Consider the following 135,563-nt stretch of genomic DNA (forward strand, 5'->3'; position numbering starts at 1 on the left):
TCTTTTGCCAAAGAATGCTGCGATAACCTTTGCAAGCCAGACAAGAAATCAAAATTTCCACTAGAGTCCATACAACAGAATGAGCAAACAAAAGGCAAATCTGTTTTGTGGAGGAATGCAAATTGATGGTTATTTAGAAGTTCGCATTTCTGATGAAACCAGCGGTCACAACTGTCACAGCCAATGTTTCTGTTTCCATCGCATTCTTCTCCACATTTGCCGCATGGAAATGATGCCATTTTTTGTTTTTGGATGACGTAATAACGTGAAAAATGAAAGAAAATCAAAAAAATATATATATACTGCGTGGCAGTTTTGAAAAAAAACAAAAAAAGAAAAATACAAAATAACTAAAACAAAAAAAATGTATGCGTTTAGTGAAAAACTAGCTACTATTAAGGATAACTATTTCTATACTATAATTACAAAATATATGTATATATATATATAACTTTAGCTACTATTTAGGTCAGCTTCTATTATACTACAAATAAACTTTTTTCCACTCGCGCAACTTAATTATAGTTTTCATTAACTGGATGTCCAAGCAATTAGTGAAATTAAGTTTGTAGGTATAGGCATGTTAAAATCACAAAGAAACCACTCAGTGTTTTTTTAATAAACGTGCCGAAGCCAATTACGTGCTCATCCCAAGCCATCCAAGTTTGAAAAAAAAAATGTTAGATGACTAAAGAAAAATATAAAAAAGAAATAAAAAATTTCAATAAAACACTAGATACGCAATATACATAAATTATTTTTCCCAATTTTCCGTACTCATGCTGTTGTTAATTACACCTGTTATACCCAGAAAACGTGTTTCCAACAGACCTAATTTTTTCATGTACATAAATTATTTGAATCATCGCATACCTCATCTATAATATTTAAAACTTCGCATAAAATGTATCTTTTTGATTAATTCCGAATTTTTCCCTTTGTGTATATGTGGCATTTGAGTGTGTTAAAGGAGAAACAACGACAAAAAAGAATTCTTTTGTAAATCATTTGAAATAATACATCTCAAGATACTGAATTCTTAATGAAAAAAAATTATAGCCAGTTCATATTAAAATATGTCATGTATTCAAAGCAGGTCTAAGTTAGATGTTCTTGATGGTTTTGTGAAATAAGACTAAATGTTTGAATATGTGTGACTATGTTTAATTTTTTCCGTCTCTCATACTTGTACATTCATGATATTTATTTCCTATAAAAGATGAAATAAATACACCAAATGCAAACAATTCAATCATTTATTCATTTAAATATTTGACACAAAAACTTGGACTGCTTCGTCTAAGACCTCTGTACTATATGGAATGCACCAATCTGTTAAAAAAAAAATAAATAATAATAATAAATTATGTCTTTGATGCCATTTTATACAATACAAATTAAAATATTAAACACAAAAATATTTAATGAATTATACGACTTCCAACTAACTGTTGTACCGATTTCCCAATTAGAGTTGTCTCTCTTGTCATTACGTTTAGCGCTCATAATTATTGTAAATACCTAATACGGATTAATTTATTCAATTATTAAATATGAAATCATGATCTGTATTTAACATTTTGAAATATTTTTTAACCATGTCAAAAAAAAAAGAAAAAAAGGCCTGTTATATTTCATGTATTTAGGAACCAGTCTGGTATATTGAAAAGCACCACGGCAGGCGTTTCGTACGTAGTATTCTTGTTCTTGTATAGACTAATTTTAGCAAAGAAAAATAAAAATAAAGTTGCGAAATATAATGTTAAAAGTCCAAAAAATTAAAATATATATATAAAAATTAAGAATATAAAAGAATAAAACGGCAGGCGTATAGTTTTTCTCGGCAGGCGTATTTTACTTTGGCAGGCGTCGGCAGGCGTATTTTAGTAGGACCGAATGAAAACAAGCGGCGGCTAGCAGAATATATTTTTTGTTTACAAGTAATTTTCAAGAGTACATGTAGTAAGATGACTTACAATGACGATGTATTTCTGCATTTGATTGTATTTGTCAAATAAGCACTCGTGTAAACTTAAAAGGACCTGTCGTTGGTTTTAATGCGATGTTCTATTGAAAGCAAAATTGGCGAGCCCAGTCATGTTTCGGAAGGCATGGGTTATCCAGTACGGGTAATTTAAATATAAACAATAGCCCTTGCTTCCTGCCAAAATGATATTTCATGATTTGAAAGATGTCCAATTAGACAATATTATTTCATTTGGTGACCATGGAGGACTGTGAACCACAGGAATTGTTAATGCACAATGTTCAGGACCTTAGAAAACGGTTACTGGACACTGAAAGAAATTTGAAGAAACTGTCAAAAATTGACCAGCGGGGGAATTATGACGAGTAAGTCCATTTTGGCCACAGGTGATTTAAGGAATTCCATTTTGGGGCTTGTATAATGCTATGAATGTGTGGAATGTGCTGATAATGATAATTTATGCAAAGTTGGAATGCATGCAATTCTTTTAAAAACGTACTTATTTTGCTTTTGATCTAAATATGATTTTATTAAAAATGAACTTAGAAACATAATTTTTTTTCGTAACTGTAATCTATAAATATTTTAATGAAATGAAGGTTAAAAATCAGAATGCTTATCAATCGGTTGTTTGATTTAATTGCATTGGAACAACAGTATAATTGGATGACACAATTTCCAGCATGACCGTGAGACAGTCTTCTGCTTTACTGGAGAATTTAAGTCACTTTTAATTTTATACATCCAAAGCATCAAATTTTATTTTAAATATCACATAGAGTCAAAGACAGTATTTACTGTTACATGATGAAATGTGAAATTTCCATGAATGTGAGAAAAAGAATCCTCTGCAATGCTGTCCAGAGCTTTCTTATTAACATTAGAAGTTAATTTTGACTCGCACAGCATGTCAAAAAGAAAATAATTTCTTATATTATTAATTTATAGAATGCAGTATTTTTTACATGAACTTAGAGTGTATCTGTATATTTCAGCTCTGACCTAGAATCTATATCAACATTAAATAGTGTGGCTGCCACAGACCGATTTGTAGTTACAATGGATGATCTGATGAGAAATCCCCTGCATCATGATATTTCTTGTGACAAAGACAGCATTAAGTCTGGACTGGCCACTCTCCCCGAATCATCTTATGCTGGGTTTGAGAGATTAAAGCATGCTTCTAGCACACCAAATAAACCGCAGGTAAGGGCATTTATATGTATTCTTAAGATTAGTTGCTTTTCAATTTAAGTTTTGAGCTCCATGCAAAGCTTACCATACTAGTTCAATTGTAAACAGCTAGGGTAAAGCTCATGTGATTTTTCTGTGATATTTTTTTATTTGGAATAAATTTTCTCTTTATTTTGAGCAGGAAACAGCTGACTTGCATTTTAATTATATCCGCAACAGATTGAATTTTCTTTCGTATGGTTTTTATTTAAGAAATAGTGCATAAGTACTCTCTCCCTGAAATACTGAATTGTAAGAAAATATTTGACATTTGTGAATATGTTTACTCTATTCTATACTAGACATTCAGTCGACTCGACCGTCATGAGAGGGTGCAGTTGATGGAGAGGGGCTCACAACAGGAGTCCGGAGAAATCCGCTACTTAAAGGAGGCCAACAAAAAACTGCTGCAACAAAACCATAAACTGCTGGGAGAGATGGAGAAATGTAGCCAAGAGCTGAATGCTGCCAGATCAAAGGTCAGAACGGGTTTTCTCAGAATAGAATGGATAGATAATGGTTGTACAACAAAGTAATGTTCATCCCTTCTGGTTTCAAAATGTATCTACATATGAAATACAAGGAATTACATGTGCATAAAAAACACATCAAAAGTATTTTGCATTTTATAACAGTTTGTACAACAAAGTAATGTTCATCCCTTCTGGTTTCAAAATGTATCTACATATCAAATACAAGGAATTACATGTACATAAAAAACACATCAAAACTTTTTTGCATTTTATAACAGTTTGTTTTACTGACTGTACATTTGATTGAAAGTTTCAGCCTTAGAGAATAACTTGTGATCCTAACATAAGCTTGATTTGTTCTTTTGTATAGGTGCTGGAATTAAGTACAGAGTTAGACGACTACCGACAGAGTGTACCAGACTTGGAGGATAAAATTGTTGGACTGCGAGCGGAAACAGAATCACAGGACAAAGCCCTGAGAGAGGCCGAGGAACGTTACGAGAAAATACAGCGACAGAATGCCGACTATCAACTACAGATCAAACAGAATGAACTGGAAATAGAAGAGCTCCAAACAGACTTAAAAGATGAAAAGAAAAAGAGAAAGGGGTATGAGGGATTTGATATTGACTTCTTGATTATTTTTCTGTACTCTGTAGCTTAAAAAAAAATCATTTAGAAGCCTCTCTCTTTAAGTACAGAAAAAAATTCTTTTCTAGTGACAAGAAATCGACAGAACTGTTATACTTTTAAATTAAGTGTTAAATAAAACACTCTCTATAGATGTACACACTGAAATTGATTAAGACTCATTATGCTTCCTATACAACAGGGCTGAGGTTCAGAGGGATGAGGCTCTACAGAACTTCATAGAGGCCCAGGAGACTCTGGAGGATTACCAAAGGAAAGCTAAAGATAAAACCAAAAAGGTACGCTTAATGAAGAAAATAAAAGAAAGAAAACAAATTCACAATCACAGAAAACTCTTTAAAAGTATTGAAAATTACAACTGCACTTTATAACAGCATTGATCTCTTAAAAAACTTCTTTGTACAGTACATCTAATTCATTGTTAAATATTTTATGTGTACTCCAAAAAGCGGGCTTCATATTTTAGCGGCTTTGGCACAGATAAGAATGCGCTAATTAATGAATACCGCTAAGAAATCATTTACTAATAAATACAAGGCACTAATTCATGATTAAGCCTACAACTCTATACTCCTTGATTGTACTAAATTTTGAATATGCTAATTTATGTACACGTACAGTAATTGTAAGAGTTTCATTATACTGATTCATATTATGCTTAAATTTTCATCCATATTTGTGTTAATTCTTTATTATATAACTTCTTTTGAATACCTGACTAGTCAGTAAAATATTAAATTCATGTTCGTGTGTCTTTGATGTTTGTAGTTGGAGAACAATGAGGATTACCTGAGAGACAGTCTGGGTGAGGCTAACCAGGAACGGGAGGATCTACTGGAGCGGATCTCACTTCTTCAGGCCAAAATTAAAAGTCAGAATGAGGAAATTAGGTCAGTGTACCAGGTTGTTTAAATTTAAATTAAAAATGTTCCAAAAAAACTTCACATAAATTACTGGTACTTTTGTGCTTTTAATTTTTACAATCTTTATAGGAAGAAGTAGTCATACTGACTTCAAAAGAATAAAGGTGTTGTTTGTTTTATTTTATAGGAGATTACAGCTTTTGGAGGACATGGAACTGGATAGCCGGAGGGAGTTAGAGAAACAGAATACAGAACTAAAATCCTCACTGAACAAAAACACCTCCAAACTTAGTATGTCACATAAGTAAGATTTTTTATGAACAAAAACTCGGTAAACATATGTCATTATTGGAGCAGTTTTTTATTCATATTTACAAAGCCAATGGGGCAGTTATATTAAAGTTATTACATGTACCGGTAATTGACCAGGAAAAATTTGAGTCAGTAGCCCCATTGACCTATAAAAAATGATTGTTTTGAGTCCAGGTTAAAAGTGAATGCTACATAAATTATATGACTTCAGTTTTGAAATACATGTACATGCTAGAGGAATTGTAATTTTTTAATTTTAAAAATGTAGGCATGCACCTTAACATCAGAATGTTCTCTGTTTTTGATTCAAAGCAAAATACTATATATTGATACAGGCAGGCTTGAGGCAGATTCTTTGAAGATGACAAGCCTAGAGAGAGAGAATGCTCGACTTCAGAGTCAAGTGGACCGCCAGAGGGAACAGTTATCAGTGTGTCAACAGGAAATAGAGGAGAGTAGGACCATGTTGTCACAACTCGAACAACTCGCCCAGCAAGTCCAGAACCAAAGCAAGTCTCAGAGTGTAAGTACAGATCCAGAACAAGTCTCAGAGTGTAAGTATAGAACAAGTCTCAGAGAGTGCAGAGCAAGTCTCAGAGTGTAAGTACAGAACAAGTCTCGAGTGTAAGTATAGAACAAGTCTCAGAGAGGAAGTGCCGAGCAAGTCTCAGAGTGTAAGTGCAGAGCAAGTCTCAGAGTGTAAGTGCTGAGCAAGTCACAGAGTGTAAGTACAGAACAAATTTCAGAGTGTAAGTATAGAACAAGTCTGAGAGTGAAAGTACAGAACCAGAGCAAGTCTCAGAGTGTAAGTCCAGAACAAATCTTTAAAGTGTAAGACCAGAACAAAATTGTAGGTTAAAAGTAATTGAGAAACTATACTTTGATGGTATTTGAATGCATATATCGTAATATACTGCATCAATGAATTAAATTTACTGTTTTCAGAGAGGAGCCAGCTTTAATGACAGCGGTGTGTACAGTGTGAGTGTGCGAGCTGTCTCAGACTCATCTAAAGGTCAGTCACATGACATGGGGTCATCCACGTTCTACAGGTCAGGAGGGGCAGAGTATGGAGCAAGTGAGCAGGCCTCGGCAGCCTCAGGAGGGGCCAGGGCAATATTACAGGACTTAAGGTAGTACATATTTAATTTTGAAAATGGGGAAAAATGATAAAGAGGGGCTGATCATTGATTCAAATATTTTAAATATATTACAATATATAAAAATAGAATTTTGAATATGTTTAGTGCATGTTTTGAAAGTATATGAATTTATTCATGTGCTACTGTTTATATGTGAGGATGCACTTGATTTAGCAGAAGCTGCTTTTCAACCAAGGGGAGCTAAATAAAAACACAGCAAAATGGGAAAATATTCAAATTTTGCATATAATACCACACTGTTGATGTTAACAGGATGCAGCTGGCGATGAAGGATGCGGAGATCCAGCGTCTACAGTCATGTCTACAGTCCCAGGAGGCCAGTAGTCAGACGGTACTTATAGAGAGTCTACGGATGGAACTGACCAGCATGCTGGAGAGCAAACATCAAGGTGAGACCAGAGTCTGTGTGTCAGACAAGTGAAAAATAAAACAGTATTAGCTAAATTACCAAATATCACTTAATTTTAATCTAGGACTTTCAAATACAATTTTTTTTTTCTTTTTTACTGCACTTATATATAATTGGATTTTAAAAAAAAAATTGAATCAAAAGTTTATGTTATGTTTTCTTTGGATAAGTGCTTTTTGTATGTGTTATAAATGTACGTTCTTACTCACTGTGTTTAAAAAAATAAATTATCTGTCACTTCTTGGTTTGATAAAATACATGTGTTGAAAATGTCAAATTGTAAAGCTTAGGAGTTAAAAAATATTTTTCTTTATACAGAAAAAGGAACATCTGAAGGTTTTTTTAAATTTGTGGTTTATTTTCATAAATTTCTGATTCTGTTTGTAGTTCTTGTTCTTCCTTTTCTTTAAACATACATATTATCCATATTCCCTGATATTTATTTTTTAAAACCAAGAAACCTATACTTTTCTGGGGTTTCCCATAAATATACATGCACTGAAAATTGACTCAAATAATACACTTTATTTTCTTATATTTGATATGCACTTCTTGAAAGACTTGGCTACAAATACAATTTTTATGTGGAATTAGTGATAGTTTCCTTAAAAATTGGTATTTAATTTCAATTTTGCAATTTTAAAATCTAAAGTAAATTAAATTAAAGAAATTCAAAGATTTCACTGCACATATACTGTATTTTACTGTATTGATTTGAAATACCTGTAGGTGCTCATAAAGCCCAGGAGCTGGAGATGCTAGTTTCCCAGTACGAAGTGGACAAGTCCAGGATGGCCGGTGAGATTTCTGAGTTAAAGAGAGAGTTGGGAGAGAGAGAATCTCAGAACACATCGTTTGAGACCAGAATTACTCAGAGAAACTCTCAGCTCATTGAGCTTCAGGAACAGATTAACCACAAGTGTACCGAGATTAGCAATCTGGAAAGGGAGGTAAGCATGTATTTTCATTAAGATTTCTCATTTCCCTCTTGTGCATTTTGCATTTGACATGTCTATTGCAATCAGAGGTTAACATATACGGGATGTTTAAAGTCACTAGCTTTAATTGAATCTTCACTAACTATAACCTTTGAATAGAAATTACAGCACTTGTGAGTGGTTATTTTAATTTTACCTATTAGCTAAACATTTTGATGAAAAATGATTTCTTTGCAAACCAGCAGTCCTTATATTTCAATAAGTAACCTTGAGATGTACTGATACATTGCGATGAAATATTATGATACGAAATATTGTTTCCACTCATTGAAAATCAGTTGTTATTTTCCATTAATATAATTATTTCAAGCAAATTACATGCATTTTAATTTTATACAAACTAATATTCTCAATGATTGCTGTGTTTCAGGTCAGAAAGAAGTCATCTCAGATCAATCAACTAGAAGAACAACTGGATGAAAAGTCGGCCGAGTTTTCCACTTGTGTGTCCCGAGTCAAACAGCTGGAGCATGACGTTACCTTTAGAGATGAGGAGATCACCAGGATACAGGTCGAACTGAAAGAGAAACAACAAACACTTCAACAGCTCCGCAGTAGTACAGAGAAAAACCAACAGCTCCACCAGGAACAGTGTAGGGATTACGAGAAGCAGATCGACATGGTAACAGCATATCTACTTCATTGGTTGATCTTGAATAAGTCGCACCAAAAAAGTGTTTCACATGATTTTTTGACAATTTCAGCTTCTAAATGGGTATTGAATAAATAAATTATAATTAGTAGCAATTTTGTTTTTAAAATTTGAAATGCATACATGTACGGTAATTGCCTCTTTTCATCAATAAAATGTTGCTTTACATTTGTCAAATTACGTGTAAGTCTACATTAATGTTTATTGAATTGTGAATTTAAGTCTATTACTGAATCTTAAATTATCAGATCCAAAAGGAACTTGAAAATAAATCATCAGTTTATGAAGAAAATTCAAGTCATCTGTCACATTATAAAAGGGAATTGGAAGAAAGGAACTCACAAGTGAAGAAATTACAGAAAGAACTCAACAAAACAAAGGAGGTAATCTTTACTTTCAGGTATCATTAAAACAATTATCAAGTTGATTTCTCTTTAGCTTTGTGCATGCACTAAATTGAAATGATATGACACTAACAGAGACACAACATATTGATATTGAACATTTCAGTATTTACATGTATGTGCACTTAACATTATGAAGTCATGACAGTTATTCCCCTTTAATGTTTTAAGCTGAAGTAATTCTTTTCTTTTTTGTCTAAAGAGTCTCAGTTTCACATTCAGATAATAAACTACATGCATTTATATCTCTAGGAACTGGAATTACAAACCCAGCAGAGTCAGTTTTCCCTTCGTCAGTTGGAGGCTCAGGCCAGTGAGGGGACATCTCAGATGAGACAGCTAGAGATGGCCCTACTTCAGTGTAAAGAAGAGGTCAAGACTTATCTCGGGGCCCTGGAAGAATCTCGAGATAAATACGACAGAGACATCAGACACAAGGAAGAAATGGTAAATAGATTGGTATTCTTTAAGCTGCTGCTGATTTTCACATATCAAATATTTGCACTTATTCTATACATAGAATTGCTGAATTCTAAGCATGGATATTTTATAATACAAAAGTTTAAATGTGAGGGAGATGTTTGAGTTTTTTTCTACCATCAGCTTGCAAGTGTATCAAAAAGTTGAAATCATTATCTTGCAAAGTGGTCTCTTTTTTTGTGACAATCTAGGAACATATCTTTATATAAGCACAAACTACAATATACATTTTACATGTTAATATCTGCTTTTTTTGTTAGCCTTTAATTAAATGAGAAACATGATGATCTTTTCTTCCAAATATGCACAAGATTTCAAGCTCTTCAACCTTAAATTAAACAAGAAACTGATACCTTGATTTTATTAATGAAAAAAGGTTTAAGAAAAAGATGTTTTGTAGGTAATTATTGAGGATAACCCTGACCTTTACACGACCTCTACCTGGCGTATATATCATGTAGGTCTCTGTCCGCTGTACTAACCACATCAGCATGTCAGACAGGCTTTAGTGTGGTTGTCTTGTCAAAGAATGGGGATCATAGAGAAAAGTAGTGCATGTAGAATTTAAAACAACAATCCCTAAGGAAAAATTTAAAAAAGACGGCCCATAATAGCCAAAAGAATCAATGTGTCAGTTTTGCTGTGTGATTTTTTTTAAATGTCCAAAGCAGGTGTGGGAATCATTCAGTATAACTTCATGTTCATTACTTCATTTGAAATAAAATACATCACAAATCCATATTTCAACTTAATAGCTCACTCCCATCTCATCATACTGACCAATTTTCTGTTTTAAAAAAAAGATATTTTCTGACTAAGCTTAAAGTTAATATCCGTCCTATTTTGCTATAAAGAAAATAATATATATTTTCTGATTGCTTTTTCATCGGGACGGAATTTTTAAATGTTATATTGTTTTGTTTAACTGGTGTTATATCGTTTCACATATCCGGACAAATGACTGGCTTTGATATTTTTTCAATGTAAAATCCAAAAAAAATTAAAAAATAAAAAAAATAAAAATTAGCAAAAAACCAAATTAAAATACATGTCTTTTCTCAGCAACTTCTGAATAGAAACATTATGAAGGTGTTAATGGTTTTTCTTCAAGGTGAATAAAATGGAGAGGCACATAAAGCAAATTCAAAAGGCTTTGGAAGACAAGTACCAAGAAAATATTGAGCTGGAGAAAACAGTGTTTGAGCACCAGACCATGCTGCAGCAGAGTACCACCAGAATTACTGAGTTGGAGGACGTCCAATCAGAACTAGGGAAACAGGTAAGGAATAAATAATGACTAGAGTAATTGAGCTAGGCTAAATATGATTGGTCCAGTCAGAACTAGGGGAACAAGTACTCAGGTAAGACCAGGATAATTGAGTTAGGGTACATGTACATTCAATAGAATTGTTTTTAACAAAGACTTGAAAACCTTGGCATTTTATGAAAAATTTGAAAACTTTTAAAGAAATGGTCAATAGTAAAAAGAAAAATTGCAACTTGATGCTTTTCTGTACTGAAAAAAGATATTTTTGTTCTTAATTGAAGGTTTCTCAACTGGAACATCAGCTGTTAACTCAGAAAGCTCAGGCCATGACTGAGACTCAGATGGCAGAGAAAAAACTCAAACAGGCTTGTGAAGATCTCGAGCACAGGACGGTGACCATTAACAAACTCACTGATGCTCTCAGGTGAGTTTTATGACATAGTCAGCTCCTTCAAAGTCTTTTAAATTGTTGTGATACATTGGTTATGAAAAAATGGATCTTCAATTTAATTACAAGATTTTCCCATGTTGTAGGAGGAATAGAAAATCAATTATATCATACACTGTACTTTAAAGCCTTGTTACATATGCTTCTTCCTTTATTTAAAGTTCATGCCTTCAAATTAGTTTTTTTAACAAAATTTTTTGAAATCTTAACAGAGAGATCAGTAAGAGTATTGCAATTTTTATGAAAGATCTAAATGGAAATGTTAATTGACAATTCTATAGAGAATTAGAGGTGGAGAAAAAGAACATGAATGAAGAAATCAACATGTTGGAGCAGCAACTTCAGGACGAACAGGAGAACAACGACGAGAAGGTCAAGAGGATGTCTAAACTAGAGAAGGACATTAGAGATCTCAGGGTGCAGCTGGAGCAGAAAATAGAGATAGGTTAGTGTACTTCATAGAAAATAGAGATAGGTTAGTGTACTCAACAGAAAATAGAGATAGGTGAGTGTACTTCATAGAAAATAGAGATAGGTGAGAGTGCTTCATAGAAAATAGAGAGGTGAGAGTACTCAATAGAAAATAGAGATAGGTTAGAGATCTCAGGGTGCAACTGGAGCAGAAAATAGAGATAGGTGAGTATATGTAAGAGAAAATAGAGATAGGTTGTGTACTCAACAGAAAATAGAGATAGGTTAGTGAGCTTAACAGGAAATAGAGACAGGTTAGTGAGCTTTTAAAACAAAAAACAGAGGCAGCAGTTACTGTAGATCACTAAATTTTCGCGACACCTTATTTTCGCGAGATAGTCATTGACTCTTGATTAGCGAAATAAAATTTTCACGAACTGCTCTATATAATCTTAAGGAAAATAGAGACAGCGTAATTACAGAATAAAAAGTGATTTACAGTAGAGGTAGGTTAGTGTACTAGACAGAAAATAGAGATAGGTTGATGAACTAAACAGAAAATAGAGATACATTAGTGAACTAAACAGAAAATAGAGAAAGGTTAGAGAGCTCAACAGAAAATAGAGAAAGGTTAGAGAGTATAACAGAAAATAGAGAAAGGTTAGAGAGTTTAACAGAAAATAGAGACAGCAAGTAGAGATAGGTTAGTGAGTTTAATGTACGTTAGAGAAAATAGAGATAGGTTAATGTACATAAGAGAAAATAAAGATACGTTGATGAGCTCAACAGCTAATAGAGATAAGTTATTAAAATTAATAGAGATAAACAAAGTTCAAGGCTATTATTTTTACATTCAAGAAAGCAAGTATATGTTTCAGTCAGTAATATCAGAGATATATGCATGCCCTTTTCTATGATGTATTTTGTGAATTTATTTCCAGTGAATGATTATGAAGATCAAATTCAAAAGAAAACAGAGGACATGGATCAGCAAACACAGTTGGTCAGTGACCTTGACAGTGAGGTCAAAAGGTTACAGGTATGTCAGTGTTGAATTATTGTTAATCTTTTGTAAATCTGGCAATCATTTGTGGGAACTGGTTTTTAGCTCACCTGAGCCGAAGGCTCAAGTGAGCTTTTCTGATCACATTTTGTCCGTCGTCCGTCCGTCTGTCCGTCTGTAAACTTTTCACATTTTCGACTTCTTCTCAAAAACCACTGGGCCAAGAACCAAACTTGGTACAAAGCATCCTTGGGTGAAGGGGAATTTAAATTGTTAAAATGAAGGGCATCAAGAAAAGAAAATAGGTTAGGTCATTAAAAAATCTTCTTCTCAAGAACCACTGGGCCAGTAAAGCTGAAACTTATGTGGAAGCATCCTGGGGTAGTGTAGAGATTGTTCAAATCATGCTATTAAGTTTTAATAGAAATATATAGAAAAATCTTTGAAAATCAAGAACCACAGAAAAGTTCTTATGTGGAAATCCTGGCTATTATTTTTGCATCATGACCCCCAAGAAAGCCACAATGGGGTATATAGTTTTACATAGAAATATATAGGAAAAATCTTTGAAAATCTTCTTCTCAAGAACCACTGGGCCAGAAAATCTGAAACTTATGTGGAAGCATCCTGGTATAGTGTAGATTCTAAGTTGTTCAAATAATGACCCCCGGGGGAAGGGCGGGGCCACAATGGGGAATCAAAGTTTTATATAGAAATATATAGGAAAAATCTTTGAAAATCTTCTTCTCAGGAACCACTGGGCCAAAAAAGCTGAAACATATGTGCCCATGGAAGGATCATGGGATTAGTGTAGATTTCAAAATGTCTAAATTATGATCAGTGGGGTAGGGTGGGGATGCATTATGTATAACAAGGGGGAAATCTGGTAAAGAACAGAATGGTCAAAGCTTCTCAGGTGAGCGATGTGGCCCATGGGCCTCTTGTTAGCAGTTCATCTTCAATTTAGGCCAGAGTGATACTTGTGTAATACGAGGGACGTTCAATAAATAATGTCATTAGCTCGATGACACACAACATAGAAATCATATGACATTAAGGTAGACTTTCTCTCATTATTGAATATTTAATGAATTGATAACAGTTTATGTGACCACTTATCATCACATAGTTTCATCGTGAGAAGCTGGGAAACGGGCTATTCGAGACACTGCATTATAAATGAATGGTAAAGAATCAGTAAACTAGAGTGAAAATAAAAGCTTCATTAAAGCTGCTGTAAAACGTGTTAAAAATCCCAAAGAAATTTTCACTGAAATATGTGACATTTACATCAACCAATGCCTGCTTTATAGACAAATAAGCAAGTGGATTTCAATGATAAAAAATTATATAATGGGCATCAAAAATGGGTACCGTCCTTGCCAACAAACATTATAACAACTTATATACTATTTGCCCAATTTCAACAAATAATATCTGATAATCTATGACTGACTTAAGACACATAGCAAATTTGATATACATCATATCGGGAGTAGTTTACTTTCGGTAAAAAACTTGGCAAAGATCACCCTATATTTTGAAAAATGAGTGAAAACGACAGCGTGTAGGAATGTCTTAACAGTTATTTTAAAATATCAGTAACTGTAGTTATCCAAGTTTGTTTCATATTCAAACAGATAATGGAACATAAATCTATTGCTTAAAACACTCAATACAAAATTTACCATAAGATGTACTTGATAAAAACAGCAATGGTCCGACAAGAGCAGAGGTATTCAAGAACACAAGGACATATTTCTATGCAATTTTCTTAAATATTAGGCCAAGCTTAAAAAATTCTTTGTTTGCAGTTGCCGACCCATAATTTTTAGTCTGGGTAGGTAGGTAGGCATTTTTTTTTTTTTTGAAAAAATAAAATTGCTTCAAGATCTTTGTTAGATAACATAAAATAAAGTTTTTCATAGGCCTACTTTACATGAATAAGCTGCACTCTTGGTATAAACTAATGATTGATGAAGCAAAAATTGAAAATGAAACGGTTTTAATATCCTGAAAAATTGGAGGAAAAAATAATATTACCAAATGTCACAAAAAAAGTTTGGGTCGGGTCCATTTTCAGTGGGTCGGTCGGCAACTGCAAACAAACAATATTTTATTTTAGGCCTTAGTGGTACTGTTGTTCAATTTCATATTCGGGGAGACAGTTTAATTTTTGGAGGAGTCTAGAAAGCAATTTTTTTTACAAAAAAAAAAGGTTTATTTATCAGGAATCCACTACATTAAATTTCTTATGTCAAACCCTGCACCCCTGAAGAGTAAAGGGGTTTTCGGGATAAAAAGAAAGTTATTATTTTTTCACATTAACAATATTCGCTAGATCTTTTACCTTTTGACTTGTTTCTATTTCCAAACTTGAAAAACCACCTTTCAGAAAGAAAAAAATAAGTCCAGGAAATCGTTGGATCTGCTATTTTCCAGTATACTAAGGGTCATACCCAAAAATATCTAAATACAATCAGAAATTAAATAAAAACTTTAATGGCCATCTATTTTAATCAAAAGAGATTAATAAGTAAAATCATGAAGACTAAATCATTAAAAGGGTCTTTTGTGACATTATTTATTATTTATTTGTACATTTCTCGATCTCTATGTTCATTTTGTTTGTGAAAAATGTTGTTTTTGAAAAAACTCATTTAAACTGTGTTATATTGACACCAATTCCAACCAGTATTTAAACAAGATTGAGAAATGTTTGGATCTCTATGTTCATTTTGTTTGTGAAAAATGTTGTTTTTGAAAAAACTCATTTAAACTGTGTTATATTGACACCAATTCCAGCCAGTATTTAAACAAGATTGAGAAATGTTTGGATGTAAATCTGCGTTATATTGACACCAATTCCAGCCAGTATTTAAACAAGATTGAGAAATGTTTGGATGTAAATCTACAGGAAAATGCAAAATTCATTCCATTAAAATGAAATTCAAATCATTATACTGACATGACTTATTTTAGGTGGCTCAGAAACAAGCTATAGAGCAGAGTGAGGACACGGAGAAGAAACTTCAGCGGGTGATTCAGGAGGACCGAGCCAAGGAGGAGATAATTGAGGACATGAAGGACACTCTCAGGTTAGGACAGATTATACAGATTTCTAGGTGTACCCCCTCCAAAATAGTTCCCTCCCCTCTTTTGAGTCAGGTCAGGACAGATTACAGAGATTTCTAGAAATTCTCCCTCCCCAAATCTCCCTCTCCCCTCTTTTAAATCAGGTGAGTGAGGACAGATTACATAGATTTTTAGGCCCCACTCCACAAAACTCCCTATCCCCTCTTTTGAACCTCCGAGAGAAGTGTCAGCTTGAGCAAAGTAATTACTTTATTGAAAAGAAGATTGTTTAACCTTGTACATGTGTGACAGAAAGAAAGAAAACTTAAATTGGAGATACATGTATATGTATACAATGATATTCTGTGTAAAAGTTGCCATTTTTTTTAAGGTTTAATTCAAGAGCCCCCCCACCTCCCTTTTCTTTTTTGTCAGATTAACTTTAATAAATAAATCATCTTTTGGAAATGAATTTTTGAAATGACATCAAACAGCATAAGACTAGACACAATAACCTTGCTTTTTCTAATACACAGGAAAACTCAGGAAGAGCTGAATGAAAAGAGACATGAGGCTTTCAAACTTTCAGAAGCTTTGGAGGACAGGCAGATGGAACTTCATCAAAGAACATCCCAGGTAACCAAATAAAATAGGGATTTAAAAATAACAATTGGTGCATTAACTTCTGTGAAGATTTTAATGTTTCTTCTACTGGATACATGTTTAATTTCATGTAATCATTCTTGCCTGTGGTAGGGTAGTGTTAAGAATATAACAGAAATATAATTTTGTTGATTTATAACACTTCATTTTGTTGATTGATAACACTATTTCAACCATTTTCTGTAGGTGAATGAACTTAGCATGACTGTTAAGGAACAGCACACTGAGATGAAGCAGAGAATTATTACATTAGAAGGTTCACTGAAGAAGTATGAACTGGAAATAGAGGAAAGAACAAAACAGGTGGGTTCTAGTTACATACATGTACATGCACTTATGGGTGTAGATATTATCTGTATGTATTTAAACCTGTTTAAAAAAAGGATGTAAAGTATGCATTACAGATACATGTACATTTCTACAGTTATTTTTTTTGAAATTGTGTGCATTTGTGGGTGCTAAAATTGTCTTTTTTTTTGCTTAAACAATTGAAGAATAGAATTGTCAATTTCATCAACATACATTTTGTGCAATAGAAAGTAGCATTAAATAAATTACATATGCTTTAATCGACATATACACAAAACAGCTTTAATCGACATATACACAAAACAATCTCTGCATAAGATGCAAATAAACAGTAAATTGTCAAAACTGATTAAAAACTACTGGCCCACTTTGTGTACATTGTAATATGAAATCTGATTGAAGGATGACCTGGTTTCTAAGTTGGAAGATGATCTTGACAGTGTCAAAACTGCTATTATATTGGTGACTATATTATCATTAACATGAATGCTTGATTTTTTTGTTTCTTGCATTTTTCAAATTCACAGTTGAAAAATTAAATTTTCTTTTAAATTTCTTGTTTTCATAAATCTGTTTACAAGTACTCAGGGTACATGTAGATAAAAATAGGTCAATCACCATATATTTTATTCTAATAATAATATTATACACATACTAAATTAAGTGAATAATACATGTATTTGAACTGTCATACAAGGGAATTATTCACAAAATTTCATCCAATTGTTTATCCATGATTAAAAGATTTTTTGATTGTATTGCATGAATGGACTGTCAAACTAAAATTGAATTCATACATGTAGTTTGCCTACCCTTTTTTTCAACAATACTTGAAGATTTCCTTCTGATGTACAGTATTTCTGTGTTAAAATTTCTTGACATTTTAAATGACCTCCTTCAGATAGCTGAGCTGGATGACAAGCTCCAGCAGACTCAGGCCAAGCTGTCCGAGATGACCCTCCAGTACCAGCACGCTGACCAGCTGTGTAAGAAACAGAACCTAGAGCTTCAGTCAAAGACAGCCAAACTACAGGAGCTAGAAAAGGTTAGAATCGTGTGATGTCAGGGGAACTATGGTATCAGAAGTATACTTGAGCTATGGTGTCAGAATTAAAATTTAACTATGGTGTCAGAATTACAGTTGAATTATGGTAAATTTAACTATGGTGTCAGAATTACAGTTGAATTATGGTATCAGAATTATAATGGAACTGTGGTATCAGAATTACAGTTGAACTTTGGTATCAAAATTACAGTGGAACTATGGTATCAGAATTGCAGTTTAACTATAGTATGAGAATTACAGTGGAACTATGGTATCAGAATTACATTTGAAAATTACAGTTTAACTATGGTTTAAGAATTGTAGTTGAACTATGGTATCAGAATTACAGTTGAACTATGGAATCAGAATTACAGTTAAAATTTGGTATCAAAATTACAGTTGAAATTTGGTATCAAAATTACAGTTGAACTATGGTTTCGGAATTATAGTTGAACTATGGTATCAAAATTACAGTTGAACCATGGTATCAGAATTACAGTTTAACTTTGGTATCAAAATTACAGTTGAACTATGGTTAGAGAACCATAGCTGAACTATGGTTTCAGAATTATAGTTGAACTGTAATATCAGGATTACAGTTTAACCATGGTATCAGAATTACAGATGAACTATGGTATTAGAATTCCAGTTGAACTATGGTATCAGAATGTTAGAATTCCAGTTGAACTATGGTATCAGAATTACAGTTGAACTATGGTATCAGAATTACAGTTGAACTATGGTTTCAGAATTACAGTTGAACTTTGGTATCAGAATCACAGTTGAACGATGGTGTCTCAAATACCCAGGGTATGGTGAAGTGGGTTAGAAGCCCCAACAACTTTAAATAAGGTCACCTTAATCCCTCAGTCAAACATGTAATTTTAAGTTGATACCTATAACTTGTGTGTTTGATTTTCCAGGCAGTTGACAGACAGCACATGAAACTGGAGGAACAGAAAGATGAGAATGTAGAAGTCACTCAGGAGCTCAGACTCACAAGGTATTATCGTGATTTGTTATGACTTTTTATATTTTGGCTTGAGTATTCAGATAAAAATTAAATGTATATTCTTTTGGATAACTATTTTTAAAATTAAAGAAATGTACAACGATTTATTTTACATTCAATGTTTGACAGAGAGCAGTTACAGCAGCAGCACACAGAATTTATGTCAACAAGACGTCAGCTGGCTCAAGTAAACCGTGAAAATGAACGCCTCACACGAGAGATGGAGGAGATTAACTTAGTCAGACAGGTAAGCTCCAGATTGTGTGTTATCATCATGTAATTCACACAGGGAGCTTCTTGTATTAGACATTGACCATTGTACATTGTTACAAAATTGTAACTGATTCTGCTGTTGAATGTTATGAACACTATCTCTTGAAATGATAGACTGTGAAATGTTTAAGGTTTAACTGAAGTAAACTGAAAAGTATTGCTTTGCATGATAAAAATATTTAGCTTTATGTGTAGACTTTATTAATAAAGACTGCATTAGTGAACATAATTATTTTATTGACTGGTTTATTCATGAAATATTATTCCCTGTTTTACGTAGACAAGAGAGACAGATACGGCTCGCCTAGAGGAAGAACTTGGGGCCACAAAAGCTCGCGAGATACAGGCCGAGACTAAACTGAACGCTGAGATCAGACTCAGGAATGAAGAGATGGAAAGAGTCAGAGAGGAGCATCAAGTTCTGGTAAGGGAATGTTGATAATTTACACTTATCTTGTTTGCTAAAATGTATTTTGTAGCAAATGTTCATGAGGACATTTATAATGTACATAAGTAATGTAACTTGAAACTATGTTCATAGAAAAAGATTTGGGTGGGAAGGACAGATTATCCGCCTTTTGTTCAACAGAAATCTTGGCCACATTTATCAAAAAAGCTACAACAGACATTTTATTCAAACAATATTAAGGTCAAGGCAGACAATGGCTTCAAAGTTCATAAACTGTGAAACAGTTTGCTGCTACTGAGAGAATGTCATATCACATACACTGTCAAAATGATTTCTGTGAAGAAAGTCCTGTGAAGTGTTACATGTATGCATGCTTTTTTAATACATATGTTGAATCTCCAAAATGTATTGGTGCACAAATTTTGAAAAAGGGAAGTTCATTACTAAGTAATTTTAATACACCAACAACATTAAAGTGTCATGAGCCTGCTGTTTTTGTGTGTTTTAGGTGGACGAATTGCAGCGCTCTATCAGTCACCTGAGTGAAGACAAGGAGAAGATGGAGAGAGAGCTGGAGAAGAAGATGATTCAGATAAAGGAGCTGGAGATCCATTACCAGGCTCAGTTTGACCTCCTACAGAAGGAGCTAGAGAATATACAGGGGGAGATGATAGCCAAGAAAGAGCTGGCCACGGTGGCTAACGAATCTCTGATTCTGAAGGTTGGTGTACACAGGGGGAAAGGTGTATGCTGTGACATATGGAACCTTTTGATTTAAAACGATTCTAAAGTGGGAGTAAGTGCATCTGATTCAAGATGAAAGTACGGTTTTGGCTTTATGGCGCCCTAAAAATTAAATGTTCTTAAAAAGTTATGAAATTGGCTTTATAAATAGTTGAGTAGATGAATATGATAAATCATTAAAGAATATGGCATGAAGGTGGTCCATTCTATATATATGAGGTCATTAATTTGGTACATTTCTAAGTTTGTTGCAGAAAAGCCTCAGAATGACTCATTTCTGTGCTTATTTTCCTTTAGAAAATAGTGTCTGCCACCAGCGGCCACGACAGTTTTTGGATATATTATGTAAAAGGCTTTGAAAAATCACACGTCTCAAAATCGTTTTGGGCGACGGTGGCAGAGTATGTTTTCTGAAAGAAAATTCCACTGAAAATTGATGTCTACTGCAACTTCTAAAGAAAATACGGAAAAATGCACAAGTTAATGACATCACAATTAGCATTTAGGAGGTGATATGAGAAAAACGATTTGTATATTCTTACTGCATGGAATTCCTATGATTCAGAAAGAAAAAAATTTAATTTCTCATATCACTTTCATATAAAAGAAAAAATACAGGGCATAATTTGTATTGAAACTGTACCTTCTTCTTTATTTGTAAGCACATTTTTGTGTGGTGGATTCATGTACAGTATAGCAGGATTTCTTGGCTAGTGATATTTTGCTTGCTTGAAGATATGCCAATATTTTTGGCATAATTTATTTCAGAAGTCACAGGGTTCCAGCACTTTGTAAAAGAACATTTAGAAGGATACTTTATATTTTGTTACTGTTTTCAAGCTGAATAATTTGTTCTCTGTACATTACAGGATTCTGAAATAACCAGGTTAAGGACTAAAATCTCAGGACTGGAAAGGACAATAGCTTCTATGAACATGTCCAATAATTACGAATCTGTGTATCAGAGTTCAGTGCTTGGTGCAGAGGTTGTGAAGCGTCGACATGGGTCAGAAAATACCAGTGAGGTGGATTCTCAGGAATCGCGCAGTGCTCCTGTCTCCCCCGCCGCCAGGAGGAAAATTCTGAAGGAGCCATTTTCCACTGCAGGAAAGCTCCATGGAGAATTTCATGAACCTGAAGACGAAAGTGCCCTCTACGTGTTGCCAGTGGCAAAAGATAGCAAGTCTGCCGAATCAAAACGAAATCAACAGGTCCATTTTAAAGATGGAGACATTGATGAATTCGATGAAGTGTTAAACGAAGAGGAAGAGAAGTGGAGGAAATCGAATCTTATGAAGAACAGTGCTGTGTGTAAAGGTCTGCTGAGGAGTAAAGGTGTGCCCCGTGCTAGTGAGAAAATGAATGCCAAAGACTTCCGTAATCTGGCTGCCCAGAGAGGCAGAGGAAGAAGGTCGGATCATTTGCCTGGAGAATTTGAAATAGGTAGGATTAACTTGTATAAGTGTACAAATTTGAAATTCATTTACTGATATTTTTTTCTGAATACTGTAAAACGATAAAATTTGGCGCAGACATATTTTAGCGCAAACGCAAGTGGGAATGCATTGGCGCAAATAAATTTTAGCGCTTGCACTTGTCAGTAAAATATATAAATATGATTTTTTTTTTATCAACACCCGTATTTGACTTTTTGGTTAGTCACGCACGGAAACACAATAGTACTCCCGTATACCAGTTAACATTCGTTACCTTTACCGCGGTACGTGTTGCTATCACATGGACGTGGTACAATGTTAAAATTTATTTCTATTTTCAATTAAAAGAAATTGAGTATTTACTCATTTAATTTACATTAAATCAATGCATGCATCGACAGAAAATTACTTAGATAAAACGGTAATCCTAATCAGGTATTGTCTGCAAGTTCAATGGCCATGCTTGATTGCATTGTTTACCTCGAGGCGATAGATGATTGACACGCCGAGAAGCCAAGCTTTGAAGGTGCTAATGATAATAATCGGGTAACAACTACCGGGGTAACAATGGTTTAATTAAAATTATAATTTGGCAGAACTTTCTGTCTTCCGAACATGTGCAGTGCTAGTGTGTATGTAAAATCCAATGACCCTTCGACATTGCGTAATCGTGCGTCCCGGTTTACATGTACTTATGTAAAAGCTTTGAACATTCACAAAAAATGATATTTAGAAATCCTTTAGCGCACAATAAATTTTAGCGCTCAGGGGCTCTTGCGCCAAAGGCGCTAAAATTAGTAGTGCGCCAAATATTCTCGTTTTACAGTATATGAAATGGGGAAACAATATCTGATAATTATTGGATATTTTGAAAGCTGAATATTAATACTCTGCTATAATGCCACCTAGAGGGATGTGTTTTCCGTATATTGATTGATGATATCAAATAAAAACTGAAGGGCTTTATTATGTGAATTAAAGAATATTGACATGAATGGTTCCAAAATGTTTTGGGATGTTCATTGAATATTAATTGAACTTTAATGAATACTGTTTTATAGTGGATCAGAGAACAAATTGTGCTTAACCTGTAACTTGGTATTGTTTTTTCTTACAGAGCCAATGACAGCTGTAAGGATGTACAAGAGTCCACAGTACTCAGATCAAGCTAGAACTGACACAGATCCTGCTCAAGGGTAAGTAACTCAAGTTCAAGTCATCAACCAGGTTAGGAAAAGTTCAATGGAAAAATTTCACTTGTTTAACTTGGAAACACTTTATTTTACCAAGGTATATTTGTAAAGTGTCATGAAAAGAACTTGTTTCTCAAATTTGAAAAATCTATAGGCACCTTTCATTTACTAGATCTTGACCTTAACATTGGAGTTTATAAGAGGTACTATAGAACTTGGTTACAGTGAAACACAAATGTAATGAATTCATGCTTACAGTAACACAATTTTCATTCTGTATGGTTTATAAATTAATATGTTTTATGGTGTGACCTTTGGGGGGAGCGCAGTTGTACCATCAAAAACACCCTTTAATTGTACTTGAAACACTGATCAGCCACCAAGTCACATCTTAAATAGCTGTGACGTTACATGATGTAACGGAGCTTGTTCGAGCTTACATAGACAGCCTAGCATCTGGTTGAAACTGTAGACCTAGTACAAGTTTTGATGAAATACAAATTGTAAAGTATTTTCTTGTTCCTTTTAAGATTTCTACAAATGAAAGCCTATTATTTTTATATTATTTATTTATTCATTATCGCATGGATTCCTGGTAGCAAAGGAATTCTGGGAAGGTTTCCTGATGTATGTACAGAATTCATTCCAAATTTCCTCTGCTCTTACACGTTAGTCTATTGAGCTTGCTTTGCTAGCAGCGCAAAGTGTTGATTTGCTATTAAAAACTAATTATGTTTTTATTGAACTAAAATTATTCATCCCTTACATTTTGCTGTACTTTTTTATCCAAATATTTATACTAAAGTCTGATGTTGAACACCACTGTCAGAGAATAAGAACCTTAAGTCAGTATTACATACTGTATGTATGTCTGTACACTGACTTGATTTATTTTTGTTTTCAGGATCTATGAACTTCAGGAAAGATTAAGAGCTAATGAACTCAGACAACAGCTGATTGATCAACAATTAAAAAACATTGACGAAGGTGCTATTTGTTCCTAGTAGAGACTATAGATCCTAGATAACTCTTATTACCAAAGATATTTCATCATAATTACAAGGTGCCTTCATGCATTTACTGTGGCTACATTCTTGGCATTTGAAGTGAAATTTGCTTTGGATTGATCATTGAAGGTAATGGGCAAGAAATACTGTGTGTAATGAAATATCGGTTGTACTTTTATGCTGTTTATCAAACCATATATCGAAATCCAGTAATGTATATGTATTGATAGTACATATGAATGCAACTGATAGTAAATATTGTCTTGTTCAAAGAATCTGTGATGCAACATTAAAGTTTGTCATACTTAAGAGTAAGAACACTTAGATCTGTAGTTTTGGTGCACATTTTTCATTCTGAGACATTGAGATCTGATGACCAATATTTATTTTTTATTTTATATCTGTTAGACTGTTTGTCCATGTATGTACTATTACATAGTGTTCTATATTGTTGATACGTGTATGTATGAATTTTTAAAGAACCAAAATACAGATGATTTTACAACAACACTATTGTGCTTCTGTGTATATTTTCACACGTCAACAAATCTTACATGAAAATATTTTTTGTTCAGTAAAAACAAGTTGCAGAGATGATTCGCAACTTCTAAAAGGCTTAGAAATATTTCTATATGTCAAGTTTCATATGTCTGTATTCTTAGCTCTACCAGCTCTTTTTCCTCTGCCGAGACCTTTTCCGCATCTCAATGTGTTGTCTTATGTGAATCAATAGTTGACAGTGGAAAACTTAGTTTTGAAATTCTTTGAAAATAAACATCTACAATAGGCTTTCATTATTTCAACACACACAATTTTTAAAACACTTGATATCCATTACAAATATAAAAAAAAATCTGTCAAGTTGTTCCTGAAAACTGCATATAGCATTAAAAATAAAAAAAAGAGTTAGTATTGTCTTTTGATTAAAAATAATTATTAAATTATAAATACTGATCAAAATATAAAATATTTTATTTAATTAAAAATGATTTTTTTTTTAAAAAAATTCTGCAAATAATTCTCAATGATTTCCGAGAACACTAGAGGTTGCTAAAAAGGAGCTTTTTTCCTGCTTTGATGATGTGAAGAGATAAAATACTTTTTGCAATATCTGTCTGTCTGTTTGCAAAAACTTAACCTTGCCTATAACTTCTGACTGGGTGAGGATATATAGCTTTCATTTATCAAAGGTGTATTTCTTGTAAAGACTTTTCTTCAGGTACCACCAAATTTGACCTCTTGACCTTGGAGTTTGACCCATTTTTACAAAAAATCAAACTTTAACCTTGGCCATAACTTCTGAACAGTTGGTGATAGGGCTTTCTTACCTCACATGGGTATTCATTTTGACAAGACCTTTCAAGGGGTATAAATAGAGTTTGACCCACTTCTTAAAAAACATTACCCTTGGCCATAACTTTTGAACAGTTAGTACTGGCAGGAGCTTTCATATTTTACAGGTGTATTCCTTATTATAAGACCTTTCTCTGGATACAAACAATTTTGACCTTTACCATGGATTTATTTTTTTTTCACTTTCATTTGAAAAACTTCAGTCCTCGCCATAAGCTACAATACAGGGACATGTGTTTCACAAACACTTCTTGGTTTTTTTTCTGTAATACTCACGAATTTAGAATAGATTTAAGAAGAGAAATATCCCTCTAAAAGTTAGGCCAAGGTTAAAGTTTTTAAAAGTAGGTCAAATCCAAAGTTGTTGGTATCCTATGGAAGGTCTTGTCACAAGTATTAAACATATGTGAAGTATATGAAGCCAAAGGATATTGTCAAGGTCAAAGTTAAGTAAATTTTTGCAAAACTGGGTCAGACTCCAAGGTAAAGCTTAAGGTCAAAAGTCAAATTTGATGATTCCCTTTGAAAGGTCTTGTCACAAGGAATACATATGAAATACTATACTGACACGCAAAATAAACGCAACAAGTAGTAATCTACAAATGTTTGTTTGTTTTTTTTTTTATCTGATGATTATCAAAAGCGAATAAAGTAAGGCTAAACTCACTTTTCAGAACATCAGAGATTTGATAAAAATGTTAAATTTTATCTGTTTACTTTACTAAGTAAAATATGACTGTTAACCCCCCCCCCCCCCCTTCCCAGCCATTCAAGTAAAACGTGCAAGACTGCCCTAAACAACAATTGCAGCTTAATTTCTACGATACAATATGTGCATTAATATCGAGATCTGAGCGAAGGAATTATTCTCTGGCATTTTTAAATGCCCATTATTCAGATGATTAGGTCGAATTTTCTCTAACTTAGAGCAGTGTAGCCGCCCTTGGACTTCCGGCACAAGGACTGTCCTTACTGCATATGATACACAAGACCCTGTTGAGGCGTAATGTTGTGAAATTTCGCATCAGCAATTCTCCATCACCTTTACATTGAAATTTTCCAGCCAGAGCAATGGAAATGCGTACATAAGCCATTTTCAAGTAGCCTTAGCATCGTTACGGGAAACGAAAGAAGAGTTTATTTTTTGAAATATTGCTGCATTACATCTGATGAACAGTAAAAAACCCTTAAGACTCCATAAAATTGCCAAATGTTTTGTTAAACATGCAATTTTTGATTTCTGTTAAGCAGACTAAAACTTGACTTCCGGTTATGGTTTGGAAATTATTCAACCGTTAAATTAACCACTCGAAAGTTACAGGTAAGGTTCCAGTTTTTGCGGACAACAAAACAGATTAACAAACAAGCAGACAGATTTAATTACAGGGGCATTATGAACCCAATATTTTCAAAAGTAATCCATATGTACCTGGTATTTGATCAACCTAATGTAATAAGGTTTTAAAAATCTCTGTTGTTGATATCGTTGACACTGTTTTTTTCCCGAAATGTTTAACGATCCAAAACAACAGATAAAGAGATCCCTCTTCTTTCATTATAATTGTTTAACCATACGATGTGAGGTGTGTGGTATTAATGTTATTGATATATTTTGACTATTATTCTTCATCATAAAGAACTCATCAAGAAACATATAAATTAAAACACCTATATAAAAAGCAGCATTGTTTATCGAGCATAAAAGCTTGACATAGTTTTTAATCATTTAAAGTTCACAAGATTTTCAAAGTTTATTTTTAGCAAACGAAAATACCCAGGTAATATGCTTTTGTCGTTAAATACCTACCATGATACAGTCAATTTCCCCCTAAACTATAAGTTCATCTGCTCACGAAAGGATCGTGGAAGAGATGTCTTTTCTGTTAGATGGGTGTGAAAGTCTTTTCGAATCTAAAGAATGTATTGGCATAAGGAGGGAAATTAATGATTTTTGGTTTGATTTGATATGTATGACAAAGCCATACAAACGTATACCTATTGGAAGTCATGGTGATGGTATACTCTTTAATGCTGGACAAAATGATGAAGTATTCCTTCTTGAAAACACAATAGTTTTGCAAAATGGCGAATCCAAACTCTCCGGGATTGTTAATTTCTTGGCAAAAGAAACCTACAGCTCTCCAGGATTTTGTCGTCTGCAACCCCTTCCTGGATTAAAATTTCAGAATAATATTTGTATGAAAGAAAGTGGAGTTAATTTCCTATCGAGTGAAAAGTTCATCAAAATGTGTTTAGAACTTTCAGGGAGAAATTCCAATGCAGAGGGTCCTTTTATTAAAACTGATGGTTTAAGACTGGCTTATGGTTTACCATTTAAATCTTGGCCAGAATGTGCCAAGGAATGGTTGCATCGAGAGAGACCGCGTTGCTGGCCCTCTGAAACTCTAGTGTCTAAAATAAAGGACACAGCTTGCTACTGTGAAGCCATAGCAAATGAGCAATCACCACGTCCTGGCCTGGAATGGAGAATTTCGTTTGCAGTTGTGGAGACTCTGTTGATTAGATCAATGGATAGTACGATTTTTAAGCTGTATCAGATCTTAAAGATTCTTGCCAGAGAAAAAATTAATACAGAGGCGGGATGCCAAAATATAATTTCGCCCTATGTGATCAGAAATACGCTGTACTGGGTATGCGAAAACGGGCTTCCAAATATTATCAGCGAAAGTAATTTTGAGTTTTGTCTGCACATCTTCATCAATCAGCTTGAGAAATGGATTAAAGACAATTTCTGTCCACATTATTTTGTTCCCAAAAGAAATATTTTCGAAGCTACTGTTTCGCCTAATGGTAAGGCTTGCCTTTTGGAATGTTTAACTGACATTAAAAGTAATATATTTTCAACTCTTTTAGAATTACCGTCATTTGAAAGACTAAAATTGGACTACGAAGAAGGAAATGTTATAACATTGCCTTCTCCTGAGGAAATTAAGCTTTATAAGGAAATTTCAGTATTCCACTACGCTTCCGGAATCTCCTACTGTGTCCTTCACAGCAAGTATGCTTTTGAAATTTTGGAAAATATGGAAACAATGTTTGCTGCAAACTTGCAGGAATTCTCGGAAATGCAAATATCATTTCTGAAAATTCTATATTATCCTCTTGCAAAAGCAACTGGTACCATTCTCTACAAAAGTGTTTTAAAATCGACCAATAACAAATCCATGTACTGTGGAATCAGATTAAGCAGAAATCTTTCAATACTCGGCATCAAAACTGACATCACTTCCGGACGTTTGTCACTATCAACGTTTCATTATCTTTGTGGACAATATGATTTATGCATTGAGTTAACGGACTCCGTTTTGAGAAAAATTAAACCTTTTGCTGTTTACAACAGAAAAGATTTTGGTATAATGCAAGGAAATGATCGTTTGAAAGCTTATTCCGAAGTTATACTTAATGCATCAATACCTCTGGACAAGAAAATGCACAGAGCATTTTGGACTGACTTTGAGGTCTTTAAGGAGGCACCTGTTATTCCGTCATGTTTATATTTAGAAAATGAGTTTTCTCCTGATCCTCCTGTAGCAATTTCCCTACCAGCATTAGTTTATGTCCATTTTCTCCGCTTTCTTTCGTTCCATGAGATGGAAAATGAAAGTGAAATGCATTCCAGCCTGTCAGATTTGCGGGTCTTATCTTATGATGAAGAACATGGAGGAAATTTATGCCTCGCCTTAAACATGTTTGGTATTTGTGAAATGATAAGTGGGAATATACCAATGGCTATTAAATACTTTGGTCAGTCTGCATTAAGTTCAAAACGGGCCAATAATTTATACCACGATAATATAGGGTTATGGAGAATTGCCCTTCTTCTGAACTCCCGAGTCAATATGTGTCGGTTATAAATTGAATAGTTGGGAAAATAGACGTTTCATTTAGCAGAAGACTCGTATATCTTTTGATTTGAATTCTATAAATATTTTTCTTAAGTTGTTGACGAAATTCTTAATCTGTCGTTTATTCATTTAAGCCAACTGGAGTGATGATTGATAAAATTGCGCATCAAGCAATTTCAAAAAATGCAGCAAATCTAGTGCCTGAAAGTAACTAGTGTTAGTGAAATGTTTATTATATTACCATTTCTTGTCTTATTTATTAGTACTAGTAAAATGCAAGTTTTTTTCTTCATGTGATATTAATTTTTTGATAAAAAATGTGTTGTTGAATGATTAATCTAATTTGTTTTCAAAGTGTAATGCAATGTATCGTGCTAATAAACAATGAATATAGGATATTTTTTGGACAATTTTTAAGACAGTATTTATAATTTTGAAATATTTCACAAAATGATAATAGTTCAATCCCCTTTTCAAATAAATCTCATTATCTTTCAATTGCCTTTCTTATCAACAATCCACAAATACGAAAATGAAATCATTATAGATAAGTTTAATTAAATTGATAAATTTTTAACACATATAAGAATGAGAATGAATACAATATCTTTTTAATTAAAGTGCAGAAACATATATGGATCGATTTTAATTATCTATGTCACGATTTTCCCGTAAAGTAAAATGGAGAAAGTAACATTGAATTGTAAATCTCCCAGAAGGAAGTTTCAGCTCTCCAAGAATTTGTCGTCCGTATAGTCTGCACCTCTACTTGGATTAACATTTAAGAATGATATAATTATTCCTATTAAAGGAAACACTCTCAAAATATTTGTTAAAAAAAGTTTATAAACTTCTGTCTTCAATTTTCAAGGTTTGTTTTTTTTTTTTTAAAGATTTTTTTTATCAGGACAAATGGTATTAGTCTAGATTAAATGTTACCGTTCAAAGCACGGCCATAATGTGCCAAGGAATGGTTGATCCGGAAGAGACCACGTTAAGGGTTCTCTGCATCTCGTCAGAAATAATTTTAAAGAAAACAGCTTATAATTATATTGTGAACCCATGGTTTATGATCGTTTAGATCTACAACATCCTGGTATGGATTGGCGAATATATTTTTCAGTTGCACCTGATAGAGACTCGGTTGATTAAAAAAAATCAGATTTCTCCACATAAAAAAAATATAAGTTCATGCTTTGTGATCCGAAGTACTATAGACCTGTATTGGGTTTGTGAAAACGGGCTTCCAAACATTATTAGCAAGGATGAAATCGAACTTAATCTGTTAATTTCCAAAAGCAAAGTTGAAAAATTGTGTTAAAGACGATTTCTGTAATTCGTTCATAAAAGAAGTGTTTTCAAAGCTTGTGTTTTCTCTCGTAAAGGTTGTTTTTTGAAATGGTTCGGTGATACAAAAAAATGTAAAGAGCATGTTTGTGCAACTTTGAGATCTTTTTTAAAGAAGGCATCAGTTATGGCATCACATTTATATTGATAAAAATCAATTTCACCTTTATACCACAAAAGATTTCTTTTTCCTAGCACTTGAAGTAAAAAATGAATGAGAAAAACATTCTGCGTTTGGAGATTTGTGAGCTATATCATATATGATGAATACACAGGAGATTCATTATTCGCCTTTTACATAGTTCGTATATGTTAAAACGTGGCAAAATTCCAATGGTTGATAGATACCTTTGAGAATCTGGTATTTTAAAGCAAAGAAAAAATCGCTTATTTGATGAGTATTGTGTAGATGCTGAAGCTGTGGGAGTCATTTCACCAATTTTTTTTTTTTAAGTTTTGTATTTGTTACTCCTAATATTGTGATTTCTCTTAAAATACTTTTCCATCGTAAGAGCACAAAAAGCAAAGTCTGTGTAAGTTTTAAATGGCAACAAATTAAGACAGTGTACATAAAAATATTCCTAAACAGTAATGATATAAAAGCATCTTTTAGATTTTAATGCACAATGTCTGAACAATTGGGCATCAGACAGATATCATTAACAAGCTGACATTTTCTAACCAACAAGATGTTGTCCATGTCCATGAAGGTGAGCATTAGCAACCAGTGTCTGAAATAATAATTAATATTAAATAATAACAGAGACATAAGATATACTAGTATATGATTAATATCTCATGCTGTATTTTCAATCATTTTTGCGAAAATGAACATAACACATGATTATAATTCATTTATTAATTCATCTTTTTGCAGTTTTCCATTTTAAATGTTAATTTCGGCATTCTATGGATTTAGAAGCAAAACTGCATCATTTAGGGATACATTAAATGTATTTGTAAGCCATTAAACTGAATTTTTAGAATCTTCGGGCATTAAGAATACAACAATAAAATCTGTTTTTTATACAATTAACAAATTAGATGAAAACTGATTACCAACCTGGTGCCAAAATGAGAAGAAATCAGCTTTGCTTACTGTGCCGTCACCTGTGAAATTATAATGAAACAGATTTTTTTTTATTTGAGCAGTGATTTAGGTGTAAGGAAAAAGAATTTTTTAGTTAAAAAAAGAATAATTGTTTGGAAGGATAGAAGTTTTAAAGGCGTTTTTTAAAAAGATTTATGCAAAAATTGAAGAATATATATTCTGGTTCCCATTCCATATGGTTAAGATAATTACAATATTGCTCAACATAAATTATGAGGAGATACAACATGAATTACTCAAAATGTGAAATCAATATATTCAGATCCCCCATTCATCTTCTGGATCGATGTCTATTTCTTTCTGAATAAAGCCTCTGCACTTCTATCAATTATGTGGTTATATGACTAAGTCCAATCTTGTTAAAATAGCTCTTCCATTCGCTCCCCGATGTTCCTCGCGACATAAAACAAATCGGGGAATAAATGGAATATCTGATTTTAATAACATGAATAAGACGGTTCCAAATCTAATTCGTCAACATTTCACAATGTTACTACCATCCATATCCATTTTGGCGTAAAGAGCGTCAAAATCTGCAAGTCTCAGATGATGGTCACCGTTGGCATCGTAGATATCATAGAGCGCATGCGCATAACTTAGCAGATCTGGAGCTTGCGACCCGATGAAGGTAGTGTACTCATGACGAGTTATTTGTCCATCCCCTGAAATGTCATTAATTATCTGAGATTATATGACTACCGCTGAATGGTTAAATTTTAGTTGTTATTTCAAACAAAAGCATCTATTAATGTAAATCTTTGTTAAAAATCAACAGTATATAGCAATTTATATTTGATGAAATAATATAATAGAATTTGCTCGACTTACTGTTGGTATCGTAGTGAGCAAATACGTCATGAAGTTCCACCATTGAGAAGACGTCATTGTTGTCATAGTTACTAGCTGTCCAGAGTTCCTGTATATGCTGCTGATATTGAGGTTCCGTTAACTCACTATGCCCATGTCCGTGATTCTGACTGTACGTGGAATCAAAATCTACATTTAAGGACATACGCTACATAGTTTTAACTTTATTGTATTTTCCCCTGGAGTTGAAGAGTTCAAATACTTGAAGGAACTGTGTGCTACATATTTTATTGTCTATATAAGTATGCTGTTGTACACTTGCTTTGAATCAAGTTTGGATAAATAAAACGTCGGGAATGTTTTTGCTTAGTAATTTCTATAAATTTTTCTTTAACTTTTACAATTTTCATTAGTTGATATCTTTTCAAAACCCCTGGTAATGCATGCTGATTTTTTATCTACGGAAATTTGATGGCGCTGAAATCTAAATTAGAAATATCCTGAAAAATTTTCAGTAGATAAGGTATGTTGCCTAAGTCCTTAATTGTTGTTGACGATTAAGAAATCGGTTTCACAGTCAAAAGATTTATTCATGAAATTAATTTGCAGTATCTTAATTTGCTTTTAAAATCGGTGACAGTTACAAAAGCTACGACCTTAACTTAGAGAACATCTTAGATAAGATTGGATCATCACTGATATCGTTTTACTTGACATACTTTGCCCATTATATGTTAGTACTATTTGAGGCTGCTTTTAAATGAAATCATTCGGCTCACCTCGGCTGACTATAGTACCTACATGTACATCATTAATTCAAATTTTGATGTAATCGGCTGAGGTGTGCCGGATGAAATAATAAAACAATTCAGTATGACTATCTATCTTTGATAATAATTATGTTGAATTGCAGACATTCACATTCACAACTACAATAGTACATGTAATATTTGATATGTGAAATTGATAGACATTTACAAAGAAAGTCCCTTTTTATATATATTAAAGAAATTTTTTATTGAGTTTAATATGCTAACATAAATGAATGTTGAATAAAAGTATTTGCAGCTGATGCAAAATAGAGGTATAATTTTTCAGACGGTTGATTTAAAAGCTTGACGTACCTGAAAACAGTCGCGCGTGTCACAAGAACCAACAGCACGATAGAATTCATGGTCATATGTGATGTTTCTCATTAGACTTGTCATAAATACCGATAAAACGTGAGAAGGTTTTACAGTCTTTGGTATATTCTTGACTCCTATATCAGCTAGATCAGCCTTTGATCAGTAAATTTTGAAAATTGAGTAAATATTTCCATCAGCATAGAAGAAGACACAGGGAGTTGCTTTTGGGATGGGAATGAAAATATTTCAGAGACTTGAGGTCTGATTGTCACCGGTAGGTTCATGGCGAAGCCTTGGTTATTGACAGGGGGCAAAGTCTCTGGGAGTCATACATTGAAATAACGAAGAGTATATTCAAGCTCAAATGTCCATTTAAACAAAAAATACACGAACTTCTAAAGCATCAGAGGTGGGATCAGGTGCTATGGAGGAGTGAGCATCCTCTACCGACCGATCTCACCCACTGTGAACTCTTTGTCATGATTGAAAAAAAAAACAAAAACGGAAAAATCCATATGCAAATCAGTGTGTAAACTAGAGGTACCGTGAGCATTGAGCTCACTAAATAATATCCATGCCTACATATGATTATAATGATTGATTGATTGTATGTTGTTTTACGTCCCATTTGAAATCTTTTTGACTCATTTAGAGACGTCACTAAATCTGGACGAAGGACTTCAAATTTTGACCTTTACTTGGCACTCAGTTTCTTTCAGCAGTGACAGATCTTTAACGTGCCAACGTCTGCCGTGGCTTTGGGCCTCAGTTTTTAATGCATTTAATGTATCCTCTGAAGGGTCCCTAATTTTCACTTCAAAGTGCCGAGTACATGGCTAAAGAACCTTGATACTCATTATTGTTATGGAATAAAAATGATTATAATGGCAAAGTCCATGCCTTACTCTAGGATACACGAAATAAATGTCTGATCAAAAAGTTAAATAGGAGGTACACAGTGGCATTTTCTAATAAAGATTTAGGTGTATAAGAGAAGTTGCAGATAGAGATGTGTACCCTACAATGTTATAGAAAGAATATCAGTGTTTTGATTTGGGAAACCCAGAATATGTGTCTGATCAAAATGTAAAATAGGAGGTTAGAACGGCACATGAAACAAGATTCTGTGAAAGTACTATTATCATTCAATAGCATTCATTGATATAAGAATACTTGCGCGAATCCCCAACATTACCCCCCCCCCTACTTTTCAAGCAAGGGGGGGGGGGTATTGTATGAAAAACGTCCATCAACATTTGACTTAATTGTTGTATACATGTATTTGCCGACAGCATTGTATTGTAGCTTGCGTCCAAGGGTGACAACCCTATAAGAGGAGTTTTGGATAGGAAATGGGCATCCCAAGGCGTAATAGAAGGACGGACAGACATCACGATCTTTTCAAGCTGTGGGGGTATAATAACGCATCAGATCCACTTAGTTTTATACATTAAATAACCTATGTTTTGCTTTGGAATATTTGGGGAACCCGTAATGAGTGTCAGATCAAAACTTTTATAGGGGTGCACAATGTCATAATTTAGTGGAAAAAACTGTGCAATTATCATTAAATTCCATTCAAATGTAGAGGAGGAGTTGCAGATAGAAAAAAAAATGGCAGTGCATGTGCATGTTTTGCAATTGGAAACCCAAAATAGGTGCCCGATCAAAAAATAAAACAGGAGGTGCACAAGTTACTATATATCAATCACTATAACAAAGATTGTGTGAAAGACTCATTAAATTTCATTTAAAAAAATCTTTATATTGTTGTGATTTTTCATTGCTATTTGATATCGTTAGAGCACAAAAAGGCAATGTTCAGGTAAGTTTACAACGATCGTTTAACAAAATGTGCATTAAGGTTTCGTCAAAGGTCAACATTTCCAAAAATTTATTTTTACAATAGCCCCAAAACTATGTGAGGTATAAAGTTGAAACTTTTACAGTTTATGATTTTTTTTTATTGATGAACAGATATCATTTGATAAAAAAAAATACTTGGAATAATACTAATTGAGAAAAATTCTTCTTAAAAATGCACATATTTTCAAAAAAATACACCTAATTAATTCCATGCTCTTCGTGAAAACTATCATTGCAGAAACAAAATATGTTTATCAATGAAGGGCAAGTTGGACTTGGATAACCTCTGGAAAGTTGTTTTCCCTGTTTATTTTGTCCAAATGTTAAGACTTGAACGTGAAAGTACATTGTAAATGGCGGATTCTATAGGGGTCTTGTCTTTATACATGTCATGCTTTCAATAACAGCCTTTCAGAGACCATTTGCCTCCAACTTGCCCTTCAATGATAAACATATATCATTTATACAATGTTGGTTTTCAAAAAAGGACAGAATGAAGCAGGTGCATTTTTCTTTAAATATGCACATTTTCTGATACAATTTTTCTCAAAATTTTTTTTTAAAATATTTGTTATCAAGTGATACTTCCTATCTATTAATCAATGATATATTCATAAAAAGTAAACATTTTGACTTTATACCACATATAGCTTTGGAGCTATTGTAAAATATTTTTTTAAACATGTTGACCTTTGATGAAACCTTAAAATAGATATCAATAATACAAAACCAACTTTTAGATTTTAATGTACAATGCTTGAACAATTATTGGGCAACAGAAAGATAATCATTAACAAGCTGACGATTTCTAACCAACAAGATGTTGACCATGTCCGTGGAGGTGAGCATGAGCGACCAATGTCTGAAATAATAAATAATATTAAATAATGAGAGAGATATAAGATATACTAGTACATAATTAATATCTAATGCTGTACATGTTCGAGCTTTTCAATTATTTTTGCGAAAATACACATTGACACATATGTTTATAATTCATTTAAGGATACTTCTTTTTGCAGTTTTCTTTTTTTTTAATGACAAATTTCGACATTCTATTGTAAACATCCCCTCTCTATGGATTTAGAAGCAGAGCTGCATCAACTGGGATACATGAAATGTATTTGTAAGCCATTCAACTAGATATTTAGAATCTTTGAGCATTAGGAATACAACAGTGAAATCTGTTGTATTCTACAATTAACAAAATAATAAAAACTAATTACCAACCTGGTGCCAAAATGCGAAGAAATCAGCCTTGCTTACCGTACCATCACCTGTGAAATTCGACGAAACAAAAATTTCAATGTGAGCAGTTTTTTACGTGCAAGATAAAAGAATGTTATACTGAAAAAAAGAAATGGAATATTTAGAAGATAATACATGTATGTTTTAATGAAAATCAAATGTACACATGTAGTTATTTTTAAGATTTCAATGGCAAAAAATAAAAAGATTGCATTCTGTTTTCTCTTCCATTAATTCAGATAATCACAATATTTTTACTTGACATAAAGTTCATGAGGAATCACAATGTGAATTTACATGAATACGCATGCAACATATTCATAGCAGTAACAATTGTACCTTTACTATTATTTTATCAAATGTAAATACATGTACATGCTTTAAGATATAAAATCCAACCTTTCAGAATTTAACCACAGTATACAAATATAGAGAAAACTCCAAAACCCCAGACCAACGAAAATGGCGCAAACTATTTCTGAATAAAGACACTTTACTTCATTAAATCAAATATGTGGTGGCATGTCTAGATCCTATCTTAATGAAATTAGATCTTCCATTCGCTCCCCAATGTTCCTCGTAACATACAAACAACTCGAGGAGCAAATGGAGGATCTGATTTTACTTAGAATGATCTAAATCTATTTCATCAACATGTTAGTACCATCCATATCCATTTTGGCGTAAAGAGCGTCTAAATCTTCACGTCTTAGATGATGGTCACCGTTGGCATCGTAGATATCATACAGCGCATGCGCATAACTTAGCAGTTCTGGAGCTTGAGACCCGACGAAGGAAGTGTACTCATGACGACTTATTTGTCCATCTTCTGAAATGTCGTAAATTGTGTCAGATTCTTAGACTACTGCTAAATGGTTCTTTCAAACAAAAGATTCTATGAATCGACAATTTTGTTCAAACAACTATATAGCAATTTGCACGTGATGATATGATGTACATGTAATAAAATTTGTTTGACTTACTATTGAAATCGTAGTACGCAAATGCATCATGTAGTTCCGCCAATGAGAAGACGTCATTATTATCATAGTTATTAACGGTCCAAAGTTCCTGTATATGCTGCTGATACTGAGCTTCCGTCCATTCACTATGTCCATGTCCATGGTTTTGACTGTAGGTATACACAAAATACCCATGGTATACATTTTTCTGTACAGGTTTATACTAGCAGTAATGTTTTTTGGCGACGTTTACAGTACATATATCTACCTCTCTAATAAAATACATGTATAGATAAAATGTATTTTATTTTCTAAAGACTACATGAATATTATTTTTTTTTAAAAACTATATTTTTTAGGTAATTCCACCCTCCTATGATGTCATAGGTTTTTGCAAAACTGAAAATAGTTTAAATTCATACATAAAAGTACAATGTCTTTTGGAAGAATGCTTTACAATAGGTGTAATGATAAATATTATTAATTAAAAGAATTTTAAAAAATAAATATTTTTTTTTATTTAATTACATATTTTAGTAATATACACAGAAAATTTCAGATAAATGTATGCATAAATAAACAAATTATGTGGTTTTATGCCATGTATTGTATCATCTTACGGCGCATGGATTATAACGTCAAAGTGTCTAAAACAGCGTCACGTTTTATCTTTGCTGAAAATGAAGTTGGATGAGTCCGACTGAAATTTAGAAATTTCATTGATACACATTCTTAAGTCTCCATTAACAGCCGAAGAACCAATTGGCACCCTAATGCGATCTTCTGAAGATTTATCAGTAAGTTACGGACAATATTCTCACCATCATTTAACTAATAGAAAATCTCATATCGGCGGTCTACTGTGACAGCGTCTTTTGCTATTACATTAGGAATTTGTCCGTATGTTTTGTACTCCCCTGGGACTCGATCAAAAAGAGTTCGCTAAGAAAACTCCTATTTCATTTGTATACTTAAGATATGGTGATATTTATATAATCCTTTTTCTTCTATGGTCATTTCAAGTCTCTAAAGGTGTCATTACAACATTAAATTAAAACGGAACTGCTCTCCGGTGCGCCGTAACGTCATAAAACGTCGCCATTTTTCGCGTGTTGTGTTTACCACTTTCCCATTTCGAATGCTTGAGAAAATGCCAAAAATTAACCAAATACCTTAAAATTTTTGCGAAGACTACAAAATTGATTTTTTAATTGAATAAGGATAATTTTAATCCAAATCTTATGTATTTAAAACTTTTATTTTGAATTCAAACTTGTATATTCTTTAATAAAACCTTGGTTTATTTGTCCGTGCGCTGTAGGACAATACCCCGTGCACATTCAAGCATAATAAAATCTTTATTTTTGCATATATTTTATCAAAAAAATTATCATGCACTTAAATATGATAAATAAACATTTACTGAAATTTTCAGCTTAGTGCGCCCATTACTTTTCGAGAAAAACGCTTTGTCCACGATTTTACGGGACAACCCTCGTATTTATCGTAAATTATTCAATCTTTTAAAAATGTTGACACGGGCAATAACTCCTTCTAAGGTCTTTCATTCGGGCATAAGCTTTGTTGTACTTCCAGTGTAAAATAGGTTCCCTGATATTCACAATTTAAAAATATCTTTTAAGTAGGAAGTATTTAAACATTCAGCATCAGAATTGTGCATTTTAGGCAGGTCTTACATATTTTTCATAATGCTGCTAACAAAAACTGTGCGAGTTTTTTATGTTGACATACACTTCTGTTTATTTATGTTTCACATCTTAAATACTAGTAATATGTTGACCTATACATTTTTTGCAATGACTGGAAAATTTTAAGTATATTGAATTAAATAAATGCAGTTTTTGTACTTTGAACGATTAAAATTGTGAGGGTGGAAACACCTTAAATACGTATTTTAAAAAAATTCCAAAAAAGTTGCAGTATCTTAATTTGCTTTGAAACCGGTGACAGTTACAAAAGCTATGACGGTCACCTTAACTCAGCGAATCCCTTAGATAAGATTGGTCATTATTGAAAATGTTGTACTTGGCATACTTTGTCCATTAAACGTGTCAGTATTATAATTAAGTCTGATTAATTTGTGATAGACCTGAAATAGGGACTTTAATTTCTGACCACTTCTTTTATTATCATATTAGTACAAGGTTCATACTCTTCATAAGTGCCTTACGTCAACAGTTACCGTATATTATTTATTGAAATAAAACAATTTAGTATGACCATCTCTTCTATCTTGATGATGATTATGTTGAATTGCAGACATTCTTATTCCCGGCTTCATGTAACATTTGTTATGTGAAAATAATGGATATTTACAAAGAAAATTGACCATTGATATCTATAATAAAGAAATCTTTTTCTTGAGATTAATATGCTAACATACATGTATGTTGATTTAAAATATTTTGTAGCTGATGCAAAAAGAAATAGATTCTTTCAGACTGATCTTTTAAAAGGTTGACGTACCTGAAACCAGTCGCGCTTGTCATAAGAACCAACAGTACGATAGAATGCATGGTCATATGTGGTGTTTCACATGCATTAGACTTGTCATAAATACCGATAAAAAGTTTTTGCAGTCCATAGTATTCTTGACTCTTATATCAGATAAGCAGACATTTGAAAGCATAAATATTTCTTTCAGCATAGAAGAAGAAACAGGGAGTTGGATCTGAGGTGAAGGGATGACACTTTATCCTAGACCTGAGGTCTGAGGGCCCCCAGTTGGTCCATGGTAAAGTCTTGGTTAGAGTTAGGGGACAAAGCCTGCGGAAGTGAAACTTTGAGATGACGAAGAATATTCAAACTCAAATGTCCATTCAAACGATACCAAGCAGGAACAAAATACACGAACCTCTAAAGCATCAGAGGTGGGATCAGGTGCCATGAAGATGTAAGCATCCCAAGCCGAAAAAAACCCGGAAAATCCGTAGACAAAGCGGTGTGTAAACTAGAGGTACATGTACCTTGAGCAATTAGCTCACTAAATGACATCCCCGCCTACATATGATTATAATGATTAATTGATTGTATGTTGTATTACGTCCCATTCAAAAATTTCATAATCATATAGAGACGACACCGAATACAGATGAAGGACTTCAGATTTTGACCTTTACTTGGCAATCGGGGCCTATGTTAAGTGACATATCTTTATCGCACCAACATGACACGGGACCTCGGTTTTTAATGTCTCCTCCAAAGGACCCGCAATTTACACTTTAAAGAGCTGAGTGAAGGCGAAGGAATCGTTGCTGCCCGTTTTTTTTTTGAAATAAAAAATAATTACAAGGATAATAGCAAATTTAAGTGGTCAAAGAAAAGTTGCAGATAAGAGATATGCAACCTACAATATAATAGAAAAAAATGTCAGTGTTTTGATATGGGAAACCTTAAATATAAGTCAGATCAAAAAGTAAATAGGAGATCCCAATAACATATGTAACAAGAGTCTGTGAAAATCTCATTAAATTTCATTCAGTGGTATAAGAAGACTTGCAAATCCCCTCCTCCATTTTTCAAGCAGGGGTGGGTGGGTATAATAATTGCCTTACAAATAGTAACTATGAAAAACGTCCATCAACATTTGACTTAATTGTTGCATATGTATTTGCTGACAAGATCATTGTATTGACTTTAGAGTTTGCAAAATGACTTTAAAAGAGACTTTGATATTTATGCTTTTTTAGATGACCATTAACTTCGAAAACATTTTTTATATTCCTATGGTGATAATCGCCTCGTTCTTCTTTAAACATCGGGAACGATACCATCTGACGTTCTAGAAAGTTCAGTTAATATTTATAAGTTAAAAAAAAATATTTTTTTTATCAATTATGTTTTTATCGAATTATTTATTAATTGTTCATTTAATTCATTTATCAAACCATTGCTTGTCATCATTTTCATTGAATGCCAGTAACATAAATCCGTTCCCCCTTCTCTCTTTTTTGCTATTTCACGACTGTTTATCGAAAATTAAAGTAGTCTTTAATAATTAGTATGCCAATGGAATCTGAATATAGTATGCGGACAAAATATCACACCTAGTGAAATATCAGAGGATTAAGTTTGAACTCTGGTGCAGGCGTTTCAGGCTTTAATTTCAAAGTTAATTAATTTTTAAGTACAGATCTTATTTTTCATTATATTTGAAAAAAAGACTTGTGTCGCAAAATGCTACACTTTCACATTATCAAATGTTGTGACCATTGTGATTTCTTTTATCATTGGGTGAGGTTTCATAAGGTCGGATTTGCGCATTTAAATCAACACACAAAGTATAAAGATAAGATTTCTATACTGAGGTCCATTTTTCACTTTCAATTACAGCCTAACAGAATGGAACGTATTGTTTTCCTTTGTGCCATTTTGGAGTAGCCTTCTCAGCCCAGTACGTTAATAGCACTTTACAATTAATGTGCAGAGATTCATGACTTAAAATAATATGAACACCTACCTTTTCATTGGCTGTCAAGTACTTCAGGGTTTCCTCGACAACATTAAGCTTTCTTTATTACTTGGGTTGTTGTGCAAAAGTACTTGATTGAGGCGTGAAATTGGGCTTGGAGCCTATAGGAACTTTATCGTAACACAACAAAACTAACTTATTTAATTTCTATGGCTTCCATTGAAATGTTATAGATAACTTTGTAATTATAACGCACTTGCATGAATGCATGCGCAGATTTCATATCAATCTTAATCCTTAATAAAAATTTTATGCATCTTATAAATTTAACATTTGTGAAATAACCCTGCTTAAGGACTTTTATTTGTTGTTTAACTTTTTTTTACAGGATAGATTTTCGCCCTTACAACCAGTCTGCTCTGGCTCTTTTCCATGAATCAGATACTAACAACGATGGAGTCTTCTCTCGCCAGGAATTGGACAAAGAATTTCTCAAATATGACATCAACGGTAAGAATTCATTTTCACCATTTATTCATCAAGTCACAACTTCTAGATCAAAGTACAATATGCTGGAATGGTATCAATAATTTCACACCAATTGACTTATAATCACAATAGTAAAAAGCTGTTAAAAGTAAGCTTGTATAATAGAAAATGCAATATTTGTTTGGGTACTCCATGTGAAATTTACAATAAAAATTCATGGAACTTCTAGAATGAGGTAAAAATTCCATAATTATGGAACAATAGTGTCCCAACACATACACAATTTCACGGGATTTTTGTATGTCAAATGTTTTTTTTTTCAGTTACACTGAGGTCGAAAAAACGTCGTTTTCGAGGTTGCACCGCCTGGACATACCATTGCTTAAAAAACATTACTAATTTATTAAAAAAATAAAATTCATGATTTGTGATTTGTTCCATAGACAGAAAAGATGACGCTAACTAGATATTTCAAAATTCATTCATATACCTAAAGCGGTTTTAATTTTATGGCGCTAGTCCACGAACTTTTTGATGCCACCTCGTATACATATAAATGTACATGTATATCAATTTTTTTAAAACTGTTTACACGAACTTTCTTGTCATATTTTTTCAGGCGATGGTCGTGTTTCCCGCCACGAGTACACGGAGTATGTTACATTAAACACCCCAACATATCACCAGTTCTCGCGCGCTGTATGATGATTACGACGTTTCCGGTGACCATCATCTAGACAAACACGATTATGACATATACTACGCTAAAGTAGATGCCGATGGTAAACATATTTTATTTCATTTGTAAAGTTATTCATTTTTTGATTGTTTTGGAAGAAAATGTAGTCATACAGTTGATACATAATGATACTTCTCAGGGGATGGCTCAGTGACAGAGGTTGAGTTTGTTAACTACTGGGTTGACGTAAGTTTTAAAGAGAGAGAGAGAGAGAGGCAATTATTATAATAACAAAAATCATTTAATAGTCTTATTATGAGATAAATTTAAAGCAGTTCCATGTAATGTCAATAAAATATACTTGTATTATATCGTTCTTTTTTTAGGGTAATGGAGTTACGGGAAAGGTTGCTCTGTAGCGTCTTTCTTTGATTAGTTATCCCTATTCTTTGCTTAATACCAGAACAACAATTTACATTTTACACCATACTTACATTTCTACAAAGACAGATATATAGTATTTTTATTTTGTGTGTCATTTACCATTAAGGACATACGCAACGTACCTTGCCTACTAATAAAATTTCAAGATATTCCTAAATTAAGATTATAGTGTCATCAGATGTTCATAGACAAAAAATCAGCATGCATTACCACTTTTACCAGGGTTTTCGAAAGATATCAATTGATGAAAATTCTTAAATAAATCGAAGAAAAATACATTAAAAATACTAGAAACATATATTCTGCATGTTTCTTTTATCAAAAAATGGTTTAGAAGAAGTGTACAACATCATATAGAAACATTAAAATATAGCACACAATTCCTTCAAGAATTGGAACTCTTTAACTCCATGGAAAAAAGACAAAAATGTTCAAGATATATTGCGTATGACCTTAATAAAGTTTCAAAATTTTGCCAAATTATAAAAAAAAATTATTTTTCCCTAAAATTTATTTCTGTTGCAAACGTGTAGAAAATTTGCTTGTGTATTTTCAAATCAGCAGAATGTTTCTTTAAGAAAAGATATTCTTCTTGCAGCTGTTCATAAGAACTGAACACCTACATGGTTCTCATCTTGGATAAAAGCAACATCATTTGACCAGCAAGAAAAAAATACTGTAAAAGGAAAACACATTTAAAAATTCTATTTATATAAAAATTCTAAATAAAGATTATCTTATCTAGGGTTAGAATGCCTATAAAATCCATAGACATGACGTGATCTTCCAAAGTAGTGTCTTATACAATATGTTGAAGGCAGCTTTTATTCTCTGGGGAGTAGGTTTAGCCCTCGCACAGTAAGTTGACTGATTGACTTCATTGTATATTGTTTAACGTCCCTCTCGAGAACTTTTCACTCATTTGGAGACGCCATTACATGCCGGTGAAGAGCTAAAAATTTCCTCCTATATATACTCAGCACTTAAGGTCATTGAGTAGTGAGGGATCTTTATCATGCCAACACCTACTGTGACATAGGACCTCAGTTTATACGGTCTAATCCGAAGGACCGGTTTCCACGTCCTACAGTGGGGATTCAAACCCGCGACGTAAGGATCAACTCCTTACTACGCGACTCTAGAGCTAATCATTGCGCCATACAGTAAGTTGATGTAACAATAAAGTGTTAATGTAACAATTCATTATATAAATATATCAACACAGTAAGTAAATGTAACAATTTAGTTAATAAAACAATGAAAGTGTGATTCATTTTTCAATAAGATAATCTAAGAGTACAGCCATGTAACAAAACAGCGATTTATAATTAAAATAAGGTAGTGTAACCATGCCACTAAGTCATACACGCTAATCAATGATTTATGTAACAGAAAAGAGTCAATGTAACAAAATATTGAGATGATGAAAAAACAAAATAAGTCAATTAGTCAAGTCAATCTAGCTCAAAAACACCCAAACCTGAAACAAATTGCAACAGAAATTATTCCAGTGGAATTTTGTTATTTATAATGTGCCTTTTGATATATCAAAACTCTAGAAAAATATATATATACACTTTACATGTATTAAGTTCTTCGCACTTTGAAGTAAACGTTGCAGGTCTTCGGGATGAGAGTGTTTCATGTTACATGTAGTCATTGGCATGATAAAGAACCCTCACTGCTCAATGGCCCTAAGCACCGAGTAAAAGTCTAAAGTTGAAGCCCTTAAGTATATGGAAAAGTTTTTATTTAAGGTCAAGATCTAGTAAAATACATTTCGACTAATTTTTTGGTGCTAGATCCATTATGACGTCATAATCAATTTCAACTTTCTTTTTCTCGTACTTTACGGCTTTAGCAGAATTATGTAGAAAATAGAGTATTTTCATGACATTCAATTTGAAATCATATGAAAAGTAAACCGGATACCTATATTAAATTTGAAATTGATTTAAAAAAGAGGCCATGAACATACTAATTACCGTTTTCTGAGAGACTGTAGGCAATCTGGATACATTACCTTTGTCGAATATGAAAAATACTCCCAAATTCATGACTGGTTTTCATAAGTTTTCATTGAAAATGTCAGTTTAAAATACAGTTTTTCATCTTGTTTATCTACAAATTGTGCCCCGAAACACCTTATTTGACCAAGCTAAAGTTGTAAAGCATCAATAAAAGAATTTATTTCTCAAGTTTGATAAATCTGTAGGCACCTTTCATTTACTAGATCTTGACCTTAAGTAAAAGCTTTTCAAGCGGGGCATAAAACAACACAAAATCAACCAGTCTGGGTCCTTAGACCTAGGCCTATAAACCGAGGTCCAAGTGAAGGACAAAATTTGCATCTCTCCACATGCAAGTGCATGGTGGCGTCTCCACAGTAGTAAAAAATTCTCAAGAGGGATGTTAAACAACAATCAAACTAACTAACGCTATTTATCTATGGCATAGAGTCTTTCTTATTACAATTAAAAAGTTTCTATGCAGTTTTAGATTATAAATTCTACTTATTGTGATCGGAAAATAGTATTTTTAATAACGTTTCCTTTATATGCATGTCTATTTAAATAATTTTTATATAAGTAAAAAGTTCTCGAGCGGGGCGTATAACAACATACAGGTCAACCGATCTGTTTGGCCCTTTGGTTGAGACCTATAAACAAAGATCCCTCAGTCTGCTGTTATTTGGATAAGTCAAAAATATAGTGTAGTTTTTTTAAAAGCTGAAATGCACGAATCTATAACATAATAGGATATCTTTTTTAAAAAAATATATGAAAATCTTACAATGCGGCCTATTTCAAAGACTTCCCATAAAATTAAATCCCTTGTGTGACCCTACTTGGCTCCAGGGTTATGTTCAGAAATAGCCTTAAGCCAAATGTGAATCAAAGTTATTCATATTGTTTCAGAAATATGTTTACAAATACAGTAAAATAAACTTTACATAATGAGCACCATTGCAAAACTAAATACACACACACACACAGGTCAAGAATAAGGCAATCTTTAAAAATAATGCTTGTTTAATGCAACTAAACAATTTAATAAACAAATAATGCTTCTCCAGACTCAGGGTAAAATTATTTGTAAAATCCTTTTCCCAGAAAATTTCAACATATTTGTTGATGAGATAAGAGTGATTAAAAAAAATTTCATGTCCTGGAATGTAAAAAAAAAAAAGAAGTTTTGAGACGGGCCATTTTAGTCAGTCGGTCGGGAAAGGGGGCAACAAAACGTTGGTTTTTTTTTTAAAGATGTTCTAATCTATATTACAATAGAATCAATATTCTAAAGAAGAAAAAAAATCTATAAACAAAGTCAAACAACAAAAGTTTAAGTTTTAATTGATAAAATATTTTTATGTTGCAATGAAACCACTGACGACTCTCCATAGATTATTTCCCCTAATGTTTCAAACATCTAGTAAAGGAGAAGTTAACACTATATTTAGATATATATAAAATTCTCAAATCTTATATCTTCAATAAATAGGTGAAATATAAATCCTGGAATGTTTACAAAATGAATTATTAATTTTATTATGCTTGTTTAATACCAGATGCAATGAATAGAAACAAATATTAACTTTAATCACATTTATTGTAAAACAATGATTACATTTTGTGGCAAGTATTTGTCACAATCTATTTATACATAGATGTAAATAACTCGGCGGAATCCAGGGACTCACTACCTGCCGACTGACCTGGCGCGATAGCGCTCCCACAGGTGACTGTGGTGAGAACAGACCTCTTGGAACCCACAAGAGTGAATGCCACATGGAATGAATGAATTCAAGTTCTGACCCAGGTCCTCACTCTATACCTGTCTCCCCTGGAATACAACAACAACATGGGAATAACACCGCCAGGGGTAGCTGGGTACCGTAGACCCCCAAAAACCTGCCCTTGGTACCTTTCAAACATCTAGTAAAGGAGAAGTTAACACTACATTTAGATATATATAAAATTCTCAAATCTTATATCTTCAATAAATAGGTGAAATATAAATCCTGGAGTGTTTACAAAATGAATTATTAATTTTATTATGCTTGTTTAAAATGAAAAGAGGTTTGTTTACAATGGTAAAAATTGTCTCCCTTGTTGCATATGGTAGCACATTTCTGCAATACATATTTTTTCAAACTAGTAAATATTTATTTCTAAAAAAAACATCTTTTGCCTTTATATATATTTTCTAGAGTTTTTATATGTTAATTAGAATGCAATTTACTAATTATAAATAAAGAAAAAATTCTGTTGCAATTTGTTTGAGGTTTATGGTAGTTTGACTGGACTAAATGTAACTGTAGAGAAAGAAATTAACAATAACGTGAGTTATGCAATAATACCGTAAATAAAACTGGCAAATTCAGTGGTTCATGTAATTATAAATTGTTAATTAAACAAGCAAACTAATATAACAATTAAAGGAGTTAATATAATAATAATGCAGATGATAAATAGAACAATAAAGTAAATATAAATTATTATTTACAATAAAATAAAGTTATGTAACATAACAAAAAAAAAAAAATGAGACCTCAGCAACTGTGCCAACTATAGAGGAATAAAACTGTTGGATGTTCCTGGGAAGGTATTCAACAGGATCATACTAAACAGGATGAAAGAAGGAGTGGGTGATAAGTTACGCGACCAACAAGCTGGCTTTCGTAAAAATAGATCTTGTACGGACCAGATAGCAACGTTGCGTATAATCATCGAGCAGTGTGCAGAATGGAACTCCTCACTCTATATAGGCTTCATAGATTACGAGAAAGCCTTTGACAGTATTGACAGGGAGACAATATGGAAACTTCTGCGACATTATGGAGTTCCTTGTAAACTGGTAAATATCATTCGCAACTCATATGAACACCTGACATGCAGAGTCATACATGGAGGACAACTGACAGAACCATTTGAAGTAAAAACGGGAGTTCGTCAGGGATGCCTTTTGTCACCCTTTCTGTTTCTTCTTGCAATAGACTGGATAATGAAATCATCCACAGACAATAGAAGAAATGGATTACAGTGGACACCATGGTCACAGCTAGATGACCTCGACTTTGCGGATGACCTGGCACTCCTATCACATACTCAGGCACAAATGCAGGAGAAAATTACAACAGTGGCAGAAACATCAGCACAGATAGGACTCAATATCAACATCACAAAAACAAAGATCCTAAGAGCAAACACATCATCACATGCTCCATTAAATATAGAAGGTCAGGACATAGAGGAAGTTCAACATTTCACGTACCTTGGCAGTGTCGTGGACCAACAAGGAGGAACAGAAGCTGATATAAAGGCAAGAATAGGAAAGGCAAGAGTAGCATTCCTGCAACTTGGAAATATCTGGAAGTCCAAGGGAATAACAACAAGCACTAAAGTTAGGATTTTTAACACCAATGTCAAGGCCGTGCTTCTATATGTTTCTGGGACATGGAGGATGACTGTTGCCACAATAAACAGGATCCAGACATTTGTCAACTCTTGTCTGAGACGCATCCTCCAGATTAGATGGTCCGACAAAATAAGTAACATCAATCTGTGGCAAAGAACCAACCAAGCCCCAATAGAAACTGAAATAATACAGAGAAGATGGAGGTGGATAGGGCATACTCTACGCAAGCCACATATGAACATCACAAGGCAAGCCCTATCCTGGAACCCCCAAGGAAAACATAAGAGAGGGAGGCCAAAGAACACCTGGCGGAGAGACTTGGAGGCAGACGTCAAGAGAATGGGGAAGAACTGGAAGGAGGTAGAAAATATTGCCCAGGATAGAGGGGCCTGGAGGAATCTTGTTAGCGGCCTATGCCCCAAAAGGGGTAGCAGGCATAAGTAAGTAAGTAAGTAAGTAAGGTTATGTAACAAGACACTAGTACTGCTAAACTAGCAATATGACGGCCCATGTAAAGATTGATTGATTGATTGTATGTTGTTTAACGTCCCTCTCGAGAATTTTTCTATCATATGGAGACGCCACCACTTGCCGGTGGAGGGCTACAAATTTTGTCCTATGCTAGGCACTCAGGGCCTTTGAGCAGTGAGGGATCTTTTTCGTGCCAGCACCTACTGCGACACGGGGCCTCGGTTTATACGGTCTCATCCGAAGGACCGGTCTCCACGTCCCGCAGTGGGATTCGAACCCTCGACGTAAGGATTGACTCCTTACTTCGCGACTCTAGAGCAGACGCTCTCCCATGTAAAGATGTAGTTTCATTATAACAAAACAGTAAGAGAATGTAACGATAAATTAAGTTAATATAGTAATACAGAGAGTAAATGTCACTGCCTCGTACAGTAAGATAATGTAAACAATAAAATAAAAGTAATGCACTAATACACTTCCAAACAGGCGAAATTCAGTGATTCATATAACAATATAATTTTATTGTGTCAGTTAACAACATAGTGAAATAATGTAACGATATAATCCCTGTCTTAATGTACAGATTAGTAAAAGTTTAATAACAATGCAATGGGATAGGGTAATTATTCAAAAGAATAAGGTATCAATACAGTTAGATGGTGTTTAAATAGAATGATTTATTTAGCAATATGCATGAAGTTTTCATACTGCAATACTTGAATAATACAGTGGGGTAAATGGATTAGTTTAGATGGTAATTGTTACAATACAGCAAGTCTAAATAAAGATTCAATGATTCTTGTATCAAATACAGAAAGTATTCATGTACCAATACAGAAATTCTAACAATGATGACTCAAAGTAACAAAACAGAAAGTAAAAGAATGTAACTAACTATAAATTCATATAAGACGTAATACTAGCAAACCACTACTAAATTAAAATCGACACTCTGTTAAGAGGAAAATGGCTGTTTTTCTATCAAATAAACTGAGAATTGACCAACTTGTACAAAATAATTAATCAAATTATACTGTAACATTGACCAAATTGTACTGGATAAAGTGTACTGGATAGTTGACCAAATTGTTCTGGATAATTGATTAAATTGTACAGGATAATTGATCAAATTGTACTGGATAATTGATCAAATAGTACCGGATAATTGAACGAATTGTACTGGATAATTGACCAAATTGCACTGGTAAAATTAAGTCTTCCACCGCTGTTATGTTATACTTATCAAATTTAAATCACGATAGGTTGTATGTAGTTGTCTTATCAGGTCGTGCTATCGTAGGCGAAGAACGTGTCCTGAAGTCATGTTCATTCTTATATATTTGTACTTTACCTTGGTTGCCTTAATAAAAATATATATAGTTAACTTTACGAAAGATCAAAGTATTCACTATTGTTAATAATTGTATCTTTATTGTAGATTTCATATTATGTTTTCAATTCAAAAACTTGTGTATTGTTTTTAATATTAAATGAAAATACTACTATTATTTCCAAATCTTGCATTACTGGTTAATGCATTTGAATTTTTGAAATCTGAAAAATTAAATGATTTTATAGTTAAATCAATATAAGCTGCAAATTTGTAATTAACTATTTCAATGACAGAAAAATAGAACATTTATAAACTTCTGTTGTTCATATTTGCTATGAAAGAACTTTTTATACGCGTTGATTGAAGCAAAATTGACTCAATAATGAATTATTGTATTTGCTGACAAGGTCATTGTGTCGACCACAGGACTAACAAAATGATGACTTCAAATGAGACTGCTAATATTCTTGTTTCATCAACTTGTTTGTCAATAATTTACCTCGTTTTAGAAATTGTTCATACGTAGAGCATGCTCTTGCATATCGAATCAACTGAGAAATAAACATTTCATATGCAAGTGATAAGTAAGGAAAGGTTGCCGATAGAAAAGTAAAACGTCATCACGTTTATCATAGAGCTTGCTTGTTAGATCACCATTAAGGTCTTTTTCAAGTAAAATATCCAAGTATGAAACAGATGTGTCAGACTGTGGTATCTTTTATCTCAAGCTCACCAGGATATATCGTATCAACATAGGGATGGAAATTACCATTGTCAATTGACAATTCGTCAAGATATATCTAAATGTCGAGTTGAAGGCCACAGCAAGTGTATTCTTTTCATGCATACGATTTTGCACAAATTCTGCTTCGTATGAATACAAAAATAGGTCTGCTAATAACGGAGCGCAATTGGTACCCATGAAAATTCCAATGGATTGTTGGAAGAACAGGTCTCCAAAAACCACATAGATATTGTCAATCAGAAACTAAAGCATCTTTTTGATGTTAACTTCAGAGTACTTGTATGTGCAATCTAATTAAAACTAGATGTTAGATCCGCTCGCATACTTGCTACACTAACATCTAACAACATCCCATTGAAGGTCACGTCAGAGTTCAAATTCTATCAACCAATCAAATCGTCGCTGGCAAAATAATCGTATATTTGTTGAAGCGAATAAGTCTAGAGCCGTTCCGAATTTGATCTCTGGCGTGACCCTTTATGGGATGTTGTTAGGTGTTAGTGTAGCGAGTACGCGAGCGGATCTAACATCTAATTTTAATTAGATTGTTGTATGTGTAACCAGAATGTGTTTTAAAAATAATTTTTTAAAGTATAAAGTAAGTAAATTCACGAGTTCCATTTTTATTGAAAAAGTAGCTGTTACTGATATCAAAAAGCCTGGACTTTGGTTGTTTATAAAGTTGAAAAGTCTTAAGTTTTTAAGCTGTTGATTTTGGTAAAATCTTGTGATTTCAAATTGTCCAAAAGTTCTTTGGAATTTTTTATTTAACGAATTCTTTATAATTTTTGTTAAATATAGTTTTGAAATAGTTTAGGTAAGAACAACATTTTAGCAGAATTTTGCATAATTACGAAAAAAAAACGAAAAAATGATTTTCAGTATTATTTCCTTTGCCTCTAAGTTAACCCTTCCACTTAATATTAAAAACTACAACATGCTCAATTATTTTCAAAAGACTTGAAAATTATTGAGATTAGCTTTTGTAGGTCATATCACTTGTTACGCCACCAACAGCCTATGAATCGATTAAATTAACGTACAACTTATCCATGTTTTTCCAGGTTGGACTTTCGTCCATACGACGACTCTGCTTTTCTACTTTTCCATGGGTCCGACTTCAACCATGATGGCATCTTTTCACGTCAGGAACTAGATCGAGAGTTTCAAAAGTATGACGCAAATGGTAAGCAATGAATGTCGGATGTGTTTGAAATTTGTTATAGCCAAAAGAGCTATTACCAAATTGGACCTTCTCTTGTCTGATGTTTTTCAAACGATCTAATCTAGTTCCTGATACCAACACGTTCTATTAAGAACAATTTTTCAGACTATAGTACATGTATATATATTTAAAAATAAATAAGCTACTTAACAAAATTATAAAGATTTATTTTAGAAATAAATTTTATCTAAACAGGGGATGGTCGAGTTTCTCGCCGTGAGTATACAAACTACGTAACAACCACAACCCCAGAACTCCATGACTTTGCACATGCGCTCTACGATGATTATGATGTTTCTGGTGACCACCATCTTGATCATCATGATTTTGACATGTATTACGCCAAACTCGATGCTGACAGTAAGTTTAGAAAGTTATGTAATTTCAAGTTAATCTCTTAAAAATCTATACCTTCCTATTAGAAAAAAAATATTCAAAGGATTTGATTTCTTCAAAATATTTTGTCGTAGAATTATCTATTCTTTAGCAAAATCGAGGCATTATTTGCTTAAAATATTCCTAACATGACAAATGATAGACAAATCATGAGGAAAAATGACAAAAGTCAAAGATTTTTTAATAGAATAATCAATATCAGGAATTCCGATTTTGCTTGTTTTTGCCTTGATTTTATTTCAGTAAAAAGTCAACATTAAAAAAATTATAAAATACATTGTTAAAGGAGACTTTCATAAAAGAGAACACGTTCCATTTTGCAGATGATGGCCAAGTTACAAGTACCGAATTCGTGGATTACTGGGTTAAAGTAAGTTTCATAGAAAAAAATGAACATTGAAAAAGGTTTTACTTCCCCTTTAGTTTGTGTGAGTTTGTGTTTTAAGCTCACAGTATCTAGATATTTTATTTGAAATCAATACTGCACTTTCACTATATAAAAGATATTTCTCTTACTCTTCATCTTTATTCAAGAAGAAAAAAACTCAATGCAATGATAATCTTCTGTTTCTCTTTGTCAGCTGTTCATAGCCACGGAGCACCTTCACAGTGGTCATCATGGTCATGGAAAATAAGCACATTTGAAGGATTAGAATAAAAAAGTATACATTTGTATATATTTTTCTCATTTTATTCTCTCTTTGTTTGATAACACAGTGTATTTACCAGGGACTGGGTCAATTACTCTAAAAATTAAATTAATTAAATATAGTGATCGTGAATTTTTTTTCTCTGTGCACCTTTCTTATGTTTTTCTTTATTATGTTTTATAATATAAATAATTTCAGAGATTTATAATACGACATTACACCTTGAAAGTTTCTCGGAAAAAACAGTCCTAAACTATTCTATTGACCTAAAGTCATAGCTGCTTGCTTTATTCTGTACATGTAGATAAAAACATAATGTATACATGAATGTATAATAATGGATTTTTGTTTAGAAAGTTGTGCTCTTCAAATAATAGGGAATAATTTCAGCATGTGTACCATCTATTTCGCAAGCTCCAGTTTTGTGAATGGACATTGTATACCTTGGACTAATTTTGACACATGTTTGCCAATTATTGAAATCGTAGTATTTACGTGCAAAGTAAAGCAGTTTTAACCTGGAGAGGACACAATCATCCATATACTAGTGGTCCATTGGATTTTCTTTCCCGAAACACATTCTCTTCATAAGAAGTCTTGGATATGAAGCCGCAATGTTTAGTTTCTTCCTAAGTCATCGATTTACCTGTCCTAAAGTTACGACAAAACTTAGGAATATCCTAAGATTAGACGAGGTTAGTGGGTCAGATAAGTAATGAACTTAGGAAAAAGTTATTTCCTAAGTTATATAATTAGTCCTACGTAGGTTTTGTGAAACGGGCCCCTGGTCCACAAATGATTACAAACATGTAGTTTAAGAGCGTGACTCAGAGAAAAACATGCAAAATGGTCCAGTAGCAAGGTTCTCCAATTGCCTTCAAATTTTGCAAGCTAAATGTAGTATGCATGAATGGAAATTGGACAAATTTTTATTGTGCCAATCATACCGGTATACCTTATATGACCTGTTACTAAAAGTAGCTCTTATGCAATGAAAACTCAGGTCATATTTTATACTTTTTAGTCATATTTGGAGAAGAATTAAAACTGCAACTCTCATTATTATCAAAATATTTAATTTTGAAATAAAAGAACACAGGTTAGTACTTCTTAAGTGCATAGTAAAAATGACTGACATCCATTTTGTTTAAGTGCAAAAAGGTCATAAAATTGGCAATGTTCCATATTTTTGAAAAAATGTCAATTTTCTAATAAATTGAAATAACACTTACTGCCAAAATGGAAATTTTAATCTAATAAATTTTACTGCTTATTGTGAAGGATGATTATGTGAACAAAATATGAAAAAATTGCTGATGGCAAATTTAAACTTTAGTATTCATTGAATGTCAAAGTAAGTTAATTTTTCACACTCAAGGTATCAAAAATACTTAAAGTGTTATACATAAAATACTTCAAAACTTTTCAAAACATTAAAAAAAATGTTTCTGTGGTAACATTCATATCTGTATTTTAAAAATTAAACATATTAATTACAGTTCAATAGATAACACATCTATAAATCAAAATAATCCATTAGAAAGGGGTGGGGGGGGTGTTACACACAATATTATGAATCCCCTTTCATCTCTTAAACTTAAAATGTAAGGAAAACAATATTGTTGTAAATGTTTTAAGTAAACAAAACCAAACTTCTGTAAAAATTAATAAGTTTGATTATTTTTCAACATCTTTTGAATATGATAGCTCTCCTAAAATAGAATTCATTAAACCAAGTGCATAAAGGTCAAAATTAGCATTGTGATCTCTTATTCTACAATATATGGTATGTAATACATGAACTTCATGTACATAATGTTGGTTACAGTAAAGACACTTAAAATGAATTCATGTTTACAGTTACTGTAGTTGATTTCATTCTCTGTTGATTCCAAAACATGTTACACTCAATACACTGTATTGGGAACTAATTACTTTTATAATGATTGATACATTCTTTGATAGAAGTCATATTGTGATGTAGGCAACAGAGTTTATAAATTTAAAAAAACTTATTTTGATCATGTTATATCCCATCAAACTGAAAATACTGTAACAATCAGAATTCTAACATTTTAATGAACATGAAACTTTTGATTATAATGTAAGAATGTCAAAATCAATTCCATGGTTAAGTATATTGGAACCTTTAATTTCCAAGGTTCTAATTTTTTTTTGGGGGGGGGGTTAATTTTCAATGTTTTGGGGGCATGGAGAGACCCACAAATTTATGATTATCATGAAATATAAAATTTATATGCTTAATTATTACTCAACACTTCAACAACTGCAAAATAAAATCAAAATCCCCACATATCAATATTTTTTTCAGACAACAATTGATTTTTTACAGAGGGAGGTACAGAGACACTCTTAGATTTTATTGACAAACATATGAGGCAATATATCCTCTTACTTGTGAAATATTTAGCCATTTATCTTTCTTAAAAAGTCTTTCACCATTTTTATCAGTTACTTTCTTCAGCTCATCTGCCAATGAGACACTATCGGGGCATTTTCCTGTTCTGTCACATTCTTCGCATATCATGCACAAGTAGTCCTTTTCTTTCTTGGAGAATTGTATTGCTTTCTTCGGCTCTCCAGTGCCAAACCCATGCTTTCGCCTGTTGGCTCTCTCTGGACTCCATCATCAACTCTACCTGATTTGACTGTTTGTATCAATAAATTTTGAGACTCTCTAATGCTTTCACATTTTGTAGCATATAAATTTGCTGCAGTGTTCCTACTTGATCTTGAATTTCTGTAAAACTGATTTCCAACTCCCAGATTTTCGTGATTGCAACATTTTGAAAATACTTTCTGTTATGATGAGTCCGGACAGAGGTAATACATGTATTGTTCAGTATTAATCTCTGTGCTTCCAGCAGGACTTTCATCTGTAAACTGCTTCATATTTCCCTTGATCAGTCAGCTCAAGGTGTTGGGTAAATGAAACAGTTCCACTCCTGTGATCCTCCTCTCTTAGAAAACCCTGTTTTACCTATAATATGAATTAAAATGCACCATAAGCAATTTACTTTAGATGAAGGTGAAGATTTATTCAAAGACTAATTATTAAGTGTACTTTTTATAATAGGACCGTTTATGGTAGCCTAGTGGTAGAGCGTTCCCTTCATGATCGGGAGGTCCGGGTTCGATTCTCGTTCCCGGCGCCACGTCAAACCTAAGATGTAAAAATAGGTAATGACTGTTCCTTCACCAAGTGCTCAACATCAGAAGTGAAAGTCATTGGTCTTTCGGATATGACCTTAAAAACGTAGGTCCCGTGTCACGGTAGGCGCTGGCACGATAAAGAACCCTCACTGCTCAATGGCCCTGAGTGCCGAGTATAGGTCTAAATTTGAAGCCCTTCACCGGCAAATGGTGACGTCTCCATATGAGTGAAAAATTCTCGAGAAAGACGATAAACAATATATACATTCAATCAATGATAGGATGAATAAATATGTTGTTGGAAAACAAACCACTTTAAGTACTTCATTGATCTTGTACTGCATCATGAAAAAAGTGCCCCAGTGCTTTTAGAATAAATTTGATAACTGACCTCTTTTGAAAAAAAAACTTTACCTTGACTTAACCATGTTTACCTACCACAATCCCAATATATCATATGTCATGACATGTGACTTTTGTAAACGGTTAAATTACAAATTAGAAGATAATGTATGGGTTTTTTCTTTTATTTTGATGAACAGTGTTGCCATGGTTAATAAAAAATAGAAATTTCTGTGAAATACTTTCAGAAGACTATTCTAAACACAGTTTTAGTCTGATTATAATATAATGTGGCATGCAAGTAGACTACAAAGAGAAACATAATTGTTATTTTTGTTTTTTAATATTGATGAATGATTTTGTCACAGTAACTTAAATTGAAAATTTTGTAAAATTTTTATAAAAGCAGCTCCTACAGTTGTGGTTTTATGGCAATCTTGCCACAAAAAGAGGCTTTATCAAAAATCATTATTCTATTTATTGCACTTGTAAAGTTTCAAGACCACTCTGCTACTTTTTTCTTCCTTTGTCTGTTTGTTATAAGTACAAACCAATAGAGCTACAGTCTCAACAGAGACTTTTGGTTTGTTTTGTTACATGTATGTTGCACTATTACAAAGTATCATAATATAAACAGGTATTACATGTACTATAAATTATAGTTATGCATTCTGGCCAGTTCTTTTAAAATCAACTGGCCCAGTGGGATAATAAGAGTACTGAGTTATTAAAAAATCAAGGTGATAGCCTAAGTGACAAGTGAAAAATATAATTATTAATTTTCTAGCCCTACACTTTACCATATGAATTTGCTTCAGGGTTTTCTCTTCTGATTTGGTTGGATCCAATAAATACTGCAGCACATGGACAACTGTTGCTATAAGAAAGAATTTTAATCAATTGTAAATAATTTTTAATTTAAGAGAGGAATTATAAAATATATGGGAGATGTTTAAAACCTCTATAATACACCAGGTGTACTAGCAATCATATACTGTCTATATAGTACATGTACATGCTAAAATTTTCAGTACAAACTTTATAAGTGGCAGTATATTTTTATGATTTTTTATCAATATTCTTGATTTTCAAAATATAGGCACTCAATTTAATTTTGTATAAATCTTTATGTAATTATAGTGATGAAATATTTGTGTGATCAACTAAATTAAAAAAATTGTCCTTGCACGTATTAAAATATACCTATTTCCTCTTCTAAAACCACTGGTATACTCCTTGGTCTGAACTCATTACTGCCTATGAGAAGCACACTGCTTGCACAATTCTTCAATTTTTTAGAACTTGTATTACATGTACTTCTAAAAAAAAAAGATCAAACAATTGTTTAATCTGAGCCGAGTTTATACCACCTGTCCTCCTCCCCTATCACAATCACTTGTAAAATAGAGAACAAATACATTCATTATTTCAACTTCCAACTGAAAATTATTTGTCCTACCTGATCCAACTGGTATATTGTCTCCCTCATTTTCAACCAGTATTCTTTACAAAAGGTAGTGGTAGCCCATCGGTCTGCTTTTGCTTTCTTCCTTTTGATCGGGACGGCAGCATTTTGACTTAGTTCTTTGTCATTTTAATCCTTGATTGTCTTTGACATACTTATAATTTTAATGTGCTAGTAGTGTCAATGGAAAAAATACCATTTCTATAGACCTACAGAATGCAGCAAAACGATCGCCTCTGGTACGTCATAAATTTTCCATACAACCAAGCTAGGGTATGTTCAGAGATTTGAGTAAACGCAAATGGTTTGACAGATCCTTAGTATATGCTTATAAATGAATTTATTGGGCCATCACTGCTTGAAATGTTTGAAAAATTACTGAAAATCACATTGTTCTTCTGCCCCTGCCATGTTGCAATATCATTTTCCCCCTTTTTTGTATGGAGAGTTCCACTACGGGAGATAACTCTTCAACAAACAAATAACACTCTTTCTTTATCAATTTTGGTGAATAATTTAAACTTTCATGAAGTTTTAATTTTGATTGTCGTTCTCAGCATTTATTTACACTAAAATAAAATTATTAATCATCAATTGAAGAAATATTCATTACATTTGAACAATTTTAAGATACAAATGGAGAGCTTGGCTAACATCGTAAGGTCATCATTTCCACCAATTATTTGTTATATGTCCTATTAAAAGCCATCAGTGAATTTTTTATATTTGATTGAACATAAATAAATTATTATAAAGCACATTATTAGATCAAATTATTTTCTCCATTTAAGCTGTACCATTGCACTAAACAAGGATAATAAATCTAAAGTTCTAAATTTAGCCTTACTCGTGGCTCGATCATAGAATATATATAGATGTAATCATTGTGAAAAATATATTTTTTTCATCTTTGACATATATGTGTTGATGATATAATAAATATCTGGCATTGCAAAAATTTTTCAATTGATTTTGCAAGGTCTCAAACTTTCATATTTGCACGTACTATTTTATGCCAATTTTTGCTAAATATAGAAACAGGGCTGTTACTAAAAATAGAAACGTGGCACACTTTCTAAATTTAAATTTTAGATCCTCAGACAACCTAGACCTTAAAAATATATGATAAAATGAAAAGTTTTGTAGACCCTCCCGGACGATTTTTCAGATTTTGCATGTTTTTCTCTGAGACACGCTCTTAATTTGATCTTGAATTGAAACAGCGCATGTAAATGTATTTATAAATGGAAACAGGTGATTTCTTTTTAATTTTTTGTTTAGGCCGTGTCGGGCTATGGCTCTTTAAGGACATACGCAAGGTACCTTATCTACTGATAAATTTTCAAGATATTCTTAATTTAAGATTTTAGCGATATCAGATGTTAATAGACAAAAAATCGGCATGCACTACCAGGTTTTTTTTTTTGGACGATATCAAATAATGAAATTTTTTGCACTATTCAAAGAAAAATATACAAAAATTACAAAACATAATTTTCAGATTTTTTTTTCCATCAAAGTTTGTTGTAGAAGAGGTGTACAAATCCATATATAGACATTAAAGTATTGCACACAGGTCCTTCATTTAGTGGAACTCTTCAACTCCAGGGATGAGCTCCAAAAATTGATCAAACTACGTTGTGTATGACCTTAACTACTTCAGTTTGACTACATGTAATACAATTGAAGTACGTGTTTCAACTTCCAGAGATGTGTTTCGATTAAATTACTTTTTAGCAAAAGTAGAATAAAACGATAAACATTTTTTTAGTTCAAACATTTATTCACAATAATATAACTCATTTGCAGATCACAAACAACAACGTCAAAGATACATCTCTTGTGAAAATTAATTATGTTTAGTATAATTATTTAGTTTAATAAATGTTTTTAACCCATTAATTTGTACGAGGTTGAGACACCTTTGCCAGTTCATTCTTCTGCTCTAGCATACGGATATCAAAGAAGGATGAGGGATAAGAATTGTTTGTAATTACTAGTATTTGTTTATTGAGGATAATATTTGTTTGAGCTGATTTACTCAAAACACCCATGTTTAAAATCAATTTTTCAAAGGGGAAAACAATGCACATGCACTCTTCAAAAAAAAAATTAAGCAATGAAAAAAAACATTACCACCGAATTCCATATCGGTAACACGTTTTACCAGAATTACAGTGTTCTTTTCTTCTTTTCCAATGACGGATATATCAATTCGTAAAGCCTTGAGAGTGGCAATTAAATTAATTTGGTCATAATCAAAATCGTGATTACACAGATCTCATCTCTATTTAAATTAAAAATGCTAATAAGATTTATCAAAAAAAGAGAAAAAAAATTATCTTCGTGAACATGAAATTAATTTTACGTTCACCAGCAATCAAACGTGTGTGCATATTACGAGCCACGGTTTTGTAATAATACAGAACTGTACTCTAATATTTTCTTAAATTTCCTCTAGAAGATAATATCGAAATATTCTACATATAGCTTATTTTACCTTAACATGTAGGAATACAGTTACTGTAGAAACACGACATTTATGTATATTTAGGTAATCAAGGAAGAAACAATTTGAGTTGATTTACTCAAAACATCCATGTCTAAAATCTAATTTTCAAGAGGATAAACAATTAACATGTACATGCACTTTTCAAAAAGAAAATTTACAATAAAAATAAAAACAAAAAACATTACCAACGAATTCCATATCGGAAACACCTTTTATGTAACCCTAGTGATCTGGCTAGACTACCGCAATCGTTGAAATATAACAAACAATGTAAACTGAGTGAGAATTGTCATTTATTAAATGACAATAAGTATATAACACAGACAAGAAACATATTGACGCAAGCGTCAAAAATCGGCCACAAACCAATTAATTCTTCCTTTGATAAAGTAATTCAAAACTGAAATTTGTGTGATCTGTTTTTTAAAAGTTTTTATATTTATCTGTTAAAATATCCTCGTGACATGAAATACTTGCATGCGACATTGCCGATTTTCTTCATGCATATTGCACGTACAATATTCAATCTCTCACCAGAGGGCGTTGTCTACGCTCCGCTCCAACACGGAGCGGAGCGCGCCCTCTGGTGAGAGATTGGTACAATATTATATGTGTAAGCAAGCTGTCCATATACCGGTAGACCTCTGCGTCTCTGCACTCAGTTTCGTATAAACGAACTCTGATGGAAGTTTGATGTTTAAAAAATTATTACATAAAAGTACAAAACTAAAGTTTAAACTTAGCTATATAGTTTTACTTTAATTTAAACGGAACAAATATGAAATATGTGGGACTCTCTTAGAGGATGTTAAACACCCAATTCTATGTTAACGCCCCCAGAATCTATCTGATTCAAGATCAAAAATTTACCGCCTGTCAATCATAAAAAAAACAATAGCTTCTGATTTGATTGACAGGTCAGCTACCTGTGCTTCCTGATGATCTGAGTTTGCCATGTTTTGAAAACAATTACCTGGTCACGCGTCAAACTCTTTCATGTACCCGCGTAGTATACACGCGGGTTAGAAAACTCCAATATGTTTGAATTTTATTTAAAAAAATAACTGAAAGTAGATTATTAAAACATTGAAATTATAAAATATTTCTTTTCTATCTTCACTGCTGTTTGTTACTTGTAAGTGTTATATCGTCCAATTTATCTGTAGAAAAAAGACCGCGTCCATGCACAGAAACCGGCTCTATTTGCCGTAATTGGAAGTCCGACGATTTAAAATATTTTTTAAGAAATGGGATATAAGAAAAATATTCAGCACTAATAAACGGCATAGCATAGTTTTAATTTTGTACTATGGCTACAATCCGCACGATGTTGCACCGAAATTGATGTCAGAATTAATGCTCGAATTTCCTCGCGTCTGTACAACGTAATGAAAATGTGAAGATAATTAATAGTGATGGATTCTGAAAAGAAATCTTTCTAACAATAAAATTTTGTTTTCACACGAAGAATCAAAAATGTGGAATATTTTGGACAACATTGTTGGCCAGGGGGAAAAAAAACAATCCGATCGCGGGAAATGCATGTTCACATGCACGACGGATAGGTGGATTAATAATTTTTTTATTTCAATATTCAGACCTTTTTAAACAAGTGATTTCTTTTATTGAAGGTTAAAAATGATAAATATTATTGATTTGTAGTTTTTACTCGTGATTATTTTTTAATACATGTAAGGAAAACATTTTCTAAAACGATAAATCGAACATTCATCTTACTTTTTTTCCTTCAAAACATTACCATGATTACGATGAATGTGTTAAGTTTACAAATAAATTTCATATTAAAATAATTATTTTACGTAGTTTCACTCAAAACCAGACACAAAACACGTAATGATGACTCCGATTACCAAACACAGACTTCCTGTGTAATGCTACGTATACAAAGATTTTTGACATCTTGGGTATTGGGGGTCTCCAGGTAAATAACACCACTGTTACTTCGACCACTCCCCCTCCTCAGGTAACCGTACAGTAAAAAAATTGGGTCTTTAACAACCCCCCAAATGCATCTAGATCCACCACTTCATTTCTTCTCTTTCAGTCTTGGTGTTGAGATGTGGCGGGAAAATGCTTGGCACATTGTAAAAACGCGCTTTATCCTTGTCTCATCATGGACAAAATTGTCGTACGATTCTGTGCCTTTAAGAAATCAATATTTCATCAAATTTTTAAAAATTTTCCATAAGAAATGTATAGATATACACGGCATTTTAAAATAAGTACAACAAATCCTGTCTAGGCTGTTTGAAAAGAGAAAGTAAAATTGTTGATATACAATGTGGTCTTTGTTTTAGACTATGCCTACATAAGACACTTCGTGCTTATTTTCTCCGCACTTCAGTAATGTCAGAGTTTGGCAATCAGGATTGGATGAAATATTTACCCAATTATTTATAAATTTTTTATGTTATGTTAATTGTGCTTTTTGTTAAACATTTAGAATATCTTTGCTTAATATTCTATAAATTAAATATGAATGTTTTTAAATATTTTTATTCAAATTGTTCCAATTCCGCAGAAACGCACGGCGACTTAAATAGTCTCGTTCAACCAGACCCTCGGCTGTCTCCGTAAATCTCCGACCACCCAGAGGGTCTGGTAAAGATACGTGATATCGATTGTAACGCCAAAGCGAGGCTTACCGAAATTCTGGTAAAGTTTTTGATTGGCTGAAAAGAACACACCTACAAGATTTAAACAAATACGTGATAAATCAGCAGAAAAATAACTTAAAGATGTAAAAGTTATGTTTCTAAAAGTTACAACCGTTAGAGAGGAATTGTTTACGGTAATGCCAACCAGCTATAGAGTGTGTTTTATTATGTCTTGCAAATATTCTGTACGAAAGCAAAAGTGAAAGTAGTGTAGCCTTAATTACACATTCTTTCGTGAATTGTAATTTCTCGTTTGGTATCCCTAATTAAAGACCAGTTTATTAATATAAAGTCACAATCAAGCAGAAGAAACGTATATAACGTTTGCTTACAAAAAGGATTTTTAAAATGAAAACAAGATAGCGCCCTCTGACGGTTACAAACGCTTACGTGATTCTTTACCAGAAAGCGTCTGGTTGAACGAGACTACGACTTAATAGTCTCGTTCAACCAGACGCTCGGCTGTCTCCGTGAACTCCGACCAGCAGAGAGTCTGGTAAAGAATCACGTAAGCGTTTGTAACCGTCAGAGGGCGCTATCTTGTTTTCATTTTAAAAATCCTTTTTGTAAGCAAACGTTATATACGTTTCTTCTGCTTGATTGTGACTTTATATTAATAAACTGGTCTTTAATTAGGGATACCAAACGAGAAATTACAATATCAATCGAAAGAATGTGTAATACACAGGTAAGGCTACACTACTTTCACTTTTGCTTTCGTACAGAATATTTGCAAGACATAATAAAACACACTTACCTATAGCTGGTTGGCATTACCGTAAACAATTCCTCTCTAACGGTTGTAACTTTTAGAAACATAACTTTTACATCTTTAAGTTATTTTTCTGCTGATTTATCACGTATTTGTTTAAATCTTGTAGGTGTGTTCTTTTCAGCCAATCAAAAACTTTACCAGAATTTCGGTAAGCCTCGCTTTGGCGTTACAATCGATATCACGTATCTTTACCAGACCCTCTGGGTGGTCGGAGATTTACGGAGACAGCCGAGGGTCTGGTTGAACGAGACTACGACTTAAAACTTTCATATCAACTAACCGACCGCCTCCTGGCGGCCGGTAATAAAGTTAAGGGGAGATCACCGGGATATTTCCTGAGTACAAAGAACAATAAATTTGGCAACGGTATCTCCCCTGTTGCAAACAAACATTACTTTGGCAAAAATATTTTGACAAATAAAAAGTATATAAACCACAAAGTTGTCAAAACAAAAAGCTGCCACCAAAAGCAAACTGTTATGAAAAGCTGTTTGCAAAACACAAGGCCAAAACAGAAATTTACAATGAAAATAAAAACAAAAAACATTACCAACGAATTCCATATCGGAAACACCTTTTACCAGAATTATAGAGTAATCTTGACTTCTGATCCAAATAAAATTCATTCAGAGATGTCTTTTGAAAAATGAGGTGGGCGATAGAATAAATTTCGTTCACAGTTCCCCAATAAGATTCTTTTGTTTTGTTGACTACATTCAACAAATTGAAGTAAAATATAACAATAGAACAAAAAACAATGCTATTCATATACTCGTAGATCGTAAAATACAGATATATTTCTGTATTACATTTCTTCTTCAGTGTTATTATTACAGATGTTGATACTTTAACCTACGTGTATAAATAAAAATGAGTTGAACTTTATTCAGAATTTATTTTAGCCTTGCCATTGAAACATTTCCAAGAATCTGATATATTTTAATATTGAATGCTTTTATAAATTCCCTGCTGATATGTCACATCTTTTACATCCTTCATCCACCCGTTTCCGTTTATGTTCGTGTACATGTACTCTGATACATGTGTATTTGGCTTCACAAAAACACAATGGATGTTTTAAAAAATGTAAGGAAATAAGAATATTACCACATGAATTTTTTTTTAATTCGTAAATTTTATAATTTATAATTTATCTATCATCATTATAGGCTGATCAGGGTACCCTTTGCCTAAAACTCATTTACAATTGAAAATTAAACGTGTGATTACCTTCTCTTGTCTGGTGTTTTTCAAACCATCAAATCTAGTTTCTTATACCAACACGTTCAATTAAGGACACATTTTTCAGACTATAGAACATGTTTATATATTCTAAAATAAATAAGCTACTTAACAAAAAAGATTTATTTAAAAAATAATCAAATCGAAATAGGGGATGGTGGTATTTCTCGTGATACAGGCTGGTACGTGTTAATAGCTGTGCTGTTCTGTAACCTCGCCCGAAATACTGGCGAGAATCCTGAAAATATTCGTTGATTATGTCATTTGGTTCCTTAATGGTAGAAGGTTTGGTCCATTTGTATGTTGACTTAGCTGTCTGTTTTCAGTGGTCTGTACTACTATCTTTTGCACCCCACTCGTTGTGTTTCCATTTAAAATGTTGCCATGGACTAGCGCTACGATTGCAAAAAGGGTCGCTGTAACCATCGATTTCTCAAATATCGCCATAATTGGGAAGAATTTTCCAGTGTTAATAACTGTAAAGAATTAGTTATATTTTTTTATTTTAATTTTATTTGTTTTTTTTAATCCTAAATCATGAAAATGGATCTTGAAGTAGGTACATATCGTACAGAGCTAAAATCATCTTTCTTAGCAATTAAATTTTATCTAGAATTGTCTAAATTCAAAAGTCAAATTAGTTGAGCATACACTACACTAGAAATGCAATTTTGTAGCAGGATTTGGTTCACGTATTCTTACTGGTAAATTAACCTTAACCATTTTTTTAAAATGATATTTAGGAACTAATGTGATATTTCCAAAAAAAAAATCTTTACAAATGTGTTTTTTTATTTTATAATTGCATTTAAATTCTTACCTTTAAAGAAGCTAGAAAACGGAGTTCCAAGGAAGCAAATTTTTTTTAGAAATGCATTTGTCTTTGACAGTACTTCTATCCAACAAAGGTTTTTATAGAGAATTCCTTTTTATCTCCTTCAAAGTAGGTAGGCCTTTCAACTAATTTTTTCAAGTTGCACATATGGTAAAAAACATTGCATAGATAGATTTATCAGTACATGAAAATATCAAAAAAGATAATGACTTATGCGTACTTTTAATTAAGGGGGCCGACTATAGTTTTATTGTGTGAAAACTACAATAGCGAAACTCTTCATTTTTATACCATATATAACATCTTTACATCTGGATAAGCATTGCAAAGTATTCATAACTATTGTAAGCTTCCTCAGCACCCTGTCAAATGCTAATCAGCTTACAATGTTTCCATCCTGTGTAAATTCAGTTTATTAAATTTTATCAGGACTACTCATGACATCCGTCCACATATAAAAGGGGGGGGGGCATCCTCAGCCCATTGCATGTATTTAAACACCCTAAATAATTTACTTCACTTCCTTGTAAATCATAACTAAGTTCCATTTCTCGTTTCAAATATTTCATTTAATAAAGACTTCAATGAAACATAACAAAACAGTCAGTACATCTATGAGTATATAAAGTCCTAGCTTAACATCTCTGGCCTAATAAAATACATTGGATTGCAGTGTCCGTGCGGTGGAGAAATTATACGCTACTTAATGTACGCTGCTCTTATATATAACCTTCTATAATGGTCACGTGATCACAAGAACCAATGAATAATTGTCCTTTCTGGAGCCTCTCAGAACTACTTTACATACATTTTGTTTAATACAAAGAAAATAACATCGCTAAAAATGTCCTTTCTACATGTAACGTGGGAGCTATAAATTCTATTCGATATGCATAATAAAAATAAGTTCAACAAACAATCTGTAATAAAACGGACACACACAATCCATGGCATAGTAATACCGAACAATAATGCATACACATAAGTATTACGCTACACATTCAAGTTCCAAAACATTTCGTCAAATTAAACATAATTAAATGACAAATCTGCAATAAAATAACATTTAAGTATCAATTATGAATATCTGATGACACGGACAGTGTTATTTCGATCGCATCAATTGTAAAACAACAATGTTTATGTCACATGACTACTTCCTTCGAAAGAAAGATGGCAAGCGCCCAATTTACAACACATGTGATAATGTTGAAATAAGAAAGTAAATTACAGTTGTAATATGGTAGATAATGATGAGAAACTAACATACAACATCTCAGTATAACTGTCCCTTACTGTCTGTTCAACAATATCTCACTAGATCGTCTAGTAACACAAAAACAGCATTTGTTTACATAACAATGTCGAAGTGCAATGTGTATTGCATCAATAATTTAAGTAAACAACAAGCAAATTCAAAGAATTGTGGTCCCCCGCTTTCGGTATCTTTGTGGGCAAGATATCATTTTTAGGGTCAAGGTCAATAGGTCAAATTTTTGGTATCCAATGAAAGGTCTTGTCATAAAGAATACATATATTTAAAATATGAAAGTCCTAGTTTCTACCGTTCAAAAGTTGTGACCAAGGTTAACGTTTTTAAAAAGTAGTTAAAACTCCAAGGTCAAGGTCAAAGGGTCAAAGTTCTTGGCATGCAATGAAAGGTCTTCTCACAAGGATTACATACGTGAAGTACGAAAGCCCTAGCCCTTACCGTTTAAAAGTTATGGTCAAGGTTAAAGTTTTTTCAGAAGTACGTAAATCTCCAAGGTCAAGGTCCAAAGGTCAAAGTTGTTGGTATCCAATGTAAGGTGTTGCCTCAAAGAATACATGTGTGAAATATAAAAGTCCTTGTATCTACCGTTCAAAAGTTGTGACCAAGGTTATAATTTTTAAAAAGTAGTTAAAACTCCAAGGTCAAGGTCAAAAGGTGAAAGTTGTTGGTATCCAATGAAAGGTGTTGCCTCAAAGAATACATGTGTGAAATATAAAAGTCCTTGTATCTACCGTTCAAAAGTTGAGACCAAAGTTATAATTTGTAAAAAGTAGTTAAAACTCCAAGGTCAAAAGGTCAAAGTTCTTGGTATAGAATGAAAGGTCTTCTTACAAGAATAAAATATGTGAAGTATAAAAGTCGTAGCCCTTACCGTTCAAAAATTATGGTCAAGGATATAGTTTTTTCATAAGTACGTAAATTTCCAAGGTCAAGGTCAAAAGGTCAAAGTTGTTGGTATTCATTGAAAGGTCTTGTCACAAAAAATAAATATGTGAAATATGAAAGTCCTAGTACCTATCATTCAAAAGTTATGGCCAAAGTAAAAGTTTGGAATTTTTTTAGTAAAAGTAGTTGAAACTCCAAGGTCAAGGTCAAAAGGTCAAATTTGGTGGTACCCAAAGAAAGGTCTTATCACAAGGAATACACATATGAAATTTGAAAATTATTGCTCCACTAAATCAGAAATTATGGGCAAGGTTAAAGTTTTTGTGACGGACGGACAGACTGACGGACAGACAGACGGACAGACGGACAGACGAATGAGATTTAATGTCCCCCTCGCTTTCGCGAAAGCGGGGGACAATAAAATGGTAAATAAAATAACATGAACAATAAAACGTTTCTAATAAATTTACAACTGAATGCTACTTTACATCACTAAAAACAACACTCCATAACCAGCCTGTCATTGTAATTAATATGCAAAATTATAAAGTCCAACCCCCATGCATATAACACTATAAAAAGTACCGTCTACTCCAATGATATCATTAATATATCTAATATTATTGTCAAAAAGTTTTTTACTATAAAAGGTTTTCCCTCCAATATGTATATTAGGGTTATAAAACAATGAACAGTCCACATTTACATCAAAATTACTACAAATTTTATCCAAATCAATCCAGGATTTGAACACATCAATCCAGAATTTATTTTTTTAAGTTTTTTGTAAGTTGAGTGATGTATTCAATTCCACAGGATGTATAAATTTATACATGTTCATATTTTTTATGAAATTTTCTCACCCTTTATTTGTATAAACCAGATGTCTAATTCAAAATAATTTCACTGAAGCAATGAAAGAATATAAATTTATCATTTTCAGTCCTCCATATTCATAGCTTTTGATAATGACATCTTTCTTAACTCTGTGTGTTGAATTATTCCATAAGAATGAAAAGAAGAGTTTTTCTAATTTTTTACAATAAGCATTATATGGAATAGGGATTGATATAAGTAAATGATTTAATATCGGTAAAGCCAAAGTCTTTACAACAGTAAGTTTTCCTATTGGTGTTACAAATCTTTTTCCCCACTGACTAAGAATGGATTTGATTTGCACTAGCTTCGGTTGGTAATTTATTTCAGGCACTTTTTATAAGTCAACATCAAAATCTTATCCTAGCAAGGTAAATCTACTAGTTGTTCCCCAATTAAGTTGGTAATTTGGGATTAAAACCTCATCACTGTATTTTTGGATCCAATCCACACAGTGTGTGTTTTTGAGTAATTAACATCAGTTCTCTGTAATATAATATTAAAGAGTGTCCTATATAAAGACTATAGGTGGGTAAATTTTGGACAGTGCTTCCTTGGTTTCCATAGCAACGGCCTTGAAATATTTTGCCATGGCGAAAATGACCTAATTGTCATCACCATGCAAAATAATTCCATGCTTCCTAAACATAGAAAAGTTGAGAACGTAACATGGGTCTCATTTTATAGCTAACTAATCAAAGTTTCTTGGCATGTAAATTTTATTCAATTTAACTCAAGGTTTTTAATATAATACAGATCAATTTACACGAAGATTGTCATAAAATGATTACAAAGGTACCTATTTCTTCACGTGCACAGAAATTTTTGCAGGCAATTTCAACTTATGAAAAAGGTTTTTTCAGTAAGATAGAACTTAGATCTAAAAGATACAAAAAGATTTGAGGTGGGTAAATCAGTTAAATGTTGTTTTCCATTCGCCTGAAATCATCACTTTTCATGAAAATTGACCAAGAGTTATTTCCTTTTGCTGACTCTTTTGCACTGAAGACAAAAAATGGTTTACTCTCCTGTCAAAAGAAGTTTCTAACAACATGCAAGTAAGTAATTTATTTATTTATAGTGACATGTGTACAATTAAATTCTTTTGTTTACAGACTGTATAAAATAACAATCAACACCCGGCCCATTGGGCCTTTATGCCACTTTAAACACAAAATTGAAATACAATATATAAAGAAAATAAGGAGCACAACGTTAAGAGAATAACAAAAAAGTGCATGAAAAATAAACATAATTGTGATAAATATATATCTATACATTTTGTATGGTAAGATTGGTAGTGTCTGTTATAAGGATTATTGGTAGATGAAAATGAAATTGAAATACATTATTATTTTCTGAACATGTCTTCGCATAAATGAAAAGTACAAGTACTTTGTCACCTGTCTAGGATAATTTGAAATAAGTACACATATGAATCCATATCTGACCACCCCATTTGATTAATGCCAGTGTTTTCAAAAAGTTTTGATCGATATTCAGAGAATAAGGACAATGCAGTAAAAAATGAATTTCGTCTTCTACATTATTTCTAAAACAAAGTGTGCAAATTCGATCCTCAACAGATTCACCATGATTTCTACCGGTTTCTATTCGTAAAGGTAAAGTGCCACATCTAAATTGTGCTAAAATTGAACGTAAACATTTAGGCATATCAAGTGCAACATAATTTTCCCTACCAAACATTGTTTTAAAATTAACATAAGTCCGCAGTTTGGGAATGCTTAAAATCTCATTGTTCCAAAGGTTTGAGTAATAATTGTATATTTTTGATTGAACCATATTTATATCTACTATAAGCTTTGACTCGAAATAGTAATCCAACTCTAGTTGGTGTAATATATCTTTCAAATCACTGCACCAGTTATTCTTACACTTATTGTAATCAACTTCAAAAACAATTCTTGTAATACGATCATTGCTAAAGGATAAAACTCTATTCCAATATCTGATTACATTTATCCAACGTCTGTATTGACTTGGAATCCATCCAGTGTCTCCATAAATCCCCAATGTAGGAGCAAAACGGTGAACCCCAATAAAATAACGAATAGCTCTGTTCTGAATATATTAACTATAGGCTGGAATCTTTTGTAACCCCAGACACTGGATGCATAATCCAAAACAGGTATGACACAAGAGTAGAATAGTTTTTCATAAGCATTAAACCTTAAATCTTTATTACTATGAATCGAAGATATAATTTTCCCTAGTGCACGTCCCCCTGCTTTAGCAATATTTTCTGCATTTTTCATGAAATTACCAGTGTGCGTAAATGTTATACCTAATACTTATAATTTTCAACTGTTTCTAACTTATTTAGTCCAATAGTGAATTCAAAATTGGCTGCCCTTGACTTAGTTTTATTAAAATGTACACACTTAGATGTATTAGTGTTTATAAGTACTCTCCAACGTCTACACCAACTATGTAGTTTATCTAACATACTTTGTAAATCTTCTGGAGACTTGGCTATCAAAGCGATATCATCTGCATATAATAAGATGGACAATTTTCGATCAACTAGTTCTATGCCTAAATTAAGATTAGACATGTAGCAAAACAGACACCAAGAAAATATACAATGAGATTGATTGATTGATTGTATACAGTTTAACGTCCCTCTCCAGAATATTTCACTGATATGGAGACGTCACCATTGCCGGTGAAGGGCTGCAAATTTAGGCCTATGCTCGGCACTCAGGGCCTTTGAGCAGGGAGGGATCTTTTTCGTGCCACACCTGCTGTGTCACGGGGCCTCGGTTTATACGGTCTCATCCGAAGGACCGCCCCATTTAGTCGCCTTTTACGACAAGTAAGGGGGTACTGAGGACCTATTCTAACCCGGATCCCCACGGGAATATACAATGAGAAATGATGTTTAAGTTGTGAGTGACAAAGTAAGTCATCAATTAATTAATGAAAATGAAAGAGACAGGTCTTGTGAAATATTGGAACAAAATTTATGAAGTCTGACTAGAGGGATTCCATCTATTCTAAAAACCCATACGTACATAATGATGCAAATGGAAGAAAACATTAAAAAGCAGTGGATACAGCCACCGGGAAATCAGTAGGAATGGATCTACATTAGGCACAGGTAAAAAAAAATGTAGAAATTTGTGTTTACTTTAGAAAGCAAATTAACTTACTCTTGAAAATCATATAACTATTAATTAGGAGGAGAATGTAATAGAAGATGTAACTTAAGTTTGTGTGTATGAAATGAAAAAATTAATATGTGTTTCGGGTACAGACTACATTGTTGTGAAGTGTGTGTGTGTGTTTTAATTGGGGGGGGGGGTAAAAAATATTTTGGGAAGTGTGTATAAATTAGAGACGGACGTAAACACATGCATATTATAAGGCTCTATTCAGATTGACTGTGAAAAAAACCCCATAATTTTTAATTAACTTTAGCAATATATAACGTTACACACTTTAATAAAATACATGTATAAAATGATATGCCCTAGCTGGTAGGTATGTATTCATGCAAATTTATTTCATTTTAATAATTAATAATAAATTTATTTTTAGATGTACTATACAGTTCAAACTATGAAAAGATAACATTGAGAATTCATTTTCAGTAAAAAGCAGGTGAGAATTTTTTTTAAATATTAAAATTATCTGGTAAGCATGGTAAGGAAATAAACATTCATCATAATTTAATGCTAATAACTACATGTACGTGCCACAGCAAAATTAAATCTTTTATTAATTTCATCATTTTTTCTTATAAAGTCTTGGGATAAAGTAATTAAAAAAAAAAGAATCAAAATTGGTTGTGGAACCTACTATGATTGTATTGTTACATTTTAGAACTGTGACACAGGAGCATCACTTGTGAAAGGTTACAAATGTAATGAAGGATATATGAGCAACTGTAAGTAGACTGTTACATAATTTAATTCAATTTTCTCAACAGAGTCAACACATGATGTATGTTTTAATAAAAAAAAATTTTCAAAGAGGTTTTAGAATTTTTTTGGTTCTATTTATTAAAAGAAATATACTCTTACCATACTTGATTCACAAGCAAATTTAAAATTAATTGTGGGTACACCTTATAACTTACAAGTATTCAATCAAAATTTGTTCAGGAAAGTTTTTCTTGTATTTACAAATTCATAAATTGAATATGTATTAAACTATTATGCAACTGTTCTTGGATACATGTATATATGAAATAGTATGAATATCCCTAACATACATAATGCATATATGTATGATTTATGCAAGAAAGTTGCATATAAGGCCTGTAAATAACTATAAATAGAGGAACCCTAAATAGAAATACTAATATCCAGTTTACAGCAATGAACTATATAGTTGCAAGTGATTAGGAAATAATCTTTGTTTTTATGTTTTTATCTTTTTTTTTAACACAAAGGTAATATACCAGAAACAGGAGGCAGTTACAAAATTAATAAACGCAGACAGAAAACTTGCAAGTGATCCTGCATGAGAACTTAACACCAGACAGTATTGTTACCAAACAGTATTCTTTTGGAGGGAATTCTGTTTAAAGAAATTGGAGATCAGAAGTTTTGAAGTTTGTGATGGTAAATTCACTAAATTGTTTAGGTTGCTTTTATTTTCCATTTCTTATACTTAAAATATTTTTGAGGTATTTTTTTCAAGGTTTAAATACTAACAATTGGTTTAGAATTAAATATATAATAGTGAAAAATATATCAATTTTGTTTTCACATGAAAAAATGTTGTAGATAAATAATGAATTTAAATTTCGGTATAGATGTATGTTTTTTTTATTCCAGGGAAAACGTAGAAGAGGTTATTTCAAGTGTCACTTTTTAAACCCATTTTCTTCACTGGACAGCCATAACACCACATACAGCAAAACTCGTTAAGTACAAACACGGATATTGTGAATTTACGGATAAAGCGAAGTCATCTTGGATCCCCAACTATATAAATTAAACACATTCCTTATACAGTTATAACAAATTACGGATATAGCAAAGTAACTTCGAAGGTCCCCATGCCTTTGTTATAACTAAGTTTAATTACTGTAACAGTGAACATCTGATGTTAAAAAAAATGGTAACATTAAATCTAGCTGTTTCATCAAAATTGCTATGTAACAGATTTTTTTTTGTTTAATACATATTTTGACATATAAATACACATTTTAGATAATGTTCAGAATGAACATTTTCTTGATTAATAATTTGAAAAAAAAAACTGTATTAATATAAAAGCTGTTATATATACATGTACTGTAGATCACATAATTTTTGCAATTATTTTACCTTATTTTCACAACATTGTCATTGACTCTTTTTTAAATAGACACATTTTTCACAAATTGACGTCAATACTCTTTTTAATCTCAAAAAATACTATTTTATGTGAGAATTAATTTTCTGAGAGCACAAAGTCTTGTTTAATAGTGGGAAAATAATGTTCTCGTGAATAAAACTGATAAACAGAATACACTTGAGTAAGTGTATGTTTACAGATTGTTAGTGATAAATTAATGATTTTTTCAATGTGTTGTTAGTTTTATAGTCAATTTAAATTCAGCACCTTTTCTCTGTTTTGTATCTAGTATTTGAAAATATTGATTACTGGGCAAAGTTCCTGTGAAAGGTTATCAGTATGTTGTTGGTGTTGCAAGGTCTTAAAGATGCATATTAGTATGTGCCAGTCTAGAATTTTCTTGTTTTTCCTCAAGATAATAGCATTAAGCCAATCTTAGAATCTTATTTTGCTTGGTTTCACTGTGTAACTGTGGAAACCGTAAAAGTTATTTATAGAATGATTTTGCTAACACTTATTTCTTTGAGATCAAATATTTTATTGTTTTTCTTAAGTTGTTATTAAATTTTGGTCAAGTTACGCCTAGAATTAGTGAATACTTTGCATTTTTCAGTATTTAAATTGGCTTTCAAATATACTCATATTTACGACTGACTTACATGTACAAATAATTTTCTAAACATTTTCTGTGTAGCATAAAATTAAAACAAGGTGTGTAGTTTTTGTGAGAATAATTTGTTGGTTTTTCTTAGATTTTATTAAATGTTCAGAAGAGATTACAAAAAGCCAAATGTCTCAATTTTTCAAAAATTTCTGGCTGTTTCCATAGCAACCAAGATACCTTGCAACCAAATTTTATTTGATATTTTTATTTTTGGTATCAAGTATTACTAATGGGAAAGTTTCATCAGAATCAGTGCATGACAAAGAAGTTTAATTGTTTATAGAAAATGGCTATCAAAGAGCTAATTTTTGCTAGATTTTGAGTTATCTGCCCTTTGTAAGGGGTCATTGAGAAACAATACTAAAACAATTTATTTTGATTTATTTTAATTAGTAGCTTTTAAAAAAATAAAAAACCATTTATTATTCATTTGATTTCTCTGTTTGGAAAAGAAGTTTTATTAAACAACTAGTGTCTGGTAAAATTTTGAAAAAGAAACAAATTATTTGGCAAAATGCCAATTTTGGAAGGTAAAAATATTTTAAACAAATAAAATACCCGCTCTACTTTTTATAAAAGTTCAATAACATTATTATAGTGTTTTTAAAATTTCAGTTGATTTTTTCTCATATTGCTTGCAATTCTTGATAGACCTCTAGAAAAACAGGGTAAAAATGCCCATTTTCGAAATGTTAGAATTTGGTCATCTTTGAGCCACCAAATGAAGAATTTGCTGTGACATTTAGAATTTTTTTTATTTGTGTAATATATTGCTCCATATGTTCTGTTCATATAATGTATTATTTATCTTATAAAAATAAAGATGATTATACTATATGAAATGAATTATACAGTATTTTTATGTGTGAAATGGGCATAAATGGGGCTAAAATCTATTTTTGTCCGTTATCATGGCAACCAAGGTGGTAACCTTAATTTTGAATGTTGATTATGTCATACTGTATGGGCATTAATCACCTGAAAAAGTTTCATTGAAATCGCCCATGGTGTGTGCCACAGCCCTACAGTAAGATTTTGGTCCTTACAGAGAATTGATGTTAATACATAATCTAGACATAGCCGAAAAAGTGTTCAAGGTTTTCAGTTTTTCTAAAAGAGACTCCTCACTTCCATCAAAATAAGAGAAGTATCATCCGCCAGTTGAGATATCTTTTTATCTATATTTCCAATGGTAATACCTTTTCTTTTTTTATTTTTCCTAATTTATATAGCTAAAATCTCAGCGCATATCAGAAAAATATATGGAGACAAAGGGTCTCCTTGTCTGCATCCCCTTTGAATTTTAATTCCATCAGAAAAGTTACCTCCTTGATGAACCGTAGCTTTAATATCAGTGTAGAAAAGAGTGACCCATTTTCTCATGGAAGAAAATGCTATGTAGATCCGTTTAGGCAACTTCATGAAGCACTTCGTAGATATTCATGGGGGAAAAAGTCTCTATTTAAGCAAAGTAGGCTTGACTTCTTCCTACTGTCAGATTCACTTTTATCAGGATTAGATACATGTACTATAGAACCCAGTTACAGATCAGATCACTCTATTATTTCTCTCTCGCTAATATTTAATGACTTTAAGAGAGGTCGCGGTTTGTGGAAATTTAATAACTCATTGCTTTATGATGAAAAGTACTTGAACTGTATCAAGGATGTTATTTTACAGGTCAAAAAACAATATGCAATCTCAGTATACAATTATGACAACATTCACACAGTGCCAGATGAAAATATATTCTTCACTATAAATGATCAACTATTTTTGGAAACCTTACTATTAGAAATAAGGGGTAAAACTATATCTTATTCAGCATATGTCAAAAAGAAGAGAGAAAATGAGGAAAAATTATTGATCGAGGACATCAAATGTATGGAAGAAAATATTTCTTGAAAGTAATTTAGAAGAACTACATGATAAAAAACAAGAATTAGAAAAAAAAATAGAAAGCACAAGTTACAAGCTAATTACATAAGAAATAGAGCAAGATGGATTGAGGAAGGGGAAAAGCCCACAAGCTACTTTTGCAAACTGGAGTCTAGAAATTTTACAAGTAAAATTATATCAAGATTAGAATTAGATAATGGCGAGGTTATTCATGATCAGTCACATATCTTGAAAGATTAAATCTTTCTATGAAAATTTATGCACCATTAAAGAAGAAAATACAAACTTTTACAATTTTCATCAAGTGATATCTTTTCAAAACCCCTGGTAATGCATGCTGATTTTTTATAAACGGAAATCTGATGGCGCTGTAATCTTAAATTAGAAATATCTTGAAACTTTTTAGTAGATAAGATATGTTGCCTATGTCCTTATTTGTTGTTGACGACTAAGACATCGGTTTCGCAGGTTAACAAACAATAATGGTTTTTGGTGTCGTTTAAAATACGTATTTTTCTTTAAATTATATGAGTTTTCATCATTTGATACCTTTTCAAAACCCCTGGTAATGCATGCTGAATGTTTGTCTGCGAACTTCTGATGTCACTATGATCTTGATTTAAAAATTTCTTGAAAAATTATCAGGTAAGGTATGTTGCGTATGTCCTTTTATGCATTTTGTTCTCTAAAAACACTTTCTAACGCTCCTTACATATATCTTTGAAAACTTACATTGTTGTATATGTATTTTCAAAAGATATATTCATAAAAAATGCAGTATCTTAGTTTGCTTTTAAAATCGGTGACGGTTACAAAAGCTATGACCCTAACTTACAGAATCTATGAGATAAGATTGGATCATTACTGATATCGTTGTACTTGACATACTTTGCCCATTATGTCAGTACTATTTGAGGCTGCTTTTATATGAAATCATTCTTCTCACCTCGGCTGACTACGGTACCTACATCATTTAATGTCATCGGCCGAGGTGTGCCAAATGAAATGAAATAAAACAATTTCGTATGACCATATTAATTGCAGACATTAATTCACAACTACAATAGTACATGTAATATTTGATAGGTGAAATTAATATACATTCAGAAAGAAAGTCCCTTGTTATCTATAATAAAGAAATATTTTTCTTGAGTTTATTATGCTAACATACATGTATGGTGAATAAAAGTATTGTACAGCTGATGCAAAATAGAAGTAGAATCTTACAGACGGTTGGTTTAAAAGGTTAACGTACCAGAAAACAGTCGCGCTTGTCACAAGAACCAACAGTACGATAGAATTCATGGTCATGTGTGATGTTTCTCATTAGACTTGTCATAAATACATGTACCGATAAAACGTGAGAAGGTTAAGTAGTCCATAGTATTCTTGACTCTTATATTAAATAAACAGACGTTTGATCAGTAAATTTTGAATTGAATAAATATTTCTATCAGCATGGAGGAAGATCCAGGATGTTGCATTTTGGTTGGGGGATGAAAGTATTTTAGAGACATGAGGTCTGATTGTCACCGGTAGGTCCATTGCAAAGCCTTTGTTAGAGTCAGGGGGCAAAGTCTCCGGGAGTGAAACATTGAGATAACGAAGAGTATTGAAGCTCAAATGTCCATTCAAACGATACCAAGCAAAAACAAAATACACGAACATCCCTCTTTAACATCGGAGGTGGGATCAGGCCCTTAGAACATGAAAGATCTTAAGCTTAAGTCAAAAACTTTACCTAGTGCTGAAATTTTGTAGAAGACAAATAATTCAAAATGAAAATGTTATTTTATATTGCACTTCCAAAAAGCTGTTATCTAAAAATGTAAATATTCTGTTGAGAATTAATAAACATTTTACAGTTGATTAAAAATTTGACTTAAGTCTAAGTGTGTTTCATGATCCAGGGGCCAGGTGTCATAAAGGAATGAGCATGATCTATGCCGACTGATCTCACACGCTGTGTGCTCTTTGTCATGATTAAAGAAACGGGAAAATTCGAATACAAATCAGTGTGTAAACTAGAGGTACCATGAGCAATGAGCTCACTAAATGATATCCGTTCCTACCATATCATGATAATGATTGATTGATTGATTGTACTCGTATCTTGTTTTACGTCTCATTCGAAAAAAAAATTCATTCATATAGAGACGTCACCAAATCCGGAGGAAGGACTTCAAATTTTGACCTTTACTTAGCACTCAGGTCCTTTGAGAAGTGACAGTTCTTTATAATGCCAACGTCTGTCGTGACTTGGGGCCTCGGTTTTTAATGTCTCCTCTGAAGGACCCCCAATTTTCACTTCAAAATGCCAAGTGCTTGGCGAAAGAAGCATTGCTATCCATTATTGTTATAAAATAAAAAAAAATGATTATATTGGCAAAGTTCTGGGAGACCCGAAATGAATGTCTGATCAAAAAGTAAAATAGGAGGTACACAGTGGCAATTTGTAATAAAGATTCAGGTGTATAAGACAAGTAGTAGATAAGAGAGCTACACCCTACAATGTTATAGAAAGAATGTCAGTGTTTTGATATAGGAAACCCAAAATATGTGTCTGATCAAAACGTAAAATAGGAGGTCACAATGGCATATGAAACAAGATTCTGTGAAAGTATCATTAAATTGCATTCATTGGTATAAGAGGACTTGCGAATCCCCATCACTTTACACCCCCACTTTTCAAGCCGAGGGGGGGGGGGGTGTTAAGATATTTGCCTAACAGGTAGTATGAAAAAAACGTCCATCAATATTTGACTGAATTATGGCATATATGTATTTGCCGACAAGATCATTGTACTAGTATTGAAGTTTGCGCCCGAGGGTGACAACCTCATAAGAGAAGTTGTGGATAGGAAATGGGGACCCCAAAAAGTAATAGGAGGACGGACAGATGGACGGACATCCCGAGCTTTTCGAGCTGTGGGGGGTTAAATAACGCATCAGATCCACTTAGTTTTATACATTAAATAACAAAAATACCTATGTTTTGCATTGGGGACCCGAAATGAGTGTCAGATCAAATCTTTTATAGGAGGTGCACAATGTCATAATGTAATGAAAAAAAACTGTGTAATAAGTATCATTAAATTTCATTCAGTGGTATAGGATGAGTTGCGGATAAAAAAAGGCCGTGCATGTTTGCAATGGGAAACCCAAAATATGTGTCCGATCAAAAAACAAAATTGGAGGTGCACAACGCACTATATAACAATCACTATATAACAAAGATTCTGTAAAAGTCTCATTAAATTTTATTTCGTGGTAAAAGAGGAGTTGCGGATAAGTAATGGGTACTCTAAAGCGTAACAGACGGACGGACGTACGGACACCCCGAACACTACATATGTTCGTGTAAGTTTACAACGGTCGTCTAACAAAGTGTACATTAAAATCAATAAAAATGATACAAAAACATCTTATAGATTTTAATATCAATTCTCTGTAAGGACCAAAATCTTACTGTAGGGCTGTGGCACACACCATGGGCGATTTCAATGAAACTTTTTCAGGTGATTAATGCCCATACAGTATGACATAATCAACATTCAAAATTAAGGTTACCACCTTGGTTGCCATGGTAACGGACAAAAATAGATTTTAGCCCCATTTATGCCCATTTCACACATAAAAATACTGTATAATTCATTTCATATAGTATAATCATCTTTATTTTTATAAGATAAATAATACATTATATGAACAGAACATATGGAGCAATATATTACACAAATAAAAAAAAATTCTAAATGTCACAGCAAATTCTTCATTTGGTGGCTCAAAGATGACCAAATTCTAACATTTCGAAAATGGGCATTTTTACCCTGTTTTTCTAGAGGTCTATCAAGAATTGCAAGCAATATGAGAAAAAATCAACTGAAATTTTAAAAACACTATAATAATGTTATTCAACTTTTATAAAAAGTAGAGCGGGTATTTTATTTGTTTAAAATATTTTTACCTTCGAAAATTGGCATTTTGCCAAATAATTTGTTTCTTTTTCAAAATTTTACCAGACACTAGTTGTTTAATAAAACTTCTTTTCCAAACAGAGAAATCAAATGAATAATAAATGGTTTTTTATTTTTTTAAAAGCTACTAATTAAAATAAATCAAAATTAATTGTTTTAGTATTGTTTCTCAATGACCCCTTACAAAGGGCAGATAACTCAAAATCTAGCAAAAATTAGCTCTTTGATAGCCATTTTCTATAAACAATTAAACTTCTTTGTCATGCACTGATTCTGATGAAACTTTCCCATTAGTAATACTTGATACCAAAAATAAAAATATCAAATAAAATTTGGTTGCAAGGTATCTTGGTTGCTATGGAAACAGCCAGAAATTTTTGAAAAATTGAGACATTTGGCTTTTTGTAATCTCTTCTGAACATTTAATAAAATCTAAGAAAAACCAACAAATTATTCTCACAAAAACTACACACCTTGTTTTAATTTTATGCTACACAGAAAATGTCTAGAAAATTATTTGTACATGTAAGTCAGTCGTAAATATGAGTATATTTGAAAGCCAATTTAAATACTGAAAAATGCAAAGTATTCACTAATTCTAGGCGTAACTTGACCAAAATTTAATAACAACTTAAGAAAAACAATAAAATATTTGATCTCAAAGAAATAAGTGTTAGCAAAATCATTCTATAAATAACTTTTACGGTTTCCACAGTTACACAGTGAAACCAAGCAAAATAAGATTCTAAGATTGGATTAATGCTATTATCTTGAGGAAAAACAAGAAAATTCTAGACTGGCACATACTAATATGCATCTTTAAGACCTTGCAACACCAACAACATACTGATAACCTTTCACAGGAACTTTGCCCAGTAATCAATATTTTCAAATACTAGATACAAAATAGAGAAAAGGTGCTGAATTTAAATTGACTATAAAACTAACAACACATTGAAAAAATCATTAATTTATCACTAACAATCTGTAAACATACACTTACTCAAGTGTATTCTGTTTATCAGTTTTATTCACGAGAACATTATTTTCCCACTATTAAACAAGACTTTGTGCTCTCAGAAAATTAATTCTCACATAAAATAGTATTTTTTGAGATTAAAAAGAGTATTGACGTCAATTTGTGAAAAATGTGTCTATTTAAAAAAGAGTCAATGACAATGTTGTGAAAATAAGGTAAAATAATTGCAAAAATTAGGTGATCTACAGTACATGTATATATAACAGCTTTTATATTAATACAGGTTTTTTTTTCAAATTATTAATCAAGAAAATGTTCATTCTGAACATTATCTAAAATGTGTATTTATATGTCAAAATATGTATTAAACAAAAAAAAATCTGTTACATAGCAATTTTGTTGAAACAGCTAGATTTAATGTTACCATTTTTTTTAACATCAGATGTTCACTGTTACAGTAATTAAACTTAGTTATAACAAAGGCATGGGGACCTTCGAAGTTACTTTGCTATATCCGTAATTTGTTATAACTGTATAAGGAATGTGTTTAATTTATATAGTTGGGGATCCAAGATGACTTCGCTTTATCCGTAAATTCACAATATCCGTGTTTGTACTAAACGAGTTTTGCTGTATGTGGTGTTATGGCTGTCCAGTGAAGAAAATGGGTTTAAAAAGTGACACTTGAAATAACCTCTTCTACGTTTTCCCTGGAATAAAAAAAACATACATCTATACCGAAATTTAAATTCATTATTTATCTACAACATTTTTTCATGTGAAAACAAAATTGATATATTTTTCACTATTATATATTTAATTCTAAACCAATTGTTAGTATTTACACCTTGAAAAAAATACCTCAAAAATATTTTAAGTATAAGAAATGGAAAATAAAAGCAACCTAAACAATTTAGTGAATTTACCATCACAAACTTCAAAACTTCTGATCTCCAATTTCTTTAAACAGAATTCCCTCCAAAAGAATACTGTTTGGTAACAATACTGTCTGGTGTTAAGTTCTCATGCAGGATCACTTGCAAGTTTTCTGTCTGCGTTTATTAATTTTGTAACTGCCTCCTGTTTCTGGTATATTACCGCATATTTGAGTTCATCTCATAATATGCGTCGTTATCTAAGCTCTATATATCCTTTGATTATATGTCATCATTCACCTCCTTTTTGTGAAAAATTAATAAATGAGATAAGCCGGAATTTATTTATCCATCCATGCAGTGTCAGTACGTAGTTACGAGGTTTACGGGTTATCTCCCCTTTTCTATGCATCAATGAAAGTGAAAGGTGGGTGATGAAAGTATCCGATTTATTTTTCTGTATTATGAAATATTTTTTAATAATTTCCAGTTTTTAAAGTTAAGTTTCTGGCAAAGAATTAACATGGATTATCTTATCAACATTGATATTGCTCGATGGCAAATATTTCATTGGATTGAAACAGATGGATTTGCCTCCCGTCCATACTTTAAACACTGGCACATGGTACAAGATACACAAGTATGGTAATAATAACCAACTTCATCAGTATATTTTGAATGAGGAAAAACGTACTTAGTGAAATATTATTTAAACAAAATGAGCTAATCTAAAAATAGGTTTGAAATTCAACTTTATTCGGTCCGTGTTATTCAAGGTCATTGGTCAAACATCCGTACACATGGTAGCCTATATTTAGATACTTAGTTCCCTTGGCCTATCTTTAGGGGGTTTAGAAATGGGAATATGCATAGTTATAATTCTTACAATATGGGGATGGGTTATTTTGTAACTTCGGGCTTGTTGTATTTATCAGTTTATCAGTCAAAATATTTTGTGACATAAAAAACTTTTCCTTAAAACAGTGAATAAATAGAAAACATACAGATTGAAAATAAATTAAAGTTTGATAAAGCTATTGTATCATGTCTTTAGAAATGTTATTTACCCTGATTCACATAGGAACAGAACTCTAATTAAAGGATATAAATTTTCAATCAAGGCCATTCAACCTAAACAATGGTCCAAAGAGAGGCTTGGAAGGTATAGAATTGCAACAAAGGCAGTAATCAATTGTGAAATAAAATAATTTGAAGTAAAATAAAGAACAAATTGTGGTGCTTTTGAATGTTAATTGTTATATTACAATTAATGCATTTTTATGTATATGAATTTAACATGAAATAAGATGTGTATTTGTTTATACATATTTACAGTTGTACATGTACACATGCTATGACAAAACTCAAGGTAAGTAAATATGAATGATGACTAAATAGATTTTGAGTAATCAGTTGCACGGAAGCATTGCAATGAACAATTCAGGCTGTTAAAGCTGGGGGCATAGGTTCTATGCACCCAAGTTGAATTGTACATTGTCTGTCAAATCTACATATTAATAGTTATATTAGGACCAGCAGCATCCTCATCTATTCGGATATCTCTTCTCTTAGGGGGCTTGAAAAGGGGGACAGCTTCAGACTCAACCAGAATAATAGCAATGTGCATAGTAATTTAGGGCCTCAATGGTTCACTAGTTGATATAGATAGGATTTCCCGAATTTTATTTTAATTAAGTACATGTAGATATCTATTGTCTAGCAAGTCTAGCTATTATTTTGCTGGTTAATATATGTATATATAAGTCTTCAGATTAAGTAAGAGGGGGGTCAAAGGCTTGTTTCACATATATATTCTGTGTTGACATTTTGATTTGGTTCAAGTTATAAATAAAGGAAATAAATGAAGGTCAGGCTGTTTGAACATTCGGAAGCCGTCTTCAGTGTATGTGAACATAATTATGAATTTTTCTAACAGGGCCTGTACCTTATTTGAGCAGGTTTGTTGATATCATGATAACACAATAAAGACACATACATTTAATGCCTTCTCACCCCTTAACTGCATAAAGGCCTTGTATCTTATATAGTTGTGTTTAGTAAATGAAAAGTTTTGTACTATCTTAAGTTAACATGAAAATCAGGTAAACTTATTTTACTCAATTCATTATATACACTATTCCAAAAATGTCGATAATTCACACAGAGATAAATTTCAGCACGGGCTTTTATTTCCCGTCAATGTTCTTTAAGACTTATACAAGAAAAATCTTTAGGTATTTAAATATAATTCTACAAATAAAAGACTATTATAAATAAATAATAATAATTGATAGGCTAATCTTGTCAAAATTATTAGGAAATTAACATTTATTCCTTTGAGTTATCTTTCTCATCAGGGAAAGTGAACCTCAAAATAGGAAATGCAACTTCAAGTCCCTGAACTTTTACCAGTTTTAATCAAGTAATTCAGTTTCAGAAAGGGATGAGGGACAAATTACAGAGTTCTTTAGGTGCTAAAGTCAATGCAGACTCATTTGAATAAGGTTCGCAGTGCTGGTCTTTCTAATAGATGTATTTTCCTTATGGCATATGCTGTATGAATGGTCAAAGTAATAAATAAATAAACAAATAAATAAAATAAAGAGGGTTTATAATGAAACTTCCAGTATAAGGTTTAAAATAGGGCTTAAATTTTTGTCAGTGTTGGCTTTTGCTGTGTCTCTAAGTTATTAGATAAAAAAGGATTTGCTATTTTCACACAGATAAAACTTGCTTCAGTTAAAATTCTATATTCACAGATTTTAAACTCAAAAAGGATAAATTGTTTAGGTAACTTGCTTTATTCATGTGGAGTTATAAGATTTAAAAATAAATAAATAAATAAATAAGATGAAAGAACCGCATAAGGCGAGATTTCCTAACAGCATAGATATACAAATTCGGGGATGGGGGGGGGGGGGGGGTTTTAGATACATTTTATACCACAGGCTAGATTATAATCTGACCCATTTCCTACAATATTTTCTTTTTTATAGTAGGCGCTTACTGTTAGCTTACACATTTGCATATTTTAGGGGCATTTCTTCATTGAAAATATCAGTTCAAACCCAGTTGCCATTCGCAGGTATTAATATGGTATGTGTTTATCCCTCATCTCATGTGAGCAGTTAGCAGAATTATTTTCTGTTTACACATTTATCTTGTATGGGATCAAGATGCATTAGTCGGTGCATAATTGCATATGTACATGTAAATTACATCCATGCATCAGCTATTGGGTACAAATACAGGTTACTCCTACATGTATAAGAGCCCCAGTTAACGGCCCTATGCTCCTTATGTACCTCGGAGCCAAGTCAAAAGTATCTCGTTGTGAACCTCTAGCATGCTGGAGTAAAATATAGGTTAGCTAGGGGATATAAATACAAATCCACAAGTGAGTAGGAGTTAACTTTTCATAGTGCTAAGATTAAATAAACTTCGACAGCATTTTAGGGTATTATAGAAAGGATAGGTTTACACTAATTTAGCATATTAATTTTCATGCTCTCTATCATAAAGCTATTTTTTACAGCCTTAAAAATAATTTTGAAGTTTATAAGTTTAATAACCCATTCCACAGCATATTTTTGCAGGAGGAAAGGGGGAGGGGTCCCTCCCCAAAATTCCCAACGTAGGAAGCTTAAGGTGTAGTACGATCATGCCTATTTGATAGAGTATTAGCTGGAAAGGGATTTAGAATGAAGTTTTTAGTCATAGGTGCCTTACATGTCTGGTGCAGTCCATCCACATTAACAAATGCTTAGGGGTAAATACAAAGTACATGTACCCTATTGTGTTTCTTGGCTTCAAAGGTAAATAGTATATACAAGATTTAATCAATTTTACATGGTCTTCGGAAGAGCTTGGATTAAAAAATAAAGTAGTACTTAGATAAGCTCATTTCTACAGAACTGGCAAGATACGTTACAAAATATCACAAAATATGTTCTGCACTTGACAGAGTTGGAATATGAACACTTAAAATTATTATACAATACAGGAACAACTTAATCATCCTTAAGGGGGGGGGGGGGGGGGGTAGAGAGTATAGGTGCTCATCTCATTCATCTTGTTTGTAATCTTTGCAGGAAAGTATATTACAAATTTTTCTTTCAAATTACCTAAAAATGAATAAGAAATAAAATTCAAATGAATAAACCAATAAATAAAAAAGGAGGGATAAATCTAGTTAAGACATATTTTCCACTTTGTATTCTTACATTAGTCCAGTTAGTTCTTTCTTTCTGACTGAGTAAAATAGCTGGATATTAATAATAGAAATAGAGACCCAAAGCAATACAACTTCGAAAGATATAAAATCAGGGAAAAGGGGGGGGGGTAAGGCACGGTAAATTTGAAGGGTAACCAGATTTATTTTAATGCAGCATAAATCTACAGTGGGTTGGATATGAGAGAGAGTGATGTTCACGACGGATGGGTTGCTGAGGGTTTTGAGTAGGCTAGGAGTCCATGGTGGGTGATTAAATTGAAGTTGCCTACCCCCACCAGGTGGCGGTGGGCACCTACGGTGCCCATGTGGCGAAATCGTCACCTTCAATTTAACCATTGAACTGTTGATTTTGTTGACTTTTTGTGGTTGATGTTGATATAAGTGATGATTGATGTTGATATATGTGATGTTGACTTTGAAAATTATATCTTATATAATGTAAATCTAAAGCAAAATAATATAATTAAAAGACAATTTGTGTTGAAATGTGTCCGTAGCACGAATGAGGTCAACCCAGCGTGCTACTTTTCCCGTCAGGGAGGGCACAACTTATGTTGATGTTGGGGGTATGCCATTTTGCCGGCTGCCCCACTGTTGTGTAGACCACTGTGGACAATACCTGCCAACTCGAATAAAACATTAAACTTAAATACTTAGCATTTGTTTATTATATATAGGTCTTTGATAATACCGCATATTTGAGTTCATCTCATAATATGCGTCGTTATCTAAGCTCTATATATCCTTTGATTATATGTCATCATTCACCTCCTTTTTGTGAAAAATTAATAAATGAGATAAGCCGGAATTTATTTATCCATCCATGCAGTGTCAGTACGTAGTTACGAGGTTTACGGGTTATCTCCCCTTTTCTATGCATCAATGAAAGTGAAAGGTGGGTGATGAAAGTATCCGATTTATTTTTCTGTATTATGAAATACCCTCCCACCTCAACCCTTGAGCTAGGTGTTAAGTATTACTCTTTCTCCTTTTGTTTGTTTAATTTACGTATACATTGTTTTTCATGGGTTAGGTATAGCCAATTTATTAAAGTTATGGAAATTTTATTGAGAATCTTTTTCTGCTGTGTGGTTTTGTTTTTGTCTTTTCAGGTATTAAGAGATTTCGTTGAAGGAGACTGACGGTGCTGATCAGGATTGCCTGCTATTTCCGTTTTCTAGGACCTTTGGAATGATCTCTGACCAAATACCATGCGTGACAGGTGTCAACTTGGCGATTTATCCATGATTTCAAGGAGCTCGGGGAAAGACAGTAGACTATACTTCACAGTGGTCGTATTGGCGAAATCGTCACCTTCAATTTAACCATTGAACTGTTGATTTTGTTGACTTTTTGTGGTTGATGTTGATATAAGTGATGATTGATGTTGATATATGTGATGTTGACTTTGAAAATTATATCTTATATAATGTAAATCTAAAGCAAAATAATATAATTAAAAGACAATTTGTGTTGAAATGTGTCCGTAGCACGAATGAGGTCAACCCAGCGTGCTACTTTTCCCGTCAGGGAGGGCACAACTTATGTTGATGTTGGGGGTATGCCATTTTGCCGGCTGCCCCACTGTTGTGTAGACCACTGTGGACAATACCTGCCAACTCGAATAAAACATTAAACTTAAATACTTAGCATTTGTTTATTATATATAGGTCTTTGATAATACCTTTGTGTTAAAAAAAAAGATAAAAACATAAAAACAAAGATTATTTCCTAATCACTTGCAACTATATAGTTCATTGCTGTAAACTGGATATTAGTATTTCTATTTAGGGTTCCTCTATTTATAGTTATTTACAGGCCTTATATGCAACTTTCTTGCATAAATCATACATATATGCATTATGTATGTTAGGGATATTCATACTATTTCATATATACATGTATCCAAGAACAGTTGCATAATAGTTTAATACATATTCAATTTATGAATTTGTAAATACAAGAAAAACTTTCCTGAACAAATTTTGATTGAATACTTGTAAGTTATAAGGTGTACCCACAATTAATTTTAAATTTGCTTGTGAATCAAGTATGGTAAGAGTATATTTCTTTTAATAAATAGAACCAAAAAAATTCTAAAACCTCTTTGAAAATTTTTTTTTATTAAAACATACATCATGTGTTGACTCTGTTGAGAAAATTGAATTAAATTATGTAACAGTCTACTTACAGTTGCTCATATATCCTTCATTACATTTGTAACCTTTCACAAGTGATGCTCCTGTGTCACAGTTCTAAAATGTAACAATACAATCATAGTAGGTTCCACAACCAATTTTGATTCTTTTTTTTTTTAATTACTTTATCCCAAGACTTTATAAGAAAAAATGATGAAATTAATAAAATATTTAATTTTGCTGTGGCACGTACATGTAGTTATTAGCATTAAATTATGATGAATGTTTATTTCCTTACCATGCTTACCAGACAATTTTAATATTTAAAAAAAATTCTCACCTGCTTTTTACTGAAAATGAATTCTCAATGTTATCTTTTCATAGTTTGAACTGTATAGTACATCTAAAAATAAATTTATTATTAATTATTAAAATGAAATAAATTTGCATGAATACATACCTACCAGCTAGGGCATATCATTTTATACATGTATTTTATTAAAGTGTGTAACGTTATATATTGCTAAAGTTAATTAAAAATTATGGGGTTTTTTTCACAGTCAATCTGAATAGAGCCTTATAATATGCATGTGTTTACGTCCGTCTCTAATTTATACACACTTCCCAAAATATTTTTTACCCCCCCCCCCAATTAAAACACACACACACACTTCACAACAATGTAGTCTGTACCCGAAACACATATTAATTTTTTCATTTCATACACACAAACTTAAGTTACATCTTCTATTACATTCTCCTCCTAATTAAGAGTTATATGATTTTCAAGAGTAAGTTAATTTGCTTTCTAAAGTAAACACAAATTTCTACATTTTTTTTACCTGTGCCTAATGTAGATCCATTCCTACTGATTTCCCGGTGGCCGTATCCACTGCTTTTTAATGTTTTCTTCCATTTGCATCATTATGTACGTATGGGTTTTTAGAATAGATGGAATCCCTCTAGTCAGACTTCATAAATTTTGTTCCAATATTTCACAAGACCTGTCTCTTTCATTTTCATTAATTAATTGATGACTTACTTTGTCACTCACAACTTAAACATCATTTCTCATTGTATATTCCCGTGGGGATCCGGGTTAGAATAGGTCCTCAGTACCCCCTTACTTGTCGTAAAAGGCGACTAAATGGGGCGGTCCTTCGGATGAGACCGTATAAACCGAGGCCCCGTGACACAGCAGGTGTGGCACGAAAAAGATCCCTCCCTGCTCAAAGGCCCTGAGTGCCGAGCATAGGCCTAAATTTGCAGCCCTTCACCGGCAATGGTGACGTCTCCATATCAGTGAAATATTCTGGAGAGGGACGTTAAACTGTATACAATCAATCAATCAATCTCATTGTATATTTTCTTGGTGTCTGTTTTGCTACATGTCTAATCTTAATTTAGGCATAGAACTAGTTGATCGAAAATTGTCCATCTTATTATATGCAGATGATATCGCTTTGATAGCCAAGTCTCCAGAAGATTTACAAAGTATGTTAGATAAACTACATAGTTGGTGTAGACGTTGGAGAGTACTTATAAACACTAATACATCTAAGTGTGTACATTTTAATAAAACTAAGTCAAGGGCAGCCAATTTTGAATTCACTATTGGACTAAATAAGTTAGAAACAGTTGAAAATTATAAGTATTAGATATAACATTTACGCACACTGGTAATTTCATGAAAAATGCAGAAAATATTGCTAAAGCAGGGGGACGTGCACTAGGGAAAATTATATCTTCGATTCATAGTAATAAAGATTTAAGGTTTAATGCTTATGAAAAACTATTCTACTCTTGTGTCATACCTGTTTTGGATTATGCATCCAGTGTCTGGGGTTACAAAAGATTCCAGCCTATAGTTAATATTCAGAACAGAGCTATTCGTTATTTTATTGGGGTTCACCGTTTTGCTCCTACATTGGGGATTTATGGAGACACTGGATGGATTCCAAGTCAATACAGACGTTGGATAAATGTAATCAGATATTGGAATAGAGTTTTATCCTTTAGCAATGATCGTATTACAAGAATTGTTTTTGAAGTTGATTACAATAAGTGTAAGAATAACTGGTGCAGTGATTTGAAAGATATATTACACCAACTAGAGTTGGATTACTATTTCGAGTCAAAGCTTATAGTAGATATAAATATGGTTCAATCAAAAATATACAATTATTACTCAAACCGTTGGAACAATGAGATTTTAAGCATTCCCAAACTGCGGACTTATGTTAATTTTAAAACAATGTTTGGTAGGGAAAATTATGTTGCACTTGATATGCCTAAATGTTTACGTTCAATTTTAGCACAATTTAGATGTGGCACTTTACCTTTACGAATAGAAACCGGTAGAAATCATGGTGAATCTGTTGAGGATCGAATTTGCACACTTTGTTTTAGAAATAATGTAGAAGACGAAATTCATTTTTTACTGCATTGTCCTTTATACTCTGAATATCGATCAAAACTTTTTGAAAACACTGGCATTAATCAAATGGGGTGGTCAGATATGGATTCATATGTGTACTTATTTCAAATTATCCTAGACAGGTGACAAAGTACTTGTACTTTTCATTTATGCGAAGACAGTTCTTCATGTTCAGAAAATAATAATGTATTTCAATTTCATTTTCATCTACCAATAATCCTTATAACAGACACTACCAATCTTACCATACAAAATGTATAGATATATATTTATCACAATTATATTTATTTTTCATGCACTTTTTTGTTATTCTCTTAACGTTGTGCTCCTTATTTTCTTTATATATTGTATTTCAATTTTGTGTTTAAAGTGGCATATAGGCCCAATGGGCCGGGTGTTGATTGTTATTTTATACAGTCTGTAAACAAAAGAATTTAATTGTACACATGTCACTATAAATAAATAAATTACTTACTTACATGTTGTTAGAAACTTCTTTTGACAGGAGAGTAAACCATTTTTTGTCTTCAGTGCAAAAGAGTCAGCAAAAGGAAATAACTCTTGGTCAATTTTCATGAAAATTGATGATTTCAGGCGAATGGAAAACAACATTTAACTGATTTACCCACCTCAAATCTTTTGGTATCTTTTAGATCTAAGTTCTATCTTACTGAAAAAACCTTTTTCATAAGTTGAAATTGCCTGCAAAAATTTCTGTGCACGTGAAGAAATAGGTACCTTTGTAATCATTTTATGACAATCTTCGTGTAAATTGATCTGTATTATATTAAAAACCTTGAGTTAAATTGAATAAAATTTATATGCCAAGAAACTTTGATTAGTTAGCTATAAAATGAGACCCATGTTACGTTCTCAACTTTTCTATGTTTAGGAAGCATGAAATTATTTTGCATGGTGATGACAATTAGGTCATTTTCGCCATGGCAAAATATTTCAAGGCCGTTGCTATGGAAACCAAGGAAGCACTGTCCAAAATTTACCCACCTATAGTCTTTATATAGGACACTCTTTAATATTATATTGATAAAATAAAATTCCATGATAGTGCGTGGCCAAGCATTTTTGGTCCTTACAGAGAACTGATGTTAATGCACAATGCTTGAACAATAATTGGGCAACAGAAAGATAATCATCATCAAGCTACGTTTTCTAACCAACAAGATGTTGTCCATGTCCATGAAGGTGAGCATTAGCAACCAGTGTCTGAAATAATAATTAATATTAAGTAATAACAGAGACATAAGATATATTAGTATATAATTAATATCTAATACTGTATATTTTAAACCTTTTTTTCAATTATTTTTGCAAAAAAAAGCACATAAACACATATGTTTATTATTCATTAATGGAAACATCTTTTTGCAGTTTTCCTTTTTAAATGACTTTTGGCATTCTATTGTAAACGTACCCTTTATATGGATTTAGAAGCGAGCTGCATCATTCGGGATACATTAAATGTATTTGTAAGCCATTCAACTATAGATATTTAGAATCTTTGAGCATTAGGAATACAACATTATAATCTGTTGTTTTTTACAATTAACAAATTATAAAAACTAATTACCAACCTGGTGCCAAAATGCGAAGAAATCAACCTTGCTTACCGTACCATCACCTGTAAATTACAACGAAACAAATATTTCAATTTGAGCAGTGTTTTAGGTGCAAGATAAAATTATTTTATACTGAAAAAAAGAAATAAAAAAAATATATAGAAGAAATATGTTTAGATGAAATTTAAAGGTAGTTATTTTTAAGATTTAAATGTCATAAAAAATTGAAGATCGTACTCTGCATGTTTTCCTTCCCAATAATTAAGATAATCACATTAAATGTATTTTTACTCGACATAAAATTCATGTGGAGTCACAATATAAATAATCATAACTACGCATGCAACATATTTATAGCAGTAACAATTGTACCTTTTAGTTTAACAATTTTTTTTATCAAATGTAAATACATGTTTTTAAATATAACACCCAACCCTTCAGAATTAACCACAGTATGCAAATATAGGGAAAACTCCAAAACCTCAGACCAAACAAGAATGACGCAAACTACAATAATATTTATTAAGGTTCCACATTCATCTCCTGGAACGATGTCTAATTCTTTCTGAGTAAAGATTCTTTACTTCAATCATATATGTGGTGGCATTTCTAGATCCAATCTTAATGAAATTAGATCTTCCGTTCGCTCCCCAATGTTCCTCGTGACATATAAAAAAAAATCTCGAGGAGCAAATGGAGGATCTGATTTTATAATTAGACTGATCTAAATCTATTTCGTCAACATGTTAGTACCATCCATATCCATTTTGGCGTAAAGAGCGTCTAAATCTTCACGTCTCAGATGATGGTCACCGTTGGCATCGTAGATATCATACAACGCATGCGCATGGCTTAGCAGTTCTGGAGCTTGAGACCCAACGAAGGAAGTGTACTCATGACGACTTACTTGTCCATCCTCTGAAATGTCGTAAATTATTTGAGATTCTTTGACTAATATAACGCTAAATAGTTATTTCAAACAAAAGATTCTATTAATGTACAATTTTGTTTAAACAACTACTGTAAACGTATTACTTTAGCGGTGTATTCTATTTAGCGATTTTGGCAGAAAACAGAGTCCGCGAATTCAAGTACATCGCTAACTGACTTGTATTTAAGGAATGTTTTTAAGTTTTGTGTGAGTTATTGGTGTGTGAATCACTCAGACTTGTCACGTAGGCATTTTTCATGAAGCGCGCTAGCGCTTCATGAAAAATATGCCTACGTGCAAGTCTGTGTGATTCTCACACCAATAATTCACACTAAACTTAAAAACATTCCTTATATTTACATTTTACATGTTTGGAATCATCGAAAATATACTCAATATTTAAATTTATCGCTGCCCTATATTGTTATACTTTTACGTTTTGTAACGTTCTCTGTATCTCTTTTTGAAAAATTTATCGATGTGTAAACTCTTGACATTTTACTCACAAAATATACTAATTCTTATAATTCCAATATGAATTTTTAAAAATAAAATTATTTCTCTTTGAGGCCTCCATACATATTTTAAATAATTTATCGAGATGAATTTCGATAGTGACGTCTCGACATAAACAACAACTCTCATAGTGAAACCTATATTGTAAATAAAATATACGTTTTACTAACGTCTCTGTAGCTCTATTGTGACGTCACGTCAACGCACGTTTCTCCGTGTATATTTCTACGCGTGAGTATACACGAAAATGATTTTCAAATCAATTTCACAGTTGGCTTAGTAGAAAAACACAGCGAATGTAAATATATTAACTTATATCACTAGCAAATTCAGACAGCGCTAAATCAAATCTACGCTAACTTGTTGAAAATTGAATTTCCGCCAAACATCGTAGACGCTAAATGTAATACATTTACAGTATATAGCAATATGCACGTGATGACATAATGTAATAGAATTTGTTCGACTTACTGTTGGAATCGTAGTAAGCAAATGCATCATGTAGTTCCGCCAATGAGAAGACGTCATTGTTGTCATGGTTATTAACGGTCCAGAGTTCTGTATATGCTGCTGATATTGAGCTTCTGTCAATTCACTATGTCCATGTCCATGGTTCTGACTGTAGGTAGACACAAAATACACAGTATACATTTTTAATTTTTTATGTACAGGTTTCTGCTAGCAGGAATGTTTTTTGGCGTCGTTTACAGTACATATGCCTATCCCTCTTATAAAATAGATAACATGTATGTTATTTTCTAAAAGCTACTTGAATATTATTTTTTATAAACGACATTATTAAATACGTATTTTCAAAAGATTTTTTTTAAAAAGTTGCAGTATCTTAATTTGCTTTGAAAGTCGGTGACAGCTACAAAAGCTATGTCCTTAACTCAGAGAATCTCTTAGATAAGATTGATCACTATTTATAACGTTGAACTTGACATATTTTGCCAATTAAACGTGTTAAAATGTCACTTTCTGACCACTTCTAATATTAGCATATTAGTACTGGTTCAAATTCTTCATATAAGTGCTTTACGTCAACAATTATTTAATGAAATAAAACAATAAGTTCGACCACCTCTACTATCTTTGATAATGATTATGTTGAATTGCAGACATTCTATTTGATGTGTGAATAAATAGACATTTACAAAGAAAGCTGTACCTTCTTATCTATAATAAAGAAATCTTCCTAACTTTGATATGCTAGCATAAATGTATGTTGAATAAAATTATTTTGTACCTGATGCAAAATAGAGGTAGAATATTTCAGACGGTTGGTTTAAAAGGTCGACGTACCTGAAAACAGTCGCGCTTGTCGCAAGAACCAACAGTACGATAGAATGCATGGTCATATGTGGTGTTTAAGTTAACATATTCGATGAATTTTTAATATCATTTTAATAGATAATTATAATTATGTATTTTCATAAAATATTACTTATTTGGGAAAACAAAAAGAGATAACTCTAAAATGTTGGTAAAATTTGTGTTTTTCACCATAGAAATCAAAGGAAAATATTTTTAAAACATCTCCCCCCCCCTGTCAAAAAAAACTTTTTACAGGTAATATGGAATGTTATTTCCCAAATTCATACCAAAGCTTTTTGCGTGACACGGGGGGACATATGTTTATTGATAAAAAACGATAAAAATGCTCATTTTCCACCAATTTCAAAGCAATTTACAATTCAAACATATTTTATTGATATATCTATGTTTTATTTATTTGCCTGAAACAAATGAAAAGATATAAGGAACATTTAATCATATTCAAGACTATTCAAAATATGCTTGAAACTCAGATTTCAATGGAAAATATCGTCTACCCCCTCTTTTTAAGAGCTAGAATTAAGGACAATTTACTGTTTAGCGCTGGTATGAAGACAATTTATCAATTATCATTGAACTGTTCTTTGTATTAAACAAAGATTTTATGGCCAAATTGCTATTTATATTGAATTAAATGGTTCCAAAATGTAGGCGGGAATCGAGAGTTATCGTGTGTATTTCTATTGACCTTTACTCGGTATTCAGGGCCTTTGAGCAGTGAGAAATCTTCATCGTGCAAACGTCTGTCGTGACACGGGTCCACGTATTTTTAATGTCTCCTCTGAAGGACCCGCAATTTCACTTCAAAGTTCCGAGTACATGGCGAAAAAACCGTTGCTACCCATTTTTATGGAATAAAAAATGATTATAATGGCAAAGCCCATGCTTCACTCGAAATAAATGTCAGATCAAAAAGTAAAATAGGATGTACACTATGACATTTTTTAATATAGAATCTGTGAAAGTATCATGAAATTTGATTCAGTGGTATAATAGAAGTTGCAGATAAGAGATGTGAACTCTACAATAGAAAGAATACCAGTGATTGATATGGGAAACCCAAAGGATATGCCAGATCAAAAAGTAAAATAGGAGGTGACAATGGCATATGTTACAAGATTCTGAAAAAGTCTCATTAAATTTACTTCAGTGGTATTCGAGGACTTGCTAATTCAGTGGTATTCGAGGACTAGCTAATCCTTATAACTATACACCTCTCCCACTTTTCAAGCGGGTTTGGGGGGGTTAATATTGGCCAAATAAATAGTATGAAAAACGTCTATCAACATTTGACTTAATTATAGTATTGTGTATCTGCTGACAAGATCATTGTATTGACCATAGAATCTGCAAAATGATGTTTTTAAAAGAGACTTTGATATTAATGTTTATTTCAATGACCATTCACATCAAAAACATTGATTTTATTATATTCCTGGGGTGTTAATCGCCTCCTTCTTCTTTTAAGGTGAAATATCCCTTTGCTCCAAATTTCACCAATATTTTTTTGAAATTCCAAACATTGATTTTCACAAACAACAATAGCATTAGATTCAAGTGGAAAATAGTTTAAAGTTTGATGCGTTGCTTACTTTTTCAGAAATGAATATTATGTCTAATCATGATATGAAGAAAATTTGATATGGTAAATAGAAATATCAATAATTTTACCTTGAAATATATGGAGATAACGACCAAAATTCCAGATCAAAAGTTAAGTATGGTTTTATCGGTGTTTTGGTATTGGACATATACTTGTATAAAGAAGGATATGGTGATAACAAACAGTATTCAATATCCAAGTCCATAAAACAATACAAAATAGGAGCAGAACAAACACGGACCTCCAAAACATCAGAGGTGGGATCAGGTGCCATGGCGGAGTGAGCATCCCCTGCCGACCGGTCATACTTGCCTTGTGCTCCTTGTCATGATCGGGAAATAACGGAAAAATCTGTCGTCAATTCAGAGAATAAATAATGGACTAACAATGAGCATGAAAAACGTTAGTCAGCATTTGATTCAATGATAAATTGATTTTGCTGACAAGGTCATTGTATCGACCATAGAACTTACGAAATGATGTCTTTAAACGAGACTGCTGAAATTCTTGTTTCATCAACTTGTTTGTCAATAAATTACCGCGTTGTAGAAATTGTTCATACGTAGAGCATGTTCTTGCGTATCGAATCAACTGAGATATATAAACCCCGTATGCAGGTGATGAAGGTATATTGCTGCATAAGTAAAGGAAGTTGACAATAGAAAAGTTATAGTCAGCACGTTTAGCATAAAGCTTGCTTGTAAGATTACCATTAGCGTCTTTTTCAAGTAAAATATCTTAATATGAAACAAATGTGTTCAGAGTTTGTGGTATCTTTTATCTCAAGCTTACCAGGATATACCGTATCGACATAGGAATGGAAATTACCATTGTTAATTGACAGAACGTCGTCGATATATCTAAATATCGAGTTGAAGGCCACAGCAAGTGTTTTCTTCTTTCCACGCATAAGATTTCAAAATAGGTCTGCTAATAATGGGGCGCAATTGATACCCATGGGAATTCCAATAGATTGTTGGAAGACCTGGTCTCCAAAATAACATAGATATTCTTGATCAGAAATTCAAGCATCTTTTTATGTCAACTTCAGACTACTTGTGTGTACAATCAGAATGCTTTTTAGCAAAATAATTTTGCAAATTATTCCACCTGTGTTTTTTAGGTCCATGTTTGCTCTGATCCTATTTTGTATTGTTTTATTGACTTTGATATTGAATACTGTTCGTTATCGCCATATCCATACATTCCTCTATTAAAGCATTGCCTTTGGCTATTTTTATTTAATGCCAGTAACTTACATCCGTTAACTACCCTGCTCTCTTTTTATGCTATTTCACGGCTGTTTATCGAAAATTAGAGTAGTCTTTAAATTAAAATTTGATAATTAGTATGCCAATGAAATCTGAATATAATATAAGGACATAATCTCAGACCTAGTGTAATATCAGAGGATTAAGTTTGAACTCTAGTGCAGCTAGGCGTTTCGGGCTTTAATTTCAATTTTTTTTAAATTTATAAGTACATATTTTATTTTACTCTACATATGAAGTGGAAAAGACTCGTTTTGCAAACTTCTACATTTTTACATATTCAAATGTTGTGACCTTTGTGATTTCTTTTATCATTGTGTGAGGTTTCATAAGGTCAGATTTGCGCATTTAAAATTAACACACATTTCTTTCAATTACAGCCTGTCACAATCAATATTTAATTATAATTTTTTTTTTACATTATGTTTATCATGTTTATGGTTTTTATTTTATTTACCCTTTACTGGACCTCTATACTTTTGTTACCTTATAGAACCTCAGTTAAGTTTTGCAGGCATTGGTCAGTTACGACCTATTGTATTATGAGGTATTTAAATCGCTGCATAGCTGACCAAGTAGCCGGGGTCCACGTTTTCATAGATTTTTTACATGCCATGCTTGAGGTACAGTCCAAGATGAGTAGATAGATACTTTTTTCAACGGTAACCATATTTCTCCATAAGGGGTAAGTTTGTTTTTTATTTTATATGTAAGTTTTTGTAGGATTAAACTCTGCCTTTTTACTCACAAACTGAATAAAAGTGCGAAGCACAGTTTTTAAAACGTAAATTCTGAAAAAAGAACGTTTAATTCTTATAATTCCAATTACAATTTTTTTTTAATTATTAAGATTATTTCTCTTTGAGATACAATTCGTTATTTTGTAATGTTTTTGTATATACAAGATTAATATTTAAAATCCAACTTAAAATGTCAAAACTATCAATAAATAAACTTATAAAAACATTGCTACGCATTTTCTCCAGAATAATTGCTTGACCATGGTATTCTCGACAAGTCATAGCAGACCGATGACGTCCTCGATGCTCTGGTTTAAAGATTAGGGAGAGTATTCTGTAGGATGTAAATATATGATTTTGATGCTGATAAGGCGTCTGAGGTATGTTTCTTTTCCTTATCACAACAATACAAACTGAGCTGATATATGACAGCATGATCAGCCAGCGACTTTTTTTAAAATTCACACTCGTGATCCTTCAGTGACATAAACTTTAACCGTAATAGTCAGTCCTGTTTTTCTCCTTTTCATTCATTCATTCATATTTATTTTGTAATTAATTTAGCTGACTAATCTGTTTTCATTGTTTTTTCAAGAAAGTAGATTGAAAAATTCATCGATGTTGTCAAAACACAGGGAATCAATAAATAAAATTAAGATTGGAATTATTGAGTAATACATTTAAAACGTAGAACTATTTAAGAACTTGAGATAAGTAATGTTTTTGTTACTATTTACGTATACAGCTTTTGCTGGGTAGAGTTACTCATGCGTTTATTGTTCTATTTTTGTGCAATGTACTGAGTTATATACGCACGTAGGCTATTTTGTTTTGCCGCTTATAAAGTCGGTGTTGTGGGTTTAATGGTTAAAACCACTTTTGCTCAGATATTGTGTATTCTTAACGTTGTTTTATAATAGTGTTCGGTTAGAATTACCGGGACTGTTTGTATGGTGTGCCATTAGTGCAATTGTAGTCAATGGTGACTTGAGTTTTTCTTTTTGTATACGTAACATGTGACTCAAAAAAATGTTATTTAATTTAAAGGTTCCTGATGTAATCCAACATTTATCTAGCCATGTGTGTGTTGGCGACGACCTTACCAGACCGGGATACCCACTGGGAGCCAGTTGGCGGGAGTCCGTCGTGAAACGGGGCGTGTCTGCGTGGACAACAAAGTGCTAAGATACGATTGAGGATAAATAGAGACTTAAATATCTTTTATTGTAGATAATAGTTGTACAAATATGTTGTAAATATTGTTTTTATTGATTTTATATATATAGATAAAAAATTGTAAATAGAAAAAAAAATCTTGTTGTGTCTGACTGGACAGAGCACGACAGCTGTCGTGACACAGAATGGATCGTTTAGTTTTCCTTTGTGCCTTTTTTGGAGTAGCCTTCTCAGCCCAGTACGTTGATGACACTTTATAACTGATGTGCAGAGATTCATGACTCAAAATAATATGAACACATACTTTTTCATTAGATAACTTTGTTATTTTAACGCACTTGCATGAATGCAGTTTTTATATCAATCTTAATCTATTACATGTATATAAGCCCATCCTTTTTTTTTAACATTTTTTCTTATTCCTTAATAAAATTGTATGCATATCATAAATTTGACATATGTGAAGTAACCCTGCTTAAGGACTTTCATTTGTTGTTTAACTTTTTTTACAGGATAGATTTTCGCCCTTACAACCAGTCTGCTCTGGCTCTTTTCCATGGATCAGTATACAATTATTTAATGCCTGAGCAGTCAATAGACCAGAATATTTTTCACAAGGTGCAGGGAACAGCTCAGTGTGTTCTATTGCCCGAGGCCCGCGGCCGAGGGCAATAGAACACACTGAGCTGTTCCCTGCACCGAGGGAAAAATTTTGTGGTCTTTTGACTGTTCAGGCATTAAATAATTGTTTTATTACCTAATTTTATTTTCCGTATTAAGTGTTGAAAATTGTATATTCAGTACATAAGGTTCCCGTACCATATTGTTAATTTTTACCTAGATACGGTGCATCTGTAATATTAATTAAAGATTGATTGTATAGACTATTGTTTACATTCCTATCGAAAATTTTTCACTCTTATGGAGACGCCACCACTTCCCGGTGGAGAGGGGCCTTTTTCGTGCCAGCAGAGCACCTACTGCTACACGGGACCTCGGTTGACAGGTCTCACGCGAAGGACCAGTCTCCACATCCCACAGTGTATTAATTAAAAGTAACTCTCATTAAATAAAATATCCGACCTTTGACATCAAACAATTTTTAAAACCAATGCAGAAAAATCGAATAAGATAATTTTTTACCATGTTTGTGCAGTGTTACAAACAACTAAATTCGAAACCTGGATCGTTTTTGACAAAATACGTCACCGTTCAATATAACGCGCAGTCTATTGACCGGTCAATAGAACGCACATTCTATTGACCGGTCAATAGATCGGTTTGAAAAGATAAGGAAAACTGAAAACACATCCAGAATAGATGAAAATATTAAATCTCTAATAAAACAACAAAATTCACTTGATTAGGTAATAAATACTAATAATGATGGAGTCTTCTCTCGCCAGGAATTGGACAAAGAATTTGTCAAATATGACATCAACGGTAAGAACTCATTTTCACCATTTTTTCATCAAGTCATATCTTCTAGATCAAAGTACAATATGCTGGAATGGTATCAATAATTTCTCATCAATTGATTTATAATCACAACAGTAAAAAGCTGTTAAAAGTAAGCTTGTATAATAGAAAATACATGTAGATATTTCTAATAATACTCATGTCTAAATGAAAACTAAAATTAATTTTTATAACAATTATTACTATGAGATGTAATGTCTCTGGTTCAAATAAAACATAAAGTATGCAAAGAAAATAAATTTGATGACCTTTCAACTGAGTATAATTTTCAGGAATTTCTATAAAACTCTATTTAGGTTCCAAAGAGTCATAGTTATTGTCTCGCACTATGTTTTTGTTTAAATCCAAGATGCCAAAATGTGCATGGTAAATACAAAATTGTTCCTTCATTAAGTATCCATTGAAAGTTTTAACACATTGCTATGTTTTTTGAGAAAATTAATCATCAAAATAAAAAAAACGTTATTTAGGAACTTTGCTTTAATGGTCATAACAAAAAGAATCAATCATTTTCTTTTCCAGAAATATTTCTATTTTTATATGCATTTAAATGCTTACTTATAATAACTTTCAATTTCTAAATTCATTCTTAAAAATATATATATAAATGTATATCAAAATTTTGAAAACTGTTTACACGAACGTGAAACTTTCTTGTCATATTTTTCAGGTGATGGTCGTGTTTCCCGCCACGAGTACACGGAGTATGTTACAATAAACACCCCATCACTTCGCCAGTTCTCGCATGCGCTGTATGATGATTACGACGTTTCCGGTGATCATCATCTAGACAAGCACGATTATGACATGTACTACGCTAAAGTAGATGCCGATGGTAAATATATTTTATTTCATTTGGAAATTTATACATTCGTTAATTGTGTGGAAGAAAATTTAGTCATAGAGTTGATACGTAATGGTTTTTCTGCAGGGGACGGCTCAGTGACTGAAGATGAATTTTTTAACTACTGGGTTGATGCAAGTTTTACAGAGAGAGAGAGAGAGAGAGAGAGAGAGAGAGAGAGGCAATTATTATAATAACAATAATCATTTAATAGTCTTATTATGAGAAAAATTTAAAGAAGTTCCATGTCATGTCAATAAAATATACTTGCATTAGATCGTTCTTTTTTTAGGGTGATGGATTTGTGGGTTGGTCTGTAGTGTCCATCTTTGATTAATTATCCCTATTCTTTGCTTAATACGAGAACCACATTTTACACTTTTACACCATACGTACATTTCTACAAAGACAGATATATAGTATTTTAATTTAGTGTGACCTTTCCCTTCAAGGACATAAGCAACGTACCTTACCTACTGATTATTTTTAAAGATATTCCTAAATTAAGATTATAGTGTCATCAGGTGTTCATAGACAAAAAAATCAGCATGCATTACCAGGGTTTTTTGAAAGATAACTATTGATGAAAATTCTTAGATGAATTAAAGAAAAGTACATAAAAAATACTAGAAACATATTCTACATGTTTCTTTTATTAAAAAATGGATTAGAAGAAATGTACAACATCATATATAAACATTAAAATATAGCACACAATTCCTTCAAGAATTAGACCTCTTTAACTCCATGGAAATGGACAGAAATGTTCAAGATATGTTGCGTATGACCTTAATAAAGTTTCATTTATAGGCCAAATTATCAAAAAACCTATTTTTCCCTAAAATTTATTTTTGTTGCCGTGCAGAAAATTTTGCTTTTGTACTATCAAATCAGCAGAATGTTTTTTAAGAAAATATATTCTTCTTGTAGCTGTTCATAAGAACTGAACACCTACATGGTTCTCATCTTGGATAAAAGCAACATCACCTGACCTGCGAGAAAAAATACTGTAAAAGGAAAACACGTTTTTAAATTCTATTTATATATGAATTCTAAATAAAGATTACCTTATCTAGATTTAGAATGCTTATAAATACCATAGCCGTGACGTGATCTTCCAAAGTAGTGTCTCATACAATATGTTGAAGGTAGCTTTTATTGTCTGGGGTGTAGGATTAGCCCTCGCCGTACAGTAAGTTGATGTAACAATACAGTGTCAAAGTAATAGTTCAGTATATAAATGTAACAACACAGTAAGTAAATGCAGCAATATACCTTCATCGCCTGCATACAGGATTTATATCTCTCAGTTGATTCGATACGCGAAAGTATGTTCCACATATGAACAATTTCTTTAACGAGTTAAGTTATTGACAAACACGTTTATTAAACAAGAATATCAGCAACTAGTTTAAAGTCATCATTTCGTAGGTTCTAGGGTCAATACAATGACCTTGCCAGCAAAAATAATTTATCATTAAGTAAAATACTGATTGAAGCCTTTCATATTAATAATTAGACCATTATTCATACACTGAATTGGCGACGGATTTTTCCATTATTTCCCGATCATGACAAGGAGCATACGGCGGGTGTGACCGGTCTGCAGGAGATAATCGCTCCTTCATTGCACCTTATCCCACTTGGAGGTAATGAAAAATTAATATCACCTATTCAAATAAGTAATATCACCCATTCGAATAGATGATAACACTTTTTGCCAGTAAATGCCGAAACGGCGCCTCATATGTAACAATACACATGATACAAGTCCAAACAGGCAATTCGGCGATTCATGAATTATATGAAGATAACGGACAGTATTCAAGCTAAAAAACTATCTATATATATATATATCACACAGTAAGTTATTTTGAACATTAAAATATAATTATGTACCAATACAAGTCCAAAACAGGCAATTCGGTAAATCATGAATGATATGGGGATAACGAACAGTATTCAAGCTCAAAAGTCCATTAAACATAAAACAATATAATGTTATATTGTCAGTCCGCGACACATTCATATAATGTAGCGATAAAATGTTAGTCTAAAAGTATAAATAGTAAAGGTTAAATACTATGAAATGAGTTACCGTTAGGATATTACCTATTCAATAGGTTACTGTAGCAATACTGTAAGCTGATATTAAAAGTGAACAAATTATGTAGCAATACCCAACGTGTAGTAAGATCATTTCAATTCAATGAAGTTAATGGAATAATACATATGCGACATTTTACAACCCAGCGAGTCCAAGTAAAGATTCAATGATTCATGAAACAATATACACTGTATATGAAGAAGTCATGAAAGGATTCAGAAAGATAACATATAAGGCAAAATTGGAGGAATCGTGCAAATAGTAAATCTAACAATGGTGATACTGGGTAATTGATCAAATTATACTGATAAATTATAATTGACCAAACTGTATTGGGTAGTTGACGAAATTTAACTGAATACTTGACCAAATTGTACTTGATATTTGACAAAATTAAACTGAATTCTTGGCCAAACTGTAATTAGGTAGTTGACCAAATTGTAATGATTAGGTGAGGAATTTTTCTTAATAATTGACCAAGTTATACTGGGAACTTGACCAAATTATATTGGGTAGTTGACCGAACTGTATTGGGTAGTTGACCAAAGTGTATTGGGTAGTTTAACAAAGTGTATTGGATAATTGACCAAATTATACTGAATAATTGACCAAATTGTACTCGACTGGTAAAATTCAATCCTTCAATGCTGTAATGTTACTTTTGAAATTGATAATACGATAGGTTGTACGTAACTGTCTTATCAAGTCGTGCTATCGTAGGCGAAGAACGTGTCCTGATGTCATGTTCATTCCTATACATTTGTTGTTCCCTGTGGTTGAACCCTTACAAAAATATTATAGATAACTAAGATAACAAAGTATTCACTATTCTTAATTAAAGGATTTTTAATTTAGATTTCATATTATGTTCCTTACTGAAATACATACATGTATTTTTTTTTTATATTAAATAAACATATTTCTTGTTTATCAACATTATTTCCAAATCTTACATCACTGGTAAATGCATTCAAGTAATTAAAATCTTCGAAATCTGAAAAGGTATATGATTTTATAGTTAACTACAGCACAATTTTGATAAAGCATGTAGACCTAGCAATTTATCTTATAATATCTATTAGAACTAAACTCTTGTATTTCCTCATGAATTCCAAGTCTACTTAATCAGATCTACAAATAATGGGCATATTCAGTAATTAAGCTACACGAATTTTGTCCAAAGCTTCTCGTATTTGTTAGTTTTTGTAGATCGTATAGAACAACACACTTGTATAAGCGTCCCCTTTACAATCTACAAAATCACCAATGGATCCAACTTCAACAATTGATGATTCTTTAATAAAAAAAAAAATAAGGAATGCATGCATTTTGCACCCAAAATTGATTTATCCTCTGTTTGTAAGATTTTGTATGCATCTTAAACTCATCAACTGACAGAACTGAAAATTTTGTTATGCTTAGTGTCATCAGCGATGACTCTCTTACTGGTCTATGTATTTCTGTACATGTATTTGAGAATTTTTACGTACCTTCTTTTTGCGAGATAGCTTTATAAAGGGGGCGCTTCTTAAACAATTTCTTTATACATGTGTATTGTTCTATACAATTTGTTTTAAAATGGATTAGGTGAGAAAAAAATTTAGAGGAATTTTGGTAAATAAGAGAAGAAAAAAATTCCCACAAAAACAATGTTTTTTTTTCAGTAGTTATAACCTTTGCCTTCGAGTTTACCCTTCCAGTAAATATAAACGGCACGCCAAATTCACAAAAATGAGCTAAACATAGTTTCACAGTTGAAAAACTAGGTTTATCGACTGTAAACTAAAGTTTACAAACCGTGAACTATAGTTAACGATTCGTTAGCTATAGTTTTCATCTGTAAAACTAAATTTAACGGTAACAATAGATTTTGTTGATAAACATAAATTCACGTCTGTAAACTATAATTTACAATCGTGAATTATAGTTAAAAGTTGTTAATCATAGTTTCACAAATCGTGAAACTATATTTATCAGATCGTTAACTATAGTTAAGAGTTGTAAACCATAGTTTACAAATCGTGAAACTGTATTTATCAGATAATCTATGTTTTGCAATCGCACATGATTGTTTTCAGTGTTAAGTATAGTTTACGGTTCTGAAACATAGATTGTCGCGTTAACTATGGTTTACAGATGTGAAATATAGATTAACGTTGTTAACTCTAGTTTACAGTCCGTAAACTTTAGTTTACAACCGAACCTAGTTTATCGACTGTGAAACTATGTTTAGCGCATTTTGTTAATTTGGCGTGCCATTAATATACATAACTACAGCATGCTCAATTATTTTCAAAAGACTTTTAAGAATTATTATAAGTCATATCACTTTTTAAACCAACAACCGATTAAATGATTAAATTAATATACAAGTAATACATGTTTTTCTAGGGTGGACTTCCGACCATACGACCACTCTGCCGAACTACTTTTCAATGGATCCGACTTCAACCATGATCACGTCTTTTCACGTGATGAACTAGAGCAAGAGTTTCAAAAGTATGACGCAAACGGTAAGCTAAGAATGCGCTATTCAGGACAATTCTCTTAGACTATAGTATATTTTTTAAAAAATAAAAACTTTTTAACAAAATAATAGATTTACTTTAGAAATATTCCAATCAAAATAGGGGATGGCCGTGTTTCCCGCCATGAGTATACAACATACGTAACAACCACTACCCCAGAACTCCATGACTTTGCACATGCACTCTACGATGATTATGATGTTTCCGGGGACCACCATCTTGATCATCATGATTATGACATGTATTACGCCAAACTCGATGCTGACGGTAAGTTTAGGAAGCAATTTCATAAGTCTAGGGGTTTTTTTGTTCACCCAGCTCTCAAAAACCTACATTGGAAAAACACACAATCCCAAAAAATAAAACAAAGGCATAAAATGACTTTCAAAGGACTTGATTTCATTTTTAAAAAAATCTTGTGAAATATATATTCTTTAGCAACATCAAGGTAATAAATGCTTAAAACATATTAGAGAAAACGACATAATTCAAGAGTTTGACCATAATCATCAGTTTCTTGTAATTTTGATATATTGTTTGACAAAAAACCAAGGTGCAGTAGACGCTAAATATAGAAATAACTTATATAGCCTTCATTTATTTCAGTAAAATGTCAACGTTCGAATATTAAACCCATAGTTAAAGGAGAAAAAGGTATTTTTAGAGTAAATGTTTCATTTTGCAGGTGATGGTCAAGTTACACGTACAGAATTCGTGGATTACTGGGTTAAAGTAAGTTTTGAAAGGATAAAAACGAATATTGAAAATATTTCCACCTTTGATTTGTTTTTTAATCTCCCAGTATCTATAGATTTTAATTTAAAATCAATATTTTCGTATTTCCATTGATTTTTATGTAAAAACAATATCTTTCTATTTCACCTATAATGATAGATAAATTCAAATGCATTTTTCTTTCGCTTTTTTTTTCAAAAAAGAAAAATATTCAATGCAATGTTAATCTTCTGTTTCTCTTTGTCAGCTGTTCATAGCCACGGAGCACCTTCACGGACACGGTCATAGTGGTCATGGAAAATAAGCACATTTGAAAGATTAAAATAAAAAAATGTATACATTTGTATAAAAATACGAGCATTTGCCTTATCTTATTCTCGTTTTCTTTGATAACACCACAGTATGTATACCAGGGACGGGGTCAATTACTTTAAAAGGAAATTAAGTTAATTACTTCATTTTGATATTATTATAAATAAGATATGGGTTTCACCATGCAGACATATGATTTGATTAAATAACATTTTTGCAAAAGTAGAATTTACGAAAGTAAATTTGTAAACAAAACGAAAGGATACCAGTTTGATATTGGTATTGTATTATTTTTATTGATCGTTTAAGTAAGGCAAATAAACTTTTGTTTACATAAGAAATATATGAAATAAGAAAAATAATACCTGTAGTTCGAACATTTTATTCACAATAATATGACCCACTTACAGACAAGAAACAACAGCAAGTTGAGGCATCTTAAACCTTCCTAGCTTTGATTTACATTTATACATTTACAATGACGATCTTCTTTGATAAACTATTTTACACAGCTATGTTATCTTGAAAACGATTTTAAAAGAAGAGGAAAAAAAGTCTAGAAGATTTAAAAATAAGACTTTTAGTGTTTATATTTTAGTAAAATAAATGCTACTTAAGAAACTGTAATATTTGTTCGCAAAATAAAATATATCTTACAATGAATCCTAAATATAAACAAACCATTATATACACGATTTGATTAGATAAATACAGAACTAACGTCTAAGAGAAGTTAATTCATTTTTTTATTATAACTGGTAGAATATCACAGACTTTTGAAAAATGAGCGTTTCTATTTGTTCCCAGTCTCAGCCAGTTCAGTCTTCTCCTGAGGCATTGAATTTCGTATATCAATGCATAAAAGACTTGGAAGTGTCAATTTAATTGATATGGTCATAATCAAAATCGTGACGTTATAGATTGCACCTCTATTCAAACACAAAATAGACCAATAGAAAAATTATCTTTGTGGACATTAAATAGAAAAATTATCTTTGTGGACATTGAATTAAGTTCAAAGGTGTGCGAAATATGAGCCACTTATTTGTATGATATTATACTCTTGTATTTTCTTAAATTTCCTCCACAAGCTAAATTTTCTATATATATATCTTTTTTTTAGCTTAACCTGTATGAATTCAGTTACTGTAGAAAACACGACATTTATGTACATTTTAAAAAGTAATCAAGGAAGAAACAGTTTGTTTTGAGTTGATTTACTCAAAACTCCAATGTCTAAAATCTAAATTTCAAGAAGATAAACAATATTAATGCAGTCTTCTAAATTTTCTTTACAAAAAAATCCACATGATTTTATTTTAAGCTGCATGCCAGTAATCATTTCTGACTAGTTTTCCGACAAAACATCAATTTCAACTCATTTCTTAATTGTGTAATGTGAAAGCAATATATGATCGGGTTTAAAATAGAATTGAAATTTGCCGCTGCAAAAGTACCGACAGCAACCGTCTGAGGAGTGGTAGTAAACATGAGAGCTATATTAAACGGTCCAGTGAACAAAAAGAGAGCCAGCAGGATCTTGCTCACTAGTTTCATCGACTTGATGACTCTCTTTCGCTTTACATCCTCCATCTTCCCGGCATCAGAACCACTTGACATATTCATGTATCGTTTTCTTACTTCATGTATTGTTAGGGCGTAGAAAATCAGAGTAAGCAACAAGAAGGTTGAGCTTATAACGCACAAAATTTGTCGTACAATGTGGATATTTTGACCAAAGACGGTTGTATAAAAGCATTTGGATTGATCTCTGACCGGTGAAACAAGCAAAGAAATAAGAGTGCATGTTGTTGCCCAACTTACAATGTAAATGTAATATTTTCGATTGCCGTCAAAGAGTCGTTGTGCCCAGACACTTTCTGAAAGGACGAGGAACCGATGAAAGCTTATTAAGAAAACCTGAAAAAGCGACATGATCAGACTAGTAATACCACCTAAATTTACCATGAGGCACCAAACTATTGCTCCAGAAAATTGGGGGAAAAGTAATCTACTCCCTGCAATGAATGAGCTGTACCCCATCAAGAAGTCGCTTAGGGACAGACCCATAACGAGGTTATAGTTTGTGTTTTGTCGGAGTTCGGAGTTTCTGGCAGATGCCACCATTACCAGAGCATTTAACACCATGACAACAACCCCGACGCCTAGAGTAGCTGCTGGAATTATGGGTGGTAGTGAATTTATGGTAGAAGATGAATCGGTGGTCCATTTGTTTGTGAAATTATCGATTCGGAAGTGATCATCACCAATGCTTGGAACGGTGGATACTTTTTGTTCTACAGACTGGTTTATGTTAATACCTGTGCTTTGCTTTTCTGTTACCTTGGCCCAAATACTGGTAGAGCGGGAATCCTGATAATATTCGTTGATTGTTTCATTTCGTTCCTTATTGGTAGAAGGTTTGGTCCATTTGTATGTTGACTTAGCTGTCTGTTTATCAGTTGTTTGTACTGTTATCTCTTGCACCTCATTCGTTATATTTCCATTTAAATTGTTTCCATGGACTAGCGCTGCGATTGCAAAAAGGGTCGGTGTAACCATCGACTTCTCAAATATCGCCATATTTTGGAAGAATGTTCCAGTGTTAGTAACTGTAAAAATCAGTTACAATTTTCCTTGATTTTAATTTCATTTTTTTAAATTCTAAATTATGAAAATGGATCTTTAAGTAGGTACACGTAGGTATCCTATACATAGCTAAATCTTTTCTCTTTTTTTTTTGGTAATTAAGAATTTCTAGAATTGTTTAAATTAATTTGTCAATTTAGTTGAGCAGTGGAACTACAGTAGAAAATATGGATTAAAGACATGTTATTTTGTAGTAGAATTTGGTTCACATATTCCCATTGATAAATTAACCTTAACCAAATTCTTCAAAAGATATTTAAAGATCAATTTGGTATTTTCAAAAAAAAACTTTAAAAATCTCGTGCTTTTTATTTTATAAATGCATTTTTACATACCTTCAAAGAAGTTATAAAACGGAGTTCCAAGGAAGAAAATCTTTTTCAGAGTTGCATTTGTCTTTGATAGTTCTTCTATCCAACAAAGGTGTTTTGTAGAGAATTCCTTTCTATCTTCTTCATCGCATTGTACTTCATCCTATATATATATATATATATATATATATATATATATATATATATATATATATATATATATATATATATATATATATATATATATATATATATATATATATATATATATATATAATGATAATACATTTCTTTTGTGTGGAGCTGTATAGGGCGGGCTCTCTTTAACAAAACGTAATTGGAAAGGATTTTTTTTTTGTAATTTTTCTTCTCAAAACCAAGAAGGTGTTTTACTTTATCACCCTTACAACCAACCTTTTCTTTTACTTTCTTTAATATGTCATCACGATATTGAGTGCTACGTTTTTCCATCTATAATAATTAATTCGCCTTTCAGGAATCTATTTTCACTATAACGAACACCTCTGGAAGAAGTATACAATTTGAATTTTCTACGTCTCTTGGTTAAAGAATGGGGTTAAAATATTCATAAATCATCAATTTTCTTATCATATATTTTTTCGCAGAAATGTTGCTATTCTTTATTAAAAATACTGCACACTCTGCACAATCTTTTCTTGAAATAAATCTTTAAAATGAACCAGATCTCAACGTACTCGTTGCAATACATTTGCTTGTGTTGATTTCATCAACCTCTTTTAACGTCAGATTTTATTAAATTCTATCATCATAATTTTAATGGAATAGTTGGCTAATATAGCATAAAAATAAAATATCTGCAATCTCATTGAATCGTAGATTAACTGACGTGTTAGTCCTTTGTTTCTATGTAATTGACAGAGAATTATTCCGTCTAAATAGTCAATTTATGCCTCACGGCGGGTGCACGTGATACTGTGCGCAAGGGTTGCTTACTTCTCCTTGACATCTGAATCCACATTTGGATTTTTCGGAAATCCGCTTTTAATGTCCTTTTAACAGATTTGCATTATTTAGAAAAAAATGAGAATTGTCCTACGACTACGACAGAAAATTGAGATAAAAAGTAACATTGACACAAATTTGATAAATAATACTTGTGTACAAGGCAAAATTTGAAAAAAAACAAAATCGCCACAACTGAAAATGGAACTAATTTGAATATTTGATAATCATTTATTCATTTATATTTAGCAAAATGTCTCTTGATTTTAACTTTTTATTGCTTTTCTAAATTTTGTTTGTCATAAAATAATCATAAAAAGACCTTGCAGTGAATGGTAGACTTCACAAGAAGCTACATGTATACATGAAGGTAAAGCATCCTCTAAAATAACTTGTCCATATGTTTACTTCATTTTTAGAAGCCTTATAATGATAAATACAATTTAGGAATTTCATGTTGATATTTTCTGAATAAAAATTAAGTCCTCTAGTTTTTGAAAATGTTTATACCTTTAAATTAATTCATCAATCCATTTCTTCTTCAGTCTTTGTTTTTTAATTATTATTGAAGCAACATAATGGAATATCAAAGTATATCGTAGGAAGTCTTTCTTTTAAATACGAACGGAATTCACATTTGGTTTTAGAATCCCTTCATCATTTGTTCGCCGTGTTAAAAGGAAGAGTTTTCTTATTACAATTATTCTGTTGTAAATGAAAAAGTAATGTCCTCCATTGATGCTATATGTTCCTTTTCAAGAATTGCTTATTTGAAATGATTTTCAAACTATTGTTGGAGACTGTGTTAGTGATAGAAGTATAAAGATACATTGACCACAAATGCAGCTGGTTTATGGTGGATATAGATAAGTAATTGAAATTTAATATTGATTTTAGCACCATTTTCATCTTTCTCACTTTCTCTGTGAAAGGGTATGTTGTACTTATATGCCAGCGTCAAGGTTAAAATCGTAATTTTCCCTCAACATATGTTTTTATCCCAAATTTAATTATTTCGAATCATAACTTTGTGATTAATAAGTCATTTCAACGTACAATAAATCTGTATAAACACATTAATTAAAAACATTTTTATTATTCTTGTATTCCCTTAAAGATATTTTCTAAAATGTCAGACCTTCACTCGGCACTAAGTGATATCGAGCTGGGGCAGTAATATAATCTCATTAAGTACGTATGTATTGTACGTCACCCGCTTGAGCAAGAGCAAGCTCTAGGTACAAACACTCTCTAAAACGATGTAAGCGATTGACAAAGGAGTTGAAGAAACAATGATATTAACATTCTCATTTTAAGTCAAAATTTCAGATTTTTTTTTTGTTAAAACATTGACTTTGTAACTATAAGTTTTTGCCTTATAGTAAACACGACTTGCATAATATTTTTACTGTAAAATAAGTTTGTAAACATGTTTAAGAAGTCTACAATCTATGCAACGTTTATAACTTTTTTTTACAATACTAAACATTATATATTCATATTGTGAAAATATATACGAAAGTTTCGCGTCACAGTTGTCTTTTTTTACGTTTGGTAATTACTTTCCAAAAAATGGCACTTTGTATAATATCTTTTTTTTTTATCCGTATCTAAATAGAATATGCCTCCTGAAACTTTTAAGTCCGTGTATATAACCTGTACAGACCAGTTAATCACCACGTAATAATCTATTATGCTTATTTGTTAATTAGAGGTCTTATTATTTTTTTAACAAAAGCTTCATGAAAATATATTCTGCAGTTTTTCTTTTGATACAAAAACATTCATTCAAACACCATTTTCATCTTTCTCACCTTCTCTGTGAGGTTATAATCATTAATTTTTCCCTCTACATGTTTTTATCCCAAATTTGATTCTTTCAAAGCATACTTTCGCGATTAATAATTCATTTCAACATTAATGAATCTATTTGTACGCATTAATTAAAACAATTTCATCATACTTGTATAACAACATATCATAGTTTTTAAAAGCAGAATTTTGAGAAGAAAAAAAAATAAATGAAAAATATCCCTTTCCCAACGCCAAATTCCCACTTTTCTTTAATATATATATGCCGTGTTCGAGACTAGAATATATACCATAGGCAATAGAATAATTGCACTTGTTTTCTTATATAGATGTATCATACTGTAGATTGGCAAATATTCACGATGGCTTTAATTTCGCTACGTGATTTATTAATTTTCCGCGAAATTAAACCCATCGTAAATTTTATTATTTGTTTTTAAAGCTTTTAAATGCTTATATGATATTTAAAATCAATTTCTTGCAGCGTGAAATTAAAACCATCGCAATTGGTACTTTATGAGATATCGTGAAATTTTAACACCGTGGAATTAAAACGACTTACAGTATTTTGTTTGTTTGTGATGAATGTCTTTTTTAAGCTATTTTCTAAAATGTCAGACCTTCACTCAGCACTAGGTGATATGGAGAAGGGGCAGTAATATACTCTTATCAACTGCATATGGAGTGTAAGTCTCCCACTTGATGCAAGAGCAAGCTCTAGGGACAAACAGTTTCTAAAACGATGCGAGCTACATGTATTGATAAAGAAGATGGCGAACCTATGATAATAACAGTTTCGTTTAAAGCCAAAATTTCGAAAATTTTACGGTCGGTACACTGACCTCGTTATTATTTTGTATTAATTTCCGCCTCATACTGAACGCGACTTGCATAATATTTTTACAGTAAAATGGGTCTGTAAATATGAAATTCTTTATTTTCCCTATAGTAACGAAATTCTGAGTAGAGATCACTTACATACATGTAAATTGCACATCCAACTTTCACGGAAACATCCTTTTTGCAGAAATTCATTCAGGTTTATAATGAACAGGTCTAAGTATATCTTAAAAATTGCTAAAGATTTATGAAATATTTAATGGCAAAGCAATTGATAGACAAGCTTTAATCGAAGAAAACAAATATATGACTTGGAAATGTTTTAGAGACATTTATTTGACAAATATATGTACAATATCAAACATTAATAACAATAAGAAATGGAATATGATTTCAAGCAAATTAAACATGTACAAAAACATAAATATCAATTCAAAAAGGATTGCAATCTCCTTAGTTGAATTGTAATTGTTTAAAAGGATGGTGACAAAGATATTAAGTATAAGTAAACTTAATAATACAGACAAGGAAAAATAATAGAAATAAAGATTAAATAAATGAGCAATAAGTCGGATTTTTTGTGAAAAATTAGACACTCAGTGTTAGCAAATTAAAATTGTTCCAGGTCTTTTTCTTGTTTCTTTCAAGAATTATAACAGTGAAATATATAAATAAAGAACAATAATCGTGCTTAAATATCCAAAACAAACAACAACAAAAAACATTACAAACAGTGTTTTAGAAAATTATCAACATTTCTTTCACACAAGAAGAGAAGTGATAAAAAAAAATCCTACAGAACACTTGAAAATTCAGAAAAAGTAAAAAAAAAAATCCCAGTCAATTTAAACATTATAAAAACAATAGCTGAAATGTATGAAGTCAATACGCTGAATAAACCACCTCCCAAGAACATTCTTCACCTCGCCCTTAGGGCTCGGTTAAAGTTGTACTCACCACGTGACATTTGTTTGTTATTTAACGTCCCTCTCAAGGATTGTCCACTCATATGGAGACGCCACTGGTTGCCGGTTAAACCATCTCCTACTGCGACACGGGACCTAGGTTTATACGGTCTCATACACACGAAGGACCGGTCTTCACGTCCCATTATGGGATTTTAACCCTCGACGTAAGACTTCGTACTTTCGTCAAAAACCTCGTGATTTTAATTATTGAATAAAAAAGATCGCTTTTGGTCTTCTGTACAGAAATTGAACTCGTAAATAAAAGAAGTATACTTTGCAAATGTTGTATGTAAACCTCTAAGAAAAGCACTCTATCAACTCCTATTTCTTATAAATGAAATTATATTAAATCAATTTTTTGTTAATTATCCGCCAAAAAGACACATATTCCAATGTTTTATATTAATTAATATGAAGCTCCAATGTGTAAAACTCTTTTTTTTTAATTATAGAACTGAGTTAGATAAACACAGACATTACGTGGATTACTTTTTATTATTACAACAAAATATGGATTTCAATTCGTTTCTCAGTTGGGTAATGTGAGAACAATATATGATCGGGTTCAGAAGGGAGTTTATATTTGCTGCAGCAAAACTTCCAACAATGAAGGGTTGTGGAGTAAAAGGAAACATAAGGCAGACAGCCATGGGTCCCGAAAATACGTACAGGGCCAAAAGGATCATGCTTACCAATTTAATAGATTTCATAACTCGCTTTCGCTTGCGGTCCTCCATTTGTCCTGTAGTTGATGCACTCGACGTACTCATATATCGCCGTTTAACTTGGTATATGGCAAGCAAATAGAAAAATACTATCAGAAACATTTGAGTTGAGGTGAAAGCAGCCATAATCTGTCGCACAGCCTGCATATTGGGACCAAAAACAGTTTTATAGAAACAGTTGGTATGGTCTTCTTCGGGGTTTATCAACAACGAGTAAATGGAAAGCGTTATAACCCACCCAGAGGCATACACGTAATACTTTCGATTGTTATCAAAAAGGCGGTTTGCCCAGGCGTTTTCTGAGAGGACGAGGAATCGATGGAAACTGATGCATAAAGATTGAAAAAGCGACATGTTGATGCTTGTTAGGCCAAGCATATTTGTTGCAATGCACCATTCAATTACTTCAGTTAATGTTGGAAGGATTATTCGAAACCCGTTGAATATCACGCATACCCCCATCAGAAAATCGCTAAGGGACAATCCCATAACGAGGTTGTAGTTGGTATTCTGTCGAAGTTCGCGGTTCCTGACCGATGCTACCATTACCAGAGAATTAAACGTTATTACAACAATACCTACAAGTATAGACACAAAAGGAATGATGTTCGGAATGTCCTCAGTACCAAGAGTACTGTTTGAGAAAGTACTATTTGTCCATTTCTGGATTAAGTTCCGAGATCTGTTGCCTATCACGGGTTCAAGCCACTTTGTTTCAACCATCTCTTTAGACGTGGTATTCTCCGAAAAGTCCCTGGATGTGGTGGATGACTCGATGGTGCTAACTGAGGCAGTTATTGTCCGCTTAGACATATCATTTGAAGTTGTATAGAGAGGTTTATTGGATGGTTGGCTATTTGTTGTGGTCAACAGCGCAAAAATACTTCTAGATAGATTGCTTGAGGTCAGAACTTGTGGCGATCCAGTTATTGTTAAGTTTTCAAATAGGTTCGGCGTCGTTGATATCCATTCGCTTGTCAAACTTATGGAATCTATCATTGTGGTCGTATCAGGGATTACAACTGCTAGGGTACCCAGCACAAATATCGTTGGCGTCATATAATTTAACTTGCCCATTGCAGGACCTATAATGTTTTTGATGGAAAATATTACAGTACCAGAACCTTAAATACCATTCATACGTCTGCACTATCTTTACAGTATAACACGATAAACCTAATGTCCTGGTTTTCCAACAAAAGAGTGGTAAATACATTTTCTAAGTCATTTCTTTTATCTTTCCAAGCAATTATGTATTTGGACAAAAGTATTCCGATATTGAATTATATAATGGAATTTTACCACAAAAGATGCTAATTATGTATCCTATGGGCATACCGACGTGATTTTCTAACAAAGGGAGTATGAAAAAAATTCCAAGATATCACATATTACGTGAACCTGATTCGTTTTCTCATTCGCGTCTTCATAATTACATATTTGCCTAATAATGAATTTGAGATACAAGCAAGTTTTTTTTTTTGGAGTGGGAATAATTGTTATTGCGCAAATTATTTAGCTGATTGACAATGCAGTGCCACATTTTGCTGCTTTTTTTTCGCAGATTCATTTGAATCTTTTTTTGAATCATTTTCCAGGACCATTCATGATAGGTGAGATGCTGATTATATACTCCAGTTTCCTTGTCAATTGTGAGATTACCCTAGTTCATAGCGAGAGATCAATTATAGATTTGAATAAACAATGATAAGCTGAATGACACAAAAAGTCTTAAATCTGCTGTAATGAAACAAAAAAATATTATTTTATGGAGAGACGAGACGTTCCTCAATAATATATATATATTTTTTCCAAGATTTTGTCATTGAAGAATTGCTACTTTAACATGCTTACTTACAAAAAATCGAGATACCTTACCAGGTATTTGTGCGAGATACCAGAGGATGGCATTTCGTATATAATCCTTTAGGAAAAAAACTTAGTTTGCCAAAATCACATTTTTAGTGTTTCAAACTTTTAAAAACAATTAGAAACCGGTTTAGAAATGAGAAAATATTATTATTATAATAAAACTTTTGTCCACCAAAAAAATTTTTCGACAGCACTCTGAGATACACATTATGAAGATATACAAAATAAGCACTTTGGTAAAATTAATTGAACCGGATAAAAACGGATAACAGAAAAAAGGGGGGGCTTTATATATATGATTTTCAGATAAAAAAGTATTGTAACATTAAACAAACAATTAAACATATTCTGACAACCACATAAATTACACATATGAAATTTTTAACATAAATTGCTTTATTTGAAAATAAACCTTATTTTAGGAAAAAAAACTTAGATTGCCAAAGTCACATTTTTAGTGTTTCAAACTTTTAAAAACAATTAGAAACCGGTTTAGAAATGAGAAAGTAATAAAACTTTTGTAAATTTTTCGTGCGTTATGAAGATATACAAAATAGATATTTGGGGAACGTATAGTCTATCATTACAAAAGAATTTCATACAAATATACACTGCATTTTGTCATTAAAATCAATTTTGAGTCATTTGAAATTTTGAAGCTGACATGCTCTATGCTTGCAAGCTATATTTGATTTTCCCTAAAAGTTGGATTCAATAAATTTTCAGAGAATTGTACGATTAAAATTTAAAAGTATTTAGAAGTGTCGCGTCAGTGCGTTGCCACAAAGCGGAGCGAAATGCTAACGTGATCTGTAACTCATCAAGATACAATCACATACCAAAAATCAGCAGAACATCTGTAAACGTTTAAAATTGCAGAAAACCGAGTGAGACATTGTGATAGAAAGACGCTTCCTTTTTAATGAAATATGGAGATAACGAATAGAATTAATTCAATTCAAACGTCCATTGAAACGATAAAAATTGAAAGCAGAAGTTGGATCGGGTGTCATAGAGGAGTAAGCATCCTCTGTCAACCAACAACACAACTTCTTTTGATATATATATGTATCTGTAGCGTTGTTTCTTTTACGAAACTCATTGTATTTAGAATTTTCCCTTTTTCTACCTAAGTTTTATTTGAAAAATTAATGTTAAATATACATTATAAATTCGTCAAGACGTTTTTTTTAATAATTGTGAAATATTAGATAAAAATAGTAATTATACAAATCTAATTCATTCCAGCAGTATACAGTTATTTTATGTTCTAAAGTGGAAACTCGCATATTACGTGTAGCTGTTCAAAATTAATAAATCTGGTAAATTTGCTTTGAATATAAGCAAAGATTCGATAGTTTTTTTTGTACAGTCATTGCTTTTAACGACTTCAAAGTTTATTTTGTTATATTTAATTGAAAACAATGCATTTACATACCTTCAATTAAGGATGTTTCTGAGAAAAATATAATGATTTTTTTTAAAATCTTAATGTCTAAATGTTAGATTTTCAGTCATCTTAAGCAGAGATCCTATCTTAAGCAAGGTTTGCAAGTGCGCAGTATTGTTAAGTATTCATTTGATCTCCTTTATATCTTATCATTTATATGCGTCCATTGAAGACGTGCTTTATTAAGATGCTAATTAATGCATCATATTTATGGAAGAGGCATTATTCAAACTTGTTGGAATATTTATGAAATTATGTTTTCATCTTTAAGTCAGCAATTTCTAAAATGGGGTAAAATATTGACAAACAAGTTGACGAAACAAGAATATCAGCAATCTCGTTTAAAGTCATCACTTCGTAAGTTCTATGGTCGATACAATGACCTTGTCGGCAAATACAATTTATCAATAAGTCAAATGCTGACTGATGTATTCATACTAATTGTTAGTCCATTATTTATATACTGAATTGGCGACGGATTTTTCCTGTTATTTCCCGATCATGACACGGAGCACACGAAGGGTGTGACCGGTCGATAGGGGATGCTCACTTCTCCATGGCACCTGCTCCTGCTTTGTATTGTTTTATGGACTTTTGATCTTGAATACCGTTCTTTATCTCCGTATATTTCATCCTCAGGTCATTTAGACTCAAGTTTGTTCAAATCATGACCCTTTTTGGAGTGGGATAGGGCTTTAACAGGGGCTCAAATTTACTATAGATATTATAGAAAAAATATTTTTAAAAATTTTCTTCTGAATAACAGCAAAGACAAGATAAGACATTTTATAATTATAGAAGTATCCTCGGTTGTGTAAATTCAATTTTGATCAACTGAAAATTAAGGTGTGTAGGGTGTGGCCGCAATTAGCGATCAGAGTTTACATAGGAATGGAAATAATCTGTTGAATTCTTCTGCTTAAGAACAACAAAGACAAAGGGGGAAAAACAGGAAAACCATGACTGATAAGGAATCGTCCCGAGGTTTAAGCCCACCGTTTACCTCTATATACTAAACTGATATCTTTTTTCCCTAGCCAATGTTCTCGGATGAGCGAGGTGGCCTCTTGCTATATTTCCTCATATTGAGCAATCTCATATTGAGCTACATGTACGTATCTCTGTTTTTTCTTCTAATATATGATAAAGTAAACTAACACCAATGTAGAGATAAAAAAATGTAATCTATTAAAAATGATGAAACAAATCAAATATATACATGTATGTAACACAAACAAAACATGATAAGCGAACAGACTAAAATGTATTAACACAATACATATCAATATGCTGATTTTATAGTTTTACAAAAAGGCAATATATTCAAAAAATATATACATAACATATAGTATACAGCATTATTTTTGTGTTTTCTTTTAAATGTTCCATTAACTAATGAAACCCAAGTGAGTGAACTATAACGTCTATCTTATCACAAAAATAGAAGAATATGTTCAACTACAAGAGTTTAATTTCTACGTTCGTAGAATGTTGTGTTCAATTGATATTATTATTCAACTCTTTTCCATTTAACTCTGTCGTTGTCACCATTACGTACATACACATTCAAAGGCCCGCGTGGCGCAATGGTTAGAGCGTCTGCTCTAGAGTGGCGAAGTAATGAGTCAATCCTTACGTCGCGGGTTTGAATCCAACTGTGGGACGTGGAGACCGGTCCTTCGGATGAGACCGTATATAAACCGAGGCCCTGTGTCGCAGTAGGTGCTGGCACGAAAAAGATTCACTATTCAAAGGCCCTGAGTGCCGAGCATAGGACAACATTTGTATCCCTCAACTGGTGGTGGCGTCTCTATATGAGGGAACAATTCTCGAGAAGGACATTAAACAACATACAATTAATCAATCAATCATAAAATTTTAATGAATTTTTTAACTTATCTCCGTATTTGCTGCAAAGGTATATATGCACATATTGTCGCTAATGTTTTGTGGTAATAACTATTTTATTTAATATTTTAAAAGAAAATTTAACTTTTTTTCAATTCAACACCATCGTCTCAAGCATTAGGTACATGAACATTTTTAGGGCTTTATTGATTTTTTAACTTAAAAACTCTTTGTTATTTCCATATTTTATCGATAAGATTTGTTGCAGGCTGCAAAGGTACCGGTATACAATTGTCGGTAGTGATACACCTTTGGTAATATCTAATTTATTTACGAATTAAACAAAAGATCTTGTTACTATACAAATCATAAATAAAGTTAACAATGTCATCGTAAAAGTTAAGAGAATATTCTCGTAAGTCTTTAGAGTAGGTTGTCATCTTTTAAAACTTGAACAGGTAATGGACAACGCAGATCTTTTGATTATTGACAAGAAATAATCGTAAATCGAGATGGGATTCACATATTCAATCATATTACTTTTTACCTTTACAGCAAAATATGGATTTCAATTCGTTTCTCAGTTGGGTAATGTGAGAACAATATGTGATCGGGTTCAGAAGGGAGTTGACATTGGCTGCTGCAAAGCTAGCAACAACGATAGATCGGGGGGTAGTAGAAAAAAAGGAGCAAATAAGCATCGGTCCAGAAAATAAGACAAGGGCCAAAACAATCATGCTCACCAACTTAGTAGCTTTCATAATTCGCTTTTTCTTGCGGTCTTCCATTTGTCCTGTACTGGAGACACTCGAAGTACCCATGTATCGTCGTCGTACTTGGTATATAGCAAGCGAATAAAAAATTGCTATCAGAAACATGAAAAATGAAATGCAAACGCACGTTATGATCGTACACCCAACATATTTGGACCAAAAATAGTTCTGTAGAAACAGTTTATTCGATCATCCTCCGGGTATATAAAAGAAGAGTAAATAGTGAATGATGTAACCCACCCTGAGATACACAAGTAATATTTTCGATTGTTATCGAAAACGTGTTTTGTCCAGTCATTTTCTGAGAGGACAGATATCGATGAAGGCTGATGCATAAAGTTTGAAAAAGTGACATGTTCATACCCACCAAAGCAAAAACATTCTGATAAAAATGTCATTAATAAACGTTTTCTTACACATAATAAAAGGGTTTAAAATTATGATATGAAATTTTTTTGTTATATTTAAAGTTTACATATTTTGTTTGCCCAATTCTCCTAAACATCGGTAGCACGCATTTTTTACGCGTCTGGTGTTATTTTTTTTTCGATTTATCTCCCACTTAATTAAACGGGTCGTAGACATTATTTCACTAAAATATTTATGGTAAAGTTTTGTATGAATCTTTATCAAACGTGAGCAATCAAATCTGACCACAAGGTCATCTTTATTCCTTGACAATTACATAAAATATGTTTACATCTACTCCAGTTTTCGAAAGCTATGTTATGTTTGCCCTTAAAATATCGAGAAGCTATCTTTGTTGTCATATACTATTTTTGAGTATGCGTATAAATTAAGTGCACTCAGCACTATAATTTATTGATGGTACGTTGTGTTCATAACAGTCCGGCATATTTTCTTCCTTAAACTCTTCTTACATTAGCAATGGCTGGATCATCTTTTGGAATATGATTGGTGGTGTTATGTGCAAGGCTTTTATCCTTGGGGACCAGGTATGAGAGTAAAAAAATAAAACAAGGTTTTTTTCTCTCTCTCTCAAAACAAAAAACCTTTTTAAAGAGTGGGAATCTATGCTTTACTTTTTTATATTTAAGACTGTTAATGCATTTATTATAGCAAATAACTAACATGAGAGGTCCTTGGTTCACCTGTTTTTACTCAATGTGGTACATTTGTAATTGTATAAATTATAGAAAAGGCACATCGGATATCATATGTGATGCGGCATGAGCACGACACTTGGTTAAAGAAATCAACATATGTATTACTACAAAGGGAGCAAATTTCGGTAATTATAGGAGACCAACCAACTTGCAAAGGAATTTAGTAACACTTACATGTAACAGTAAAAAACCAATTATTTTGTTAGACCTTTGTTTTTGTACTGTATTTTACTACGCAATATTCTGTCTACCTGACCACGGAGGCTGTGCTAAAGGGGTCATTTACTCCTTCTAGGCACCTGATCCCACCTCTGACTGGAATTTCAAGGGTCCGGGCCCTTTTTGCTGGTATTGTTTTGTTGTGAGGTGTGTTGTATTTGTATTGTTTCATCGTGTATATTAAGTAACAAAGTTTCTTGAACATTCCAGAGTGGTCAACATGTTCGGTCATTTTTCCTAGAACATTCTTGAACTTTGTGTATGTCCATAACTTTCCAGTAATATCATGTACTTACAACTTCTAGAATTTTCTAGATTTATAGTACTGTATAAATACCCTGTCAATTCGATGCATAAACAATACTTTGTCGTATAAGCACTATTGAGATATAACTGGGATATATATTTTCACTGGGACATTGTGTGCAGTAACGTTTCACTCTGATGTATGTATTTTTAGATTCTTGCTAAGTTTGTACTTTATGTTTTATATACTTATTATATATTACTGTAAATAAATTAAAGTTTAAATTGTGTTATTGATCTTTGCTGGCATGTAGGGTTATTCTGACCCATAACAGAAAGCTCGTCCGGGATAAAGAATTTCTTGCACTTTTGCAGTTTATTGTCAGAATTTTGTTTATTGAACCGTTAAATTTGATTATAAGCCAGCAGAAATCAACATGGTGTTTTCGGTCACAGACTTTCTTAGTTCACCAAGTGTTCAGGTTTTTGATACGTTAAAAAAGGATGACTTGATCGCATTAGGTTTGCATTTTGGGTTAGATGTTAAATCCTCTCAGAGAAAGCAAGACATTAGAATTTCTGCAAACAAACTAGTAGAAGAAAACGTCTTTGAAAAATACGATCTTCCAGAATATACAGTTAAATCAGAGTTAGGCATTTATAAAATGGCAGAATATCAGTTTCAATTAGAGTTAGAGAAAATGCGATTTGAAAGAGAAGAACGAGAGCGTGAACGAAAATTTGAATTAGACAAATTAGAAAGACAAGAGTACTTTGAGTTAGAGAAATTAAGATTACAGCACCAACCAGAACCGTCATTTGTCAAGAATGAATTTGACGCAGCAAAAAATATTAGGTTACCGAAATTTCAAGAAAAAGTAGACAAATATTTTCCCCAATTCGAAAAAGTTGCAGAGAACTTAAATGGCCACAACACGTTTGGTCAACAATGTTACAAAGTGTACTGGTTGGCAAAGCAGCTGAGGTATACTCTGCACTAGGGGTAGGTGAAAGTTCAGACTATGAGAATCAAAGCAGCAATATTAAAAGCATATGAATTAGTACCTGAAGCATATAGACAAAAATTCAGAAAGTATAGGAAGTTTGATAATCAAACATTTGTTGAATTTTCACGAGAGACAGACGATTTACTCGATCACTGGTTTAGATCTAAGAAACTTGATAAAATTGCTAATTTGTAGTTCCTGGTAGAAAGTTTATGTGTTTCTCAAGATTTGAAAACACATTTATGTAAGAATGTGAAAACTCGTAGGCAGCAGTCATATCTGATACTTATTCATAAAAAGAATTTTATATCAAGATCTCAGACTAGGTAATTCTACCAATTCAGACACATATAGGGAAACCATCACAAGGTGGTTTTAAATTCTTCTGCTTGTAAGAAAAAAGGTCATCTGATCAGTGAATGCTTTAAACTTAAGAGAAAAAATGATTTTGGAAAACCATGCTTGTGCGGCAGTTAGAGGTGATAGAGAAGCCTTAGAAATTTGACACTCCTGATGTCCAGGGTTCACATTCCAGTTCTATTGAATGCTAAACTGATTTCTCGGTTTAGCGAAATAAAACCTGCCAGATTTTGAGAGATACTGGTGCTGCACAGACGTTATTGTTAGCCTCCTTTGTCTGAGCAATATGGTGGGTCAGTTTTATTACAGGGTGTGAGGTGTCATTGATGTTCCCCTGCATCAAAGCTTAAGTAGACGTATCTCTGTTTGTTGTTGTTGTTGCATTTTTTTTGTTAGGCAACGATTTAGCTGGTGGGAAGGTTGTACCTGATCCTATAGTTTGTGAGAAAATCACTTCCAATGTCATGTGCGATGATGAAGAAAATTTATAATTGCTGTTATAAAAGATGGCCAGAAACAAATTCAATATATAGCCTTTACATAACACTGTTGATATTGATTTGAAAACATATCTGACCTTGATGGGATCAAACAAGCATGGAACCACACATATCACACAACTTTTACCAAAATTTGGTGGTGAGGATGATGAGTTGCATCCCTAAGTTAGCCAAGGCAAGGACATATCAGCGAGAAATATATGAACAACATAAAAAAATATAATTATACATAAATAAACATTATGAAAGTATCCTTACGAAAATGGCGACCATTACGCTTTTGAAGTGTTGTTGTTCAAGATAGTGGTCCATGCTTAACGAGATGCCATGAGTTTACCCAACCTATGGCTGGTCATTTAGGTATCAATTACTTATAATAGGATTTTGAGTCATTTTTATTGGCCTAAGCTTTTTTCAATTCAACATGCCATGTCTGTCAGATGGTAGGTAAACCAAATCAGGTACATGAACAGCTTTTATAGGGTGTTTATGTGTAATTGCCTAACTTAAAAACTCTATCGTTATCTCCATATTTTATCGATAAGCCATACCTCTTAGGAATATAAAGGCAAAGGCTGCAAAGGCAATGCAATTGTCAGTTGTGTAGGAGCACCAAAGGCAATTCAGTCAGCGGCTCAAATTTTATCGGGATTGTTCCAGCAAGTTTTATTGAAAGGCAATATAGATCAACTGCTTATCATCCTGAGTCCCAGGGAGCGCTAAAATTTCATCAAATAAAAACAATGCTGAAGACCTATTGTTAAAAGTGAAGAGAAGGAATTCATCTTGTACTATCTTGCTGCACGAGAGGCAGTCCAAGTTGTTCAGTCCTTTTGAAAACTTTTAGGGGTCCTTTGAAATTGTTGAAGGAAAAGTCACTGAGACTAGTGATCTTAATCTTTTAGATTATGTGTCTGATTTCAAAGAAAAACTTTAAAATGCTTGTAAATTGCACAAGAAAATTTTACATATTGAAAATGAAAATGTGGTATGATAAAGATGCCAGAAATAGGGTGTTTAAACAAAATATTCCTGGATCCTTTCAATTTTATGGCCCTTATGAAATTGAAAGCAAGATCAGTGATGTAAACTATGTAGTTAAGACACCAGGTATGTAAAGAGAAACGGGTTTGTCACATTAACATGTTAAAAGAGTATTTTGAAAGGTGTGACGAAATTCTGTAAAACCAGTTTCCACTTTAGCCAATGCTAAGACTGTTCAAAATTGTACTGAAAGTGATACGAGTGTAGGTGAGAAAGATTGTAATCAGAGTGTTCGCTTGAAAAATCAGAAATTTTGACTGATTTTGATGCCAAACTTGGACATTTGAACATTCACCAAAAAGAAGAAGCCAAAAGGTATCATCAAATCTTTTCATGTTCAGAAAACTAATGCAGCTTGTCATAATGTCATAATTCGCTTTATCAAACAACATCCGTACCGTCTCAATCCAATAAAATTGCAGTACCTAAGAAGGGAAGTGCAGTACACGTTGGACAATGACATTGTTGAACCTAGTAAAAGTGATTGGAGCTCAGCGTGTATTCGTACCAAAACAGTACTTGGTATATATGTACAGCGAAGGTAAAAAACTGATTCATTTCCAATACTTAGAATCGATGACTGTATTGAAAAATGGAAATGCAAATTTGTCAGTAAATTTGACCTGTTGAAAGGCTACTGGCAAGTACCGTTAACAGAAAGAGCAAAAGAAATATCTGCTTTTGCTACACCAGATGGACTTTACCAAAAAGTAATGCCTTTTGGCATGAAACAGTTTATTCCAAAGGATGATTCACTCCCTTCTATCAAGAAGAAGAGTAAATGATGTCGAATGATGTAACACCACCCTCCGAGATACACAAGCTTTAATATTTTCTAAAGCAAACTTAACTGTGAATCGAAAACGCGAATTTTGTCATGCTTATGTAGAGTATTTAGGTCATAAAGTAGGTCAAGGTTATGTTACACCCATTATGGCTAAAGTGGAAGCTATTAAAGTTTGATTCCTACAAACAAGACATGTTCATACCCACTGGATTTTAAGCAAAAATATTTGTTAGGATGCATAATTCAAATCTTTTACAAAAGAGAGTAAGTTTGAATGGAAAAACTGTGGAAACTCCTTTCATAAAATCAAATCTGTCCTTATCGCAATCCAGTACCGACTCCAGATTTTTCTAAGCAAAATTCACTGTTGATGCTAGTGAATCCCATAACGAGGTTGTAGTTGGTATTTTTCAAAGAAACTTACAAAATATCAAAAGTTTCCACCCTTGAAAAGGAATGCCTTGCACCATCACCTAGTATTTTGAATTGAACGTTATTACAACTTGTAATAGCAACGAATAAAGCCATTAACAAAAATAATAAATGGAATGTTACAAGAATACAACAAAACAATGATATCAAAGGCAAAGAAAATACTGTTTGTCAATTCTATTAATGGGATATTCAGATTCGTTATCACTGTATGGAGGTGTGTTGAATTGAAAATCTACTTGATTACGATCACAACAATGCTTTTGATTGGTCATTCGAAATTTCTGTACTTGCACATTCAGATAAAAAATGCCATTAAACAAACGTTTTCTTACACATAATAAAAGGGTTATAAAATTATTATATGAAATTTTTTTGTTATATTTAAAGTTTACCATATATATTATATCCTCTGTAAATAAATGGCTGGAATTTAAATTGGGTTATTGATCTTTACTGGTATTGTTTATAGATATTTTTTTTTTAGATCTATCATCGTTAATTATAATCATCTTTTTTATTTGTCTAGATTTATATAGAATATTCTTTAAAACTATATTAATTTTTGCACTCATATATAAAAAGTAATCGAGAGAACGTTTATGATATATACTTCAGTGTTGAATAAGATGATATTTTTTAAACAGAACGGAAGATTTCGTTCATAAACTAAGTGTGCGTTAAGTTTGTAATGTCTATGTAAAACGGGGGAGAAGATTACTAAAAAAAAAACGCTGTTTGTTTTGAACATATTTTATTGACAACATGTCAAAGGGACTAGAGTCTGCTGTTCTTTGTTTAACGCAATGAATAAAATAAAGCAACTTTTGAAGAAAATGCACAGCTTTGCATATACCTTAATCATTGACATGGAGTAGTTCAAAATCTAACTCCCTCATAAATCTAAAGGGGTTTACATTATTATAATGATCATTCTTTACAACAAAAGATGGATTTCAATTCCTTTCTGAGCTGGGTAATACGAGAAGAATATATGATAGGGTTCAGAAGGGAGTTGATATTGGCTGCAGCAAAACTGCCTACAACGATCGGGTGTGGGGTAAAAGGCAGCATAAAGCAAATAAGCATCGGTCCAGAAAATACGACAAGGGCCAAAATGATCATGCCCACCAACTTAGTAGCCTTCATAATTCGCTTTTTCTTGCGGTCTTCCATTTGTCCAGTACTGGTGACTCTTGAAGTACCAATGTATCGTTTTCGTACCTGGTATATAGCAAGCGAATAGAAAACTGCTATCAGAAACATGAAAGTTGAAATGAAAGCGCTCGTCATTTGTTGAACAGCTTTCATATTTGGACCATAAACAGTTACGTAGTAACAGTTAGTATGATCGTCCTCCGGGGATATTAAAGAGGTGTAAATAGTAAATGTGGCAACCCAACCAGAGATGCAGATGTAATATTTTCGGTTGTTGTCAAAGAGGTGTTTTGCCCATGCATTTTCTGACAAAACGAGAAATCGATGAATACTGATGCATAAAGTTTGAAAAAGTGACATGTTCATACCTATTAAGGCTAGCATATTTGCAAGGATGCATAATTCAAGTACTTGAGTAAATTTTGAAAAGATAAATCGTAACCCAGCAAGTAACGCACATACTCCCATCAGAAAATCACTCAGTGACAATCCCATAACGAGGTTGTAATTGGTATTTTGTCTAAGTTCGCGGTTTTTGATCGATGCTACAATCACCACAAAATTGAACGTTATTACAACAATACCTACAAATACAGACAATAAAGAAATAGTCATTGGAATTTCAAAACGAAAAGAGGAGGAATTGTTTGACAATTTCTGGAATGGTGTTTGAGATTCGTTACTACTCATGAAATCGGACGAATTTATTTTAGCCATCTCGTTAGACGTGGTCAGCTTCAGATTGTCACCGGATGTGCTGCATGACTCGGTAGTAGCAGAGGTCAGAGATTCTGTCACTTCTGGCGCGTCATTTGTAGTGGAATCGGATTCTTCGTAGTGTTCTGTAGTGGCTAATGCAAGAATATCTTTCGATAGACTGCTGGAGTTTATGTCATCTTCTGTTTGAAACATTGTGTGGTTATCAGGTTGATTCGTCGAATTCAATTCGTTCATCAAGCTTAAAGAATCTATCAATGTGGTCGTATCAGCAGTTATAAATGCTACCATTCTTAGCATCAATATCGTCTGCGCCAAAGAGTTTAACTTGGCCATTGCTGGACCTAAAATATTTATGACCATAAATCGACAAGTTTGGCAACATTTAAGAACATTCACTTTAGTAAAGTTAATCTCTTGCAATTCTCCGCCGAAATATGGCTGAAAAATTGCCGACTCGGCCTTAAACAATATACAATTAATCAATAAATGCAATTTACAATGATAAACCTAACGTGATATTTTCCCTTCTTGATATTCCGAGGAAGACAAGACATTGAAAAAGTATCCCTTAGATATTTTTTCTATATACAATGTACAATGTGTTCAACAAATTGAATATTTTTTCCCTTAAACTCTCTACTTAATTTTTTTAATGATAGCTTAATTAATGTTACATTTAGCTAAGATAACTCTTCCAAACCTTCAAAGTCATTAAATATTCAAGAGAATAATAAGTGAAGAATATGAAATAATGAGTGAGGAAATGAAAAAAAATTCTTAAGACATACCACTAAAATTGATGCAATCTTCGTCCTGAGAAAAAAACAGCTGTCTAAGATGTTTTGTGTACTGAGGATCAGAAAAGACATGGGGACCAAGAAATATCTACCCTATTTATAATTCAGCGATATTTTTCATCTGAAAATTAATTACTAGATCACTTGCAATTGACAGTAGCCCTGTGGTCAAGTCTATTCATTAACCATGTTCTACGTCCATGTAAAAGTATTGCTGAAAAGTAATATTGCATTATCTTCTCGTGTTATTCAAATCAAGGAAACAACTAATTGCAATTTTTAACTTACAAAAATGTTTACTCAGTTAATGAACTCTTATTATCGAGTAAATTAATTGTTTCAACGAAACACAAAAGATGAAAATTATAAATTTATCTAAGCCATTTACGTACACGCGGGGACTTGGTTTTAGAATATATGGTATCATGCTTTAAATCATATATTCTTTGGTCTTTCTCTGAACATGATTTTAAAATAATTACACTGAAAATTATTGGTATTAGTGTACCATTAATGTATATCATTTTACGAGTCAGCAAGATTTTGGTTCCCAAAGAAAAAGCCTATTTCCTGAAGGAGCTTACATGAAGGGAACTGTCTCCGGAACCATAAAGAACTTTTCAAAATAACAAACATCCAATCCCCATATTGTATAATGATTTCTTTAAAAATCCAAACAGACAACAGAATTATATGCATCATAAAATGATTTTCAACAAAAAAAAAACTCTTTAAATTCAATAAATACTTTTTAAAAGAATGATCGGATGAAAAAAAAGTGTAAGTCTTCTGAGGACACACCATTAAAATTGATGCAACCGTCATTGAGAATGACATTTGCAAGTATAGCATTAATCATTTTAATTTAGAAGGATATAATGCATAGGAAAAAAGAGGACTTTGTTATTGCCGTCGAGTTATCACGTAAGCAATCACGAAATACTATATTTGATCCAAAAGTAATGCACAACTTCTAAAAAATCTGTTAAAATCAAAAGTTTTCAACAAAACTAAATTTATACACAAATACCTCTATTTGATGTAACTTTAAGCCTAAAATTATAAAGAAATATGCAACGTGGCAATTTGGTCATTGTTAAGTTTTCTAATAGGTTCGAGGGCGTTGATATCCATTCGTTTGTTAAATCTATAATCTGTCATTATGGTCGTATCAGGAATTACAACTGCTACTGTAATCAGCACAAATATTGTCGGCACCAAAAAAATTTATTTGACCATTGCTGGACCTAAATTTTTGATGAGAAATATTACAGTACCAGAACCCTCATCTTCCCAAGTCAAGAGTTTCTGGATCAGCTCCGCTCCACATAAACCCTTGACCGAATAGGCTAAGTTTGACGGGGTTAGAAATGCGTTCTCTGATTGGCCTCATGCAAGTTTGCATGAACCAATCAAAATTATTGTTTTATTTGAACTGTAACTTAATGTAAACAGAAAAACACGCCAGTTTTAGTCCCAAAGAAAACGTCTTTATCATTAAATAGCCCAGTTAAAGGTTTCTCTCAGCTTTTTTGAATTATACTGAATTTATTACCGACTACCAATATTTTCTCGAATTCTCTGTTGAATTCGTTTACTCTGATTGGCTACTAGCAGAGGTCAGTAGAGTTCAAAATGTGCAATCTCATTAGATGGATTGACAGTAAACCCCGTCAAACTTAGCATATTCGGCCAAGGGCTTTTGTGGAGCAGAGCGGATCAGAAACTCTTGACTTGGGAAGATGCAGAACCCTTAGATACCTTTCATACGTCTGCATTTTCATTACAGATTAACATGCTAAACCTAATGCACTGGTTTTCCAAATTTATTTCTTTTATATCTTTCCAAGCAATTATATATCTGGACAAAAGTATTCCTATATTGAGTTATATAATGGAAATCCCACAAAGATGCTAATGATATATCATATGGGCATACGGTCGTGATTTTCTAACAAAAGAAGCATGGAAAAATTCCAAGATTTCACAAATTATGTGAACCTGATTAATTTTCTCATTTTGCGTCTTCATAATTAGATATTTGCCTATTGGTGAATTTGAAATACAAGCAGATTTTTGTTTTTTTTTGAGTTGGAATAATTGTTATTGCGCAAATTATTTAGCTGATTAACAATGCAGTGCCTCTTTTTGCTGGGTTTTGTTTTCGCAGCTTCATTTGAAGAAAAATATTGTCAACTTTTTTCCAAGGCCATTCATGATAGGTGAGATGCTGATTATATACTCCAGTTTCCTTGTACATTGTAAGATTACCCTAGTTCATGGTGAGAGACCAATTATAAATTTTAATGAATAATGATAAGCTGAAGTACACAAAAAAGTCTTAAATCTGCTGCAATGAAACAAAAAAATATCAAAAAAGAACTTTGAAGAATTTCATACAAAAATACATTGCATTTTGTCATAAAATCAATTTTGAGTCTATTTTATTGGTTGTTTGAAATTTCGAAGCTGACATGCTCTAGCTACAGTATGCTTGCAAGCTACATTTGATTTTCCCTAAAAGTTGGATTTAATAAATTTTCAGAGAATTGGATGATTAAAATTTAAAAGTATTTAGAAGTGTCACGTCAGTGCGTTGCCAAAAAGCGGATCGAAATGCCAACGTAATCTGTAACTCATCAAAATCAGCAGAATATCTGTAAACGTTTAAAAATGCGGAAAACCGAGTGAGACATTGTGATAGACAGACGCTTCCTTTTTAATGAAATATGGAGATAACGAACAGAATTAATTTAATTCAAACGTCCATTGAAACCATAAAAATTGAAAGCAGAAGTTGGATCCTGTGTCATGGAGGAGTAAGCATCCTCTGTGTTAACCAACAACACAACTTCTTTTATATAGACTTGTATCTGTAGTATTGTTTCTTTTACGAAACTCATTGTACGAGGGGTTATCAAAAAGTTCGTGGACTAGCGCCATAAAATTAAAACCGCTTAAGGTACATCAGTGAATTTTGAAATATCTAGTTAGCATCATCTTTTCTATCCAAAGAATAAACCACAAATCATGAATTTTATTTTTTAATAAATAAGTGATGTTTTTGTAAGCAAAGGTATGTCCAGACGGCGCAACCTCGAAAACGACGTTTTTTCGACCTATGTGTAACTGAGAAAAACTCCTTTGATATGATTATTTGACATCCAAAAATCCCGTTAATTCAGGTATGTGTCGGGACACAATTGTTTTATAAAATACGAAATGTTCACTTCATTCTGGAAGTTTTATGAAATTTTATCGTAAATTTTACACGGAATGTCCAAACAAATGAGGCCTTGAAAATGACGTCAAAAGGAG

At 32.4% G+C, this 135,563-nt stretch overlaps 8 protein-coding genes, 2 long non-coding RNA genes and 2 pseudogenes across 14 annotated transcripts; 6 read left to right on the forward strand and 6 right to left on the reverse strand.

The window, feature by feature from the left end:
* Positions 1 to 1,903: 1,903 nt before the first annotated feature.
* Positions 1,904 to 24,438, forward strand: LOC134258271 (coiled-coil domain-containing protein 18-like). 4 transcript variants are annotated; one of them, XM_062740802.1, is made up of 31 exons: positions 1,904 to 2,352; positions 2,983 to 3,193; positions 3,523 to 3,699; positions 4,064 to 4,302; positions 4,526 to 4,622; positions 5,113 to 5,234; positions 5,395 to 5,498; positions 5,855 to 6,042; positions 6,465 to 6,652; positions 6,935 to 7,071; positions 7,821 to 8,041; positions 8,460 to 8,711; positions 8,990 to 9,124; positions 9,398 to 9,592; positions 10,737 to 10,904; positions 11,174 to 11,316; positions 11,622 to 11,785; positions 12,693 to 12,790; positions 15,737 to 15,852; positions 16,366 to 16,465; positions 16,679 to 16,795; positions 17,204 to 17,263; positions 17,703 to 17,846; positions 18,770 to 18,849; positions 18,988 to 19,105; positions 19,412 to 19,555; positions 20,049 to 20,261; positions 21,154 to 21,727; positions 22,838 to 22,916; positions 23,068 to 23,116; positions 23,818 to 23,917. In XM_062740802.1, the coding sequence occupies exons 1-30, from the start codon at positions 2,228 to 2,230 to the stop codon at positions 23,090 to 23,092; spliced, it is 4,734 nt and encodes a 1,577-aa protein (XP_062596786.1). In that variant the 5' UTR covers positions 1,904 to 2,227; the 3' UTR covers positions 23,093 to 23,116; positions 23,818 to 23,917. The 4 variants fall into 4 exon arrangements, with proteins under 4 accessions (XP_062596786.1, XP_062596784.1, XP_062596785.1 ...); XM_062740800.1 differs by lacking the exon at positions 23,068 to 23,116 and having other exon boundaries at positions 23,818 to 24,438; XM_062740801.1 differs by lacking the exons at positions 17,204 to 17,263; positions 23,068 to 23,116 and having other exon boundaries at positions 23,818 to 24,438.
* Positions 24,439 to 27,144: 2,706 nt separating this feature from the next.
* On the forward strand, positions 27,145 to 29,148 carry LOC134258265 (uncharacterized). The gene has a single exon (XM_062740795.1). It carries the CDS (start codon positions 27,145 to 27,147, stop codon positions 29,146 to 29,148), a length of 2,004 nt encoding a protein of 667 aa, XP_062596779.1.
* A 1,954-nt stretch (positions 29,149 to 31,102) lies between these two features.
* Positions 31,103 to 40,160, reverse strand: LOC134258262 (uncharacterized). Of its 2 annotated transcripts, none has more exons than XM_062740793.1 (5): positions 40,095 to 40,160; positions 32,426 to 32,574; positions 32,095 to 32,259; positions 31,550 to 31,596; positions 31,103 to 31,217 (listed from the first exon to the last, which is right to left on the reverse strand). In XM_062740793.1, exons 1-5 carry the CDS (start codon positions 40,148 to 40,150, stop codon positions 31,164 to 31,166), a joined length of 471 nt encoding a protein of 156 aa, XP_062596777.1. In that variant the 5' UTR covers positions 40,151 to 40,160; the 3' UTR covers positions 31,103 to 31,163. The 2 variants fall into 2 exon arrangements, with proteins under 2 accessions (XP_062596777.1, XP_062596776.1); XM_062740792.1 differs by lacking the exon at positions 40,095 to 40,160 and adding an exon at positions 33,529 to 33,635.
* LOC134258261 (uncharacterized) lies at positions 36,128 to 79,139 on the reverse strand. The gene is made up of 5 exons (XM_062740791.1): positions 79,075 to 79,139; positions 37,629 to 37,777; positions 37,310 to 37,474; positions 36,628 to 36,674; positions 36,128 to 36,259 (listed from the first exon to the last, which is right to left on the reverse strand). Exons 1-5 carry the CDS (start codon positions 79,128 to 79,130, stop codon positions 36,206 to 36,208), a joined length of 471 nt encoding a protein of 156 aa, XP_062596775.1. The 5' UTR covers positions 79,131 to 79,139; the 3' UTR covers positions 36,128 to 36,205.
* Positions 41,897 to 44,306, forward strand: LOC134258270 (uncharacterized; annotated as a pseudogene).
* On the reverse strand, positions 56,712 to 59,198 carry LOC134258260 (uncharacterized). The gene is made up of 3 exons (XR_009990128.1): positions 58,865 to 59,198; positions 58,206 to 58,282; positions 56,712 to 56,890 (listed from the first exon to the last, which is right to left on the reverse strand). It is a non-coding gene; the product is annotated as an uncharacterized LOC134258260 (long non-coding RNA).
* On the forward strand, positions 73,791 to 74,827 carry LOC134258259 (uncharacterized). Its single transcript, XR_009990127.1, has 3 exons — positions 73,791 to 73,856; positions 74,364 to 74,535; positions 74,752 to 74,827. It is a non-coding gene; the product is annotated as an uncharacterized LOC134258259 (long non-coding RNA).
* Positions 79,140 to 93,567: 14,428 nt separating the features above from the next.
* LOC134258266 (uncharacterized) lies at positions 93,568 to 96,134 on the reverse strand (annotated as a pseudogene).
* Positions 96,135 to 102,190: 6,056 nt separating this feature from the next.
* On the forward strand, positions 102,191 to 104,231 carry LOC134258267 (uncharacterized). The gene is made up of 5 exons (XM_062740797.1): positions 102,191 to 102,229; positions 102,979 to 103,054; positions 103,761 to 103,925; positions 104,022 to 104,072; positions 104,227 to 104,231. Exons 1-5 carry the CDS (start codon positions 102,191 to 102,193, stop codon positions 104,229 to 104,231), a joined length of 336 nt encoding a protein of 111 aa, XP_062596781.1.
* Positions 104,232 to 105,028: 797 nt separating this feature from the next.
* On the forward strand, positions 105,029 to 109,647 carry LOC134258264 (uncharacterized). The gene is made up of 5 exons (XM_062740794.1): positions 105,029 to 105,126; positions 108,433 to 108,554; positions 108,672 to 108,836; positions 109,255 to 109,301; positions 109,552 to 109,647. Exons 1-5 carry the CDS (start codon positions 105,074 to 105,076, stop codon positions 109,606 to 109,608), a joined length of 444 nt encoding a protein of 147 aa, XP_062596778.1. The 5' UTR covers positions 105,029 to 105,073; the 3' UTR covers positions 109,609 to 109,647.
* A 1,307-nt stretch (positions 109,648 to 110,954) lies between these two features.
* On the reverse strand, positions 110,955 to 112,199 carry LOC134258268 (melanocyte-stimulating hormone receptor-like). Its single transcript, XM_062740798.1, has one exon. The coding sequence runs from the start codon at positions 112,197 to 112,199 to the stop codon at positions 110,955 to 110,957; it is 1,245 nt and encodes a 414-aa protein (XP_062596782.1).
* Positions 112,200 to 130,500: 18,301 nt separating this feature from the next.
* On the reverse strand, positions 130,501 to 131,736 carry LOC134258269 (melanocortin receptor 5-like). The gene has a single exon (XM_062740799.1). It carries the CDS (start codon positions 131,734 to 131,736, stop codon positions 130,501 to 130,503), a length of 1,236 nt encoding a protein of 411 aa, XP_062596783.1.
* Between the last annotated feature and the right edge of the window lie 3,827 nt (positions 131,737 to 135,563).

The sequence above is a fragment of the Saccostrea cucullata genome, unplaced genomic scaffold (genome assembly GCF_032062105.1).
Source record: "Saccostrea cucullata isolate Sc308-1 unplaced genomic scaffold, CSIRO_AGI_Scuc_v1 ctg1028, whole genome shotgun sequence".
NCBI classification, from domain to species: domain Eukaryota; kingdom Metazoa; phylum Mollusca; class Bivalvia; order Ostreida; family Ostreidae; genus Saccostrea; species Saccostrea cuccullata.

Excerpts from the sequence above, each read along its gene's own strand:
- LOC134258271 (XM_062740800.1), top strand. The coding sequence starts at position 2,228 with ATGGAGGACTGTGAACCACAGGAATTGTTAATGCACAATGTTCAGGAC. Across the intron at positions 5,235-5,394 it reads AGTCAGAATGAGGAAATTAG|GAGATTACAGCTTTTGGAGG; the intron begins GTCAGTGTACCA and ends TTTATTTTATAG. Across the intron at positions 11,786-12,692 it reads GGAGCAGAAAATAGAGATAG|TGAATGATTATGAAGATCAA; the intron begins GTTAGTGTACTT and ends ATTTATTTCCAG.
- LOC134258265 (XM_062740795.1), top strand. The coding sequence starts at position 27,145 with ATGTCTTTTCTGTTAGATGGGTGTGAAAGTCTTTTCGAATCTAAAGAA.
- LOC134258262 (XM_062740793.1), bottom strand. The coding sequence starts at position 40,150 with ATGACCATGCATTCTATCGTACTGTTGGTTCTTATGACAAGCGCGACT. Across the intron at positions 32,575-40,094 it reads ACAAGCGCGACTGGTTTCAG|TCAGAATCACGGACATGGGC; the intron begins GTACGTCAACCT and ends TTCCACGTACAG. Across the intron at positions 32,260-32,425 it reads TGCTCACTACGATACCAACA|GGGATGGACAAATAACTCGT; the intron begins GTAAGTCGAGCA and ends ATGACATTTCAG.
- LOC134258261 (XM_062740791.1), bottom strand. The coding sequence starts at position 79,130 with ATGACCATGAATTCTATCGTACTGTTGGTTCTTGTGACAAGCGCGACT. Across the intron at positions 37,778-79,074 it reads ACAAGCGCGACTGTTTTCTG|TCAAAACCATGGACATGGAC; the intron begins GTACGTTAACCT and ends GTATACCTACAG. Across the intron at positions 37,475-37,628 it reads TGCGTACTACGATTTCAATA|AAGATGGACAAATAAGTCGT; the intron begins GTAAGTCAAACA and ends ACGACATTTCAG.
- LOC134258267 (XM_062740797.1), top strand. The coding sequence starts at position 102,191 with ATGCCTGAGCAGTCAATAGACCAGAATATTTTTCACAAG. Across the intron at positions 103,055-103,760 it reads TGTCAAATATGACATCAACG|GTGATGGTCGTGTTTCCCGC; the intron begins GTAAGAACTCAT and ends CATATTTTTCAG. Across the intron at positions 103,926-104,021 it reads CGCTAAAGTAGATGCCGATG|GGGACGGCTCAGTGACTGAA; the intron begins GTAAATATATTT and ends GTTTTTCTGCAG.
- LOC134258264 (XM_062740794.1), top strand. The coding sequence starts at position 105,074 with ATGTTGAAGGTAGCTTTTATTGTCTGGGGTGTAGGATTAGCCCTCGCC. Across the intron at positions 108,555-108,671 it reads TCAAAAGTATGACGCAAACG|GGGATGGCCGTGTTTCCCGC; the intron begins GTAAGCTAAGAA and ends CAATCAAAATAG. Across the intron at positions 109,302-109,551 it reads TCGTGGATTACTGGGTTAAA|CTGTTCATAGCCACGGAGCA; the intron begins GTAAGTTTTGAA and ends TCTCTTTGTCAG.
- LOC134258268 (XM_062740798.1), bottom strand. The coding sequence starts at position 112,199 with ATGGCGATATTTGAGAAGTCGATGGTTACACCGACCCTTTTTGCAATC.
- LOC134258269 (XM_062740799.1), bottom strand. The coding sequence starts at position 131,736 with ATGGTAGCATTTATAACTGCTGATACGACCACATTGATAGATTCTTTA.